This window comes from Salvelinus fontinalis, chromosome 13 (genome assembly GCF_029448725.1).
Source record: "Salvelinus fontinalis isolate EN_2023a chromosome 13, ASM2944872v1, whole genome shotgun sequence".
NCBI lineage: Eukaryota > Metazoa > Chordata > Actinopteri > Salmoniformes > Salmonidae > Salvelinus > Salvelinus fontinalis.
In genome coordinates this window covers 48423703-48567881 of record NC_074677.1, presented here as the reverse complement: position 1 = coordinate 48567881, position 144179 = coordinate 48423703, and the positions used below count along the sequence as shown (strand labels likewise).

Here is a 144179-nt window from a genome sequence, read left to right as displayed (position 1 = left end):
ACAGGAAGTGACCCTAATCTGTATGTGCATTGCCTCTGTCTTCTTCAGCCCCACTGACTACAGAACCACTGTCAGACACTGAGTTTGTTCTTGTCTGGAATGAGTTTGGCCTCGGGCTAAACTAGAGCTAAAAATCAGTTAGATACTTCTTTAGTCTTTGAAAGGTTTCGAATGTGTGGTCTCCACTTCTTTGGGCACTTGATACTTTAGGAAATGTATTCTGATTATACTGTGAAGGAAAGTCTTTAAGTTCAATGAAAGACATGAAAAAGAAAAACGTAGCGTTTAGAGTGCTTGAGCCAATGACTTCTCCATATTATCAATACATTATAATTACAACATGGGTCCCTATCTGGGTCTTCTGTTGAAAAGAGGGAAGATACCAATGTATCTAACTAACACCTGACTGTAGTAATAATGTAAAACACCTAGGTATAATACCCATCTATCTATTCTAGGTAGTCTCCATCATAGGGATTTAAACAAATGTGGAAGCATGCCCGACACACGATGGGGCTTGATCTCAGTTCCCTCTCATCTGGAGCCAGTCAGGATAGCGTCAGGTGGTTATCAAGGCCAAGAAGTCCCAGACTAATGGCACATTTCCATATAGGATTTTCCTTGGTGTTTTACCCAAAAGGCTCAGGCTTTTCGTTGTCCATCTACGTTGGCCGGCACCTGTGTCACACTGGGCTGCGGCTTCGGCGGACCTGCTCTCACTTGGGGCCAACTAAATGTGAACTTTAACACCTTCTCACAAAGAAACTGTTTTGATTATGCAGAGGTTGTTGATTCTGCTCTTCACAAGTCCTCACTGTCAGCCCTAGCTATGGAAACACAATTTCCATAGTATATTTCCCTAGTGTAACACTGGTGTTCGAGTCGAAAAGCAGCATAACAGAACAAGCTAAACCCGCCTGTGAGCCAAGTCTAATTAAAAATGGGAGGCCAGATGTTTTGCCTCTACTGTGTCTTTTCCCAAATGCTTCCCCTTGGCAGCTAAAGCTTCCCTGCCAACCTGAGACACATTTTGAAGTTCATTAAAGCAATATTACATGCTTTTACTCTCGGGCAAGCAGAGATGCGGATGCTTCCAATTTTGTTGAGGACATAGTGCACACGTGTTTCAAATAGAGCAGTTGATAAAACCGGTCTAGACTTAATCCCTTGATTAGATCATTCTGAAAGTTATTCACCATGGGAAAATATGTGTTTCTTCCTCTTGGAATGTGTAGTGTCTGACAACAGGTGTGTAGTTCACCTGCTGACAAAAGTGGGAGAAAAGCCTAATATTATTCAACATAGGACAACAAAGTTCCGTTACCTTTACCTTGATGTCATAACCATGTCATAATATGTCATAACAGCTGATTTATCTTGTCATAACCTGTCATAATATGGTCATAACACTGTCATGCCCCATATATTTACACCTGTTGTGACATATATTGTGTAATTTTATGGCTGTTTATGACACCTAAATAAGAGTGTCAAAACCCTCATTTATTCAAATAATGTATTTCCCTGCTATTAAGTTCCCTTTCATTTGAACATTTGTTTCTTAAATCTTTGTTGTTGTAATTAATCATTTACAATCATGTTTTTTCATGATTTTAAATAACTTGTAGAAAATGGACTTTATGACAGCCTTATGACCATCATAATCAGACCCATCACGTACAGGCCCTTATACCAGTCAAAGAATGTGTCTTGTCCTGCTCCTGGAATCTGCTCCCGCATTCATCCCAGTCATCAGCAGCAGAGCAATGGGGTAGGTGCATGTCTGACATCCATGTGTGCACAATTACAATGCTAATTTAATATGGCCAATCATTTTTTTTATTATACTATGGTATTTTATTAAGGCTATGGTGTAATGGAATGTTTTGCCTTGTGGTAGGTTTTGTGGGTTTTGACACTTTAATGTAGGCGTCATAACCAGCCATAAAAATAATGCAATATACACTATATACAAAAGTATGTGAACACCCCTTCAAATTAGTGGATTCGGCAATTTCAGCCACACCAGTTGCTGACAGGTGTATAAAATCGAGCACACAGCCATGCAATATCCATAGACAAACATTGTCAGTAGAATGGCCTTACTGAAGAGCTCAGTGACTTTCATCGTGGCACCATCACAGGATGCCACCTTTAAAGCAAGTCAGTTCGTCAAATGTCTGCCCTGCTAGAGCTTCCCCGGTCAACTGTAAGTTTGGTTATTGTGAAGTGGAAACGTCTAGGAGAAACAACGGCTCAGACACGAAGTGGTAGGCCACACAAGCTCACAGAATGGGACTGCCAAGTGCTGAAGCGTGTAGCAACACTCACTACCGAGTTCCAAACTGCCTCTGGAAGCAAGGTCAGCACAAGAACTGAGCTTCATAAAAGGCACACAAGCCTAAGATCACCATGCGCAATTCCAAGCGTCGGCTGGATTGGTGTAAAGCTCGCCGCCATTGGACTATTGAGCAGTGAAAACACGTTATCTGGAGTGATGAATCACGCTTCACTATCTGGCAGTCTGACGGACTAATCTGGGTTTGGAGGATGCCAGGAGAACACTACCTGCACCAGTGCATAGTGTCAGCTGTAAAGTTTGGTGGAAGGGGGATAATGGTCTGGGTCTGTTTTTCATGTTTCTGGCTAGGCTCCTTAGTTCCAGTGAAGGGAAACCTTAACCCTACAACATACAATGACATTCTAGATGATTCTGTGCTTCCAACTTTGTGGCAACAGTTTGAGGAAGGCCCTGTCCTGTTTCAGCATGACAATGCCCCCCATGCACAAAGCGAGGTACATACAGACATGGTCTGTCCAGATCGGTGTGGAAGAACTTGACTGACCTGCACAGAGCCCTTACCTCAACACCATCGAACATCTTTGGGATGAATTTGAAGGCTGACTGCGAGCCAGGCCTAATCGGCCAACATCAGTGCCCGACCTCACTAATGCTCTTGTGGCTGAATGGAAGCAAGTCCCCGCAGCAATGTTCCAAGGAAATACTTCCCAGGAGAGTGGAGGATGTTATAGCAGCAAAGGGGGCACCAACTCCATATTTATGGCCATGATTTTGGAATTGAGATTTTCGACAACCAAAAGTGTCCACATACTTTAGGTCATGTAGTGTATATCACAACAGTTCTAAATATATGTGTCATGACAGTGTTATGACCATATTATAACAGGTTATGACAAGTCATTTCAGCTGTTGTGACATATTATGACATGGTTATGACCGTGTCATAACGTGTTATGACGCTGGGTGTCAAGTAAAGTGTTACCCATAATTCTGTGTTTGATATCAATGCCACACATTTACCTTCATTCAGGCAATGAATACAGTAGCGTAGTGGGAGAGTTATGATTGGATATCGCAAGTGACGGTGGAACACATTGTCAGAAATCCACCTCTTGAACTGTGTTCCAAAACATTTCAGAACATTACAATCCCACTAATACTAGGATAAAAGTGAAGAAGCGTTGTCCCGTTTCTTCTGCCCAATATGACAAATGAGCATGTTTGTGGTGGTGTGCTGTAAGTAACCCATGCCATCTGCCATCCCCACAGTCTCCTGTGGAGAGATCATTAATTACCCCCTCCTCTCAGTAGGGAGGTGGGAGGTAAACACTTACTTAAATAGCTTAAATGCTCGCCAAGATATCACAAGTGTTTTAATGAATTCACTCATTAATCCATTCATTATTATCAAAAGAATTATTACAGTATTGAATGAAGTCCACATCCAAAGTAAGGCTTTGCCCCATATGTAAGTGTGTCATTTACACACCGAATGAGACGTTTACAATGTCTTGTCTTCTTTCATAATGCTTTACAACTATTGCATTATAAGGCACTGTCTGTCTCGCCCAAAAAAGCGCACAAGGTAAAACTTCCATGCCATTCTGTCTGGTGGATCCTCTGTGACCCTGTTCTCCTCAGCAATACAGTAGGCTATGCATACCATTAACTGGTTCATGTTGAACTGTGGAGACACAGTCCCAGTCAATGACAGATACCAGTCTGTGGTTGAGTTCTACTCTGATCTGTTCCATGAGCATATTGAAATCTTAGTGCCTGCAACCCTGGCTGAGGCTGATGGGAGTGTAATACATCACATACCTCTGCACTCTGCAGTTCATTGTCTTAATTAGAGGCAGAGTTAGTGTCTCTATAACACAGCTCATCTTTCTTTCCAACACTCTTTTTTTCTTCTTCATCTCTTTCTCTCTTTTTCTCCCAGACAGGGGGGCTGGGCAGTGATGTCAGAGCAGGGCTGTTTCCGTGGCAATGAGTTGTCAGGGATATGAAGCAGGGCGCTCTTTTTTTCCTCCACATATCCCTGCTTCCTAAATAAGGGCCGGAGACCAGAGAGAGCTTCTCTGGCAGTAGTGTCTGTGGAGACAGTGCCCTGGGGACTCCGGTGTCACAGATCCAGTGTAAAACCCAGCGAGTGGAGAGGCTCTCCCTAACTGCAGGCTGGGGGACTGGCGTAATTAGCCCTTTAGATGTCGTCTGTTGAATAACAATGGGGCTCCGATGCGCTCAGAAGGCACTGGTCTGAAGGGTTTATTTAATTCGCCAGGCACTAACGAGAAAAATAAATGCTCAACTCTCTGCTACTGTGGGTGTGCCGGTTTGTTTCCCTCTGATTCCGTTAATACCCTCTTTCATCATGCATTTCAGCAGGCCACAAAGCGGCTCTCTCTTTCTCCAGTAATGTGCAATGCTATTGAGCTTCTCCTACCAAGATCTCCCAGTTGTTTTCCCTCTAATCAAATACATTTTCAAAAAACAAGAGTAGATATAAGTCATAATTTGCCTTCAGATGCTTTCTCTCTCTCTCTCTCTCTCTCTCTCTCTCTCTCTCTCTCCCTCACACACACACTTACTTTCTGTCAGGCGTACACACCTCTTTGCTGCCCATGCTTTACGAACTGTATGAAGGTTTGTCTGCTGTTCTTTGTGCTGAATTGAAGAGTAGTTCAAAGTAGCTCTCCATGGTGCTGAACTAACTGCTTGTACTGACCAAGGAGCTCTTTTTAGTGTTCATTAAGTTATGGTTGCTACTTGCATGTTACAGAAACATCGCAATGCATCCATTGTGCATCAACAAAACATCCATAATCTAACTTTGGTGAAAGAGACTTCTACTTCTGTATTTTTGCCTGAACTACAGTAATACCAATTAAATTAATTTAAATAGCTAATGTTATCTATTGTCCCTGAATTTGTAAAAAGGACAAAGCTGAGATATTTGTCATTTTGTTCCCCTGCTGTTAATTATGAACTGAAAATGTCACATTTTCTTTCTATTGATTTACGAAGAGTTTAATTGGTTTCTGTTCTAATTATCTCGTTCCATGTTGTGTTATTTCCGAAGCTAATTTACAGATAAGCCTGGGTTAGGGTGGGGAAAGGAGAATGTACCTGACTTAAGGAAAGAGAAGCTAATTACCAGTATTGTGTTAAGACTCTAACCCTTCTCCCACACATAAGTCTTCCTAGCCACCCTATCAGCCTGTCTCACAGCCCTTTCTCATTACCCCCAACCCCCCCTTACCTCCACCCCATCTCACTGCATTGTTTTCCCATTTAGACACCAAACCCGACTCATCAGACAGGTTTTTACTGCCCAGTGCTGTGGTCCAGAGTCAGGACCCCAAATCAGCTCTTCACAAAGGAACCCAACACATTCCATTTGAGTTCTCTATCACTCTCAGCTAAAGAAAATAAAACGGCAGCTATATTGGTTTTACTCTCCAAGGTTGACTGCATGATTTCCCTTTTGGAGCTCTGGAGATGCACCACTTGCCATTTCCTACATAATGGCTTTAAAAAAAATCAAAATGCAGCTTAAACAACGGATTCTGTCATTGTGTCATGATTTCATGCCTCCTCTGACAGGAGAAATGGCTCTTTGATGGTGTCTGTGCTCTCATGTGAGCATAATTGTTGGGATTATAGAGGCCTGTATATGTCACATGCAAAGTACACTCTACAGCCTGGGAGACGTGCAGCCTTTTTTTAGCTGGGAAGCAATATTGATTGTGCCAGATATCTGGGTAAAGAAAATTATATTCAACCCACCTATGAATTATATAAGAAATGTGGCTAATAAACGTGCATGCATGTTGACAGGCCTCATTTTGACATTCATGTGGAATGAAAACCAAAAGCTGAAAACCTTCATCCACAGACTCTGGAATACTATCAAAGACTTTAACATGTACACAACACAGGAATGAACTCGTACTTTTCTCTCTGTGTCTCTCTGTTAATGTGTGTGTGTGTTTGTGTGTGTGTGTTGTCTGTCATGGCTGTTGAAGGAGGAGGACCAAGGTGCAGCCTTGTGAGCGTACATTTTCTTTTATTAAAGACTGACGCCGACAAAAAACAATAAACACTACCAAAACAAACCGTGAAGCTCAAAGGCTATCTGCCCTAAACAAAGTCAACTTCCCACAAACACAGGTGGAAAAAAGAGCTACCTAAGTATGGGTCCCAATCAGAGACAACGATAGACAGCTGTCCCTGATCGAGAACCATACCCGGCCAAAACATAGAAATAGAAAATCATAGAAACACAAAACATAGAATGCCCACCCCAACTCACGCCCTGACCAAACCAAAATAGAGACATAAAAAGGATCTCTAAGGTCAGGGCGTGACATTGTCTCTCTTTCATGCACACACATGCACGCAAACAAACCAAAGCACACACACACACACACACACAATACAACAGCCCACTCACCCACAAATTGTCATGAATCTCCATAGACACCCACGTTTGCAGATATTAAACATTTAATTAAATGGCTCTTTTGCAGCGGAGATTCATTTAATGATCTGTTCATGTTTATTATAGGCGACTAATGGACCCTCATCCCACACACTTTAAATTAGATTCAACTGTTGGTTATACTTTCAAATGAATTCTGTGGTCAGTGTGGCTCTAATTATGTGTTTTTACAGCTCTCCATAGTGCCATAGTGTTTTGACAAAACTGCACTAGATAAAGGCTGCATACTCTGTAAGTGGGACTGTTCATCCCTACCGATACAGTCAATCTTTCCCGTATTGGTTAACAGTGAGTGCTGACAATCAACCCCGAATGGGCAGTCCTACATCAAACCGTACACAGGCAGCACAAACAGACAGATAAGGGAAGGTATTTAATCCCAGAAATTGGGCAGTCCTGGCATTGCGATCATGAATATTGACAGAAAATACAGAAAATGTCCCTGCTGCTCATTTTACGATGTCCGGCTGCATTGGAAATCTAATTCGTTCCTCCACCCTGGACAACCATCTCACCAGCCTGACAAGAGTGATGGATTGCACTTGATATTAATTTTCCCTCATGTTATGCAATCTTCTATTCCTTTGAACATTTATTTCTGCTTTGTTTTGGGCACATTCTGTCTACCTTATAGTGGCACCACAAGGGCAGAAACATATACTGAACAAAAATATAAACGCAACATCCAACATTTCCAAAAATGTTACTGAGTTACAGTTCATACTGTGTAAGGAAATCAGTCAAATGAAATAAATAAATTAGGCCCTAATCTATGGATTTTACATGACTTGGCAGGAGTGCAGGGTACATCCAACCGGCCTCACAACCACAGGCCATGTGTAACCATGCCAGCCCAGGACCTCCACATCTGGCTTCTTCGCCTGGGGGATCAGAGCTGTTGCCAGAGAATTGAGTGTTCATTTCTCTACCACAAGACGCCTTCAACGTTGTTTAGAGAATGGGGAATGGGGGAAAACTAATTATGAATGGCTGGGTTTATGCCTTCCCAGGCCCACCCACTTGGGAGCCAGGCCCACCCACTGGGCCTGGCTAATTAGTTTCCCCCCCCAAAAAGGCTTTATTACAGACAGAAATACTCCTCGGTTTCATCAGCTGTCCAGGTGGCTGGTCTCAGACGATTCCCCAGGTGAAGAAGCCAGATATGGAGGTCCTGGGCTGGTATGGGTACACATGGTCTGCGTTTGTGAGGCCAGTTGGACGTACTGCCAAATTCTCTAAACGACATTGGAGGCATCTTATGGTAGAGAAATTAACACTCAATTATCTGGCAACAGCTCTGGTGGACATTCCTGCAGTCAGCATGCCAATTGCACACTCCCTCAAAACTTGAGACATCTGTGTCATTGTGCTGTGTGACAAAACTGCACATTTTAGAGTGGCCTTTTATTGTCCCCAGCACAAGATGCACCTGTGTAAAAATCATGCTCTTTAATCAGCTACTGGATATCCCACACCTGTCAGGTCGTTGGATTATCTTGGCAAAGGACAAATGTTCACTAACAGGGATGTAAACAAATGTGTGCACAAAATTTGAGATAAATAAACTTTTTGTACATATGGAAAAATAATTGGATATTTAATTTCAGCTCATGAAACATGGGACCAACGCTTTACATGTTGTGTTTATATTTTTGTTATCATTATAGTCAGTATAACCATTCGCATTTACACAGAGACTAGATGTAGTACGTCATTCTTTACATTTTATTCTTGTCATTTTTTTAGCCTTTTTCTCCCCAATTTCGTGAAATCCAATTGGTAGTTACAGTCTTGTCCCATCACTGCAACTCCCATACAGACTCGGGAGAGGGGTAAAAGAGAGAGCCATGCATTGTCCGAAACGCGACCCTGTCACACCCTGATCTGTTTCAACTGTCCTTGTGCTTGTCTCCACCCCCACCAGATGTTGCCAGTCTTCCCCACTCTGGGTATTTATACCTGTGTTTTCTGTCTGCCTGTGCCAGTTCGTCTTGTTTGTCAAGCTATCCAGCTTTTGTTCTGTCAGCTCATGTCTTTTCCCTGCCTCTCTTTTTCTCGTCCTCCTGGTTTTTGACCCTTGCCTGTCCTGAACCTGTACCCGCCCGCCTGACCACTCTGCCTGTCCCTGATCCCGAGCCTGCCTGCCGTCTTGTACCTTTGCTCCTACTCTGGATTATTGACCCCTGCCTGCCTTGACCTGTCATTTGCCTGCCTCTGGTGTTACAATAAACATTGTTACTTCATACAGTCTGCACTTGGGTCTTAACTTGATTCCTGATAGACCCTGCCAGGCTGCACTGCTTCTTGACACTCTGCTCGCTTAACCCGGAAGCCAGCCGCACCAATATGTCGAAGGAAACAGCGTCCAACTGGCGACCGTGTCAGCGTGCATGAGCCTGGCCCACCACAGGAGTCGCTAGAGCACGATGGGACAAGGATATCCCGGCCGGCAAAACCCCTCCTCTAACCCGGATGACGCTGGGCCAATTGCACGCCGAATCATGGGTCTCCCGGTCGCGGCCAGCTGCGACACAGCCCAGGATCAATCCCCGGATCTGTAGTGATGCCTATAGCACTGCGAAGCAGTGCGTTAGACCGCTGCCACACTCGAGAGGCTCTAACTTTTTTTAATGACTCGAAACCAAACTCATATATTTTATGTGGTCAGGTGAGTGATGATAAATGTCTCTACATATTTAATTGACATTGATTTTAGTTGGAAGGAGAGAGAGAGAGCAAGAGAGAGGCAGACAGACAAAGAGACGGGCAGACAGACAGACAGGTAGACAGACCCACACACTCCTAGGTGGAGACAGGGTGTATTTTTCTGCAGGTGGAGTTTAGCAGGGTCAGGGCTACATTAAGCTAGCTAATATACCCTTGGCTGGCTGTTGGTGAATGCTGTGTTTATGCTGACCAAACAAATTTCACCCTAGCCTGGAGAGAGGCAATCAGCAGTGAGGTCGACAGCACTAATCGATTAGTGGACCTGAGTGGTTTTGGGTGATTATATATAATTTGTATGTATTGTGTTTACTTACTTAAGTGTATGAGACTCTAATCAAAGCCATTCTACTGATACACAATGCAGATGCTGCTGGGCTGAATGCTATGCCTTTTTTCCCGAGTCACTGATTTTATGATCACAGATAACACTTCATCATTATTCTGACAAAACACTGACAGAACCGAAATCACTGGAGTGGAAACTTGATTCAATCTTGATATCATTTAGGCTAGTTGTCATATCAATCAAATGAAAGGGGTAATTTCATTCACTGTGCTCAGCTAACCGTCAGAAACATTATGAGTTCTAAGGGAAACAAAAGCAAATTCATTTCAGTTTAACTCAAAGCAGAATCCAATTTCAAACCCTGCAACTTTTTATTGATTTATAAACAATGTGATATACAAAAACATATTTTCCTATTTCCCATTCTCAGAGAGCATGAAAGACACGCCCACGTGTCCAGACAACAGTCTCACCCTATAGGAGCTTTGGAAAGAGCAGACTGTGTGTGAATGTTGGGGTCTGAGGTGTATCTGTTTGTGGGTAAGGGTGTGTGGATGTTGGGGTCTGAGGTGTATCTGTTTGTGGGTAAGGGTGTGTGGATGGTAAGGGTGTGTGGATGTTGGGGTCTGAGGTGCATCTGTTTGTGGGTAAGGGTGTGTGGATGTTGGGGTCTGAGGTGTATCTGTTTGTGGGTAAGGGTGTGTGGATGTTGGGGTCTGAGGTGAGTCTGTATGTTGGTAAGAGTGTGTGAGGGCATGGTGAAAAGATATGTTGTGATGGTGGTAAATATACACTGAGTGAATAAAACATTAAGAACACCTGCTTTTTCCGTGATATAGACTGACCAGGTGAATCCAGATGAAGTCTATGATCCCTTATTGATGTCACTTGTTAAATCCATTTCAATCAGTGTAGATGAAGGGAAGGAGACAGGTTAACACGGACCCCCCTCCCGGATCCGGGATCATCCTCATCAGAAAAGCTGACTAGCATAGCCTAGCCTAGCGCCACAGGGATATCATACAATATAATTCCATGAAATCACAAGTCCAATACAGCAAATGAAAGATAAACATCTTGTGAATCCAGCCAACATTTCCGAGTTTTAAAATGTTTTACAGCGAAAACACAATATATATTTATGTTAGCTCACCACAATAGCCAAACACACAACGCCATTTTTTCACCGCAAAGATAGCTTTCACAAAACCCACAAATAGAGATAAAATTAATCTCTAACTTTTGAACAACTTCATCAGATGACAGTCTTATGACATCATGTTATACAATACATTCATGTTTTGTTCGAAAATTTGCAAATCTATAGGTATAAATCGTAGTTGTACAACGCAGCCATCGTCACAAATAGCACCAAAATTTCCGGAGAAATTTTGGAGAGTCACGTAATCTAACAGAAAAACTCATCATAAACTTTGCTGAAAAATTCATGTTGGACAAATTATTAAAGACACACTGGTTCTTAATGCAACCGCTGTGTTAGATTAAAAAAAAATACTTTAGTAAAAAGCACAGCATGCAATAATCTGAGACAGCGCTCAGCCATTCTCCGCCATGTTGGAGTCAACATATTCCACAAAAATACGAAATATCATCATAAATATTCTCTTACCTTTGATGATCTTTCATTAGAATGCAGTGCAAGGAGTCCTAGTTCCACAATAAATTGTTGTTTTGTTTTAGAATGTCCATTTCTTCTGTTAGCAACTTTGGCTAGCATAGTGGAGCGCACATGTCCATGAACATTTGGCGCATGGAACGAAAAATTCCAAAGTCATAATAAAAGTTGAATAAACTGGTCAAACTCAGTTGAAAATCCATCTTTATGATGTTTTTCTCATATGTATCCAATAACGTCCCAGACGGAGCATTTCTTCGTGTCTACCTAACACATTGCAGAAAATGATATGGTGCTCCCAGGTGCGCAGCAAATACTGCCAATATGGCTGACCTGTCACTCCAAAAGCTCTCATTCGGTCCCACATCAGGCCAGACACCTCATTCAACATTCTACTGCCTGTTGACATCTAGTGGAAGGCGAATGAAGTGCATACATATCCATAAATACAAGGCAATTGAATAGGCAGGGCCTGTCACAGAGACCCATTTCAGAATTTTCACTTCCTGTTTGGAACTTTGCCTGCCAAATGAGTTCTGTTTTAATCACAGATATAATTCAAACAGTTTTAGAAACGCCAGAGTGTTTTCTATCCAATAGTAATAATAATATGCATATCATATGATCTAGAACAGAGTACGTTTAATTTGGGCACAATTTTTTCCCAAAGTGGAAATGGCGCCCCCAATTAAGAAGAAGTTAAAGAGTTTGTAAGCCTTGAGAAAATTGAGACATGGATTGTGTATGTTTGCCATTCAGAGGGTGAATGGGCAAGACAAAAGATTTCAGTGCCTTTGAACGGGGTATGATAGTAGGTGCCAGGCTTACCGGTTTGTGTCAAGAACTGCAAGGCTGCTGGATTTTTCACGCTCAACATTTTCCTGTGTGTATCAAGAATGGTCCACCACCCAAAGGACATACAGACAACTTGACACAATTGTGGGAAGCATTGGAGTCAACATGTGGAACATGTTGTGGAACACTTTTGACACTTTGTAGAGTCCATGCCCTGACGAATTGAGGCTGTTCTGAGGGCAAAAAGTGTGGGGGTTCGGGGGGAGGGGGGGGGGGGGGGGGTCTTCCTAATGTTTGGTATCCTCAGTGTATATAGACATTCACACTTGTCTAACACTGTTTGAGGGTGTTTACGATTAGTGCTACCCATGTACCAACTCCATTCTGGTGGTTTTTAGTTAAAGGATCGTACATTTATTTACTTGGCTTGCTCAGCTAGATGAGTGCCATCCGTTGATTCAACCATTAAGTCTTGGGATATTCAAAGGCATATATGGCTATCATGAGTTGATGCATAGTATAGGCTTATGTATAGAAATGAGGTACTCTGAGTGTCAGTAGTATTAAGGACGTTAACGGAAACTCCTTTCTGTGAATTCTCTCTGTCGCCCATTGTTCCTGTGCCTTGCAGATTGATGTCAGGGTGAAATCAAAGTAAAAAAGACAGGAAGAAGTGCGCTGCAGGCAGGTACTTGACTGTTCAACACTTGAGTCCTTTTCCTCTAAAGTGGGGTTCCTGTTCATGGAGAGTCGCGGGGGAATGGAGATGGTCTTGTTTAGGATTACGGAAAAACGTGTGAATGAATTAAACAGCTGCCTAATGCATCTCTCATCTCTCTCCCTAATGGAGATGTATTGCATCTTAGTGGAGAGAATATCAGTGGGGCCAGGGCTGGGCGGTAGGAGACTGGGGTGTTTGTGCTGGTGTTGCTGTAAGGCATGTGGCTGTGAAGTGGGCAAGCAGAGCTGTCAGGTCAGCTGAGTTGGAATGTATGTACTGGGTGGATGAAATGACAGGGAAGTGGCATCTAATGGGTGTTGCAACCTTAAGGTTGTGAAGTTTTCTCATGACGTGTTGGTGTGGAGGTGTTATAGAGGTTGTGGATGATTTCCGTGTGTGAAGTGTCGCTGAAGGTCCATTAAGGGGTAGGAGATTGTGGCTGGTTGAGGCTACACAAATGATTGGTATTCTTCACAGGGAAGATTAACTCAGAAATCCTGCAAATAACAACAACAGCACCACAGAAAAGAACACTGTGTGTTGACTTCAGGAATTAGGTTGTCATGGACACAAATATGTGGCAAAACTATGGTCGAAGGCACAATATTGAATTGAATGCAATGTTGGTATCATATGTTGGTATCCCAATAAAAAATTTTGCCCACTGCAAATGTAGTCCATGCACTCATAAATAAATCTATGCATAATGTGGAAAAATAGCCTTGCTTTTCAGCCAATTCCTTTCTTAATTAGCTGTATTACACTACTGTTTCTCAGCTTGAGGGTGTCCTGTTGTTATCAAAGCATGGAATTATTTCTTCACACATAACTAACACCTCTGTTTATTTTTAAGCTCCTCACTGAGAGACGCTAATTATCAAAGGATAAACTCTCCTTTCCCAGAATGCCTCAAAAATGGGGATAAATAGTGGACCTATTATTTTGTGATGTATGGAATTAATTATTTTCTGGTAAGGTCAGAATCAGCTTTGAGGTTTAACACTTCATAAAAAAAAGCTATATTTGTGGTAAAAGGTAATACAGTTACAAATTCGTTGGTTATAAAGGTTCAATGAGTTTTCTACATTTTGTTTTTGTAAGCTCCCCTGATATTCTGTGAGTTTTCTCCATACAAAATGTTGAAATCCTCTGTCTTTTAATAATTCCTGAAGATCTGATAATATTTTGTAAAAGAGTCTGGTTTTGAAGAGACCACAGCTCCAGCATGAACTGTCTGCTGGCTGTGACACTGTTTGATGGGATATACATTATTACACATTATAAAACCTTTTTAGTGACAAAGACAGCTCACTTCACTTATATGTGACAGGTAATTTTGTGGCTGCTTTACATTATCTGAGATGGAGATAGATATCACGTCAATGAATATAGGAATGATAAATGCTGTGTTATACTTCATAGGTACGGCGTAGAGGAGAGTAAGTCATGGAGAGACTGGAGGAGAGGATGATTGATACATCTTTGAGCGAGTGAGGGACACCCTGGCAGAGAAAGACAGTGATTAAGATAGTCTTTGAGTGTTAGAGCACGCAGTGGAAAGTGACACAGAGTGATTTAAATTGAGTTAGAGTGTTGTTCCTAATGACGGCAAGACAAGTCAAGTGAGAGAGAGTGTACCAGAGAGATAGTATAGCTGCACCCCTAAACTAATCCTAACACTGGCCCTATCACCAGACTTAGTTCAGGTAGCACCATACCTCTTGTTGACGCTCTGACTGTAAGCCATGGGTAGGTAATCCTGAAAGGAGTGATACAGTATAATTAATGCTGTTTAATTATGCATGCAAATCATTTCATTGGATGGATTCAAGGACCTGGGCACATTTGAAAGCTGTTTGCACTTTACATTACTGCATGCTTCATAAAAGTGCATTTGAGAGTAAAATAACTGCTGTTGAATTACTTAAATTATTCTCGTACAGTACTAAATCAAACATGGAAATATATGTACTGCATGACGATCATGTAAATAGCACTGCACTGTGCACTAATCTGTCTCAAATAGGTTTACAACTTACTATGTACGAGAAGGAGGTTCCATTTGACAGAGGTTAATGGTCTGTAATGACAAGACGCTGGAATATGTAAGTGTATGTCAGATCATTTGCGAATTCATCTGTCTTTACCTCTTGTGCGTCACGAGAAGAATGTTCCGTCATTAAGTCAGACAACTCTAATCAACGATGTGCTTGACAATAAACAGGGAGCCAAAGTGGAAAACATTCATGTGGTTGTTGATGCGATACAGCCCGTTGATTAAGATGGAAACACAGATCTCAGCAGTTAGACCGCTCAGTCTAGAACTTTCTTCTCCCCTCCCCCGCATCTCCCCAAAGGCGCCCTCTCAGCACCAAGAGGAAGCCATCAACACACAGTTCACTACAGACCTAGAGACTCTCTGTACCCTTAGTGAACACTAGACAGCCACATAATGACACATATTCGCTCTACAGTGCCATAACATCGAAATGCTTATAAACTCAATCTTTCATTTCCTATGTTCTTCAATTCCAAGTAACAGAAGTATACCCTGTGTGATGCAATGAAAGCAGCGCTGTTCGCAGCCTGTGTCTCTACAGGCTGCTGCTTATTGTGAAGTCTGAGAGGTCAATAGCATGGAGAGGATGAATGGGCCTATATGTTGACATAGCTTATACAGAGGCATTGTCTTTTTCCCCAAGTAGAGTGTATCAGAATATCTGTTGGCTGAAAATGAAAGCAGGTTGTGTTGCTTTATTGTGCATCCAAATACATCTCTCACTGACTGAGAAGCTTTATGCTGCCAAGGGGAGGCATTTGGGAAACGACACAGAGAAGGCAAAACATCTGGCCTCCACATTTTAATTAGAGCTGGCTCACCTTTGGGATCTCTTGTCCTTGAGGACCACCTGACAACAATGTGTTAAAATAACTGCTAATGGTACGTGTGTGTTTGAATATTTTGATTAAAACTGCTTGACTCCTTTGCAAGTTTCATTCCGAAAAGTCAATTTGTGTTAAGTCATAAAAAATGCAAATCCCAGCGAGCAACAAGCCTATCGACACTTTCCTCACTGACAGTGCTTTGCTGATCAATTTAAACATTCTTTGAAATATCAACCAACCAGTATGGTGTGAGTTGTAATTTCCGAGCTCCTCAGATCCAACAAATGTCTCAAGAACGCTGCATAGGGCTCATGTGATGATAGGATCACAACAGCAAGCTGGTTTGGTAGAAGACAGGAATGTCAAATGCCAACACACATCCCAGGCAGGGAGAGCAAGTACTGTAGATGGCAAAGATGCACAATATATATATTTTTTCACTTAGCCCTGTCTGGTAAAAGATGAGGCCTGAGATGTCTGTATCAGCACTGACATCAGCTGGACCCAAGTCAAGCCAACTTGCAACTTCCAGAAGACAAATCAAATCCAAGTGCTAGGCTATACTGCCAAGTGCCATGCTACAGAGTTCTCCCTCAGTGTGCCGAACTGGTTCAACACTTCTATATGCTTCACAAGTTACAGAAAAGTGGAATTAGAGAGGCTTTGTTGAGATTGGATGAGGATGATGGCACTTCACCATTTGACTGAAAGTGAATAATTGTGGATTTCAGAGCTGTCCTCAGTAAACCCTTGGGCTATAAACCAGCACTCCTTTGACTGCCAGTCTTTTGTAATCCACTGCTGGAGTCCCAGACCACCTATTGGGATATTTTGTTGGTGGATGTTGTACAGTTAGAGTTTAAAATGGTTGCTCCAAATCTAACGTTGCCTTGGTTATACTGACAATGGGAGTCACACTGTTAGATAGTTATAGCTAAATTCGTTTTTGATCATTTCACATCTCCATGTAGTCTTTGAGGCATGATAACATGACTTGTTTGAGGGTGAGTTTCAACGGTGCTCCAGCGAGCGCTGTCACTCAGTGCCGTTCTGAAGCAGACACAGACATAGAGGGGAATGAGGAACTTTTCATGTTTAATTAATAATGCTAATGAAACTTAATTAGCACAGCTTATGAAAAATGCATTCAAATGAGAGATGCGCTTTATCCTTAAATAACAAGCCTCCTGTGCTGGATTTGGTGTCCTATTTCATGCTAATTAGACTGCACTAGGGACCATTAATTTAACGAGCGAAGATCATTTTAATCTCTGGCACAGTGGAGGGGCCTAAGACCTGTGATTGTGCTTGTGTGTCAATGTCTCTGTGCATGTGTGTATGTCTCTGTGCATGTGTGTATGTCTCTGTGCATGTTTGTCAATGTCTCTGTGCATGCGTGTATGTCTCTGTGCATGTGTGTGAATGTCTCTGTACATGTTTGTCAATGTCTCTGTGCATGTGTGTATGTCTCTGTGCATGTGTGTGAATGTCTCTGTGCATGTGTGTATGTCTCTGTGCATGTGTGTGAATGTCTCTGTGCATGTGTGTGAATGTCTCTGTGCATGTGTGTATGTCTCTGTGCATGTGTGTCAATGTCTCTGTGCATGTGCGTCAATGTCTCTGTGCATGTGTGTGAATGTCTCTGTGCATGTGTGTGTATGTCTCTGTGCATGTGTGTGAATGTCTCTGTGCATGTGTGTGAATGGCTCTGTGCATGTGTGTGAATGTCTCTGTGCATGTGTGTGAATGTCTCTGTGCATGTGCTTCAATGTCTCTGTGCATGTGTGTGAATGTCTCTGGGCATGTGTGTGAATGTCTCTGTGCATGTGCTTCAATGTCTCTGTGCATGTGTGTGAATGTCTCTGGGCATGTGTGTGAATGTCTCTGTGCATGTGTGTGAATGTCTCTGTGCATGTCTGTGAATGTCTCTGTGTATGTCTGTGAATGTCTCTGTGCATGTGTGTGAATGTCTCTGTGCATGTGTATGCATGTCTCTGTGTATGCATGTGTGTATGCATGTCTCTGTGTATGTGTGTGCATGCATGTCTCTGTGTATGTGTGTCAATGTCTCTGTGCATGAGTGTGAATGTCTCTGTGCATGTGTGTGAATGTCTCTGTGCATGTGTGTATGTCTCTGTGCATGTGTGTGAATGTCTCTGTGCATGTCTGTGAATGTCTTTGTGCATGTCTGTGAATGTCCCTGTGCATGTGTGTGCGTCTCTGTTCATGTGTGTGAATGTCTCTGTTCATGTGTATGAATGTCTCTGTGCATGTGTGTGTATGTCTCTGTGCATGTGTGTGAATGTCTCTGTGCATGTGTGTATGTCTCTGTGCATGTCTGTGAATGTCTCTGTGCATGTGTGTGTATATCTCTGTGAATGTGTGTGAATGTCTCTGTGCATGTGTGTGAATGTCTCTGTGCATGTTTGTGAATGTTTCTGTGCATGTGTGTATGTCTCTGTGCATGTGTGTGAATGTCTCTGTGCATGTGTGTGCATGTCTCTGTGTATGCATGTGTGTATGCATGTCTCTGTGTATGTGTGTGCATGCATGTCTCTGTGCATGTGTGTGTATGTCTCTGTGCATGTGTGTGTATGTCTCTGTGCATGTGTGTGTATGTCTCTGTGCATGTGTGTGTATGTCTCTGTTCATGCGTGTGAAGGTGTGGGTAAGTGGTCGTGTTTATGTATTATGTGTGAGTAGTTTGGCAGGGAGCTGTATTTGCGGATATCATGATTCACACTGCTGTTCGCACTTCTGACACTAACTTGGCACAATACAGGCTATTTCTAGAAGGTCTAGAATATTTTCAATGACAGCCAATGTCTTTTAATCCAGTTGATTATGCACTATTTATGAAGTCAACAAAACAACAAAAGAAGCATATATCAGAATCATTACCAAACAATTGTATATGTGTGCATAGATGTCTAGCATTTGCTGTACTCTACAAAGCATGTACAAGTGGAATCATCTGCAAAATTATTTTTTTAAAGTTGGTTTTGTTTCACACTCCAATTAGTATTTTCATTAGTGAGCTAGGTCATCGGAGAGCTCTTTCAATGTGTGAATGAGACAAAAGCTGTCTTGAGCTCAAGTGAATTGGAAAACTGCTAAAATGGACCCGGAAGGCATTATATGCCCTAATGCTGCATAAATACTGTGGCTGTATTCAATTGTTAATATTGTTTAATCTTTCTAGATGCTACTGCTGCCATCATCAGTCTAATTATGGCAAATTACTGTCACACATGAGAAACTTTCTTTTGCAACTTAATCTACCCAGAAATTATAATTGATAGTCACCGACATTTTCACTTTCTAAGCATCCGTTGTGCAGAATCTTTATGCAGGGGGCATTTGAACATCTCCTAAGAAGTGGTTGGCAGGCAGGATGGCAGTTCACAATTTGTAGACCTACTGCAGAAGGTGGTAGACTGTCACATTGAGTGTGTCGTTGTCTCAAGTTTCCTAAAAGAACAGCGACAGCCCAGCTCATCCGTGGAAAATGCCGTTACGCCCCGCAGGGAAGGGCTTGTGATCGGCTTCCTCTCTGTGTGATCCTGCCCCCAAGGCCTGATTCTATCTCAACATAAAGACATTAGCCAGATCTGCATCGCAAGATGTGCATTTCCTACGGCCATTTACGTCTCTAGAATTATTGCAAATTAGCCCTGGTTTAAGAATATAGCAAATACTGACTTTATTACAAATATATGATAAATCCCAAGCTGATGTGCAATCAGTAAAAGGACTTCACATAAAACTGCACAATTAAAGATATCAACTATCGACTACATGACTATATGAGGGTGTGTGTGCATGTGTGGGTGTGTGCATGGTGCACGCAAGTGTGTGCGTGTGTACTTCTGTGTGTGTGGGTGGATGGGTTGGTGGGTGAATTGGTGTGTGTGCGCTCTCTGTTACATGGACTGTCAGTTTGGCAGACGCCTGCAGCGGTTGGTGTGTTGCCATGGTGACATGAGGAAGGCATGAAAGAGCAGCAAGGTTTGCCCAACAGGACCAATTTCTATTGGACTGAAGAAATTAGAGGCTTTTCATTTATATCTCCTCAACTTCTTTGTTAATAATAATCCTCAGCTTTAGAGCAACTCTGCAGGATTTAAAAACAAGAGGTAGGCACGATACAGTACAATGGAATGTAGCCTACCTTTGCTGAAATAAGTAATTAAAATGGCTTTACGGACCAGGAGAACACATTATTCTGTTGCTGAATTATTCAATAACATCTTTATGTTACTGATGGACTTGCCCCTACCATTTTGCATAACATTGAGTAGATTCTCACGGGTGTAACAAATTAACTCTTGCAAGGCACACCTCAAATATGTTAATGAGCAAGGAACAGCAATACCATGCACCCACTAGTGGTCAAAAGGTTTTTGGCGCTCCAAAGATACGGCACTGTATTCTGTGGGGTGAAATTACTCTGTTCAGTGTCTGTGTTCTTTTGCCCATCTTAATCTTTTTTTTTATCGGCCAGTCTGAGATATGTCTTTTTCTTTGCAACTCTGCCTAGAAGTCCAGCATCCTGGAGTCGCCTCTTCACAGTTGACATTGAGACTGGTGTTTTGCAGGTACTATTTAATGAAGCTGCCAGTTGAGGACATCTGTTTCTCAAACTAGACACTCTAAAGTACTTGTCCTCTTGCTCAGTTGTGCACCGGGGCCTCCCATTCTTCTTTCTATCCTGGTTAGAGCCAGTTTGCGCTATACTGTGAAGGGAGTAGTACACATCGTTGTATGAGATTTTCAGTTTCTTGGCAATTTCTCACATGGAATAGCCTTAATTTCTCAGAACAAGAATAGACTGACGAGTTTCAGAAGAAAGCTCTTTGTTTCTGGCCATTTTGAGCCTGTAATTGAACCCACAAATGCTGATGCTCCAGATACTCAACTAGTCTAAAGAAGGCTAGTTTTATTGCTTCTTTAAGCAGGACAACAGTTTTCAGCTGTGCTAACATGATTGCAAAAGGGTTTTCTAATGACCAATTAGCCTTTTAAAATGATCAGCTTGGATTAGCTAACACAACGTGACCCCAAACTTTTGAATGGTTGTGTAAGTTTACTGTTGATAATACCTAAAGTTACCATATACATTACAGTTTTCCGTTACAGTGTATGTAAAAAATGTACATTTGACTTTTATTGTCATTTAGCAGATGCTCTTATGCAGAATGACTTAAAGTAAATGCATTCATCTTAAGATAGCAAGGTGAGACAACCACATATCACAGTCAAATATACAGGATACAAACATTCCAGTCCAGCTAAACAATGTATATATAGCATTTTGCAAAAAAAACATGTTTTCCTACACATCTAAAACCTATGAATAAAACATTTGAAGGTCCCCAACCTGCACCCTTAAGTAATAATTTCATATGAAAAATATAGTTGATTTACAAAAAAACTCTTCATTTACAGGGAGAAGCTATCATGTATGACAAATTCAATAATTGGTTTGCCATTTGAATTTCTTGGGTAGGTGTCTGAAAGTGAGATTCATAATCAGGATTAATTTGGATGACAGGGAAAAAAGCAACACTTTTCTACACTGTGTTGTTTTTTTTCTGACAGGTCTCAGCTCTCTTTTCACAGCACCGCTGCACTTTTCTTTCTCTACCTAACACTTACCCAGCAGGGCACTGTAAATGGGTACCATGGCCCTCGGTCTGGGGGCCGCCATTCCACATGCTTTTTAATAGGTGTTCTAATCTAAACTATGGAGAAAGTACAGTATCACAATGAGGCTTCAGGGAAGTCCTACCATGCCATTATTTGGTCACCTTATTTAACTTGTTTTGTTATGTAAGGATGACGATGACAACGTTTTACAATTACATTACATTTGACATTTTAGTCATTTAGCAGACGCTCTTATCCAGAGCCACTTACAATTAGTGCATTTATGGGAGCGTCGTGAGAGTTATTTAAGATACTCCTATTTTCTAGAGGTTATCAAATGACTCCTCTGTGCCTCCTAATCAAGAGGATATCTTTAAACTTGGCTTTTCAGGACTTGATAAGGATGCCCATTGTCTACAGGGCTTGGGTAAGGAGCAGGCACAGAGGCAGAAGAACAGTCATGGCTATTTATAGTCTTCCAAGACGATACATGAATAAAGGCTGCATGGTCTGATATAAACAAGACAGAAATACTTCCAAAACCGTGACTTTCTCTTAGTGTGGATGTGATGTCTGCGACAAGTAAGCATTCATACTTTATAATGCGTTTATTGACATATGCATTTAGTCACAGTGTGATTGGCGGCTAAAACTCATTTTTAGTAAGCCTGCAGCAGGTCTGTGGATGGTGCTTCGGCACAGATCCTTGTGCAATTGCATCATTTCCTTGTTGTGGACCCTTGCGGCTATGCAGACACACACACAACACCCCTCCTCTCCCCACTTCTATCCCCCTACTCCATTGCTATAGGGCAGCCATGTGTGTCTGGACAGGGGGTAGCGAGGGCCCAGCACATCTGGCCATCTTCTCCATCAGCTGCCACGTTTACGGAAAGGTGAGAATAAGGACATTATCTCACATGACGTGACTACATTTATCAGAATTACTGGAGAGGAATTTGATAGCTTTTACAGTGGAAATAAAGGCCGAAGACACAATTTTGGGTGTGTTTGTGTATTCATTGACCTGTAAGTGTAAGGATGACTTTATTTAGTCTGACAGAGGTCTGTTTTAAAATAGGAGTGGTCTTGTTCAGATTGATACTCTCTCTGTTAGTGTATATGAGGTACATCTCTAAGCAGTAGGTAATACCCTGACAGCCCGCTCCAGACTGTTCACATTATGAGATCAAAGCGGTATTGCGCAGAGCACACAACATCAAAGCAGTAGCTTCCATGTACTTTACCCCCGTTATCGCCAGGCATGCATTACCCTTCTGTGTTCACACCTCTTTATTTCACACACAAATATCTGCTCCGCCGTACCAATCTTTCCAACGACACATTGTAAGAGAAGGGTTATCGGTCTGAAATTAGACATGGCAACATATTGGTATTCTCATAGGCAAAATCAACACGCATAGAGGGGTATACGTTATGAACATGAACCAGGCATGCTATTGTGTACCCCAAAAATGGGTTATTATGGCATTGTGATCTTGTTATTGTTGATGTGCCACAAAGACCACTTGAGGGCCAGAAAAGTTTACAGTTGAACAAAGTTCTCCGTCCTGAGTCACTACATTCAGGAGATTAACAGCGAAGCATAGCAATTCATAGATGTATGTGGTAGCTGTAAAGCTTTCTGCAAGCTTAGGAGTGATAATGCAGAAGCAGGCTGACATTATGCTATTTTGGAATCTGTCAGTGATAAGGTGTGGGATATGTCAGAGACAGAGATGTGTGGGAAAATGATAGACCCCTGCTGATGAGGAAATACACATAGGTGAGATATTAATTGCTACAGTTTCATCTGTGCCTAGCTTATGGTTGTTTTTTTGCCAAGTTCATACTGCATGGAGTTTAGTTCACGTGTAAAACACAACAAGAGGACATTATCCAGTATTCAATACAGAGACCTATTTGTTTCTCTGCAGTTAGCCATCTACAGTATTTATCAATATATAACTACCAGCACCCAAGGATGATACATACTGCATAAATTAATAGGGTTTCCAAGGGGCAGTATTAATCCAAGGCAAAAAATAGGCTTAGTAAGACTAATGATATCCAGAACTACAAAAATGTTATGAAAGACACTGTATTTATTAATCCATTCAAATCTGTGCTATTGATTTAAGGCTTCTGCTGGCAAACCATTTTAAAAGGAGGACCAAAACGTTAAGCGGCTTAATTTGCTGTTTCTTTTTTCTGGGTTTGCGCAATGTTTGGTATATGAGAGTAAATGAGTGCAGGAAACAAAAGAGCCCCACTGGTTCTCTATCAGTCCTGTTTCTCTTTTCGCTGTGCATCAGTTGCTGTGGGGATCATGGAGATTTAATCCTACTAAACAGCCCGGTGGCAGATAGCCCGGCAGCTAAAAAACAAACGTCTGTGAGACGAGTAAACACATAGCTAAAAAAGGAAGGGGAGAATTAGCTTGAAGCATGTTCACACACTTACAATACATTATTGCACAACACTAACCCGAAAAAGAGAGTTATGCATGCATTATATATAGTATGCAACACAGAGGCCACCTTTATTACTAAGATCTACAGACAAAATTAAAGTTGGTGAGAGCAGAGAAGAATACGAGATGAGAGAGGAGGGGGGGCATCGCACAAAGGTTTCAGGGGCTGTAAAGTGTGGCCTTAACATCTCCAATGTCTTCGGCTTTAAGTAGCATTTTTCCGATCACTGAAGGACACACCTGATGGAAATGTGTCTTCTGCATTATTCCAATACACACACACACACACACACACACACACACACACACACACACACACACACACACACACACACACACACACACACACACACACACACACACACACACACACACACACACACACACACACACACACACACACACACACACACACACACACATTAGGCTGGAGAGGCTGGAGCGGGGCAGCCACACTGCAGTGCCCAATGAGCAGTTTTAGATTAAAAGTTTAAAATTGTTTAAAATGCATGTTTCCCCTATTTGGCTGTTCTGTTTAGCATAAGGTCTCTGAAAAACCCACTGATCACAATGTGGCTGCTGCTTTGTGTCTCTCAAAGATGCCTTGTGTTATGTCATATGTACATATTTCTTTTTTGGGCTCCCGAGTGACGCAGTCTAAGACACTGCGTCTCAGTGCAAGAGGCGTCACTGCAGTACCTGGTTCAAATCCAGGCTGCATCACATCCGGCTGTGATTGGGAGTCCCATAGGGCGGCGCACAATTGGCCTAGCGTCGTCCGGCTTTGGCCGGGGTAGGTTGTCATTGTAAGTAAGAATTTGTTCTTAACTGACTTGCCTGGTTAAATAAAGGTTAAATAAATAAAAAATTCAAAAAATGTTCAGATCCACTCCTTTCCATAAGCCTCAGGACTTCATTCTCTGTGCCCCCCCCCCCCCCCCCCTCTCTCCAGTTTCTTATCCACATTTAACCCTGTTTAGTAATATGTGGTCTAGTGGTCTTAGTGGTCTAATGCCCCTCTCACACCCTTTTAATGAGACACTTATCTGACTACCCAAAGTGGCATTCCATCGAGTCTTTATAGGTGTCTTCGATTGGTCTAAGATCTCCCCCTAAACTCCACCAACATAGTCCTATTAAACCCCTCCTCTTCCTGTTCAAACTCCTTCCAACAGCAAGTCCACATTAACTAGGCTATTTTTCATGAATTCTGATGTTCTTCCCAGATTCTCCAGATTCTCTCCTGTTCTTGGCAGAGGAAATGCCCAGTGCTCATTAAAGCTTAATACAATTTTAAATACTCAATCAGAGGTGGGGTGGAGGAGCAGCACCACAGTGTTTTATACATTCTAGTGTCCTAGTGCCTATGTTAGTACCACAGTATCAAAGTCCCGTAGGTCACTGCATTATTCCCTTTTTGTTTACAAAGCTCTACAACACAAGGCTCCAACTTACCGAACTGTTACCCCCCCCAGAGTCGATGTCCGCGCCCCGCCGAACTCTAAACAGCATAATAATACAGATCCCTATAAACATCTGTCAGTTTAAGCAAGAGATATCTGCATTGGATCTGTCTCAATCCACCGCATCCACCGCATCCATGTCGCACATCTGCCTCTGCAGTGAAAGAGTGGTGTTTGTCAGACCATGAAACATCCAGGAAATCGGTCTTCTCACAAAATCGCCTGTATAAAAACATGAAATGCCAAACCCGTTCACGAGGTTGGTTAACTCTTGAGGTTCCTCGGGTCTCCACCAAACTAGGTAAATCCGCTTTTAGTTTTAAAGTACCTCATTGCTGGAACGAATTCCAAAAAACATTACAATTGGATGTTATGGTGTCGCTCAGGCAATTTCAAATATTGATTGGGGACCTACTTATTGAGGAAGGTAACTGGTTTTCTTGAATATTTGTGTTGTGCTGTATTTTACTGGTTTTATATTGTATTACATTTTTTATGTTGTGTATGCAAGGCTCCCTTGTGAAAGAGATCTCTGGTCTCAATGGTGACTCCCTGCTTAAATAAAGGTGAAATACAAATAAATAAACTGGCCCCACCACGACAAGGCCAAACCTGCCCCCCCTGCTTTGATCAAGTTTATATTCTGGCCCCATAAAGGAAAGCAGCCGGAAGCATAAGCCGTAAATAAAATGAATGGCTATAGGATGCCATAACACGAGGCCATTTGAAATAGAGGGGGACGTGACAGTCATTTAAAACCTCATCTGGCTGCCCTGACATGACGTTTCTCAGCAAGAGTAATGGTCAGGGGATGCTGCCTGCTGGTAAAGGTATCACCCCTGTCTAGGGAAACCTGTTTCAGATATTAGAGGAAAAATCCCATACACATCTATCTCCCTGCTATAGACTAACAAACGCTCATTGAGTTTGTTGGCGCCTCCTCCTTATTGTTTTCCATCCCTGTCTTCTCCCATCCTTCCTCCATTCTTTATCCCATTGTCTTTTATTCACTACCAAGCTTCTCTCACCAAGGCTCTGTGCTTTTCTCTGGAGAAAGGGAGGCACGTGTGTGAGTGGGCAAGTGTATGTGAGGAAAGGTGATTACTGATCGACAGCTACTGAACAGATTAGAGGGGAGCCTAAATCATTCAACCCTTGAAGCTGTCAATCAGGGATTTCCCTACCAAGTCCCCGTCTGTAGCTCTGCCTAAGCTTGATCTGGCCAAAGAATCTCTGGATCTAATCAGATAATAAGGTGTCATATGAGGAAATAAATCTATGGAACATTCACACATTCCATTTGTTTCTTCACGACATCACAGGGCGTATGATTACTTGTAGTAACTCCTACATTGATAATCAACCTGGTATTGTCTTTCATGATCCATAAGGAGGATTGGCATGCAAGACATTTAATCAGTGTGCTGAGTGCTGACAGCCCGCTCATGTAATGATGCTATTGATTTTTACAGACCCTCCATGGTTGGCTGCTTGTAAATCATTTCTTGTAAATCATCTTGTACATTTGCACAAAAATGAAAGCAATATAATCATCACTCTAAGAAACATCTGCTGTTTCTGTTTCCTATTGTTATTATGCCGGATGACAATGAAGGGTTCGTTTTCTAATTGATCAGACTGTAAACAATACAGCTTGTAGTCATCCAAACACAATATAGTTGGTGTCTGATGTCTCTCCCTGCCAAAACCAATGAGCATTATAGACTGGCATGTGTACTGGGTATTATAAAGAGTGCCATTTTCAGTGATAATCAACGGATGCCCTCTCTCCTCTTCCTCTCCTGTTTCAACAACAACCTTGTTTTTTTTACCCAGGCTGTTCGACACTACTTGGAGCACAACTACATGCCTGTTTGGACATGAGACATAACACAACCTTCTGCCAGTAGTCCTGAGGTAAACAGAAACACCAACAATAACACCCAGCTCTACTGACTCCTACCATACAGAACTTGACATAAGACAACCTCTGCATCCCATCTCCAGCACCTGTACAGATTCTCTCCCTCTAACCATTTAGCAGGAATCAAGGATAGTCTTTCTTTGCATTTAAACTACACAGGTATATAAGCACACAGATTTGTGAAGGCTATTCGTTGGCTTACATACAGTGCTTTCGGAAAGTATCCTGGCCCCTTGACCTTTTCCACATTTTGCTACGTTACAGCCTTATTCTAAAATTGATTAAAGAAAACACGTTCCTCATCAATCTACACATAATACCCCATAATGACAAAGCAAAAACAGGTTTTTAGAAATGTTACTTTTTTTACATAAGTATTCAGGCCCTTTGAAATGAGACTCGAAATGGAGCTCAGGTGTATCCTGTTTCCATTGATCATCCTTGAGTTATTACTAAAATTGGATTGGAGTCCAGCTGTGGTAAATTCAATTGATTGGACATGATTTGGCAAGGCACACACCTGTCTATATATGGTTCCATAGTTGACTGTGCATGTCAGAGCAAAAACCAAGCCATAAGGTCGAAGGAATTGTCCGTAGAGCTCAGAGACAGGATTGTGTCGAGGCACAGATCTGGGGAAGGGTACCAAAACATTTCTGCAGCATTGACGGTGTAACGACGTTCGTCTGAGGAAGAAGGAGAGGACCAAGGTGCAGCGTGGTACGTGTTCATGAATTTTAATAACACTGAACACTAGAACAAAAAATAAAAGTGGAACAAACGAAACATTCCTGTCTGGTGTAGACAGAAAACAGAAAACAACTACCCACAAAACACGGGTGGGAAAAGGCTAACTAAGTATGGTTCTCAATCAGAGACAACGATAGACAGCTGCCTCTGATTGAGAACCACACCCGGCCAAACACATAGAAATAGACAACATAGAACAAAACATAGAATGCCCACCCCAACTCACGCCCTGACCAATCAAAATAGAGACATAAAAAGGATCTCTAACGTCAGGGCGTGACAGACGGTCCCCAAGAACACAGTGGCCTCCATCATTCTTAAATGGAAGAACCAAGACCAAGACCAGTTAATGGCACATGACAGCCCGCTTGGAGTTTTCCAAAAGGCACCTAAAGGACTCTCAGACCATGAGAAACACGATTCTCTGGTCTGATGAAACCAAGATTGAACTCTTTGGCCTGAATGCCAAACGCCACGTCTGTAGGAAACCTGGCACCATCCCTACGGTGAAGCATGATGGTGGTAGCATCATGCTGTTTTTTAGTGGCAGGGACTGGGAGACTAGTCAGGATCGTGGCAAAGATGAATGGTAAAGTACAGTGAGTTCCTCAATGATAACCTGCTCCAGAGCGTTCAGGACCTCAGACTGGGGCGAAGCTTCACCTTCCAACAGGACAATGACCCTAAGCACACAGCCAAGACAGCGCAGGAGTGGCTTCAGTACAAGACCCTGAATGTCATTGAGTGGCCCAGTCAGAGCCCGGACTTGAACCCAATCGAACATCTCTGGAGAGGCCTGAAAATAGCTGCAGCGGCGCTCCCCATCCAACCTGACAGAGCTTGAGAGGATCTGCAGAGAAGAATGAGAAAAACTCCACAAATAGAGGTGTGCCAAGTTTGTAGCATCATACCCAAGAAGATTCGAGGCTGTAACCACTGCCAAAGGTGCTCAACAAAGTACTGAGTAACGTGTCTGAATACTTATGTAAATGTGATATTTCAGTTTTCTATATTCAATACATTTGCAAAAAATTATAAAAACCCGGTTTTGCTATGTAATTATGGGGTTTTGTGTTGTGTGTAGATTGATGAGGGGAAAATAACTATTTATCTGTTTGAGAATAAGGCTGTAACGTAAGAAAATTTAGAAAAAGTCAAGGGGTCTGAATAATTTCAGAATGCATTGTAGCTCTGGTGAGTGTATGCTGGATGAATGCTGAGGGCAAACTCATCTGGAAAATCACAATTTCTGTTTTAATGTGTTGCCCTCTTCCTTTCATTTGGGCCTTCTTTTATAATATGCAGATACTGTTTGGGCCGTCAGGAGAGTTGTGTGGAGAATCAAACAGCACTGTAGTCTTTCAGCTGGCTAATCAAGAGATCAAACCAGCCACTGTCTCATCCCACGTCCTGTCAGACCCAATTCTGCCTGGACCGTCGACTTTGGTTTCCATTTCTGTACTCATCTCTCTTCACCTCCTTTTGTCAATCCAAAACAATATCTTCATTTCAGCTGTGATCACTAATGCCAAGAGGGATTGCACAAATTGATGTTGAATGACTAGAATCAGCTAAAAGTACACCTTCAAATCAAATCAAATGTTATTTGTCACATACATGTGTTAAGCATATTTGATTGCAGGCGTAGCATAATGCTTGTGTTTCTAGTTCTAGTAAAGGAATGGAATTAAGAATATATACATATTTGGGCGAGCAATGTTGGAGCGGCATAGACTAAAATACAGTAGAATAGTATGGAATACAGTATAGACATATGAGATGAGTAATGCAAAATATGTAAACATTATTAAAGTGACTAGTGTTCCATTATTTTAAAGTGGCCAGTGATTTCAAGTCTATGTATATATGCAGCAGCCTCTAATGTGCTAGTGATGGCTATTTAACAGTCTGATGGCCTTGAGATAGAAGCTGTTTTTCAGTCTCTCGGTCCCAGCTTTGATGCACCTGTACTGACCTTGCCTTCTATATGATAGCGGGGTGAACAGGCAGTGGCTCGGGTAGTTGTTGTCCTTGAATATCTTTTTGGCTTTCCTGTGACATCGGGTGCTGTAGGTGTCCTAGAGGGCTGGTAGTTTGCCTCCGTGATGCGTTGGGCAGACTGCACCACGCTCTGGAGAGCCCTGCAGTTGCGTGCAGGGGTAGTTTCCGTACCAGCCAGTGGTACAGCCCGACAAGATGCTCTCATCTGTAAAAGTTCATGAGGGTTTTAGGTGAGGTTGAAGAGGCTCTGTTGCGCCTTCTTCACCATACTGTCTGTGTGGGTGGACCATTTCAGTTTGTCAGTGATGTGTACGCCGAGGAACTTGAAGCTTTCTACCTTCTCCACTGCGGTCCCGTCGATATGGATAGGGGGATGCTTCCTCTGCTGTTTTCTGAAGTCCACGATCAGCTCCTTTGTTTTGCTGACGTTGGGTGAGAGGTTATATCCCTGGCACCACACTTCCAGGGCCCTCACCTCCTCCCTGTAGGCTGTCTCATTCTTGTTGGTAATCAGGCCTACTACTATTGTTGTCTGCAAACTTGATGATTGAGTGGAGGCATGTGTGGCCACCCAGTCATGGGTGAACATGGAGTACAAGAGGGGGCTGAGCACGCATCCTTGTGTGATCCCATTGTTGAGGATCAGCGAAGTGGAGGTGTTTTTTCTTTCCTTCCCCACCTGGGAGCGGCACACTTGAAGCATGTGGGGGCAGCAGACTGGTATAAAGAGAGATTGAATATGTACGTAAACGCTCTGAGGACGCGGCTAGGGATTTCGTCTGGGCCGGCAGCCTTGCGACGGTTAACACGCTTAAATGTCTTACTCACGTCGGACACGGAGAAGGAGAGCCTACAGTCCTTGGTAGTGGGCCGTGTCGGTGGCACTGTGTTATCCTCAAAGAAGGTGTTTAGCTTGTTTGGAAGCAAGACGTCAGTATCTGCGACTTGGGTGGTTTTCCCTTTGTAGTCCGTGATTGTCTGTAGACCCTGCCACATACGTCTCGTGTCTGAGCCGTTGAATTGCAACTCCACTTTGTCTCTATACTGACGTTTCACCTGTTTGATTGCCTTATGGAAAGAAAAACTACACTGTTTGTATTCGGCCATATTCCCATTCACATTGCCATGGTTAAACGCAATGGTTTGTGCTTTCAATGGTACGCTGTCCCACACACTAGGTTTGAGAGAGAGGAAACAAATAAACATATGAGTCATTATTAGGTAACTATGATGTAGTTAACATTTTACAATGTAATCATCTCTATCAGTATCAGAAAGGTGTAGCAAACTGTAAAATGAAGCATACACACAAACTCTTGAATTCTCTTCAAACTGTTGAATTGTACATTTTAAACAAATCATGAAATAACCCTTTGTGATGAAGACACATTGCAGGAGACCATCAGACATTTTGTCATGCAGAAAATCCATTCTCCTTTTCTATAGTACAAAGGTAGATTGTGGGCTTAAATGGCAAACCCATGTCCTCTCTCTGAACAAAGGCATAATCAAACACCTTTGTTTGTGATTCACAGAATACTACTGTACAATGTTTCCCCTCCTCTCTTCCTCATGCACACGAGGAATGTTTCCCCTCCCCCCATACACACACATACATGCGTGCACACACACACGCAGACACACACACACGCAGACACACAGACACACACACACACACACACACACACTCTACAGTACATCATTAGAAAGTATATTTAAGCAATAAGGCCCGAGGGGGTGTGGTATTTGGCCACGGCTAAGGGTTGTTCTTATGCACAACGTGGATCCCTGAGGTGCCTTATTGCTATTATAAACTGGTTACCAATGTAATTAGAGCAGTAAAAATACATGTTTTGTCATACCCGTGGTATATGGTCTGATATGCCACTGCTTTAAGCCAATCAGTATTCAGGGATTGAACCACCCATTTTATAATTACATTTAAAGGCTTAACTACAGGTGATTGACAGCGGGGTTGGCTGCCATTACCACACATTGTACTGAGAATGAGTCACCAGTGACGCACAATTAGGAAACAAAAACTTCCTGATTCTGAGAAAGTGTCACGCAGTGGAGTAATTTGTGTTCAGACATTATCACAACCATTAATTCATCTGTTAAGTGGCTGCTCTAAACCAAAGAGACGTCCACTACATTAGATCTTGAAAAATCAACACCTGGCCAAAGAATGGGATTGTATATTTTACATACGTAGGAGCTCAAAATCTTTGAACGTCTTGGGGCTGTAATCAGTGAGCATTGTCACCAAATGATTGTACATACTGTGCCTTCAGAAAGTATTCATACCGCTTGACTTATTCCACATTTTGTTGTGTTACAGACTGAATTCAAAATGTATTATAACTATTTTTCTTTCACCCACACACAATACGTGCAAAGTGAAAATCGGTTTTTAGAATATTTTTTGAAAATGAAATACAGAAATATCAGATTTATACAAGAGTTCACACCCTTGAGTCAATGCATGTTGGCAGCTTTTACAGCTTTGCGTCTTTCTGTGTAAGTCTCTAAGAGCTTTACACATCTGGATTGTACAATATTTGCCCATAATTTTTTTCTAAATTCTTCAAGCTCTGTCAAATTGGTTGTTGATCATTGCTAGATGATCAAGCAGATTTAAGTCAAAACTGTAACTCAGCCACTCAAGAACATTCAGTGTCTTCTTGGTTATTTAGGTTATGGTCCTGCTGAAAGGTGAATTAATCTCCTAGTGTCTGGTTGAATGCAGACTAAACCAGGTTTTCCTCTAGGATTTTGCCTGTGCCATTCCATTTATTTTTTATCCTGAAAACCTCTCCAGTTCTTAACGATTATAAGCATACCCATAGCATGATGTTGCTATCACTATGCTTGAAAATATGGAGAGTGGTACTCAGTAATGTGTTCTATTGTATTTGCCCCAAATATAACACTTTGTATTGAGGACAAAAAGTTTTGCTTTCCAAAATGTTTTTGCAGTACTACTCTAGTGCCTTATTGCAAACATGATGGATGTTTTGGAATAGTTTTATTCTGTACAGGCTTCCTTGTTTTCACTATTTAAATTAGGTTAGTATTGTTGAGTAACTACAATGTTGTTGATCCATCCTCAGTTTTCTCCTACCACAGCCATTAAACGTTATAACGGTTTTAAAGTCACCATTGGCCTTGTGAAATCCCTGAGAAGTGTCCTTACTCTCCGGCAACCAAGTTAGGAAGGACATCTGTGTCTTTTTAGTGACTGGGTGTATTGATACACCATCCAAAGTGTAATTAATAATTGCACCTTGCTCAAAGGGATATTTTATTTATTCTTTATTTAACTAGGCAAGTCAATTAAGAACAAATTCTTATTTACAATGACGGCCTACCCCAGACAACGCTGGGCCAATTGCGCACCACCCTATGGAACTCCCAATCACAGCCGGATGTAATGCAGCCTGTATTCAAACCAGGGACTGTAGTGACGCCTCTTGCACTGAGATGCAGTGCCTTAGACTGCTGCACCACTCGGGAGCCCAATGTTTTCTTTGTTTTTACCCATATACCAATAGGTGCACTTCTTTGCGAGGCAATGTGGTTGAATCTATGTTTTAAATTCACTGCTTGACTGAGGGACCTTTATAGATAATTGCATGTGTGGGGTACAGAGATGAGGTTGTCATTCAAAATCTAATTAAACAATAGTATTGCACACAGAGATAATCCAATTCAACTTTTTATGTGACTTGTTAAGCACATTTTTACTCCTGAATTTATTTAGGCTTGCCATGGCTTTTCAGCTTTTCATATTTTATTAAACAAAAATGTTGAAAAACATAATTCCACGTTGACATTATGGGGTATTGTGAGTAGGCCAGTGACAAAAAAATCTAAATTTAATTAATTTTAAATTCAGGCTGTAAAACATATTTTTTTTTTTAAGTAGCGGTGTCACGTTCCTGACCTGTTTTCCTTTGTTTTGTATTCATTTTAGTTGGTCAGGGCGTGAGTTGGGTGGGTTTGTCTATGTTTGTATTTCTATGTGGGGTTTTGTGTTCGGCCTGGTATGACTCTCAATTGGAGACAGGTGTGTATTGTTTGTCTCTAATTGAGAGTCATACAAAGGCAGCCAGGGTTTCACTGGTGTTTTGTGGGTGTTTGTTTCCTGTGTCAGTGTTTGGACCACACAGGACTGTTTAAGGTTAGTCACGTTTGTTATTTTGTAGGTTTAAGTGTTTTCTTGTTGTTTCATTAAATCATGAACACTTACCTCTCCGCATCTTGGTCCTATCCATACTCCTCCTCGTTTGAGGAGGAGAACGACATTGACAGCCTTAACAAGCGGGGAGTGAATACTTTCTGCAGGCACTGTAAATGTCCACCTAACCATAAAACTTCCATTAATGGCCCAAGCGTTTATTTGCTTTAACACTGAACACAACCGGCGCAGAACCAGTTGTCTATTTCCTTAATATGGATGGAAACTATTGTGAAGTACTTGGGAAAGTGAGAGATCGCCAGGCAGGACCTACTGTATCATGTCCACACACAGGTCTTCCTGCTCATCAACATAGTCTACATTGCTCTAGGAAAGTATTCAAACACCTTGACTTTTGCCACATTATGTTTCTTTACAACCTTATTCAAAAATTGATTAAATTGTTTCGTTTTTTTTCAGCAATCTACACACAATACCCCATAATAACAAAGCAAAAACAGTTTTTTAGAAATGTTTGTGTCACGTTCCTGACCTGTTTTCCCTTGTTTTTGTATTAATTTAGCATGGTCAGGGCGTGAGTTGGGTGTGTTGTCGATGTGTGATTTTCATGTTGGGATTTTCTGTGTTCGGCCTGGTATGATTCTCAATCAGAGGCAGCTGTCAATTGTTGTCCCTGATTGAGAATCATACTTAGGCAGCCGGGGAATCACGTGTGTTTTGTGGGTGTTTGTCTTTCGTGTTAGTATTCGTGCCACACGTGACTGTTTTCGGTTGTATTCTATTTGTTATTTTGTTTCATGTTAGTGTTCAGTTTATCCATAATAAATCATGGACACTTTCCACTCTGCGTCTTGGTCCGATCCCTACACCTCCTCTTCAGACGAAGAGGAGGAAATTAGCCGTTACAGAAACACCCACCACCAAAGGACCAAGCAGAGTGGAAAAGCCTTACCAATGGTGTCCCCGGTTCGCCAGCATAGCTCAGTGCGGGCTATTCCACCTCGTTGCACTGGCAGGGCCACGGGGACCATTCAACCTGGTAAGGTTGGGCAGGCTCGGTGCTCAAGAGCGCGTCCTCCTTCACGGTCCGGTATATCTGGTGCCACCTCCACGTACCAGTGCTCCGGTGGCAGCCCCCCGCACTAGGCTGTCTCTCCGTCTCCACCCTACAGGTGTACATGCCTGCCCAGCGCTGTCTGAGCTGCCTGCCTGCCCAGCACTGCCTGAACTGCCTCCCTGCCCAGCGCCGTCAGAGCTGCCCGTCTGTCCCGAGCCGTCAGAGCTGCCCGTCTGTCCCGAGCCGTCAGAGCTGCCCGTCTGTCCCGAGCCGTCAGAGCCGTCCGCCAGACAGGAGCCGCCAGAGCCGTCCGCCAGCCATGAGCAGCCAGAGCCGTCAGCCAGCCATGAGCAGCCAGAGCCGTCAGCCAGCCATGAGCAGCCAGAGCCGTCAGCCAGCCATGAGCAGCCAGAGCCATCAGCCAGCCATGAGCAGCCAGAGCCGTCAGCCAGCCATGAGCAGCCAGAGCCGTCAGCCAGCCAGGATCCGCCAGAGCCAGCCAGCCAGGATCCGCCAGAGCCAGCCAGCCAGGATCCGCCAGAGCCAGCCAGCCAGGATCCGCCAGAGCCAGCCAGCCAGGATCCGCCAGAGCCGCCCGCCAGCCAGGATCCGCCTAGGCCGCCCGCCAGCCAGGATCCGCCAGGGCCGCCCGCCAGCCAGGATCTTGGTCCGATCCCTACACCTCCTCTTCAGGCAGAGAGGAGGAAATCAGCCGTTACAGTTTGATAATTTAGATATACTGTATACTGTATAAATATACTGTATATATTTATATATACAGTATATACACACATATATATATATATATTTATATATATACATATTCCAACTTCAACTGTGTATATATATTTATATACACTGCTCAAAAAAATAAAGGGAACACTTAAACAACACAATGTAACTCCAAGCCAATCACACTTCTGTGAAATCAAACTGTCCACTTAGCAGCAGGACCGCTACCTCCGCCTTAGTGCAAGGAGGTGCACTGCCAGAGCCCTGCAAAATGACCTCCAGCAGGCCACAAATGTGCACGTGTCAGCATATGGTCTCACAAGGGGTCTGTGGATCTCATCTCGGTACCTAATGGCAGTCAGGCTACCTCTGGCGAGCACATGGAGGGCTGTGCGGCCCCATAAAGAAATGCCACCCCACACCATGACTGACCCATCGCCAATCCGGTCATGCTGGAGGATGTTGCAGGCAGCAGAACGTTCTCCACGGCGTCTCCAGACTCTGTCACGTCTGTCACATGTGCTCATGTGCTCAGTGTGAACCTGCTTTCATCTGTGAAGAGCACAGGGCGCCAGTGGCGAATTTGCCAATCTTGGTGTTCTCTGGCAAATGCCAAACGTCCTGCACGGTGTTGGGCTGTAAGCACAACCCCCACCTGTGGACGTCGGGCCCTCATACCACCCTCATGGAGTCTGTTTCTGACCATTTGAGCAGACACATGCACATTTGTGGCCTGCTGGAGGTCATTTTGCAGGGCGCTGGCAGTGCACCTCCTTGCACAAAGGCGGAGGTAGCGGTCCTGCTGCTGGGTTGTTGCCCTCCTACGGCCTCCTCCACGTCTCCTGATGTACTGGCCTGTCTCCTGGTAGCGCCTACATGCACTGGACACTACGCTGACAGACACAGCAAACCTTTTTGCCACAGTTCGCATTGATGTGCCATCCTGGATGAACTGCACTACCTGAGCCACTTGTGTGGGTTGTAGACTCCGTCTCATGCTACCACTAGAGTGAGAGCACCGCCAGCATTCAAAAGTGACCAAAACATCAGCCAGGAAGCATAGGAACTGAGAAGTGGTCTGTGGTCACCACCTGCAGAATCACTCCTGTTTTGGGGGGTGCCTTGCTAATTGCCTATAATTTCCACATTTTGTCTATTCCATTTGCACAACAGCATGTGAAATTTATTGTCAATCAGTGTTGCTTCGTAAGTGGACAGTTTGATTTCACAGAAGTGTGATTGACTTGGAGTTACATTGTGTTGTTTAAGTCTTCCCTTTATTTTTTTGAGCAGTGTATATATATATAATATATATATATATACATATATATATCACATGTGATATTTCATTTTATATATATATGAAATATCACATTTACATAAATATTCAGACCCTTTACTCAGTTCTTTGTTGAAGCCCATTTGGCAGCGGTTACAACCTGGAGTCTTCTTGGCTATGACGCTAAAAGCTTGGTATACCTGTATTTGGGGAGTTTCTCCCATTCTTCTCTGCAGATTCTCTCAAGCTCTGTCAGGTTGAGTGGGGAGCATTGCTGCACACCTATTTTCAGGTCTTTCCAGAGATGTTCAATCTGGTTCAAGTCCGGGCTCTGGCTGGGCCACTCAAGGACATTCAAAGACTTGTCCCGAAGCTACTCCTGCATTGTCTTGGCTGAGTGTTTAGGGTCATTGTCCTGTTGCAAGGTGAACCTTCGCCCCAATCTGAGGTCCAGAGCACTCTGGAGCACTTTTTCATCAAGGATTTCTCTATACTTTACCATCTTTGCCTTGATCCTGACTAGTCTCATTGTCCCTGCCTCTGAAAAATATCCCCACAGCATGATGCTGCCACCACCATGCTTCACCGTAGGGATGGTGCCAGGTTTCCTCCAGATGTGATGCTTGGCATTCAGACCAAAGAGTTCAACCTTGATTTGATCAGACCAGAAATTCTTGATTCTCATGGTCAGAGAGTCTTTAGTTGGCTTTTGTCAAAATCCAAGAGGGCTGTTTGTTACTGAGCAGTGGCTTCCGTCTGGCCACTCTACCATAAAGGCCTGATTGGTGGAGTGCTGCTGAGATGGCTGTCCTTCTGGAAGGTTCTCCCATCTCTACAGAGGAACTCTAGAGCTCTGTTAGAGTGACCATCAGGTTCTTGGTCACCTCCCTGACCAAGGTCTTTCTCCCCCGATTGCATAGTTTGTCCGTGCTGCCAGCTCTAGGAAAAGTCTTGGTGGTTCAAAACTTCTTCCATTTAAGAATGATGGAGGCCACTGTGTTCTTGGGAACCTTCATTGCTGCAGATATGTGTTGGTACCCTTCCCCAGATCTGTGCCTCGACACAATTCTGTCTCGGAGCTCTACAAACAATTCCTTCCAGCTCATGGCTTGGTTTTTGCTCTGACATGAACTGTCAACTGTGGGACCTTATATAGACAGGCGGGAGGTTTTCCAAATCATGTTCAATCAATTGAATTTACCACAGCTGGACTCCAATTAAGTTGTAGAAACATCTGAAGGATGATCATTGGAAACAGGATGCATCTGAGCTGTCACGCCCTGACCATAGTAAGCTGTTTTTCGTTGTCTCTGATTGGGGATCATATTTAGGTAGCCATTTCCCTTTTGTTTTTGTGGGATCTTGACTATGTTTAGTTGCCTGTCTGCACTATTTTGTATAGCTTCACGTTTTGTTTGTGCTTCATTGTTTTGTTTTGTTGAGTTTTCAGTTTATTAAAAATATGGTGAACTCTACTCATGCTGCGCCTTGGTCTACTCTTTACAACGATCGTGACATGATCGTGATCGTGACATGCTCAATTTCGAGTCTCATAGCAAAGGGTCTAAATACTTAGGTAAATAAGGTATTTCTGTTTTTAAATTTGAATACATTTGCAAACATTTCTAAAAACCTGTTTTCACTTTGTCATTATGGGGTTTTGTGTGTAGATTGCTGAGGAGATTATTTAATTTAATCTATTTTAGAATAAGGCTGTAACGTAACAAAATGTGGAAAAAGTCAAAGGGTCTGAATACTTTCTGAAGGCACCGTATGTGTGTCTCCTTCTCGAGATGTCTTCACCACCAGCGAATCATTAGAGGCTTGGAGTAACACATGCAAATGTTTAAAGAAGAGTAGTGTGAGAGCCACAGGCATTGTTGAAGACCTGCATCTTGGCGACGTGTCACTTTTGACCCCTCAGGTGTGTGTGGGCGGGAGCTCCTCCGTGATTGGCTACGGGCTGCTGTGCGTTTGAGTGGCAGCCCCTAATGAGAACCCTGGAGAGGTAACCCGACAGCTGTTTGTTTGCAGCTAATGAGAGACTGGAGGAGGAGTGTGGATCAGAGAGGGGAACTCTCTGATAAAGGCTACCTTTACCAGGGCTGGAAAGAGGGGAAATAATGTTTCCTCTAGAGGAAGATGTTCGGGGCTCTCCTTTGTGTCAGAGCAGTATGTTTGAGTCATTGCTCCTGGGCCATTGCTTATGCTCAGCAGCTGCTGTCGGGGTTGGGGGGTGGGACACGGAGGCTGGTTCGTGGAGAGGGACATGGTGTTCCCAGTTGAGTAATGATGATTTATAGCCCAAAGCTATGCCATGTTATATAACTAAACCCACCTGCATCTTCTAATTGATGACACACATTATTAGGAGTTTGTGAGGTGCAGCACTGCAATGCCTTGGTCAATAAGCTGTTGCTAGATGCCTGTTCAGAGGCCACTGATGTCCACCCCCTTAATCAAATGGGGAATAGGATACACATGAGTAGGCAACTATAGATATACTTCGGCAACAAATCATCACATCAAATAAAGATTTCACGTTTACAGTAGACTACAGTATAATAGCCTAGCCTATTATTTCAGACGAGATGTCAGACTGGTATATACATTTTTTACAGTGACAGAGACGTTTCCCTCCGTAAACTAGTCGCCTGAGGGTGGCGCCAAAAGAGCAAATAGTGCCCCTTGTGCTATCCTCTGTTGAATTGGATTCCATTACAATCAAACTAATGCCAAAATATGATACATTGAATATATCAACAACTAAATAATCACATATGTGAGTAGATGGTTTTAGAAGTTTGTGAGAAAAAAATAATATCATGAGGTTAGGGTACTGACACATTATTAAATCACACCTGAAACCTATCCATAGAAACTCCCATCGGGAGATCGACTAACACATTTGTGTATGAGCTCAAGTAGCCCAAAATCAATATTAATTTCAGTCACCCTCTGTTTTATCATAAATTGTTGAAGTCCCACCATTATGATTTAGGTAGTAAATCCGTGTTTACGTCTCAGGGGTTCAGCCTGCGGCATCCAGTGATGTGGATGAGAAGTTGCTGAGGCTGAGACAGAGAGCGGAGTTCGGTGGAGCCCCACCTCCTACCACGCTCTTATGCGCGGTCTGGAGAGCAGAGCAAGTGCTGAAAAATTATCCTCACTTGATTTCTCATAACAAATACGTGCTTCGTTTACTCTACGCGGTGACATATTCCGTTTTGTGATTAAGACACGTGTGACATTTTAAATACTTAAAAAAAAGATCGTTAAATCTGTATTTCGTGGTGTGTGGGTTTTACGCACGACATTCGCAACGCTTGAGAAACTTGGACTAAAGGGATAGATAGATAGATAGGTTGAAGATGAGTGCATATCTTCGCTAAGGTGCAGTTGCAACATTATTTTAGAGTAGAGAAAAGCAATTGAACGTCGTGGCCAGAAGCATAGAGTTCATGACTATTGGTTATTATCTGTAAAAACGAAATAAATTAATTCTAGCTTGATTTGTGTTCTTTTTCGCGGTCAGAAAAATAGCGTTTTTTTTGACAGCGGTATAGAATGGAAGGCTGCACAATGACATGGGAATGGATTCATCGAATTTGAAGGTAAAGTTATCAATGGTACTAATGGATTTGCTCTCAACTGGTGATTTTTTTCGTCGTCGTGATACAGTATTTGGATTGATTCATTGATACTGAGGTTTGAGGGTTATATACCTGCCTCTGGGACGACAGAAGGAAAAACCACGAGACAATCGCATCCTAAGAAGTCTTTGGCAAAGGTAAATTAAATATATTGACATACAACCAGAATAATGCTTTCCAAGATAAAAGCATGTGCAGTATGTCATGTTTAAAAGTCAGACGTTTCTTAGTAAAGGTTAATTGCCTCTTTCTAAATAGCAAAGTATGTCTGATGATACGATATTTTGTTGCTGTATGTATACTTTGTAATACAATATACAGTCAGTCATTAAATATAGCCTAGTGTACATTTAAACACATTTAAAAGATGGGTCATTCAAACCACTCCCCAATAGTTCGTTTTCCTGCGAATACGATTAACCAGGTGCAATAGCTTGAATCGGACACTTGTTTGACTAAAAGCCCTTAAACGTCTGGAGTCGCCACTCTCTCTTTCTCTATCTCACTCTCTCCCTCCCCGCAGTGAAAGCAAGAGATGCTCTTATCGACCAACTATGCATACTGACCAGCCATACAGGCTTTATTCGTTTAGCATCGTCCATCAATATTGCGTTCCCACTTCCCACATATTAAACGTAATTTTGACAGTCTACATGACTCCAGACGCAGCTCTTCAGTGCGTATATACATTTTTCAGAGACTGAGCGCATTTCTTTAGTGATACACGCATATGCTTTATCCATACCCTCCCAAATATTGACAAGCAGTACACATGGGCAGAGTATGGATAAATATTGCTCCTCATGGTGATTAGTATTATTGTTGTCTTGTCATAAAAAGTAACTATGCATCTAACTTCATATAGATTATTAGAGATTACTGAGAGGCAAGGGAGCAGTATGTTATGCAGTCTATTGGCTTGCTACTCAAATCAATATGAAGTGTATAGACTAGCTCTTCTGGAGATAGATTCTCAGACTAAACAATGGCAGACACGTTGTTGGGTTCCCTTTTCAAGAATTGTGTTTTAATAATTATATTTGTGTGTTTATTGGTGAGCTGCTTCTTGTATGTTTTAGAGTCGGCATAAAGTGATGTGTTTCTGCACATATTAGATGGCATGGGTATGGCTTGAAGCTAAGGCCAGTGCTTGGGAAGGGATTTTCATCTTGGGCCATTCACACACATTGATTCAATCAGACCGCCATGTCTCTGATGTGCAATCTTCAGACATTGATTTATCAAATTACTTCCAATTTCCATCCATTCCCAAAAACATCACTCAACTACAATGCATATTTCTAAGGTAGACAGTTAAAGTATGTTTGAAACACTTTGCGGGATGAAGGCCTACTGTATGTACACATGCTTATTCATGACTTAACTCAAGCTTTCAATGCATGATATACACAAGCCTTTGAGCTACACTCACATTCTCAAATTCAGCTCTGTGTGTTTGTGACAAAGTGATTTCAACCCTTATACGTCTACGGTAACAAGGTGATTTAAAGAGACATGTATTGCCATATGGCATGAACCCAAGGAATGAAACCATTAGTGGCAGAGCAATATAGGCCTACTGTACTGTGTTTGAAATGGAATCATTGTGAGACAGAGGAATGATGAGTCAGTTAATGATGCATTGCTGCTGAGGCTTATCCCAGAACCTGTTGCAGTCTGATGACCATGATCTGTCAGTGACCAGGCTGTGGGGAAGAGAAAAGGTCACTGCCACACTGAAGGCTGATGTCACCAGGATGCCTTGTAAAAGCTGTTGATAAAAGCTGCTCGTGCTACAGCTGATAATGAAAATGGCGGACAAACATCAGGATTAGATCATTCTTATGTCTATAATTGTTCAATGCATGCCAAAGGTTATATTCTCTATGGCATTTTGATGAATGGAGAGCCATGATTCTAGAGCACTTCAACACACGGAATCCCTGGGCTGCAATTATGACCCAGTAATGGCTAGTGCTATGGTTCTTCATACATCTGGACTGGGTTCTTCATACATCTAGGAATTAGAATACAAGAATGGACATTAACCTTCTTGTGATGGTTCAAAGGACAGCCATGTTGGTCTGGGAGTTGGTCAACCATGGGTTGCCAGTGCTGTAATAAGATATTGTGTAAAACCATGAATGTGAAGAATGCATCTGCAATGTACATGTATGTATGTTAGCTAGCCAGCCAGTTTTAGAGGAATGATTCCAGAATGTAAAAAAATTAACTGCCAATATACCAACTTTCCATTCAAATAATGCAGTCAATCCACAGCCATATACTGGCTCAAATCAGTTCATGAAGGACAAGTTGTAAATGCAACAACAAGTACTGATATTGTATCATATAATAGCACTCACAGCTTTCCAAGAAAACACAATCTGAGACATTTAGGGTCTTTTTGTATATATTTTAGATGCTATTTATACAGAAAATGTGTATAAAACCCATATTAACTGTATTTATAGTTATATGGCTATGTTAGGTGCACAATAATTTAATTAGACAATTTCTGATACATCACATGCCTTACTTTTATTTTCCTGCATATGTAAAGCAGGAAATGCATCAGCTATGCCTCTACTGCCATTCATTTCAATAAGACTGCTTTTGGACTTCTCACTGACCATGATGGCTGCTATTTCGCCCCATTGTGGAACTTTGAGGGTTTATGACATATCCCCTCTAGTAATTGAATAGGATCTCTATGGAGTAGTTGATATTCTTCTTCACATATTTTGTCTCACTCAATATGATAGCAATCCAATGTTGTGCATATTCTGAACTCTTGGATAATGTTTTATTAATGTTTACTTAGAAATATGCTGGAACTGCATGAGTAATTTAATATCACAATTACATCAGAATTATTATTATTATATTATTTTTGGGGGTGAATATAGCACAAGCCATTGACCTCATTACTCGTTCTGGCTTTTCCAAAATTCCAGTGCTGTTGAACTCACCCTCTGTTGAGGAGATACACACAACGTGCAGTGCTGCAGCCCTCAAAAGCACACGTTATTACAGTCCAGGTTGAGTTGTAATTGTGTATCTGCTCTTATCCGTTACCTGAAAGTATACGGACTCTTATCTCAAATGGAAACTGGGCTTAGACTCTTCAGTGGAGTAGTCCACTCATAGGTATGAATAAGCTATGTTTGTTACTCTGTGTATTGCTTCTGGAATTGAGGCTTCCATAGACTCTTATCTGAGGATGAATGTATGACTATAGTCTGAGTTGTGTGTGTGTGTATGTACCTGATCTGGAGACTGTTGAAAGAATATTGTTGTAATTATCACCTTGGAAGTGATTATGTGATCACTTCTAATGAGTGTTTGGAGTCTCTTATCTAGAGGAAAGTGTGGTTATGGCTTTATTAAGGAGACATTTTAAAGAACCTCTGAGAGACATTCCTTCACTGTATGGAGACTCCTGAAGGGCCATATGACACTTATTGGGAGTGAGTTTTATATGATTAGCCTAACTGAGTGAGTGGTATCTTTTTGTCCCTTTAGTATTTAGGATCTCTTGGGATCTGTTTTAGATACTGTATGTCATCTGAGAAGCTTTTGAATTGTTTTCACGCAAGTCAGTACAGTACTGCAGTCCAATGCTGCTTTCATCATGCTGCTTTGTAAAGCAACAATTTCAAAGGACATATTGTTATGGATCATTGCTGTTGAACTTGATGACTGTCTTCCTCACCAATGGTGGACATGGAGGATGAGGGTGATAATGTGCTCTGGGTTAACTAGCTGTCATTGTGTCAATACGTTTATTTGTCTCCATATGTTTGTCACCACAAGCTCATCACATTAACAGGTCTATAGGCTAGAAAAGTAATGTATTCTCTGATCTCCTCCAATTTAGTTTATTTATAAAATCTTAATAGATGGCAACATGTTTAGTTTCTATGTAGCTGTAGTCTTAGGTTTTTAAAAAAACGGTGCTTTATGATGTACTCTTTAAACATGCTTTTACTTCACATGCTATCATTCAAGCCACATCGACTGGAGGCTGCCCTGCAAATGTAAAAAGGACACATCAATAACTAAGCAATTAGTGCATCAATAACGTGCACTTCCAATCTTAACGGATTCAAAGGAATTGGATTTCTAATTGGAATTCTAGACATGCTCATGTTTTGCTGTTTAGTTTTAACATGTATTTGCTTTGCTCTGCTTTGGAACATTGTTGCATGCAAAGAGGAGCAGAAAAATACTGGCCTATGGCCAAAAATATATGCAGCTATAGGATCGCTAAATTTGTTCACGCATGCTTTTTGACACACACACGCACACACTCACCCACATACTGTACACACACTTTTTCTATTCTTGTGGGGTCACAGAGTAACATTTATTTCCATTCAAAATCCTATTTTCCCTAACCTTAACCCTAACCTTGACCCCTAAACCTAACCCTAACCCCTAATTCTAACCCAACCGCTAAGCTTAAAGCCTTGTTCTTGTGGGGATGTGGGAAATGTCTCCATGAGGAAGAATTTTCCTTGTTTTACTATCCTTATGGGGACTTTTGGGTATTTCAGGTCGAGCCCCCCCCCCCCCCCCCCACACACACACACACACACACACTCACAAAAAACGTCCTCTCACTGTCAACTGCGTTTATTTTCAGCAAACTTAACATGTGTAAATATTTGTATGAATATAACAAGATTCAACAACTGATACATAAACTGAATAACTTCCACAGACATGTGACTAACAGAAATGGAATAATGTGTCCCTGAACAAACGGGGGTTAAAAATCAAAAGTAACAGTCAGTATCTGGCGTGGCCACCAGCTGCATTAAGTACTGCAGTGCATCTCCTCCTCATGGACTGCACCAGATTTGCCAGTTCTTGCTGTGAGATGTTACCTCACTCTTCCAAGGCACCTGCAAGTTCCCAGACATTTCTGGGGATAATGGCCCTAGCTGTCACACTCCGATCCAACAGGTCCCAGACGTCCTCAATGGGATTGAGATCCGGGCTCTTTGCTGGCCATGGCAAAACACTGACATTCCTGTCTTGCAGGAAATCACGCACATAACGAGCAGTATGGTTGGAGGCATTGTCATGCTGGAGGGTCATGTCAGGATGAGCCTGCAGGAAGGGTACCACATGAGGGAGGAGGATGTCTTCCCTGTAACCCACAGCGTTGAGATTGCCTGCAATGACAACAAGCTCAGTCCAATGATGCTGTGACACACCGCCCCAGACCATGATGGACCCTCCACCTCCAAATCGATCCCGCTCCAGAGTACACGCCTCGGTGTAACGCTCATTCCTTCGACGATAAATGCAAATCCGACCATCACCCTTGACAAAACCGCGACTCGTCAGTAAAGATCACTTTTTGCCAGTCCTGTCTGGTCCAGCGACGGCTGGGTTTGTGCCCATAGGCGACGTTGTTGCCGGTGATGTCTGTTGAGGACCTGCCTTACAACAGACCTACAAGCCATCAGTCCAGCCTCTCTCAGCCTATTGCGGACAGTCTGAGCACTGATGGAGGGCGTGTGTTCCTGGTGTAACTCGCCAGTTGTTGTTGCCATCCTGACCTGTCCCGCAGGTGTGAAGTTCAGATGTACCGATCCTGTGCAGGTGTTGTTACACGTGGTCTGCCACTGCGAGGACGATCAGCTGTCCGTCCTGTCTCCCTGTAGCGCTGCCTTAGGCAACTCACAGTACGGACATTGCAATTTATTGCCCTGGCCACATCTGCAGTCCTCATGCCTCCTTGCAGCATGCCTAAGGCACGTTCACGCAGATGAGCACGGACCCTGGGAATCTTTCTTTTGATGTTTTTCAGAGTCAGTAGAAAGGCCTCTTTAGTGTCCTAAGTTTTCAGAACTGTGACCTTAATTGCCTACCGTCTGTAAGCTGTTAGTGTCTTAACGACCGTTCCACAGGTGCATGTTCATTCATTGTTTATGGTTCATTGAACAAGCATGGGAAACAGTGTTTAAACCCTTTACAATGAAGATCTGTGAAGTTATTTGGATTTTTCCGAATTATCTTGGAAAGACAGGATACTGAAAAGGGGACGTTTCTTTTTTTGCTGAGTTTACATACTAACATACAATAGCAGTCAAACGTTTGTTCACACCTACTCATTCAAGGGTTTTTCTTTAATTTTCACTATTTTCTACATTGTAGAATAATAGTGAAGACATCAAAACTATGAAATAACACATATGGAATCATGTAGTAATCCCCCCAAAAATCGATTTTCGATTCTTCAAAGTAGCCACCCTTTGCTTTGATGACAGCTTTGCACACGCTTCGCAATCTCTCAACCAGGTTCACCTGGAATGCTTTTGCAAGAGTCTTGAAGGAGTTCCCACATATGCTGAGAACTTGTTGGCTGCTTTTCCTTCACCCTGCGGTCCAACTAATCCCAAACCATCTAAATTGGGTTGAGGTCGGGTGATTGTGGCGGCCAAGTAATCTGATGCAGCACTCCATCACTCTCATTCTTGGTCAAATAACCCCTACACAGCCCGGAGGTGTGTTTAGGGTCATTGTCCTGTTGAAAAACAAATGATAGTCCCACTAAACACAAACTAGATGGGATGGCATATCGCTGCAGAATGCTGTGGTAGCCATGCTGGTTAAGTGTGCCTTGAATTCTAAATAAATCACAAACCGGGTACCCAGCAAAGCACCCCCACACCATAACACATCTTCCTCCATGCTTCACGGTGGAATCCACACAAGCGGAGATAATCCGTTCACCTACGCTGCATCTCACAAAGGCACGGCGGTTGGAACCAAACATTTCTAATTTGGACTCATTTCACTGAAGGGCCGTTTTCCACCGGTCTAATGTCCATTGCTCGTGTTTCTTGACCCAAACAAGTCTCTTTTTCTCATTGGTTTCCTTTAATATTGGTTTCTTTGCAGCAATTCAACCATGAAGGCCTGATTCACGCAGTCTCCTCTGAACAGTTGATGTTGAGATGTGTCTGTTACTTGAACTCTGTGAAGCATTAATTTGGGCAGCAATCTGAGGGGCAGTTAACTTTAATGAATTTATCCTCTGCAGCAGAGGCAGCTCTGTCTTCCTTTCCTGTGTTGGTCCTCATGAGAGCCAGTTTCATCATAGTGCTTAATGTTTTTTTGGACTGCACTTGAAGAAACGTTCAAAGTTCTTTACATTTCCCAGAATTACTGACTTTCACGTCTTACAGTAATGCTGGACTGTCATTTCTCTTTGCTTATTTGAGCTGTTCTTGCCATAATCTGGACTTGGTCTTTTACCAAAATAGGGCTATCTTCTGTATACCACCCCTACCTTGTCACAACACAACTGATTGGCTCAAATGCATTAATAAGGAAAGACATTCCACATTCCATTAACTTTTAACAAGGCACACCTTTTAATTGAAATGCATTCCATGTGACCACCTCATGAAGCTGGTTGAAATAATGCCAAGAGTGTGAAAATCTGTCATCAAGGCAAAGGGTGGCTACTTGGAAGAATGTAAAATCTATAATCTATTTTAATTTGTTTAACACTTTTTTTGTTACTACATGTATTATTTCATAGTTTTGATGTGTTCACCATTATTGTACAATGTAGAGAATTGTAAAAATTAATAAAAACCGTTGAATGAGTAAGTGTGTTCAAACTTTTGACTGGTGCTGTGCATACATACATACAGACATACTATACATACTATACATACATACTATACATACTATACATACATACATACATACATACATACATACATACATACATACATACATACTATACATACATACATACATACATACATACATACATACATACATACATACATACATACATACATACATACATACATACATACCTCTCCTTCGTATCATCTGAGATCCCCAAGGATTGGAAAGCTGCCGCTGTCATCCCCCTCTTCAAAGGGGGAGACACCCTGGACCCAAACTGTTACAGACCTATATCCATCCTGCCCTGCCTAGCTAAGGTCTTCGAAAGCCAAGTCAACAAACAGATCACTGACCATCTCGAATCCCACCGTACCTTCTCCGCTGTGCAATCCGGTTTCCGAGCCGGTCACGGGTGCACCTCAGCCACGCTCAAGGTACTAAACGATATCATAACCACCATCGATAAAAGACATTACTGTGCAGCCGTCTTCATCGACCTGGCCAAGGCTTTCGACTCTGTCAATCACCATATTCTTATCGGCAGACTCAATAGCCTCGGTTTTTCTAATGACTGCCTTGCCTGGTTCACCAACTACTTTGCAGACAGAGTTCAGTGTGTCAAATCGGAGGGCATGTTGTCCGGTCCTCTGGCAGTCTCTATGGGGGTACCACAGGGTTCAATTCTCGGGCCGACTCTTTTCTCTGTATACATCAATGATGTTGCTCTTGCTGCGGGCGATTCCCTGATCCACCTCTACGCAGACGACACCATTCTGTATACTTCCGGCCCTTCCCTGGACACTGTGCTATCTAACCTCCAAACGAGCTTCAATGCCATACAACACTCCTTCTGTGGCCTCCAACTGCTCTTAAACGCTAGCAAAACCAAATGCATGCTTTTCAACCGTTCGCTGCCTGCACCCGCACGCCCGACTAGCATCACCACCCTGGACGGTTCCGACCTAGAATATGTGGACATCTATAAGTACCTAGGTGTCTGGCTAGACTGCAAACTCTCCTTCCAGACTCATATCAAACATCTCCAATCCAAAATCAAATCTAGAGTCGGCTTTCTATTCCGGAACAAAGCCTCCTTCACTCACGCCGCCAAACTTACCCTAGTAAAACTGACTATCCCACCGATCCTCGACTTCGGCGATGTCATCTACAAAATAGCTTCCAATACTCTACTCAGCAAACTGGATGCAGTTTATCACAGTGCCATCCGTTTTGTTACTAAAGCACCTTATACGACCCACCACTGCGACCTGTATGCCCTAGTCGGCTGGCCCTCGCTACATGTTCGTCGTCAGACCCACTGGCTCCAGGTCATCTACAAGGCTATGCTAGGCAAAGTGCCGCATTATCTCAGTTCACTGGTCACGATGGCTACACCCACCCGTAGCACGCGCTCCAGCAGGTGTATCTCACTGATCATCCCTAAAGCCAAAACCTCATTTGGACGGCTTTCCTTCCAGTTCTCTGCTGCCTGCGACTGGAACGAATTGCAAAAATCTCTGAAGTTGGAGACTTTTATCTCCCTCAACAACTTTAAAAATCTGCTATCCGAGCAGCTAACCGATCGCTGCAGCTGTACATCTGTAAACTACCCACCCAATTTACCTACCTCACCCCCATACTGCTTTTATTTATTTACTTTTCTGCTCTTTTGCACACCAGTATCTCTTCTTGCACATGATCATCTGATGATTTATCACTCCAGTGTTAATCTGCTAAATTGTAATTATTCGATTTATTGCCTACCTCATGCCTTTTGCACACATTGTATATAGATTCTCTTTTTTCTACCATGTTATTGACTTGTTTATTGTTTACTCCATGTGTAACTCTGTGTTGTTGTCTGTTCACACTGCTATGCTTTATCTTGGCCAGGTCGCAGTTGCAAATGAGAACTTGTTCTTAACTAGACTACCTGGTTAAATAAAGGTGAAATAAAAATAAAATAAATAAACATACATACATACATACATACATACATACATACATACATACATACATACTGTCACGTTCTGACCTTAGTTCCTTTTTTATGTCTTTATTTTAGTTTGGTCAGAGCATGAGTTGGGGTGGGCATTCTATGTTGTTTTTCTATGTTTTGTTCTGTTGTTCTATTTCTATATGTTTGGCCTAGTATGGTTCTCAATCAGAGGCAGGTGTCAGTTATTGTCTCTGATTGAGAGCCATATTTAGGTAGCCTGTTTTCCTTTGTGTTTTGTGGGTGGTTGTTTCCTGTGTCTGTGCCATATGGGTTTCGATTTTCGTCTGTTCATTCACGTTGTTATTTTGCATTTTTGTAGTGTTCAGTTTTATATATTAAAATGGGAACTTACCACGCTGCACATTGGTCCGATATCTCTTACTCTTCCTCAGAAGAAGAGGAAAGTCGTTACACATACATACATACATACATACATACATACATACATACATACATACATACATACATACATACATACATACATACATACATACATACATACATACATACATACATACATACAAACATACATACATACATCAGCATGCAAAGGCTATAAGGAAGTGTGCTGGAGCACTACAACTATTTAAACCACACCAATGAACTGTATCATCCTCTCAAGTTACAGCGAGAACTCTTCTCACACATTAAATAATTAAAGTCTAAAATCATTTGCAGTCTGAAAAATAGTGAATTCTTTAGCTTGAGGAATATGGATCAAAGCAGATGCTAAACTAGCGGGTAGTGATTAATGGGGTGGCGTTGCAGGTTAGAAATCAAACATGAACATTACAGTGTGTAAATTAGCCCATAACAGCAGAGTCGGATGGAGATCTCATCTGCTCAAAAGTAAAGCTGTATTTTCTGATAAGGCGTAGGCCAGGTTACAGATCAGCAACATGTTCAACATGAAGCCAAACACTGGTGTGCTGCTGCCTCTGGGAGACTCTGGGTGCTGCAGCTGGAGCCTTAGGTGGGTCAGACCTCTCTAGTATTAGATCAGTCAGATGATGCATTTTCAGTCTTGTCTTTATATCATATCGTCAAGGTTTCGTAACATACGATATGGTTTGTTCAACAGTGTTTTTTGTGGTGTTGCATCCACAAGCTGCTTCTATACACATTTAATGATGTCTAGGAGGCTCAACCTTGAACCATGGCACTGTACTAGGTCTTTGAGGCTCTGCATTGGATTATACAGCTGCCGTAATGCACACTGGGCCTCTCTCACTTTATCTTCTGTGTAACTCTGTCTGGAAATCAATTCTTTAAAATATATATATATATTCATATTCATTCATATATATATTCATCGTAGTGCTTAAACAAGTTTTCAATACTGGCTGTTGCCGTTTTGAATATCCTCAGCACTGTGCTGAAGATTTGTTTTAGTGAATGAAAACAGTTACAAACTGCTGCAAAAGCTCAATTTGGTTTTAATTAATGTGGCAGAAATAAGTAGGGGAAATCACCTAACATGCCGAACTGTTGTTACACGATTCCACATTTAGATGAATGACATTATCATCCCTATTTGTTAAATTGTTCCTTTCAAAATAGAAGATTGGGTGCTCATTGCTTTATAAATTCCCTGTAAGTCACTAAGTCGGTGGAGAAAATCTCCACCATCTGAACTATTGCTTTTCAAGCATGGCAAAACTGGTCCTTGGGAGAAACATGTTATGCTCATTGTTCATGTTTCCTGGGTTTTGTCCTGTTGACAGGGGAAAGATAATCCTTGCTCTCTTAACAAGGATATTATCTTCTCCACTGTGGAGAGCTTGTTTTTGGTAAATATGCCACATATGATGAATCGTTCCTTGTATTGTCATTGCAGAAGAAACATTATTTTCACATACCTGGGAGAATACATTTTTTTCACTTACGTTAAAATCCCTAGAATTATAAAACATCTTAATTAAACACCAACGAAGATACTATATATATATATAGTATCAACAGTTTCCCGTGTGTATCAAGAACAGTCCACCACCCAATCGACACCCAGCCAACTTGACACAACTGTGGGAAGCATTGGAGTTTAAATGGGCCAGTATCACTGTGGAATGCTTTTGACACCTTGTAGAGTCCATGCCACATGATTTGAGGCTGTTCTGAGGGCAAAAGGGCGGGGAGTGCAACTCAATATTCCAAAAATGTTCTTAATGTTTTGTACACTCAGTGTATATAAACATACTGTATGTATAACTATGGCTGTTGATTAACTATGTTGATTCAGAGCACATTCAACATAACCGATAAACCTTAAGCCCAAGTATAGTTTTTCATATTTAATGTGTTATTTTATTTTTTGTATTTTTTTTGCTGGCAGGTAATCTGGTGACGGACTTCATGGAACTGCACTTGGGAGCAGTTCTGTTGTGGGTCCTGGTGTTGGACTGCTGTGGTTGGGCTGAGGCTGGTATCCTCTACCGAGTCCAGGAGGAGCAGCCCCCCAGCACGCTGATAGGCAGCCTGGCATCAGACCAGGGCCTGCCAGACTCTGGTCACTTGTACAAGCTGGAGGTGGGCTCTCCGTACCTGCGTGTGGATGGGAAGACAGGGGACATCTTCACCACAGAGATCCCCATAGACAGGGAGACACTGAGGGACTGCCGCAGTATTGTCAGGGGCAAGCCCTGCTTCCTGGAGTTCGAAGTGTCCGTCACAGACCTAATCCACAACCAGAGCCCCAGGCTCATTGAGGGCCGCATCGAGGTCCAGGACATCAACGACAACACGCCACAGTTCCCCTCCCCCGTGCTCACCATCTCTGTCCCAGAAAACACCCACTTGGGCGCTCTGTTCTCCATCCCCCTGGCCACAGACAGGGACTCAGAGAGGAACGGGGTGGCCGACTACGCCCTCACCGCTGGGCCAGACGCGGCAACGCTCTTCGGCCTGCAGGTGGCGGAAGACAGGGGGGAGAAGCTGCCCCAGCTCATCGTCCTGGGCAGTCTGGACCGGGAGCTCAAAGACTCGTATGACCTGACAATCAAAGCTGTGGACGGAGGTAACCCCCAGCGCTATAGCAGTGCCTTGCTGAGAGTGGTGGTTGCTGATGCTAACGACAATGCTCCAAAGTTTGAGAAGGCCACGTACGAGGCAGAGGTTTCAGAAAACAGCCCTGTGGGACACTCTGTTTTGCAGGTAAAACATTCTTTTAATATTGCAGAGTGATCAAGGCGTTGTGTACGCTACTGTATAGATTGGATACAACTTTGACCGTGAGAAGATAAAGTGTTTTATATCCACAACTCATTAGGGTCCAACATGCAGTGCTGGGTTTCTAGATTTTTACCATGATGAAATGCCTGAATGAAGTTACTGAATTTGCAATTTCACAGTGTAGTCTTATTGAACTGCTGCCAAAAGCAGCAAAGCTTGGCCAATTTATTGAACGTTTTTTGAACAATTAGCCCACTCAATAGAGTTTCTTCCCGAGCGGGTATTTTGGTTGACAGTTTTTAAGTCAAATAAACACTCAGTGTACATTTATTTTCATTACACATGTGTCTCTCTGAAGCTAGGATGGTGTGTTTTCATATTATGGCAAGATATGTTTATAATATGCACATTTAGACTCCCTTGCTTATTGGCCTCTTGCTGTAAACTAACTTCAATGACATTGGGCTGTACACCTAAACCCCTTACCCATACCTCCATATGCTAACATAATCCCTGAATTCTTACCCTGATCCCAACCTCTAACCTAATCCCTTGTCTCTGATTGCAGGTGAAAGCCAATGACTCTGACATGGGCCCCAATGGAGAGATAGAATACACACTACACCAGGCATTAGACCCAGTGCCAAAACTCCTGAGAATTGATCGCTCCAATGGCATCATCTATGTCAAAGGGCCCTTGGATCGGGAAGAAATCAGCGATTTGACATTCTACGTAGTGGCCAGGGACAAAGGTCCCCAACCCAAAAGCTCCAAGACCTTTGTGACAATCCAGGTGACTGACCAGAACGACAATTCCCCTGCTGTGGAGATCCGTGGGATCGGCCTGGTGACCCACAGTGACGGTGTGGCCAACATATCAGAGGACATGCCAGTGGGCACGGCGGTGGCCCTCGTCCAGGTGTCTGACAGGGACGAGGGGGAGAATGCAGTGGTCACCTGTGTGGTGGCGGGGGACGTGCCCTTCCAACTGCGCCCGGCTAGTGACTCGTCCACTAACAAGAGGAAGTACTTTCTGCAGACTACAACCCCCTTGGACTATGAGAGGGTCAGGGAATACCGTGTGGAGATTGTGGCTGTTGACTCTGGCAACCCAGCTCTTTCCAGTACTAACTCATTGAAGGTGCAGGTGACTGATGTTAACGACAACTCCCCAGTGTTTTCCCCAACCCTGTTTGAGGTTGTGTTTGCAGAGGAGAACCAGCCAGGGGACAAGGTTGTGGACGTGGTTGCCACGGACGCTGATAGCGGAACTAACGCCGAGCTGGTCTATAGCATCGTAGCAGACACATCTACCAGGGGCCTGTTTGAGATTGACCCTGATTCAGGAGAGGTGAGGGCACGGAGCTCACTGGACAGAGAGCATAAAGAACGCTATGAGTTCCGGGTCACTGCGTCCGATAAAGGTTCTCCCAGTCACAGAGGAACAGCCACGGTCGTGGTCAAGGTGCTGGACCGCAATGACAACGACCCCAAGTTCATGCTAAGTGGCTACAGCTTCTCTGTTCTGGAGAACATGCCCCCACTCAGTGCCGTTGGCATGGTGACTGTGCTGGATATGGATCAGGGAGAGAACGCCAGAGTGCAGCTCTCTGTGGAGCCAGACGGAGGGAAGTTTGTGATTCAGAATGGAACAGGAACCATCCTGTCCAGCATCTCCTTTGACCGGGAGAAGGAGAGCAGCTACACCTTCCGCCTGAAGGCCGTAGACGGGGGAGAGCCTCCCAGGTCCTCCTATGTAGGCGTTACCATCAATGTCCTGGATGAAAACGACAATGATCCTGTGGTCACCAAGCCCTCCAACTCCTCCTTCAGACTCCTGTCCCCTCTAGCTACCCCAGAAAGCCGTGTGGAGCTAGTGGAGGCTGAAGACCTGGACACTGGGCCCAATGCAGAAATGGTCTTCAGCATCACTGGAGGAAACCCTTATGAACTCTTCAGCATCTCCTCCACTACTGGGGAAATCACCCTGGCCAAGGAGCTGACCCGGAAACATGGTGGGCTCCATCGCCTGGTGGTGAGGGTGAGTGATGCGGGCAAACCCACACGCCACGCCACTGCCATGGTGCACATCTACGTCAATGAGACCATTGCTAACATCAGCCTGGTGGAAGCACTGGTGGGACACAGTCTCTACACCCCTCTGGAGACAGACATTGCTGGTGACCCTGACTACGGCCTGGCGGCCCAGCGCAGTAACATTGTGTACGGAAGCCTGGCGGGAGTGGCGGGCGTTGTCTTGGTGATCGTAGTGGTGGTGTTTATCCGCCACCGCATTCAGCGGGAGACGAAGAGCGGCTACCAGGCTGGCAAGAAGGAGAACAAGGACCTTTACGCCCCCAAGCAGGGGCCAAAGAATGGCAAAGGCAAGAGGGGCAGGAAAGGAAAGCCCTCCAAGTCCCCTAAGCCCTTGGGAGAGGAGGAGGAGGTCAGTCTCCAGAAGAGTCTCAAGTTCAACCTGGATGGGGTCAACGACAGCCCCAGGATCCACCTGCCCCTGACATACCCCCCAGGTAGCCCTGACCTTGGCAGACACTACCGCTCCAACTCTCCCCTACCATCCATCCAGCTGCAGGCCCAGTCTCCCTCGGCCTCCCAGAAGCACCAGGCAGTCCAGGACCTCCCTGCAACCAACACCTTCGTAGGGACTGGAGGAGACGACAATTCAACAGGCTCAGACCAGTACTCGGATTATAGCTACAAGGCCAGCCAGCCAAAGTACAACAGCAAGCAGGTAAGAGCCAGAGCTTCGAAAGCAAAACAATTATTTGTTTAAATTGCCTGTGATAATGGTAGGAGGTGGTGTGTTGTTAGTGGAGTGGCTGTGATATTTAAGGCTATGGATGGGGGCCATTAATGTTGGAAATTCCACCCCAAAAATAGTCAAGCAGCCGTTTCAGAATGTTGTTGGCTACCTGCTTTTTATTGCCTGATTTACACACACAATCAGTAAGTAAAAAAGGCTTTAGTAATTAGGAAAACTTCCATCCACTTGGAGGGAGAAAGGGCACATGGGAGTAATAAGAAACAGCTTTTGGACTCCTCTTTTACCGGGGTGGAGACGAGTCTGCCTCTCCTTCTCCCCCCTCTTCCCCCTCTTCCCATGGATTCATTAATCTAGCTGGTGAGCGGAGGAGGTGAGGAATAGGGCGAGGTTCATGTCTGAGTGACTTACTCTTACACTTCTGCTTGACCTCACGCCCTGTGGTCCATACAGGTCACATGCTCTTATCTTCTCACTGCACTGCACTCCACTTCACTTGGCTTGGCTCTGACCCTTCTACCATTGCCATGGAAACAGAAATATTAATAGTCTCAGAGAGGATTAGAATGCAAAAATAAATTAGGGAGAGTATGTCTGCATGTCTCTGTGCATATATGCGTGCTTGCTTGAATGACTGATTGTGTGCCCTTGTGTGTGTCTGTGTATCTACAAGTGTCTATTAGCTTAACCTGACCTGCGCGGTACAATATGTGCAAGAAATTATCCTATTCTTCAGGAGAAATGGGTGACTGGGCTCTGAATATGTGTGGGACACTTTGAGGATAAGGAAGCTTATCTCCAGCACCCAGTCAGTCACCACTGGTTGGCTAGTGCCTGGTGGGTAATTTCAGCAGATGTTGTCTGACAGCTTGGACAATTGCGAGCCCCTGTGGGTTAAGAGAGTCAGTAGTGTGTACAGTCACCACTGTCTCAGTGATGGACAGCATATACGAGCAAAGTGACAATGAACTGTAGCCCTGCAGTGGTTGTGCATGTTTGGGTCTATGTGAGTAAGTCTGTATTTCCAGGTGGGCTTTGTGTTTGGGTTGTATTTGAGGATATAAATGTCTAATCTAGCTATGTGCTACTGCTAGTGTCTGTGTTGTGTGCACCTGTGCATCAAGCTAGCCTCCTCACCTCTCTCTGTTTGTGTTTCTCTGCATGAGTGTGTAAAGTGTTTCAAAACATGTGTGAGTTGATGGAAAGGTGCCGCAAAAACACGGGCAGATGTTAAAACTCATGTGACATACCTCAGCAGATGTTACCTCATGTATGGCATCCCCTCTCCCATCAGGAAGAACAGATTGACCAAAATAAATAATAAAGTTGCTGCCTATTGGAGTGACAGATGTGGAGTGGAGAGCTTACTCTAGTCAACCATGCTGGTCTAAACAATGACTCACATTTTCAGTGGGGATGTGCTCAGGTGTCTGTGACTAGAACTGAGCTTCCCCAGGATTCTTGGCAGTGCTGAATGTAAACACACTGGTGCTACCATTCGCTGTCAGCACATATTCATATCTCTGGCAGTTTCACCTCTTCTCCTTTTAGACCTAGCTCCAATAACTGGATGTAGGAGGGTGTTTCTCAAAATGCATACTGCCATGCTCTGAGCATGAAAATTGGAGCACGGGAGTGTCGTAGTATGTCCAAATCAAAGTACAGTATGCGAAACGGAGCACGGCTAGCACTTCTCTAATGCGTACTACATATTTTGCAGCATGCATCAATTCAAGCTTCAACAGAAAGTATGCACAGAAAAATGACGCAACCAAGTAAAAAATGCCAGACATTATTTGAGCTGAAGTGAGAGACTTCGGAATGATATGTTGCCTATTCACATCTCATATGATGCCTGACTACAATATTTTATCTTGATACCTGCCTACAATAGCTATGGACTTGCGTAAATTGCAAGCCCATAGTAAGTCAATAGGGCGAACTGACTAGCTACTACTGTTAGCTAGCCAAATAGCCACAAAGAATTATTAGCTAGCTAGCTAGCCATGAAGAATCTACCCATTAATTTTAGGTCCTGTTTGCCTGTTAAACTATATGGTTAGCTACATTATTATGATTCACATATAGCTAGCTGAGTTAAACTTTTGCTTTGTGTATATCTTGTTTCGTCTCTATTGCGATTGTCCTGGCTGGAAGAAGGTTCAGTGAATGGCTAAGTCCATAGTAAATCAATAGCGCTAACTGGCTAGCTAGCTAGCCGCTAAGAATTGGCAGCTAGCTACCCACGAATAATGTACATCTAACTTGCATAACATACGTTTTAGGTAATTTGTGACGGTTAACTAGCTGGCTAGCTAGATTATTACGATTCACATAGAGCTTATTAGATAATTATGAAGTAAAATATTTGCTTTGTGATATGTTGTTTTTTCTCTATTGTTGCCATTGTCCTGGCTGGAAGAAGGTTCAGTGAATGGGGAGATGCAGCGAGAGGTAGGGAGAGTGTGAGTGCTTTACAAATGTAATGTTTTATGCATTCTTCACACTCTTATCCTCACAATAACGTACTCAAGAGAACATCCTTGGAGAATGCACTTACAGCATGGGAATGTGGAGCAGGGTAGTATGCATATTGAAAAACACCCTTAGTGTACAAAACATTAGGAATGTAGACTGACCAGGTGAATCCAGGTGAAGGCTATGATCCCTTATTGATGTCACTTGTTAAATCCACTTCAATCAATGTAGATGAAGGGGAGGAGACAGGTTAAAGAAGGATTTTGAAGCCTTAAGAGAATTGAGACAGTTTCCCGTGTGTATGAAGAATGGTCCACCACTCAAAGAACATACAGCTAACTTGACACACCTGTGGGAAGCATTGGAGTCAACATGGGCGAGCATCTCTGTGGAACGCTTCCGTTTCCTTGTAGAGTCCATGCCCCGACAAATTGAGGCTGTTCTGAGGGCAAAAGGGGGTGCAACTCAATATTAGGAAGGTGTTCCTAATGTTTGTACAATCAGTGTATTAGGATCAAGTAAACAACCACTTAATTTCCCAGTGGCGTCATCTGGTCTGGACAGAGCTGTGTGAGGCCTATGGCTGTGTCCCAATCCAAAGGCAGCTGCCTACCGGCCTCCAAAGACCTTAGTAGGTAGGACTTTTCCAGTAGGTAACTGTTATTTAAAGACCTTAGTAGGTAGGACTTTTCCAGTAGGTAACTGTTATTTAAAGACCTTAGTAGGTAGGACTTTTCCAGTAGGTAACTGTTATTTAAAGACCTTAGTAGGTAGGACTTTTCCAGTAGGTAACTGTTATTTAAAGACCTTAGTAGGTAGGACTTTTCCAGTAGGTAACTGTTATTTGGGGCAGCATCACGTGACAACGCATTCACATTCCACCGAGTGCCAGACATTTAGTTACATTGTAGTCACTGTAGCACCGTGAGCAACTAGTGCTAGCAATTCAGTGAACAACTATCGCAAAATGGAAATATCTGACACAAATAGCAAGATAACAAGTAACAGAATTGATCTCCTCAGTACCTGTTCATGAATTAAGTTGACACCGACCAGAATACTTAGCCTACAGTATAGGGTCCTCCTCCAGCATATTGCTTGGTCTGCAGCTCCATCTTTGTGGAATGTGGACATGACAGGTAGGGTTGTATGCATGATACAAACTACAGTTTTTTGAGATAGCTAAGCTATTTTACTGACTATTTAAGAATGATTAATAGCCAGAATAATAGTGTTTCACTGTGAAGCTAATACTGCGTTAGAGCTGCTAATGTTTTATTCTAATGAGTAGGCTTGCATTGTGATTCCTAAACTATCACACCCGCACATATTATTAAATGACTCTGAGCTCAAGATAACATGATTTTATATTTGTTGATAACTAATATTGCAAGGTGATATGATGCAATCTAACTCGATTAGAAGGCTACATCCTAATGTTAGCTAAATGCATTGAATACCCCAAAAATATACTGGCATGTGATAAAGGATAACATGTCCAATATAACTATATAAATGCATATCTAACAGGAATATACAGTGCGTTTGGAAAGTATTCAGACCCTTGACTTTTTCCACATTTTGTTGCATTACAGCATTATTGGAAAATTGATTCGATTGTTTTTCCCCCTCACCAATCTACAAAAAATACCCCATTAATAACAAAGCAAAAACTGTTTTGTTTTTTTAGAAATGCTTGCAAATATATAAAAAATATAAAACTGAATTATCACATTTACATACGTTTTCAGACCGTTTACTCAGTACTTTGTTGAAGCACCTTTGGCAGCGATTACAGCCTCGACTCTTCTTGGGTATGATACCACAAGCTTGGCACACCTGTATTTGGGGAGTTTATTCTATTCTTCTCTGCAGATCCTTGCAAGCTCTGTCAGGTTGGATGGGGACCGTCACTGCACATTCGGAGACTTTTCCCGAAACCACTCCTGCATTGTCAAGGCTGTGTGCTTAGGGTTGTTGTCCTGTTGGAAGGTGAACCGTCACCCCAGTCTGAGGTCCTGAGCGCTCTGGTGCAGGTTTTCATCAAGGATCTCTATACTTTGCTCCATTCATCTTTCCCTCAATCATGACTAGTCTCCCAGTCCTTGCCTCTGAAAAACATCCCCACAGCATGATGCTGCAACCACCATGCTTCACTGTAGAGATGGTGCCAGGTTTCCTCCAGACGTGGCGCTTGGCATTCAGGTCAAAGAGTTCAATCTTGGTTTCATCAGACCAGACAATGTTGTTTCTCATGGTCTGAGAGTCTTTAGGTGCATTTTGGCAAACTCCAAGCGGGCTGTTATGTTCCTTTTACTGACAAGTGGCTTCCATCTGGCCACTCTACCATAAAGGCCTGATTGGTGGAGTGCTGCAGAGATGGTTTTCCTTCTGGAAGGTTCTGCCATCTGCACAGAAGAACTCAGGAGCTCTGTCAGAGTGACCATCATGTTCTTGGTCACCTCCCTGACCAAGCCCTTCTGCCCTGATTGCTCAGTTTGGCCGGGAGGCCAGCTCTAGGAAGAGTCTTGGCGGTTCCAAACTTTTTCTGTTTAAGAATGATGGAGTTCAATGTGTTCTTGGGGACCTTCAATGCTGAAGAAATGTTTTGGTACTCTTCCCCAGATCTGTGTCTCCGACACGATCCTGTCTCAGAGCTCTACGCACAATTCCTTCGACCTCATAGCTTGGTTTTTGCTCCGACATGCACTGTCAATTGTGGGGACATTATATAGACAGGTGTGTGCCTTTCCAAATCATGTCCAATCAAATGAATTTACCCCAGGTAGACTCCAATCAAGTTGTAGAAACAAATCAAGGTAAATGTAAACAGTGTAATGTAAACAGGATGCACCTGAGCTCAATTTCGACTCTCATAGCAAAGAGTCTGAATACTTATGAATATGAAGTATTTCTGTTTTTACGTTTAATACATTTCGAAAATTTTCAAAAAACGTATTTTCACTTTGTCATTATTGGGTATTGTGTGTAGATTGATGAGGATTTTATATTTATTTAATCCGTTTAAGAATAAGTTTGTAACGTAAACAAAAAATGGATAAAGGCAAGGGGTCTGAATACTTTCCGAATGCACAGTATATTCAATTAAATGAATGCAGCATTGTAATATTATTGATGTCTTTCTCTTGCAGAGGATTAGTCAGATGAACTGCAGTGACCAGATGCCCGAGACTAAAAACATGTGGAGACATCAGCACTTGTCATTTTGAATAACTGTTAACATTTGTATTGTTTTTTCTGTATCTGTGCATGAGTCGTTAAAACACATGCCATTGTACAAAATAAGCAATTCCCAAGTGAGGGACATCAATGAGATTAACTTCCAACATACATAAGCTTGTTAAATACACGAGGGCACATTTTGTCAGGACAACCATGGGTTTTTGTTTTTATAGACAGGCCAGGAGTTTACAGGTTTTTGTTTTTAGAGACAGTCGAGGAGTTTTCAGGTTTTTGTTCCATCCCTAGCCCTTCACTAACCTATATCAACTAATTGTGGTCTACATTGAAAACTTGCAGACAGTGCATTCCCCTGGGACAGAAAGTGACATCTGTATTTTAGAATGCAAAAGTTACAATTTCCTGACAAATCTGCATGATTAACCATAACATCGGTGAATCTATTTATCTCTAACATTGTGATGTTGAACACTCCTGAATAATATCATTGGATATGGTGATTATCCTGGTGGCTAGGAGGTTCCCGACAAGTTATTTACATCTGTAGTGTGTCAGGGTGGGATGTCCTTCAAACCCGGAACAAGCAGAGACGAGAGGGGAGAAATGAACCTCACTGCTCAAATATCAGTGCTATTTCAAGTTGCTGAAGCCATACCTACCTTTATTAATGTGCAATCGTTTTGGTAACAGTTTTCCATATTTTTAAGCTTGATCAAGTTGTTTACACTACGAGTATAGTAACTTAGCCTCTAATGTAAACTAGTAACACCAAACCCAATGGTGCAACAAAATAGGGGAAGGGAAAGTGACAAGAGAAAGTTAGCTAACGTTAGGTAAACAGACACTGTATGCAGATTGCTAGCAAGCTAGCAAAACAGAGTCATCAACGGAATGCACAAATTATTTGGCTGGCTAACAAGCCTAGATTGAACAGAACACAGATGGCTGCATTTCCTATAGTTTTCATCAGATGTTGTTAATAAAATGTCTTATCTCCAAACGAGTCGGGCAGAAACGTTTTCTCCTGCCAAGCCATTGCAATGTGGTGCCCACTTTAGTCCCTGAAAACAGATGGGGAAAAAACTATTTGCAGCATGTCTTTAGCTGGCTAGCAAGTTCACCAATTAGTTATTTAAAAACTCTCCAGGTCTGCAATGGCTTCACAATTGACGCAATGCTGAATCTATGATTAGGCCTAGTTAGTTTACACGTTCATCTCTAAACAACCGATAAACAGGACGAAATCGACTACTAACTAGCTATCGCGTCCGGCGTGTTGGCAATGCTAGCTTTTTCAAGCAGAAATTTGCTTCTTGCAACACAAACAAAAGAACACCTCCTCCCAGCTGCCCACTGCACTGAGGACAGGAAACACTGTCACCACCGAAAAATCCACTATAATTGAGAATTTCAATAAGCATTCTTCTACGGCTGGCCATGCTTTCCACCTGGCTACCCCTACCCCAGTCAACAGCACTGCACCCCCCACAGCAACTCGCCCAAGCCTTCCCCATTTCTCCTTCTCCCAAATCCAGTCAGCTGATGTTCTGAAAGAGCTGCAAAATCTGGACCCCTACAAATCAGCCGGGCTAGACAAGCTGGACCCTTTCTTTCTAAAATTATCTGCCGAAATTGTTGCAACCCCTATTACTAGCCTGTTCAACCTCTCTTCGTGTCGTCTGAGATTCCCAAAGATTGGAAAGCAGATGCAGTCATCCCCCTCCTCAAATGGGGGGGACACTCTTGACCCAAACTGCTACAGACCTATATCTATCCTACCCTGCCTTTCTAAGGTCTTCGAAAGCAAAGTTAACAAACAGATTACCGACCATTTCGAATCCCACCATAACTTCTCCGCTATGCAATCTGGTTTCAGAGCTGGTCATGGGTGCACCTCAGCCACCCTCAAGGTCCTAAACGATATCCTAACCGCCATCAATAAGAAACAATACTGTGCAGCCGTATTCATTGACCTGGCCAAGGCTTTTGACTCTGTTAATCAGCACATCCTCATCGGCAGACTCGATAGCCTTGGTTTCTCAAATGATTGCCTCGCATGGTTCACCAACTACTTCTCTGATAGAGTTCAGTGTGTCAAATCGGAGGGCCTGTTGTCCGGGCATCTGGCAGTCTCTATGGGGGTGCCACAGGGTTCAATTCTTGGACCAACTCTCTTCTCTGTATACATCAATGATGTCGCTCTTGCTGCTTGTGAGTCTCTGATCCACCTCTACGCAGACGACACCATTCTGTATACTTCTGGCCCATCTTTGGACACTGTGTTAACAACCCTCCAGACGAGCTTCAATGCCATATAACTCTCCTTCTGTGGCCTCCAATTGCTCTTAAATACAAGTAAAACTAAATGCATGCTCTTCAACCGATCACTGCCTGCACCTGCCCGCACGTCCAACATCACTACTCTGGACGGTTCTGACTTAGAATATGTGAACAACTACAAATACCTAGGTGTATGGTTAGACTGTAAACTCTCCTTCCAGACTCACATCAAACATCTCCAAACCAAAGTTAAATCTAGAATTGCCTTCCTATTTCGCAACAAAGCATCCTTCACTCATGCTGCCAAACATACCCTTGTAAAACTGACCATCCTACCGATCCTCGACTTCGGCGATGTCATTTACAAAATAGCCTCCAATACCCTACGCAATAAATTGGATGCAGTCTATCACAGTGCCATCCGTTTTGTCACCAAAGCCCCATATACTACCCACCACTGCGACCTGTACGCTCTCGTTGGCTGGCCCTCGCTTCATACTCGTCGCCAAACCCACTGGCTCCAGGTCATCCACAAGTCTGTGCTAGGTAAAGTCCTCCCTTATCTCAGCTCACTGGTCACCATAGCAGCACCCACCTGTTGCACACTCTCCAGCAGGTATATCTCTCTGGTCACCACCAAAACCAATTCTTCCTTTGGCCGCCCCTCATTCCAGGTCTCTGCTGCCAATGACTGGAATGAACTACAAAAATCTCTGAAACTGGAAACACTTATCTCTCTCACTAGCTTTAAGCACCAGCTGTCAGAGCAGCTCACATATTACTGCACCTGTACATAGCCTATCTATAATTTAGCCCAAACAACTACCTCTTCCCCTACTGTATTTATTTATTTCGCTCCTTTGCACCCCATTATTTCTATCTTTACTTTGCACATTCTTCCACTGCAAATCTACCATTCCAGTGTTTTACTTGCTATATTATATTTACTTCGCCACCATGGCCTTTTTTTTGCCTTTACCTCCCTTATCTCACCTCATTTGCTCACATTGTATACACTTATTTTTTCTACTGTATTATTGACTGTATGTTTGTTTTCCTCCATGTGTAACTCTGTGTTGTTGTATATGTCGAACTGCTTTACTTTATCTTGGCCAGGTCGCAGTTGTAAATGAGTACTTGTTCTCAACTTGCCTACCTGGTTAAATAAAGCTGAAATAAAATCTATTAATAATAATACAATTTTAAAAAAGGGCTGATAAAAACCAGTTGATAAACATCATATGAAAGTGATCTGTTGATCATTTTAACAAAATGTTGGTGTTAAATAAACGTTATACTTACATTAAGTTATTCCTTATTCTTCTGAGAAATGTTTTCCCAAGTGGGCCCAACATTTGGGGAATTTTGGGATGCTGCCTTCAAAATCACCCCAATGAAGGCACCTTGGAGCAGCATTTTAAGTTACTTTAGGATTGGTACATGCCCATTTTGATGTCCTCCTAGAAATGCTGCCTCAAAGGGCAGCATTCTTGTCGATTGGGACACAACCTATACAGTTTACGTGTGTTTGTGTTTGTGTAAGTGATTGAGCTTGACGTTAAGGCATGGTGGGGTCACGAGGTTGGGTTCAAGGATTCATTTATAGGTTTTCCCAACGTGTTCTACCTCACTCCGAATGTGTGAAATTACATGATGGTTGCCGGGGAGACCATTAGCTTACATTGAGCCCAGTGTTGATAATTAGCCCATTCAGGCCAAAGATTGGACACCTTTTTACATAGCATTTTAATGATGTGTCCCTACTCCTTAGGAGAGAAAGAACCAGTGTGAGAGATATTAGCACACAGTGAAAGATCAAGGGAAAGGCCTTCCCAGTTCATTTTTAAGTGGGCGTGATGAGCGCTTGTGAAGCCGTAAATCTGTACTTAAATTAAATCCACACAATTAAAATGCCTTATTAGTCAGAGATAGCTGAGTGTTGTCCCCCTGTGGGGCTCCGCCTTCATCTCAGTACTGCAGTGGGCAGCTAGCTAACTCCATCTCCAGCCAACCTGAAGGATTCTCACAGAGGATTCAGGGCTAGCCTTAATTAACCCTACTCATTGTTCAACTGGCCATACACTGGATGAACTCTAGGCATCCCTGTGAGCTGGGATTAACCCAATTTGGGTTCGCTATCTGAGAGGTGCAGAGATGCATTTCAGGGGGCGAGGCCACAAGCAGAATCTCCTCATCTCCACAGATGGTTTACAACACGGTCATGCCTAATACTCAATTTCTTGCTTTCTTCCTGAGACCTCAGAAACCCTCAGATCAGAGCACATCCATGATGTATTTAACTGCAGTCGTTCTCTCGTTCTCTTCTGCTCCCTCGCTTCCTCTCTGTTTTTCTCCCCCCTCCTCTAACTATTTCTCTCTTGATCCATCCATCTGGAAGTCACCCTTATCAGACACATAGTCACACACCCACACCCACACTCAGACACATGGTGCAGATACATCTTCTACTATCTGATTCAAAACATTCTACCAGACACTTCCCACACATCCTCTGTAGCAGAACTTAGTCAGGGAACAACGTAGAATTAGGAGGAAGTATTTGGTAGCAGACCAAGACCCGCCTTCACCCTGAGGGGAACAACAGCAATTATCTGCAAATATTTTGTTCGTAGATACTGGAGAGACATGTCCCACTGAGGGAAATTCACCATGTAATGACTAATTCTAATACACCTGGAGCTACAGCAAGCCTCCCACTGGGGTGATAGAGTCAACACAGTGAGGACAAGGAAGACAGCCGAGAAGCAAACAACTTCAATTAGCACACTGGCTCTAATGAAAGTGGGGGTCTTTGAACCAGGACAAAGGGATTGATTTCATTGGCATAGGATTTTTAGACAGAGTAGTCTAGGTTTGCCATCTGAGATTGCCAGGCCTGGCCTTGCATTAAGGGATTAGCAAGAGTGCAACTTCTCTGAGATGGACTTGTCTGGGCTGGGTGGACTCTGAGACGGTATGTTGGGTGTGAACGGTGAGAATGTAAAGTGAAATCACAGTGCACTCTGTGCTGCCGCTGTGTTGAAGTGGGCAATTTAAAGCTAACTTTCCCTTGATTACCTGTTAAAAGAGATTACAGCTGGAGACCAAGGAGACTCTCGGGGCACATTCAATCCAAACCAAACCCACAGGCTAGCTAGAGCAAACCTACAGATGGGTTGCCATATTAACTTATATATGGCACCTGTACACAGGAAAAAGGAAGACGATAATGATCTTCAAGCCCAACACGCTCCCCTATAACATGATTCTGGCAATACCACTAATATATTCATATCTGTGACGCAATAGAATTCTATTCCCTTTTCCCCCAACCATAACCTCGGTTGATTTTATCAAATTATCTGACTTGCTTGTTGATGCATTTGGAAAATAATTGGCAAATAATATTAGAAAGTGACACTCCCAGCATCTATCTGAACCCAATGGAAAGCTGAGCCTTTGGGTCCCTATGTTCTCTTCTCACTTCTCTGCAGACAGAGAAGCTTTCTGCAGGCTGCCCATGGTCAGATTCCCACTTTTATGTAAACATTTAATGAGAAGCTCCTTTAGGTAAAGCTGTGTGGAGGCTCAGCTCCCTGATGGCATTGCCTTTAGCTCAGATATTTTATCACCACACATCCCAGCCTCCTTACCTTCTGCCAGGCAGATTAGTGCTTTTATCAATAAGCAGCTTACTGCCAAAGCGTCCCTCAATAATGTGCCATGGTATTTTCGCTCCTGCTGCTATAACTCTGAGGCTCCTCTCTCTTCCCCATCTCCCTCTCTCTCTCCCTATGTCTTCCCCTCTCACTCTTGCACTCTTTCTCCTCTCTCTCATTTTCCCACTTTCTCTAACTCTGACTATTGTTAACTATCCTCTCATCTGTAAGTGTGAGCAGTGTGAAATCTGCCTGTGTGTAGTTAAGCAGGGTTTGGCTAATTGTCAAAGATTGTTGTTTTCTGAAGGCCATATAACTATCATGTTTATTTATAGGGCGGCGCACAATTGGCCCAGCGTCATCCGGGTTTGGCCAGGGTAGGCCGTCATTGTAAATAAGAATTTGTTCTTAACTGACTTGCCTAGTTAAATACAAGTTCAATAAAAAAATGTAATACAAATTTAGTCAGAGTAATCACTCCCACCTATCCAGTGTGGGAATTGATTAAGATAAAAACCCAGACTAGACTGTCTCTAACCAAGCATTGGGATGGTCAAACCAATGGAAATGTACAGAACCTCCAGAATGTTTAACATTGCAGAGGTGTTTAGTCCCTGAGAGAGAGAGAGAGAGAGAGAGAGAGAGAGAGAGAGAGAGAGAGAGAGAGAGAGAGAGAGAGAGAGAGAGAGAGAGAGAGAGAGAGAGAGAGAGAGAGAGAGGAGAGAGAGAGGAGAGAGAGAGAGAGAGGAGAGAGGAGAGAGAGGAGAGAGAGAAGAGAGAGAGAGGATAGAGGAGGAGAGAGAGGATAGAGAGAGAGAGAGAGAGAGAGAGAGAGAGAGAGAGAGAGAGAGAGAGAGGAGAGAGAGAGAGAGGAGAGAGAGAGAGAGAGAGATGAGGAGAGAGAGAGAGAGAGAGAGAGAAGGAGACGAGAGAGTGAGAGGAGAGAGAAGAGAGAGAGAGAGAGAGCTGAGCTGCGTCCGAGACAGATGAGAGGAGAGAGAGAGGAGAGGAGAGACAAGAGTCTATCTCTACTTCACTTCCCCTCTGGACAAAGTACATCACCTACCCTATGCAAATTCCCATAATCCCACAGACCCCAGTCCCTCTAACTCCCTCCGAATACTTGACATGCAGATAGTCTACAGGTCAGATAAGGAACCCAGACAGAGCCTGGGAGAGTCAGTAGGAGAACAACAACAGACTCATCAACAGACAACAGACCCATAACCACATTAGAGGTCCTGTATAGAGCACCCAAAAAATCCATTAGGAAAGTATACACCTTTAATGCTACTTAGCCACAGAGGTGCCCAGTTACACAGATTCAATCAAGTTTATTTATTTAATTGTAGATTAAAATGTCATGTTTTGCATAATACCCAAGTCAGCCAAAGGCCACATTTCATTGGAAATCTTTAGACCCAACAGATTTTTATCTGTTCTGCTGTGGTTACACGAGGCTCATTTCAATACATCATTATTAGAATGATAATTCCAATTTACACAATGTTTCAGTAAGTTAACAGAGACATGGATGTCAGCAATACTTGCTGTGAAGTTGATTTTATCGGTAACCGTTATGCACTGATTCATTTTTTCATGTGTTTACGGTGTTTCTATCTCTGAGTGTGTAAGATGGCGCCGGAGCAGAAGGCAGACGGCAGACGTTTTACGTGCCCCCAATTGATTGTGTTTTTTTGTTTGTTTTTCTGCGTTGTTTGTAACTTATTTTTTTACTCTTTTTGTACATAATGTTGCCGCTACTGTCTCTGATGACCAAAAATAACTTCTAGACATCAGGATTGCGATTACTCACCACGGACTAGCAGAATACTTTTTCTTCTTTCACGACTCTGATAAGCCTGAGGCGGAGGATATATGGCCCCCTCGGGAACAAGCCCCGACCCCAGTGATCTGTGTGAAGAGGAGACGGAGAAAGAGAGGCCGGAGAGCGGGCTGCCTTCTGAGAAGTCGGAGGCGATCGAATAAACCCCTTTGGACAATTGGACAATAAAATGGACGAGTTACTGGGAAGAATAAACTACAAATGGGATATTAAAAACTGTAACATCTTATGCTTCACGGAGTCATGGCTGAAAGACGACAATATCAACATACAGCTGACTGGCTATACGATGTACCGGCAGGATAGAACAGCGGCGTCTGGTAAGACAAGGGGCGGCAGTCTATGTATTTTTGTAAACAACAGCTGGTACACAATATCTAAGGAAGTCACGAGCTATTGCTCGCCTGAGGTAAAGTTTCTCATGATAAGCTGCAGACCACACTACCTACCGAGAACATTTTCATCTATATTCTTTGTAGCTGTATACATACCACCACAGTCAGAGTCTGGCACTAAGACGGCATTGAATGAGCTGTATTCCGCCATGAGCAAACAAGAAAACGCTCACCAAGAGGCAGCGCTCCTAGTAGCCGGGGACATCAATACAGGGAAACTTAAATCAGTTTTACCAAATTTCTATCAGCATGTTAAATGTGCAACCAGAGGGAAAATAACTGTGGATCACCTATACTCCACACACAGAGATGCATACAAAGCTCTCCCTCACAACCCCATTTGGCAAATCTGACCATAATTCCATCCTCCTGAATCCTGCTTACAAGCAAAAATTAAAGCAGGAAGCACCAGTGACTAGATCAATAAAAAAATGGTCAGATGAAGCAGATGCTAAGCTACAGGACTGTTTTGTTGGCACAGACTGGAATATGTTCCAGGATTCCTCCAATGGCAGTGAGGAGTACACCACATCTGTCATTGGCTTCATCAATAAGTGCATCGATGATGTCGTCGATTACGGACATACCCCAACCAGAAGTCATGGATTACAGACAGCATCCGCACTGAGCTAAAGGCTAGAGCGGCCGCTTTCAAGGAGTGGGACTCTAACCCAGAAGCTTATAAGAAATCCCGCTATGCCCTCTGACGAACCATCAAACAGGCAAAGCGCCAATACAGGTCTAAGATCGAGTCATACTACACCGGTTCTGACGTTCGACGAATGTAGCAGGGCCTGCAAACCATTACAGACTACAAAGGGAAGCACAGCCAAGAGCTGCCCAATGACACAAGCCTACCGTATGAGCTAAACTACTTCTATGCTCGTTTCGAGGCGAATAACACTGAAACATGCATGAGAGCACCAGCTGTACCGGAAGACTGTGTGATCACGCTTTCCGCAGCCGATGTTAGTAAGACCTTTAAACAGGTCAACATTCATAAGGCCGCAGGTACAGACGGATTACCAGGACGTGTACAGCGAGCATGTGCAGACCAACTGGCAAGTTTCTTCACTGACATTTTCAAACTCTCCCTGTCTGAGTCTGTATTATCAACATGTTTTAAGCAGACCAACATAGTGCCTGTGCCCAAGAACACTAAGGTAACCTGCCTAAATTACTACCGACCTGTAGCACTCATGTCTGTAGCCATGAAGTGCTTTGAAAGGCTGGTCATGGCTCACATCAACACCATCATCCCAGAAACCCTAGACCCACTCCAATTTGCGTACAGCCCCAACAGATCCCCAGATGATGCAGTCTTTATTGCAATCCACGCTGCCCTGGACAAAAGGAGCACCTATGTGAGAATGCTATTCATTGACTACAGCTCAGAGTTCAATACCATAGTGCCCTTTAAGCTCATCAATAAGCTAAGGACCCTGGGACTAAACATCTCCCTCTGCAACTGGATCCTGGACTTTCTGACGGGCTGCCCCTAGGTTGTAAGGGTAGGTAACAACACATCCGACACGCTGATTCTCAATACAGGGGCCCCTCAGGGGTGTGTGCTCAGCCCCCTCCTGTACTTCCTGTTCACTCATGACTGCACGGCCAGGCACGACTCCAAAACCATCATTAAATTTGCCGATGACAAAACAGTGGTAGGCCTGATCACCGAAAACAACGAGACAGCTTATAGGGAGGAGGTCAGAGACCTGGCCATGTGGTGCCAGGACAACAACCCCTCCCTCAACGTGATATAGACAAAGGAGATGATTGTGGACTACAGGAAAAAGAGGATCGAGCACGCCCCCATTCTCATCGACCGGGCTGCAGTTGAGCAGGTTGAGAGCTTCAAGTTCCTTGGTGTCCACATCACCAACAAACTAACATGGTCCAAGCACACCATGACATTCGTGAAGCGGGCACGACAAGAGATACTTATTTTCCACCATAATTTGCAAATAAATTCATTAAAAATCCTACAATGTGATTTTCTGGATTTATTTTTCTCATTTTGTCTGTCATAGTTGAAGTGTTCCTATGATGAAAATTACAGGCCTCTCTCATCTTTTTAAGTGGGAGGACTTGTACAATTGGTGGCTGACTAAATACTTTTTTGCCCCACTGTATGTACATACTACCTCAACTAACCGGTGCCCCTCACATTGACTCTGTTCTGGAACCACCTTGTATATGCAGTTGAAGTCGGTAGTTTACATACACCTTGGCCAAATATATTTAAACTCAGTTTTCACAATTCCTGACATTTAATCCTTGTAACAATTCCCTGTCTTAGGTCAGTTAGGATCACCACTTTATTTTAAGAATGTGAAATGTCAGAATAATAGTAGAAAGAATTATTTATTCCAGCTTTTATTTCATTCATCACATTCCCAGTGGGTCAGAAGTTTACATACACTCAATTAGTATTTGGTAGCATTGCCTTTAAATTTTTTAACTTGGGTCAAACATTTCGGGTAGCCTTCCTCAAGCTTCCCACCATAAGTTGGGTGAATTTTGGCCCATTCCTCCTGACAGAGCTGGTGTAACTGAGTCAGGTTTGTAGGCCTCCTTGCTCACACACGCTTTTTCAGTTCTGCCTACAAATGTTCTATAGAATTGAGGTCAGGGCTTTGTGGTGGCCACTCCAATACCTTGACTTTGTTGTCATCAAGCCATTTTGCGAGACCCATTTGCGACCAAGCTTTAACTTCCTGACTGATGTCTTGAGATGTTGCTTCAATATATCCACATAATTTTCCTCCCTCATGATGCCATCTATTTTGTGAAGTGCACCAGTCCCTCCTGCAGCAAAGCACTCCCTCGCGTCTCCTTCCCTCGGTATGACGGCTGCGTGGTCCCATGGTGTTTATACTTGCGTACTATTGTTTGTACAGATGAACGTGGTACCTTCAGGCATTTGGAAATTGCTCCCAAGGATTAACCAGACTTATGGAGGTCTACAATTTCTTTCTGAGGTTTTGGCTGATTTCTTTTGATTTTCCCATGATGTCAAGCAAAAAGGCACTGAGTTTGAAGGTCGGCTTTGAAATACATCCACAGGTACACCTCCAATTGACTCAAATTATGTCAATTAGCCTGTCAGAATCTTCTGAAGCCATTCCATCATTTTCGGAAATTTTCCAAGCTGTTTAAAGGCACAGTCAACTTAGTGTATGTAAACTTCTGACCCACTGGAATTGTGATACAGTGAATTATAAGTGAAATAATCTGTCTGTAAACAATTGTTGGAAAAATGACTTGTGTCATGCACAAAGTAGATGTCCTAACCGACTTGCCAAAACTATAGTTTGTTAACAAGGAATTTGTGGAGTGGTTGAAAAACAAGTTTTAATGACTTCTACCTAAATGTATGTAAACTTCCGACTTCAACTGTATTGTCATTTTTACTGCTGCTTTTTAATTACTTGTTACTTTTATCTCTTATTATTATCCGTGTTTTTTGAAACTGCACTGTTGGTTAGGGGCTCGTAAGTAAGCATTTCAGTGTAAGGTCTACACCTGTTCTATTCGGCTCATGTGACTAATACAATTTGGTTTGATTTGCAGTTGATGACATGTTCTTCATTAACGCTGATTGGCTTACCTGAGGTCTCGGCTTTGCAGCAAGTGCTGTTTTATAAGGTTACTGTAGTAAAACATCATGTAACCAAGAAAAAGGCACAAACAATTCCCAACATAAAAATTTAATGACATGAATAATGTAGAACAGAATGGAGCAGAAATAGTGTATTGTGTGCCTGTCCTGAAGTTTATCCCACTAAACTGCACTCCAACACACAGCACCTCCTCTAGCACCTCCTCTAGCACCTTCTCTATAGCATAATGTCTAGGGAACACTGTATGCAGATGTGAGGGTTCTGCACACTGTCTCCCAAAAAAGGTGCTATCTAGAACCTAAAAGGGTTCTTCGGCTGTCCCCATAGCAGAACCCTTTGAAGAACCCTGTTTGGTTCCAGGTAGAATCCTTCTGGGTTCCATGTAGAACCCTCTGTGGAAAGGGTTCTACATGGAACCCAAAAGGAACTAAAAGGTTTTCTACCTGGAACCAAAAAGGGTTCTCGTATGGGGACATTCGAAGAACCCTTTTGTGATTAGTGCAATGCTGATTACGTTTTTATGTGTTTCACCCAAATCTTTAATAAGAATCCGACGTGTTTAAGGCAGAGAGTGGGAATTTCTAAATCCAAAATAAAGTCACAGCTGATTCCCCTGACTTGGCCGTAAATTATTGTTTCCTAGTGTATTGCTGTGGATAATAATCCACTTTTCAAAATCCCCTAAAAGCCCTGGAAAAAACACTCTGAAATAAGTTATTGCATAATTCCATTTCCCCTGCTGACCAATGCTAGCTGACATGAGAAGTGATCATTACTCTCTGTGTCTTCACCACACTAGAGACCAAGGATATTAGAATATTTCATGAATATTGAACCCTGCTGGCTCTTGGGTTGCTCCAAAAATATGTTCACTGCTGTTTCATGTTGGCACTGAAGAAGAACATGGCTTAATTGCATAAATCTCTGAAAATGGGATGAGGGGAGAACTCAGCATCTATGACAATGGGAATTGTTCTGATGGCTCGGCCTGCCAGTATCAGAGTCATACACAGCTTTGTTGAACTCAATATGTTCCAGCATAACAGATGAAAAGAAGCCTTGGAATAGAGGAAGACAAAACCTTGCATTCTCGGCTTTAATGGCCTATGTGACCAGGCTTTTAATTGTGTTTTTTAGTCAAAAGGAGAGTTTATTGTGCATTCTGAATAGTTCTCTGAGCCATGTTAATGTACTGCGATCTCTTCAGGTTTACGATGCAGGACTGTGGATCTGAATGTACTTAATGGTTTAGTCTATGGCGAAAAATAATGATCAGCTCATGCTTTAGGTGTAGGCCTGTAGGGCATGCAGGTGTCATTTCCTTATTAACCTTCTGAAGAAAACTGTCTGTTGATTAATTGGTATGCAGCAGAATTATGATTATATTGGGGAATAGTGATTTACTGTAGGTGTGTGTCACGCCCTGACCATAGAGAGCTTTTTATTCTCTATGTTGGTTAGGTCGGGGTGTGACTAGGGTGGGTCATCTAGGTGTTTATATGTCTATGCTGGCCTGTTATGGTTCCCAATCAGAGGCAGCTGTTTATCGTTATCTCTGATTGGGGATCACATTTAGGCAGCCATTTCCCCTTTGTGCTTTGTGGGATCTTGTCAATGTATAGTTGCCTGTGAGCATTATTCTAGTGTCACGTTTCGTTTGTTCGTTTTGTTGTTTTGTTCGTTGAAGTTTTCTATTCCAAAATAAAGGATGGAAACATACCACGCTGCATCTTGGTCTACTCCTTTCGACGAGCGTGACAGTGTGATCGATAGCTAGTACCTGAAGTCTTTAACATTTCTCAATGTTAAAGATTTACCTCAATGTTATAGTTTCATCTCAATATCATGTTTGGAAATATTTTTGATACAATTTAAAGTACTTTTGTGTTATTAATACATTCCTTCTGTACACCAAATGGAGCGCTTTCCACTGTATTGACATTCCAAACCATTGCCTGCTCAGAAGTTTGTGCTTTTCCTTTTTCTCAGAAGAGATTTGTGCGTCAGTGAACCAAAGCCTACTGAGAGATTATTATTTTCATAGTGGTTTTACAAGATTATCTCCAACATTAAGAGTGTTTAAACACATAGGGCAAATGGAGAGGGATGAAAACAGAGATGGAGTGGGTTTGTGTATGTGAGAGAGGTGGACGAAGCACCAGTGATAATTATCTGTCTAAAAGCACTTGTCTGGATGATGAATTCCAATTAAAGTGCTTTAAAACAAGCAAGAAATGTTGATAAATTGTATGTGAGGCGATAAGGAGATTTAGTGAGTGAATGGGAGAGAGAGGCATGAGAGGGGTAATTTGCTGTAGTGTCTCTGTGTGTCGTAGTGTCTCCTCTCTCACTGTAGGACTAGCTCTAGACTGCAGGAGGCTGACCACTATGGAAGACCCAACCATTAGACATCACAGACACATAACCTCTGATAATGCTCATACTATAAATCATAATAAAAATACTACCGTAGTTGTTTACTTTCTCAGCAGATGTCTTTATCCAGAGTGGCTGGATAACATATCTCTGGGTTTTTCATATTACACAGTTGAGTGCATTCCGCCAGGGCCAGTTCCAGGCATAAGCGACATAAGCAGTCGCTTAGGGCCCCCGGCCACTAGGGGCCCCCTGACCCCAAAAAATGATAAATTAAGATATACTGTATAAATGTTTAGGTACTCAGTCAGGGTCTCAACTTATTATTTTGAGTAAGAATAGTAGAATAGCCCAGGGGCCCTGACCTCCAGTGGGCACCATTTGCTTTTGTTAGTCATTCTCACTCATATATCATATTAACATGGCGTAAATCATTGCAAAAGGGGAAAATTTCAGGGAATTAGCCGTAAAAAAAACAGATTTTTTTTATCTCTGCCCCATGGCAAAATGAGTAGAATGGCAGGAGGCATTTTTCTCTCCAACGTCAAGAAGGGGGACACAAAAAGGATTTGCCGCGAGGTGGGGGACCCCCAACCAAATCTTGCATAGGGCCCCCAAAATGCTCGAGCCGGCCCTGCACTCCACAGACAATTAAGGTTAATTACCCTCTCTGAAGAATACACAGCAGTGTCCCCAACTGGGGATTAAACCTGCAGCCTCCAGGTCATAAGTCTGGTTGCCACTACGCAATGCTTCCTGAGCCAAATAGTTTTTTTTCTGCTTTGAAAGAGAGGTTTTCACTGAGGAGGCAGACTGCACCATTCATTACATGGAGGTGGTCGCAGTGGACACACAGCCAATAAATGAGTTTGTCCAATTCTGCCTGCGATGCATCCAGGAGTGCTACATCAGCGTCCACTCTGCTCCCGGACAAGGGATACATACAGGGAGGAGGAAAGAGGGGTCCAGGGGTCCAATGGGCAAGCATAACCCTGTGTTTTTCCAGCATATTAGCTACCACTTCACTAAATCAAAATGTCCACTCATCCTCTCCAACCGCCGTTGTAAGAATTAATATGATTATATGAATGTACTTTATTACCTAGCACATAACACACTCCATTATGATAATTCTGCAAATTATCTCTTTACATTTGTATTCTAAATAAGATTTCAATAGCATTAACATTCTTTCATCTATTAGCTGTAGAGTATTTTATACAGACAAGGGCTTTATACATAGAACAAGGCTAAACAGACTAGGGCTTTATACATAGAACGAGGCTAAACAGACTAGGGCTTTATACATAGAACGAGGCTAAACAGACTAGGGCTTTATACATAGAACAAGGCTAAACAAACTAGGGCTTTATACATGTAACGGGGCTAAACAGACTAGGGCTTTATACATGGAACGAGGCTAAACAGACTAGGGCTTTATACATAGAACGAGGCTAAACAGACTAGGGCTTTATATATGGAACGAGGCTAAACAAACTAGGGCTTTATACATAGAACGAGGCTAAACAGTCTAGGGCTTTATACATAGAACGAGGCTAAACAGACTAGGGCTTTATACATAGAACGAGGTTAAACAGACTAGGGCTTTATACATAGAACAAGGCTAAACAAACTAGGGCTTTGTACATGTAACGGGGCTAAACAGACTAGGGCTTTATACATGGAACGAGGCTAAACAGACTAGGGCTTTATACATGGAACAAGTTGGCAGAAGGATGAGTGGGGGAGGTGGGTGGTGGGGGGATGGGTGAATGAAGTGGGGGCGGAGGGTGGATGTAGGGGGGGTCATGGGGAAGGGCCTGTCCTCGCTCTTATGAAGGAGAAGCAAACCGATCTGACAGTGACAAATGAACCATCTCCTCTCCCCCCAGCCTCATCCCTCTCAAACTCCCCCATATCGCCCTTATACTCTTTCTTTCTTGCTTGCTTTCTCTTTCTTTCTTTTCCTCTCCCTCCCTCAGTCTCCTCCTGCCTTACTTTCACCTCTCCACCTTTTTCTCTGCCTTACATCCACCTGTCCTACATTTTCTACCTTCTTTCAAATTTTCTCTTGCTTTTATTCTCTTGCTCTTGCTTCTGCTCTTACCCTCTATCTCTCTTTCTTTAAGCTTCTCTCTCTCTCCTCTAGCTTGCTCACATTCTCCCTTGTCCTTCCCTGCTGTCTAAGCACAGGAAGCTATTACCATAGAAAAGGTCTCTGTACATAATAATATTTTGATGACGTTCATTTCTGCACACAAAAAAGCTTATGATTCAAGCTTGCCTAATATCAGAGCCACTAATACGACATTTAAATACCATAGACTGCCTAGGGATGTATCAACATTTGTATTGCTTTAGAACAGTATGGTCACAGTCTAGTGTTATTTAACTGAAGTGATGAGGAAGCGATACACTGAGTGTACAAAACATTAGGAACACCTGCTCTTGTCATGATGTAAACTGACTAGGTAAATCCAGGTGAAAGCTATGATCCCTTATTGGTGTCACCTGTTAAATCCACGTCAATCAGTGTAGATGAAGAGGAGAAGACAGATTAAAAAAATCATTTTAAGCCTTGAGACAAATGTGTGCCATTCAGAGGGTGAATTGGCAAGACAAAAGATTTCAGTGCCTTTGAACGGGGTATGGTAGTAGGTGCCAGACGCACCGGTTTGAGTATGTCAAGAACTGGAACGCGGCTAGCTTTTTCACGCTCAACCGTTTCCCTTGTGAATCAAGAATGGTCAACCACCATAAGGACATCCAGCCAACTTGACACAACTGTGGGAAACATTGGAGTCAACATGGGCCAACATCCCTGTGGAACACTTTTGACACCTTGTAGAATCCATACACCGTTGAATGAAATCTGTTCTGAGGGCAAACGGGGATGCAATTCATTATTGGGAAGGTGTTCCTAATGTTTTGTACACACAGTGGTTTGTTGAGCTTTAATGATCATCCTGCTTTTCGAATATACTTTCTTTGCATGAGTGTTTAAATGGGATGCCACGCAAAGATAATTCATTGCTTGGCTTCCTATGTTGTTGTTTTTCCCCCAGTCCTGTTTAGAGATCGACCGATTTATCGACATGGCCGACTAATTAGGGCCGATTTCAAGTTTTCATAACAATCGGTAATCTGCCTTTTTGGACGCTGATTATGGCTGATTACATTGCAATCCATGAGAAGACTGCGTGGCAGGCTGACCACCTGTTACGCGAGTGCAGCGTCAAAAGGACCTTGTGGCTGCAAGGAGCCAAGGTAAGTTGCTAGCTAGCATTACACTTATCTTATAAAAAACAATCAATCTTCACATAATCACTAGTTAACTACACATGGTTGATGATATTACTAGATTAACTAGCTTGTTCTGCGTTGCATATAATCAATGCAGTGCCTCTTAATTTATCATCGAATCACAGCCTACTTCAACTTCGCCAAAAAGGTGATGATTTAATAAAAGCACATTCGTGAAAAAAGCACAATCGTTGCAGTAATGTACCTAACCATAAACATCAATGCCTTTCTTAAAATCAATACATAAGTATATATTTTTAAACCTGCATATGTAGTTAAAATAAATTCATGTTAGCAGGCAATATTAACTAGGGAAATTGTGTCACTTCTCTTGCGTTCAGTGCAAGCAGAGACAGGGTATATGCAGCAGTTTGGGCCGCCTGGCTCGTTGCGAACTGTTGAAAGGCCATTTATTCCTAACAAAGACCGTAATTAATTTGCCTTAATTTTACAAAATTATGACATAACATTAAAGGTTGTGCAATGTAACAGTAATATTTAGACTTAGGGTTGCCACCCGTTCTTTAAAATATGGAACGGTTACATATTTCACGGAAAGAATAAACGTTTTGTTTTCAAAATGATAGTTTCTGGATTTGACCATATTAATGACCAAAGGCTTGTATTTCTGTGTGTTTATTATATTATAATTAACTATTTGATTTGAAATTGATATTGATAGACCAGTCTGACTGAGTGGTGGTAGGCAGCAGCAGGCTCATAACCATTCATGCAAACAGCAGCTCTTAGCAATGCTTCAAGCACAGTGCTGTTTATGACTTCAAGCCTATAAACTCCCGAGATTAGGCTGGCTATTCTAAAGTGCCTATAAAAACACCCAATAGTCAAAGGTATATGCAATACAAGTGGTATAGAGAGACATAGTCCTAAAATTCCTATAATAACTACAACCTAAAACTTCTTACCTGGGAATACCAGCTTTCATATGTTCCCATGTTCTGAGCAAGGAACTTAAACGTTAGCTTTTTTACATGGTACATATTGCAATTTTACTTTCTTTTCCAACACTGTGTTTTTGCATTATTTAAACCATATTGAACTCGTTTCATTATTTATTTGAGACTAAATAGATTTTATTTATGTATTATATTAAGTTAAAATAAGTGTTCATTTTTCATTCAGTATTGTTGTAATTGTCATTTATTGCATATTTCTATATATATATATATATATAAATATATATACACTGCTCAAAAAAATAAAGGGAACACTTAAACAACACAATGTAACTCCAAGTCAATCACACTTCTGTGAAATCAAACTGTCCACTTAGGAAGCAACACTGATTGACAATAAATTTCACATGCTGTTGTGCAAATGGAATAGACAAAAGGTGGAAATTATAGGCAATTAGCAAGACACCCCCAAAAAAGGAGTGATTCTGCAGGTGGTGACCACAGACCACTTCTCAGTTCCTATGCTTCCTGGCTGATGTTTTGGTCACTTTTGAATGCTGGCGGTGCTCTCACTCTAGTGGTAGCATGAGACGGAGTCTACAACCCACACAAGTGGCTCAGGTAGTGCAGTTCATCCAGGATGGCACATCAATGCGAGCTGTGGCAAAAAGGTTTGCTGTGTCTGTCAGCATAGTGTCCAGAGCATGGAGGCGCTACCAGGAGACAGGCCAGTATATCAGGAGACGTGGAGGAGGCCGTAGGAGGGCAACAACCCAGCAGCAGGACCGCTACCTCCGCCTTTGTGCAAGGAGGTGCACTGCCAGAGCCCTGCAAAATGACCTCCAGCAGGCCACAAATGTGCATGTGACAGCATATGGTCTCACAAGGGGTCTGAGGATCTCATCTCGGTACCAAATGGCAGTCAGGCTACCTCTGGCGAGCACATGGAGGGCTGTGCGGCCCCACAAAGAAATGCCACCCCACACCATGACTGACCCATCGCCAAACCGGTCATGCTGGAGGATGTTGCAGGCAGCAGAATGTTCTCCACGGCGTCTCCAGACTCTGTCACGTCTGTCACATGTGCTCATGTGCTCAGTGTGAACCTGCTTTCATCTGTGAAGACCACAGGGCGCCAGTGGTGAATTTGCCAATCTTGGTGTTCTCTGGCAAATGCCAAACATCCTGCACGGTGTTGGGCTGTAAGCACAACCCCCACCTGTGGACGTCGGGCCCTCATACCACCCTCATGGAGTCTGTTTCTGACCGTTTGAGCAGACACATGCACATTTGTGGCCTGCTGGAGGTCATTTTGCAGGGCGCTGGCAGTGCACCTCCTTGCACAAAGGCGGAGGTAGCGGTCCTGCTGCTGGGTTGTTGCCCTCCTACGGCCTCCTCCACGTCTCCTGATGTACTGGCCTGTCTCCTGGTAGCGCCTCCATGCTCTGGACACTACGCTGACAGACACAGCAAACCTTTTTGCAACAGCTCGCATTGATGTGCCATCCTGGATGAACTGCACTACCTGAGCCACTTGTGTGGGTTGTAGACTCCGTCTCATGCTACCACTAGAGTGAGAGCACCGCCAGCATTCAAAAGTGACCAAAACATCAGCCAGGAAGCATAGGAACTGAGAAGTGGTCTGTGGTCACCACCTGCAGATTCACTCCTTTTTTGGGGGTGTCTTGCTAATTGCCTATAATTTCCACCTTTTGTCTATTCCATTTGCATAACAGCATGTGAAATTTATTGTCAATCAGTGTTGCTTCCTAAGTGGACAGTTTGATTTCACAGAAGTGTGATTGACTTGGAGTTACATTGTGTTGTTTAAGTGTTCTCTTTATTTTTTTGAGCAGTGTATAAATATATTTTTTTATATATATATAAAAATCGGCCGATTAATCGGTATCAGTTTTTTTTGGTCCTTCAATAATCGGTATCGGTATCGGCGTTGAAAAATCATAATCGGTCGACCTCTAGTCCTATTATTCTATGTATTGGCCTGAAGCCTGATAAGAGAGAGAGAGGAGCAGAGCCACCGTGATACCCTTCCCAGATCCATCATGTCCATGCTAATACAGTAGCCCCACTCTGCTGAAGACTACACATTGTTTTGCAATAGTAAGAGGACTATAAAAGGCAATACTCAATATTAACAACACAGTAGAGCAGTTACGGTACAGCCTGCACAAAGCCTACACATTTTTGTTAATAAATGGAATACAGCACACAGGCAACTGACAGTATATTATATTGCAAATTGTAGGGCCTATACAGCAGTAGTATACAGTGCAGTCCATACAAGATGAATGTAAATCTATCAGAATCGCCAGAGAAAATATTGAATATATAAAGAAATTGGAATAACAAATTGTGTATATAAATCAACATATGGTCAAGACCACATCGATTATACAGACGGATTCGGACAAATATGTAGCTTTATCGGCCCATTACCTCTCTGCTGGCAAACTATGGAGTGTCATTAAGAGAATGGTCCACTGTGAGTAATGGGAGGCATGATAAATAACACAAATATCACACAAATATTGTTAATCAATTCTGGGGCAATTTAGCATTGCACAAATGTGTTATTGCAGGGCTGATAAATTATTTTGTTCATTCCTAAGAAATAGAAAATAAACCATATTTTCTTCCTACTTTCTACATTGCACAGTCAATATTGCACAGCGCAAAATTGATTTATTTCTTGGACTGTGTTTTTAGTATTTGCAATTTGCAACCGTTTCCATATAAACCAACATTATATTGACATGCCTACCGATTTAGAAAATCTGATTGTATCTCTCGCCTATCCCTTTTTGATAAATGTCAACGTAAACAAAGCACTCCCGTGGGATTTTTTTTCTCTCAACAAAATGATTATCAGAACTGCAGGAGCTCTCCCCAGGACGGATTCTCTCTGATTTACAGCCATATGAAATGGCACCTGGGATTTGACAAGTATTATATGAAGCAGCCAATCCCCTTTGGAGATTTCCACTGAGCCGCAACATTTGTCTGCTATTGTTCTACTGATAGAATTATGCCCTTCCGGGTGACCCGTGTCATTGTGTGATAAAGCTAATTATTATCCACGGAGATGATTGTCGCCCTCTGTTGATACATGACTGGAGGCCTCATTATGCTGTTTAGCTGTTGGCACAAAAACTGTGTTACAAGTCAACAGGGTTCATATCTCTCATTCATACAGATCACAGGACGGTTCAATTGTCGTTTTTCACCTTGGCAGAGTTTCACCCTGGGTTTAGTCACACTGTTCGCTTACCCCTCCCTCCGGATTTTACTAGGGGAAAGTTAAATTGCCATGTTGTGTGAATAGAGTAATCAGTGAAGCTAGTTTCCACAGCTGCATAAAGTACGGGTTATCAAAACTATTGTCATCAAAATGTACCTACTGTGTTGGACAGCCGAATAGGCACACGTTCATACTGTAGCTATTGCACATGAGTTTAGAAAGTTAAGAGTGTGCTATTGAATTTTACAACACATGGTTAGGTCTTCGAAGTGTTCCATCTGTACGTCGATATTGGTATCAACAGCGAATCCCAGCTGGGGCTGAAGGCGGAATGCACTTCTAGTTCCTTAATTCCGCCATTGTCTTGGCAGCACAGCCGGGGGGTTCAAATGCATGTGTACCTCCCATGTCCTGCATTCTGCCATTGCCATGGTAGCACAGCTGGAGATCAAATGGGTCTGCTGGGCTCCTGTCCTGGATTCCAGCTGCTCCGAGGTTTACTAACACAGTTGGAGTGGGGACTGTATCTACTGTAAGGCCTGCGGTCTTGCACCCTGGCATCTCCATGGCTGCACAGCAGGAGCACTAAGGCATCTTATGCTAGGATGCACTGCTTCCATTATTCTACTATTATCACAGTCTTCTGTGCTCATACAACGGCATCATTGTCAAGTAAGAGACATTTGAAAAACCATCTCAGAAATGTACTGTGTGCCCATATAGTCAGTCTTGGTTCTGTTCCCAATCAATGTGTATCTGAGGCTATAACTAGAAATACTTACCATACACCTTACCTACTGATCTAGAATCAGTGGCGATTTTAGCATGTCAAAATTGGTGGGGAAAACTACCCAACATTTTTTTTTAGATGCATGCCAGCCAAGCCACTACACAACACAATACTAAACAATACATTAATTGCACCATAACTGTGATGAGCAGTTAAGACATTAATGAGCGTTTTTTGCGGACGTAGTCAATATAACAGAATTCAGAACATGGGCCGTTCTTACAGTATTCTCCCTGTACACAAAGTCAGAACCGAAGGAAAAATAAAGGGGGCAAATAAGCAGACAATGATAGCTCTTAAAATATTTGATGATTACTGTAATGAACACGAGGAGAGACAGGGTCCAGGCAGAAGGTCTGGGTCCAGGCAGAAGGTCATACACAGGAATTCCAAAAGTACAGGCAGGGAAAGGCTAGTAACATAGTCAGGGAGATCAGGCAATAGGTAGATAACAGGAAATCCTCTTCTCTGAGTAGTTGATGTTGAGATGTGTCTGTTACATTTATATGGGCTGCAATTTCTGAGGTGCAGTTAACTCTAATGAATTTATCCCCTGCAGCAGAGGAAACTCTGGATCTTCCTTTTCTGTGGTGGTCCTCATGAGAGCCAAATTCATCATACTTCTTGATTGTTTTTGCGACTGCACTTGAAGAAACCTTCAAAGTTCTTGACATTTTCCGGATTGACTGACCTTCATGTCTTAAAGTAATGATGGACTGTCGTTTCTCATTTCTTATTTGAGCTGTTCTTGCTATAATATGGAATGGTCTTTTACCCACTAGGGCTACCTTGTCACAACACAACTGATTGGCTCAAACAGGAAAGAAATTCCACAAATTAACTTTTATCAAGGCACACCTGTTAATTGAAATGCATATTAAATGCCAAGAGTGTGCAAAGCTGTCATGAAGGCAAAGGGGGGCTACTTTGAAGAATCTCTAATATATATTTTGATTTGTTCAACACTTCATTTGGTTACTACATGATTCCATATGTGTTATTTCATAATTTTGATGTCTTCACTATTATTCTACAATGTAGAAAATAGTAAAAATGAAGAAAACCCTTAAATGAGTAGATGTGTCCAAACTTTTGACTGGTATATATTTATTTTAGCTAAACAGGTGGGTTCTGCCCCGCCTGCCCTGAACAACGGGTCACACTGCCTAGAACTTTTCAGGAAGAATGTGTGAACTGCCCATGAAAGCAACTTATTTCCACAAAAGAAGCAGCATTATCAGAAAACGTCTCCGACTTAACACCAGATAATGGATACGGCTTCAATTAGCTTCAATATATCAGTGTTGTCCCACATTCAGTCAATTCTGTCAACAAGCCCAACAGCTACTCCCAACAGGTTATCTGTGTGTTTTCAGGCTGTCTTGAAACCATGTCCCCCTGATATCGATCAATCAGCTTAATCAAATGTTGTTTTTGTAGAGATCTTTAACACACTAATTTGTCACACAGAAGAAGCCTTAATGGAAAGATTCAGAACCATGATCCCCCACATGCCTGCCTGTGGTTTCTTTGACTGCTTCTGAAGCATCTTATTCATCACAGTCAATCTCATTGTTTGCTGTCACTTCTCCCGGTGGCAAAAGCGACTGTGCTAACAATGACTGTTAACTTAAGTGATTTAATATTGATGTTGGCCTTTATCCATGAACGCAAATAGGAGATACACTACCATTCAAAGTTTGGGGTCCCTTAGAAATGTCCTTGTTTTTGAAAGAAAATGACATTTTTTGTCTATTAAAATAACATCAAATTGATCAGAAATACAGTGTAGACATTGTTAATGTTGTAAATTACTATTGTAGCTGGAAACAGCAGATATTTTATGGAATATCTACATAGGCGTACAGAAGCCCATTATCAGCAACCATCACTCCTGTGCTCCAATGGCACGTTGTGTTAGCTAATCCAAGTTTATCATTTTAAAAGACTAATTGGTCATTAGAAAACACGTTTGCAATTATGTTAGCGCAGCTGAAAACTGTTGTGCTAATTAAAGAAGCAATAAAACTGGCCTTCTTTTGACTAGTTGAGTATCTGAAGCATCAGAATTTGTGGGTTTGATTACAGGCTCAAAATGGCCAGAAACAAAGGACTTTCTTCTGAAACTCGTCAGTCTATTCTTGTTCTGAGAAATGAAGGCTATTCCATGTGAGAAATTGCCAAGAAACTGAAGATCTCATACAACGCTGTGTACTACTCCCTTCACAGAACAGCTCAAACGGGCTCTAACCAGAGTAGAAAGAGGAGTGGGAGGCCCCGGTGCACAACTGAGCAAGAGGACAAGTACATTAGAGTGTCTAGTTTGAGAAACAGACGCCTCACAAGTCCTCAACTGACAGCTTCATTAAATAGTCCCCGCAAAACACCCGTCTCAACGTCAACATTGAAGAGGTGACTCCAGGATGCTGGCCTTCTAGACCTCACTGCACCTATGTAGATATTCCATAAGAAATCCCCCGTTTCCAGCTACGATAGTCATTTACACATTAACAATGTCTACACTGTATTTCTGATCAATTTGATGTTATTTTAATGGACAAAAAATGTTATTTTCTTTCAAAAACAAGGAAATTCTAAGTGACCCCAAACTTTTGAACAGTAGTGTATGCTGACCAGGGTTTACACACTAGCTCTGAATTATATATTGCTGTCATATCGGAACAATTCCAGTGTCAAATAATGACATTTTTTCCCAGACAGTTTATTCTGTACTTATTACATAATATGAACTGTGTGTAGAAACCCAAATCTGACAGATTAGTATTGCACACACAGATTTGTGTGTTTGAGGGAGCCTATGTATTTGACAGGGTGGGTCCCAGAGTGTGTTTGACAGAGTGTGAGTGTTTGATAAGGTTTCTGTGTGAGTTTGATAAGCCCGTGTTTTTAATCGCAGCCCTGTGAGTGTGTGATAAGCCAGTGCTTTTGATTATTGCTCTTCATAAAGCCTGTGTCTTTGATCAAGGTTCTCTGTGAATTGGTTAAAACTGTATATTTGATCCTCACTCTGTTTAATTGTCTTAAAGCCTATGTACTGTATTAGGCCACCTCCCTGCCTATAGTGTATCTGTAATCATGGCATCGTGCGTGTGCGTGTGTGTGTTGGTTTAGCCTGTTCATTTAGTTCATGTTCTTTGTGCGTTTGTATTTGACAAAGCCACATTCCGTCTGCCTGCACGAGCACACATGACCCGTGAATCTGATAATGGCTTTTGGTTTTAGTCATTAAGTTTTTTGTTTTGATACAATCGGTGTATCTGATAACGTCTCAGTGTGTGTCTAGGACTCTGTGCACATTTGATACAGCCTGAATATTTGATTGTAGCTATTTATGCACTGCTTGATTACGGTTCTGTGACTATGTGCTATTTCTTTTTCCAGCTGAGGGCTTGTTTGTGTCTCTCAGCCTGTGTGATCTGCTGTTGGCCACGGTCACTGACTCAGAAACAATTACCTATGGGGGACCCTGATGACTTGAACATAATTCAATTAATTCTCCTTGATTTCACTGGTAATAATGCTTACCAGATAGTAGGGGTTATGGTTGCTTGGAAAGCTACCTCCAGAGAGCCCCAGTGAATGCTACAACTTTTCCCTTTAAAGGGCAACTTCACCTCTAGCTCACCTGCGGCAGAGCATTCCGAGAGAGACCGAGAAGGGAATGTGTGGTATTACTTAATCGAAAGAGATGGACATGTACAGTATTTTGAAAATGAGACTTTATATATTTTTAAGGGTATTCATAGCTCTAGACTTTTTCAACTAGTGGCACTGGTGCTACCGATTTTTTTTCTCAGTTGATAGCACCAGCATGTGCTTTGGTCTCACCAATTTTTTACAACAGCGCCGCGAGAATGACCTGCCTGTGTCCCATAACGTGCCTGCATTCCATACTGAACCAGGCTAATAATGACTAGCCATATTTTACATTAGCATGCCCTTGTGTTCTAACATTGATTTGGATAGATTTACTCAGGGTTCAATGTTAACTTTTTATCTCACTGGCAGTTTATAAATTGGGGTGTATGTTTTCTCTCTATATTCAGCTAGTAATAGGCTACATTTGATTATTAATGAATTATGTATTAAAAAGCGGTTTGATATTTATTTTTTAAATGTAACCTTCATTTAACTAGGGAAGTCAGATAACAACAAAGTCTTATTTACAATGGTGGCAAATGAATTACTGCCAGGGTTATACTGATGTGCAGTTCGTCAATGATTCATCCTTTTTGAACAACTCTTTCTACTGACTCGAGTCACATTATGCTAGCTTGCAAAGTGATGTTTCATTATTTTTATTTTGAGTGACTCGTTCAAAATAGCTATTCGTTTGACCTGCTGGTGTTGGCCGCAAGTCCTCCAGCAAGATTAATACATACTCCTCTGGCTCAACGGCTCCAGAGCTACCCACCGACCACTAACTGTCTGTCATATGCATACAGTAAAATAGACCATGACCATAGAGAAGAGAAAGACATGTTTAGATTTGATAATTGATCGCATGGTGCAAGAATGAATGCAATGAATTGCTTATTGAATGTTATTATGAATACAGCTTTGTATAACCAAAACATACACAGCATCTTTTCAACAAAGTCAAACTTGAGAACGAATCGTTTAAGGGGCGGCAGTTCGCAAATGACTGTGCTTATAAATCTCATGGCAGTCAAGCAATGCATTCTGCCAAGAGTCACAACCATACCTTGTTTCAAGTGTATCAAGAAATAAGATTATTTTTATGCCTAGCAACCAACACATGTTTTCAAGCACATATTTATACGTATCAGTCACAAATGACAGCTCCAATAAGCCTCAGTGGCGATGCCCATGCTGTCACAGACTCTATAATGGCACAGACATAAAGATGAGTCCTCTATCTATCTCTATGATATGCACTGAAAGTGTTGATACCACTAGGTGGATGTTACGTTTGAATCAGATGGCGTGTCAAGTGAGGATGAGAGTGAGAAGAATTGGATTACAGTGTAGAATGCAAAACGAAATAAGAAAGGTAAAGTGGTAGTGGAATCGAGTAAATCGAAGCCTATTTCAGATTATGTTTTGGTCAAAGTAAGGGTTTTGAATCGATGTTGTTGCCTGGGAGGTCCAATTGAAGTGTCTATAAAATTGTTGAATGTGTTGGATGAGCTGCCATCGATGAGAGTAACGATAAGTGGATTTATTTGAGATTTTTGGGGTGTCTATGCGCCTCAAGAAGATATCGGATTGGAATGTGTTGTGTGTGTGGATCTTCGAAGCAGGGCGCCTATCAAGGATGTTATCTCTGGGGTGGCGCTAGAAGTAAAAGCAAAGGATATATGACTGAAGGAATGGGATGCTTTTTGTATTTATTTTCCGTATTTTGTATGATGTCGGGTTCCCTCCCCTCTCCCCGAATTGTTTTTTTTTTCTTCTTCAATCCCCCGCACAGTAGGTGGCAGCAATACACCAATAGGTGTAGTCTGTCATAAAACCTTAAAGAAGAAGAAGAAGAAGAAGAAGAAGAAGAAGAAGAAGAAGAAGAAGAAGAAGAAGAAGAAGAAGAAGAAGAAGAAGAAGAAGAAGAAGAAGAAGAAGGTGGAGCCAGCAGATCTGTTGGTTGGTGGCCTTTACACTGGTGATAGTGACCGCACTTCCTCCTTCTATTGAGAGTACGTTTCCTGAAACCAACCAGCTTTCTCTTGTCTCAATATAAACGCAACATGCAACAATTTCAACGATTTTACTGAGTTACAGTTCATATAAGGAAATCAGTAATTGAAATGATTTCATTAGGCCCTAATCTATGGATTGCACAAGACTAGGCAGGGGCGCAGCCATGGGTGGTCCTGGGAGGGCATGGGAGCCAGGCCCACCCACTGGTGAGCCAGGCCCAGCCAATCAGTTTTCTCCCACAAAAGGGCTTTAATACAGACAGAAATACTCCTCAGTTTCAGCAGCTGTAAGAGTGGCTGGTCTCAGACTATCCCACAGGTGAAGAAGCCAGATTTGGAGGTCCTGGGCTGGTGTGGTTACACGTGAGGTTGGTTGGCCGTACTGCCAAATCCTCTAAAACGACGCTGGAAGAGGCTTATGGAAGAGAAATGAACATTACATTTTCTGGCAAAAGTTCTGGTGTGCATTCCTGCAGTCATGTCAATTGCACACTCCTTTAAAACTTAATAAGCTTCTTGATATGCCACACCTGTCAGGTGGATGGATTATCTTGGCAACGGAGAAATGCTCACTAACAGGGTTCTAAACAAATTAGTGCTCAACATTTGGGGGAAGTAAGCTTTTTGTGCATATTGAACATTTCTGGAATCTTTTCCCACACACTGTTAAAGCTCCCAATTCACAAATGTATTGACAATGTTTCGATCCGAACAAGCTGAGTGCTCACATCCCAAAATATACACATTTCACCTCACATGATTATTGTGGATATGAGGCATGGTAGGTGCAAAAACTATTTGTGTATCTCTAATAATTTAATAACAAAGAGATGGATATATGTATTAGTCCCAGAAAATAATATATATTTACAAAATTACCAGGTGGGTAACCTGGAAGACAAGTCAAAGTGACATAAGAAATGGTCTGATATCAAACTCTTGGTTCAGACCTCTAGGAGACATGGTGCACAAATGGTGAATCCAATACAATTCTCTCCTCAATAATAGATTTTATTTCAGATCATGAAACATGGGACCAGCACTTTAAATGTTGCGTTTATATTTTTGTTCAGTAAACATAGCCAGCACTGCCCGTCCCCCACCGAAATGCTTGGACCCCAGCTTGGCTAGTTGCTCTTCGGCGAGTGGACTTGTTTTGGTGGAAGACTCATTCGAGCAAGCAAGGAATGGCCTTAATTATGCATTTGAGCAAGCAAGGGATTCTGCTCGACATTACTTGTAAGTAGCAATATAGGATATTTGTATTGATTATTGATATAGCTAGAATATGTAGTTATTGCTATAATGTTAGTTACATACTGCGTTCAGGTTTTATAGAACGCCACTGTAGCCTGTGTAGCTAGTAGTTTAGCCTAAAGAAAGGACTGAAGTGGTAATGTAAGGCAAATTTTAATGCGAAAAAATTATTAGGTACGTCATCCCTTCCACGAAAATGGATCGCTCCTACAGACAGTAAGTAATGTTGACATGGCTTGCTATATAAAGCAGGCATACATGCATCAAGGCATTCAGTTATTGCTTGATTGAAAATATTATAATGGGCAAAATGAGTGACCTAAGCAACTTTGAGCGTGGTATGATCGTCAGTGCCAGGTTTGCCAGATCCGGCATCTCAGAATTGGCTGCTTTCCTGAGCTTTTCATGCACAACACTGTCTAGGGTTTACCGAGAATGGTGAGACAAACAAAACACATCCAATCAGCGCCTGTGGGAGAAAACAGCTCATTGAAGAGAGAGGTTGAAGGAGAAGAGTCGTGCAAGCTAATTGCCGGGCCACAAACAGACAAATAGTGGTGTGCAGAAGGACATCTTGGAACACACAACTCGTTGATCCTTGTCATGGATTGGCTATTACAGCAGACCACCACACCGAGTTCCACTCCTATCAGCTAAAAACAAGAAGAAGTGGCTGCTGTGGGCACACAAAAACCAACACTGGACAATTGGGACAACTCGGTGGGGCGGCAGGGTAGCCTAGTGGTTAGAGCGTTGGACTAGTAACCGGAAGGTTGCAAGTTCAAATCCCTGAGCTGACAAGGTACAAATCTGTCGTTCTTCCCCTGAACAGGCAGTTAACCCACTGTTCCTAGGCCGTCATTGAAAATAAGAATTTGTTCTTAACTGACTTGCCTAGTTAAATAAAGGTAAAAAAAAAAAAAAATTGAGGAGTGGAAAAACATTGCCTGGAACATGTCAGTGAGTTCAGTTTACTTGAGTGGCCTGCGCAGTCCCCAGACCTCAACCTAGTAGAACATATTTCATATAAGATTGAACAGACTGTTCACGTCATGAATGTACTCCTGTTCAATCTGCAGCAACTGTGTGATGCCACCGAGTCAGCATGGACCAACATCCCTGTGGAATGTTTCCCCAACAGATCCACAGATGACGCAATCTCGATCACACTCCACACTGCCCTTTCCCACCTGGACAAAAGGAACACCTATGTGAGAATGCTGTTCATAGACTACAGCTTAGCGTTCAACACCATAGTACCCATGACGGTCATCACTAAGCTATGGACCCTGGGACTAAACACCTCCCTCTGTAACTGGATACTGGACTTTCTGATGGGCCGCCACCCAGGCGGTAAGGGTAGGCAACAACACGTCTGCCACGCTGATCCTCAACACGGGGGCTCCTTGGGTGGGTGCTTAGTCCCCTCCTGTACTCCCTGGTCACCCACAATTGCATGGTCAAACACGACTCCAACACCATCATTACGTTTGCTGATGACAGAACAGTGGTAGGCCAGATCACCGACAACGATGAGACAGCCTATAGGGAGGAGGTCAGAGAACTGGCAGTGTCAATGTGAGCAAGACAAAGGAGTTGATCGTGGACTACATGAAAAGGCGGGCCGAACAGGCCTCCATTAACATCGACGGGGCTGTAGTGGAGCGGGTCGAGAGTTTCAAGTTCCTTGGTGTCCACATCACCAACAAACTATTATGGTCCAAACACACAAAGACAGTCATGAAGAGGGCACAACAACACCTTTTCCTCCTCAGGAGACTGAAAATATTTGGCATGGGTCCCCAGATCCTCAAAAAGTTCTACAGCTACACCATCGAGAGCATCCTGACCAGTTGCATCAACACCTGGTATGGCAACTGCTCAGCATCTGACCGTAAGGTGCTACAGACTCTAGTCACTCAAGTCATGGACTGTTTTCTCTGCTACCGCACAGCAAGCGGTACTGGAGCGCCAAATCTAGGACCAAAAGGCTCCTTAACAGCGTCTACCCCCAAGCCATAAGACTGGTGAATAATTAATCAAATGTCCACCGGACTATTTACATTGACACCACCCCCCTCCATTTGTTTTGTACACTGCTGCTACTCGCTGTTTATTATCTATGCATAGTCACTTCACCCCTACCTACATTCACAAATTACCTCAACTAACCTGTTCCCCCGCACACTGACTGTGTATAGCCTCGTTATTGTTATTTTGTTTTACTTTTTATTATTTTTTACTTTAGTTTATTTAGTAAATATTTTCTTAACTCTTCTTGAACTGCACTGTTGGTTAAGGGCTTGTAAGTAAGCATTTCCCGGTAAGGTCTACACTTGTTGTATTCTGTGCATGTGACAAATTTGATTTGATTAGGGCTGGCTAACACTACCACACATTAATTAATGTGTTTATGGCTATTTTTGTTCTTTTTAATATTGTTACTTTTTTTCTATTTTACTTCAGGAATGATGTTGAGCCCTGCTCTGATGTAACATTTCTCCTGTATGAAACAATTGATCAGTCACTCTCCCCCATCCTCACCTACAGGTACTCCTGGCTGGCTGAATTAGTGTTGTATAGCCTGTAGTTGTATTGCCTATTTGAGCCAATGCAAACATAGCACTATTTAGGATATTTAGTTTATTCAAATGATATACTGACTCGCTTTTGAACAAAATCCTGAACATGGTACACATGAAGCCTGTTTATAGTGTCTGTATGCCATCTTTAAAAAAAAAATACATTCTGAATTCACATTGTGAGTAAATAAAAGTTCACATTTTGGAATATCCCCAGTCAGGCTGGATTCCTATAGGAATTAGACATCACTTTGCAAGCCAGCATAATGTGACTTGATGCTGGTTTAGTTGGTGACCAGCATATGTATCCAAAACACAGCGAAGGCTGGGTCACTAGGGCTGTTGCAGTAACCGCATTACCGCCATACTGGCAGTCATGAGTCATGACCGCAGTAAAATTCTACGTGACCGCTGAGTCACAGTAATCTCCTTTTATGCACTCTGGACATGCATTGGTAGTAACCAACTAACTAATGATCTGATGGCCTGGTACTCAGGGCCTTGTGGTCCTTCTAACCACTCTGTCGTCAATGTAATCCAAAATCACATCAAACACTCAAACACAGTATCGTTCTTTTAAAACTCGTGTCACTGAGATGATCAATTTGAAGAAAGTAGTTCAACAACAGGTTGAAAATGAGTGGAAAACATGGTCATTGTTGATGTTGTTTCAAAGCCTAACAACGAAATGGACAGTACATTATAAGGTGATGATTAACACATATTAGAGCTTATGCATAGGCCTATTTATGAGCCCAAGTCCCCCCAAAAATTGACATTAAAATAATGATTGTGCCATTCGTTATACAATACATATCCTACCGCATATTACACAATGCAGAAAATACATTTAAAAAAATGATTTAAGATGTCTTTAATTGGTTTAGCCTATATTCCAAAATTAAACAAACTCTAGTAATCACCTTTGAGTGTGGACTGTATTATGATGCATACTGGATGGACTGGTTACCTTATGCTACGCTCCAGACTTTCTATCCATGAGTCCAGGAGAGAACGCATAGGCCTAGGTGATGCTGTTGGCTCATTGATGGTGCAGGGCGGCTTACAGAGTTCGCCTACAATAGAGAATTCATATTTGATTTTGAATAGCCTAGTCTTAGAGAATTTGTTTATAATTTCCTAATTAACAGGGAGACACATTAGGCTACCTGTAGCTACAGAATATCTCACCACTGTGCGTTTCCATCTCCTCCCCTCTCTCCATTACTTTCTCAAGCACACAGAGAGTGGAGCTGTCAACAGTTTAATTACATAGGTTTTGTTGTGAAAACATGTTTCTTTCGATGTTCCCAAACAGATTTCACTTGGTTTCCAAAATCAAGCACTTGGTAGCTTCAGGAACAGGGTTGGGGAGTCCATGGCATACAGAGTTTGCACAGCGAGAGGCTGAATGCTCCTCAAACATTGGTTGGTGTGTGGAGTGAAACAACCAGAGTAGCCTTCCGCTCGCTATTCGAATGCATATAACCTGCATTTTTTCCCCTGCCCCTGTTCCTGCCCATTTGATATTGGCCTGTTCTAAATCTAAACTATTTCAACATTTTAGTAAAGAAAATATTAAATTGAGAATAGTCTGATGGGCGATAATATGACCACTTAAAGAGAGAACAGTGTGTGTAGCCTGAGGCTTTGTGTGCAACTTTAACAAATCATCAATAGCCTGAGGTTGGATCACGCAGCCCATGTATGTTTTGATTTCTAAGACATTCTAAGGTGTGTTTCAGTCACAACTAAAGTTTCCAAATAACTCCAAATCTAGCGTAGCCTATAGGACCTGTTTCAAGTGATCACTTTTACTCTCAACATAGCTTTCAGATGCTCACTCGCTCCGGAATGGGAAAAATAAAGTTCAATTATATACTTTCTTTCTTTCTATTTTTTTTTATTTCTTTACCTTCATTTAACTAGGCAAGTCAGTTAAGAACAATTTCCTATTTAAAATGACAGCCTAGGAACAGTGGGTTAACTGCCTTAATCAGGGGCAGGATGACAGTTTTTTATCTTGTCAGCTCAGGGATTTGACCCAGCAACCTTTCGGTTATTGGCTTTATGCTCTAACCACTTGGCTACCTGCCGCACTATAAAATCATATCATACAAAATAATGACAAGGGACTAATATCTTGTCTGCTAAATGAACAAGCCTACAGCCTATGGCATGCCACATAGCCAGATAAAATACAGTAATACAGACTCCCCATCCCGGATCCGGGATATTTGTCATCAGAAACGCTGACTAGCATAGCGTAGCCTAGCGCGAACGGTATATAATAAAATATAATTTCATGAAATCACAAGTGCAATATTGCAGAACACAGCTTAGCATTTTGTTAATCCATCTGTCGTCTCAGATTTTGAAATTATGCTTTACAGCGCAAGCAATACTTGCATTTGTGTAAATTTATCGATCGCTCGACAAAACAATAAGAACACTTAGCGTAAGGTAACTTGGTCACGAAAATCAGAAAAGCAATCAAATTAATCGTTTACCTTTGATGATCTTCGGATGGTTTCACTCACGAGACACCCAGTTAGACAGCAAATGTTCCTTTTGTTCCATAAAGATATTTTTTATATCCAAATACCTCCGTTTGTTTGCTGCGTTATGCCCAGGAATCCACCGGAAAGAGCGTTCGCGACAACGCCGGAAAAAACTCCAAATTATATCCATAATGTCCATAGAAACATGTCAAACATTGTTTATAATCCATCTTCAGGGTTTTTTTCAAATATCTATTCGATAATATATCAACCGGGACAGTTGGCTTTTCACTAGGACCGAGAGAAACAATTGCTGCCTTTCACTTTTGCGCAAAAATCACTCGGAGAGCCCCCACCTATCCACTTACGCAAAGTGCCCTTTCACGCTCATTCTTCAAAATAAAAGCCTGAAACTATGTCTAAAGGCTGTTGACACCTTAGGGAAGACATAGAAAAAGAAGTCTGGTTGATATCCCTTTCAATGGGCAATAGGTATGCATGGGAACAGAGAGGTCTCAAAAACAGGGCCACTTCCTGGTTGGATTTTCCTCAGGTTTTAGCCTGCAATACCAGTTATGTTTAAGTCACAGACAAAAATTTTACAGTTTTGGAAATGTCAGAGTGTTTTCTATCCTAATCTGACTATTATATGCATATTCTAGGCTGAGAAATAGGCAGTTTCAAATGGGTACGCCTTTTTAGCCAAAAGCAAAAACTGCGCCCCCTAGTCTTAAGAAGTTTTAACTTAATCGATTAATCTATCAGTAAATGTTAAGTCCTACAACAACTTTCCAGCTATAGGCCTATAAAGGCTACTTGATGTAGGCCTATTCACTCAAAATGGTGCACTCCGCTTGGCTCCGCTCTGCTGGCGCATCAAAACCCTACTACATAGACACTCTGGTTGCTTTCAACTCAATATTGAGATGTAAGAAGTACATTATACGGTATATACACAGAACGCTGTGACTATTCTCTCTGTAACTAGAGCAATAGTAATTTAAGAACTATATTTTTCACGCAATTGCATTTTGAGCAACGATCATGTGGTTGTGTTTATTAGAATGCACCTCTCTCTCCTCCGTGGGCACAGTGGGTAGAGGGAGTGGCTCGCTCACACAGCAGCCGACAGCGAAACAGGGACAGGCAGATACTTTCATGTGGTTTATTTTTGGTCAATTGCACATTACAGTTTGAATAAATCATGATAATAAAAAAATAAGCAATTTGTGAACCACAAAAACTAATGTGACCAGCTACATATTTTTTCCACTGGCACACTAGCGGCCAATAAAACATTGGTGTCGCACTGCCAAGTCCAAGTGTTGTAAAGGCAAGTGTTTTGGTTGCAGTTTTAAGGCCTGGATTGTGTGAAAGGATTGAGAAGAACCACCATGTAGATTGGGGGGAAGATGGAGACAGACATGGCCATGTGGAGCAGTGGACCTACTGTAGTTTTTCACCTGAGGGTTGAGGTCAGTTAAAGGTAGAAGAATGGAAGTCAGAGGACAGCGAGAGGAGGCGAGAAGCATCGTGACTGGGAAGATGCAGAAGTACATCCCTTGTGTCTGAAATGGAGGGGTTGCTAGGATACAGGGGAACAAGAGAGGGGGGTGCTTTCTCAGAGCATACAGAGAGACTGTGTGAATTATATGTTAGGCAGACTAGGGCAAATGATTGCAGAATACTTTAGCCTAGGATTGTATCAGTGGAGACTCCTCAGAGGAGGAAGGGGAGGACCATATATTTATAAAAATATAAATAGTGAAACGTAAAAAAGTTATCATTTTTATATAATACTATGCTACATATATTCACATCATCAAATAATTGTTTAAAACACACTGTTTTGCAATAAAGGTCTACAGTAGCCTCAGCAGCAATCTGTAGGGTAGCACCATGGTGTAGCCGGAGGACAGCTAGCTTCTGTCCTCCTCTGGGTATATTGACTTCAATACAAAACCTAGGAGGCTCATGGTTCTCACCTCCTTCCATAGACTTTCACAGTAATTATGACAACTTCCTGGAGGACGTTCTCTAACCTATCAGAGCTCTTGCAGCATGAACTGACATGTTGTCCACCCAATCAAGGAATCAGAGAATGAATCTAGTACTGAAAGTATAAGCTACAGCTAGCTAGCACTGCAATGCATACAATTATGTGTGTAGTTGACTCAGAGAGTGAAATACAATAGTTTAACAGTTTTGAACATTAAGCAGAAGCAAAAGGGAGAGAGAGAGAGAGAGAGAGAGAGAGAGAGAGAGAGAGAGAGAGAAAGAGAGAGAGAGAGAGAGAGAGAGAGAGAGAGAGAGAGAGAGCTAGCTAGCTATATTTGGTTGTATATTTTAAACTTTCACTTAGCAAATGCAGCTAGCTAGTTTAGCCTACTCAAGCCCCCATCTCAAACAGAGAGGGATGCTATGTTAGCTATCTGGCTATTGCTATCTAACACTGGAACTCTTCCAAGTAAAAAGTAAGCTTTTGGTTTTATTAATTTATTGCCAGCGGTGCCCGCACGTGTAACTGCTAAACTTTTTTCTGACTGTACACTGTACTGCATGATTGTAGTGTGTTTACTAAAGCATTAGTTTTAAAAAAATTGCCTGGTCACAGGCAGCTGATGTGTTGTGCACTAAAGTCCGCAAGCGAAGGGAAAAGGTGACAGGAGGAGAGCTTGTAGATAGTTGTGAGAAGGAATGATATATATAACGAGCAAAGTGATCATGCTGTTTTTATGTGTCTGCTTTGAAAATGAACTGTTTGCGTGTGATCAGGGGTATATTCATTCCGCCGATTCTGTTGAAAAACATTTGTTAAACGGAAGAAAACGGAACGAAACTGGGATAAACATACCAGAATTTGGAACTGTTATATCAGCTAGATGCAGGCAAGGCACTGTCTATCACCTTGTTTACTAAAACTTATCTCGACCTGTTCATCTACGTTGTAAACTTTAATTCATAGGCTCGGATGTATCAACCTCATGATGGGTACATGGAGAATTTGAGTATCATGTAGTAGCCTAAACTTATTGATGTTACATTGAGCTGGGTGAAGGGAATATGAATGACAGTCATCCAATATGCTGTAATAGAAATAAGGTCATGCTCATTAAAAAAATATGCCTAGAGTAACACACAGGGTTTTGGGCTATATAGTACTGGTGCATCATGGGAGCTGAAACAGACATCAGATTTCCATGAGCCTCTCCCTATCTCACGGGCGAATTGAACCCGACACACTAGAACACACTAGGATGGTATCAAAAGGAGAAAATCATTACACACCACCTTAGCAGCTCTGTGCATGCATAATTTAAGGGGAAGATGTATCAGTAATTGGCAGGGCTTAAACATCTTGAGCTGAGGTAATTGAACAGTCTCCCCTCTAATGGAAGCATGTCGGACATGGTCTTCCACCCATCAGACAGTGAGTGACAGAGAGCCAAGGAGAGAGGAAGGGGGGGGGGGGGGGTTGAGAGAGGGAAAGGAGAATAAATACAATTTCCTCTTATTATTCACTGGTCCTTGTAGCTGTGTAGATGAAAATGTCATGATGAGCAGGAGCTGGGTCATGTTGCTCGGCTGTCTAGCTACTGTGGCTTATTCCACTCCTTTTCTTCAGTATTCATCTTAATGATAAACCCGCTGTTAAAAGCTCCCGAGCAGTATTATTGGGTTTTCTGCTATGATCTTAACCCCCTTGACTATTACAGCAGCACCGTTAGTTCTAGTATTTTATGCATCCTCCCATCTTCTTTTCTGCCCTAACAGTGTAACCGTGCCTGCCTGCCTCAGCCGAGCAGTCGTGTATTAACACTAGATGGGTGCTGTGCATTTCCAGTGAGGATTAATAAACGAGAAATAGCTTTCAAGATATACCAAAGTGGGGTAGTGTCTCGAAGAAAATCTTATGGCGTTGCTACCCTTTTCAACCACTCAGAAACGCTGTTGATTGGAGTCACATGGAGAGTTAAAGGGGAATAGGAGAGAGTCGTTGTTGGTCCCTTACTAATAATAATGTGGGGGGTGCTTATATTTGTCCTATTTGTGTTTTGACAATGTTTATTTTGCATATCCCAACACTCCAGTGGGGTCACGGCCAGGATCTGCCATTATTAATGACGATCCTAGAACAATTAGGGGTAAGTGCCTTGCTAAAGTGAACATAAACATATATTTCATACTTGTCAGCTCATGGATTGGGACCTAGCGACCTTTTGATTATTGGCCCAACGGTTCGACTACTAGGTTACCTGTTATCCTTGTTGAGGATGGTCCCATTGCACCTCTACTCTAATGCAGGCCGGGGCTGTCCAGTCCATTCATGAATCACTGGGGCAGGGAGGGAAGTGCAGGAGAAAACCACCAGCTCTCATAAATAAAGCAGGAAGCTGCTAGCGCCTGCCACTGAGTCACCCAGCCCAGCACTGCTCTGTCTCCCTTACATAACCGGGGGAAAAATAAAGCCTGCAAACCTACCGCAGAGACCAGAGAAAACCTGCCACCACTGCATTCAGTCCAAAAATGAACCACTCTCCCACTGTTTCCTTCCACCTGGGAGTTACCCGCTCTATATCCGCCAAATGCTGCACAATGAGGAGAAATTCTCACTTTATTCATGAAAGGATGGGGGAGTTAGTATAATGAAATGTTAAAGTACATTTCATTTCTTTCTATTGATTTAAGATGGTCATCTGGATTTGGGTTTAGCTATTGATTTGAGATGTTAGGGATGGGATGGTTATCTAGTGCAGAGAAATCGTTATATGTAATGTCTATATTGGATTTCAGCACACCCTCATGGGGACACTCCAGACACCCTCACATCAAAATGCCACTAAAATGCCAGCAGGGAAATGGAGGCATTTTTCACAGACTCTACACTCTTAGAAAAAATGGTTCCTAAAGGGTTCTTAGGCTGCCCCCATAGGAGAACCCTTTAGGAAAAAAAGGGTTGTTCAAATGGTTGTCCTATGGGAACAGCCGAAGAACCCTTTTAGGTTATAGATATCACCTTTTTTTCTAAGAGTGTACCAACGTTTAAAAAAAAATATTGTTAGGATTGCTCGAGTGGTTCTTCATTATCGCCAGCAAATATCACCGTTCTCCGCTGAGCCACACCAGTAGATCTGCTTTCACTCTTAGAATGTCAGCTAGCAGTACAATGGCAGGAAATCAAATGTAGATTAAAATGAAATGATTTAAAACAAGCCGAATGTTTGTGCAGTTTTTTTCTAGTATTGTCACACGTAGTGGAGTTGGAGCAGAAACTTTATTTCAATAGTGGGAACAACATCCTCTATATTTGATAGTGTATCAAAGCACTGCCACACTAGCTGACTTGGGATGTGTTCCTCTCTTTCTTTTCATTATTTATTTCCATCCTGACAAGTTAATGTGGGGCCCTTTGATATGAACTCTTGCAGCGTGTTAGGAGTCTTCTCGTATGTCTGCCTTATGTGTTTATGGTGAAGGCAGATGTCAGGCTGATACGTAGAAAACACTTCTAGAAATGTCACACTGACTGGTTTCATCCTTAAGTAGGATTCTTCTGGAAGAGACGATTGTGGTCTATGAAAAAGTTCTGTAGTTTTAATGAAAACAGAAGAATCTTGTCAATAAAACCAACCGACCTTCCTCTAGTGATACCTCAGTTGCACTCTCTGTGTGTGTGTGTGTGTATGTGTGTGTGTGTGTGTGTGTGTGTGTGTGTGTGTGTGTGTGTGTGTGTGTGTGTGTGTGTGTGTGTGTGTGTGTGTGTGTGTGTGTGTGTGTGTGTGTGTGCGTGCGTGCGTGTGTGGACGCACGCGTGTGTGGATGTCTTCGCCCACACAGTTATTGTGGGTGGTGAAACACACCCTGCTGTGTAACAATGTCCAATTTGTTTCTTTCTGTTTCTACCAATAAAAGTGGAGCTCTGTCACTTTTATTACAACTGATGTGCATTTTTCACATTATACTGGTATTGTACTGTACATCCACATCCTACTTCCCTATGTCCTCACTGTGGAGCCTAACATAGCTGTACCAGACAATATAATACTTTATGATATGGCAACAATCCATACAATTAATACAGAACTGAAATCACACATGGACTCTTGCGAACACACACACACACACACACACACACACACACACACACACACACACACACACACACACACACACACACACACACACACACACACACACACACACACACACACACACACACACACACACACACACACACACACACACACACACACACACACACACACACACACACACACACACACACTATCCCTTCCAGAAATCCATATCATCCTCATATTTTGAGGCACTTTTGTGTCAGTTGGGTGGATTCCAAAGAGTCTCAGAATGATATCCAAGCTTCTATTTCCATCTCCATAAAAATGCAATGGCAGCCTAAATGACTGAGGAGATTTATGAGGAATCCAAGCAGCCGTAGTTCAGTTAAATTGGCTCTTGTTGTTCTACGGGTATCAAAACTGGTGCTGTTATTGAGAGTGAGTGCAGTGCAGGCCCGTGAATCAGGCCCTGTTAGTTTGCACTGACACCCACCCTATAGTCTGTGACTGACTGACATAGGAAACACATCAATCTATACTGAACAAAAATATAAACGCAACATGCAACAATTTCAAAGATTTTACTGAGTTACAGCTCATATAAGGAAATTAGTAATTTGAAATACCATTATTATGCCCTAATTTATGGATTGCACATGACTAGGCATGGGTGCAGCCTTGGGTGGGCCTTGGAGGGCGTAGGCCCACCCACTTGGGAGCCAGGCCCACCGACCTGCGAGCCAGGTCCAGCCAATCAGAATACATTTTTCCCCACAAAAGGGCTTTATTACAGACATACATCCTGGGCTCTTTTGTTTCAGCTCATGAAACACCGGACCAACACTTTACATGTTGCGTTGATATTTTTGTTCAGTATACTTGGCTGCAGTGGACAGTTAAGAAATCAGGTCCTGTCAATGTGCTGATGGATAGGGTCTAACACCATGGTCTTTATTTACGTGACTCCTCTGCTCTGCTGTGGTTGGCTGGCTGCATGATGCTCCTGGAAATGTGATTTTAAAGCCTCTTCTATCCGCTTTTTAGGATTTGCAGTATAGCGGATCACATCCATTTGAGTCTCGCCACGCTTAAGCTATCAGCAGCCCAATGGGATGCCCCTAACACAGACAGCCCTCCCCTTTTCACTCTGACATCATTTAGACTGGCGTAATACTCCCCGGATACCTTTCAAACACCTAAATCCATCTGCTAAGTGTCTTACCGTCGAAACGTCTGAACTGCTGGTTTAAGTTAATGAAATGTCCTAGTGTAAAAAAGATGAGACAGACGTTGCATCTCTGTCCTTGCAGCCTAACAGGCTATTTCACGGATTACCTGCTCACTCTGAAAATGATCAGGTAATTGGAGATAACACCACTCCAGTCTCCAGATAGTAGCATGTCAATGCTAATATTAAGTTGGCATAATAATTGGGCTTCAGATTGTCAAGGCACATTTAGGACTTCATAGCATCCAAGTTGTATTTTCTAATGCACATGAGAAAATGTAACCAAATGGAGACTTGGGAGAATAGGACTTTTTTATAAATCCATTTGATGTGAAAAACAGCTCATAGACATTGATGATGTTTGAACGGTGTGAGGAAGGGACAAGATTATAGTTCCTGTGTGGTTGATAGGCATCAAAGTGAAGGCTAAAGACAGTGTCTTTTTGTTGCTTAATTCATGCGGCCACAGCAAGCATACAACACCCTGTCTAAAATCCAATAGTTAAATCCAATAGCATAATAAAAGCATTGTAAATGTGAAGGGGGAAGGGGGCACTTAAACCCAGTATTTATAGGGTAACAGGCCATGGAGTTGCCATGGTAATTATAAAGCATTTCAATGCTGTTGATATACTAATGAGTGTCCATTTCATTAGGGTTGGATCCAATAGGCCACCTGCTCTCTCCATTCACTGGCTTGTTTTCAGAAGAGGCCTTGTTCACTGCTACTTTACAAATGGTTAAAAGAAAAGCAGCCTAATTGCACAGGGCACACTGTAATTTAACTCATTCAGTGTATGTTGATTTGAACGTTTTGATGGATGGTGAAATGACCTTTCCAAGAACTGATTACAGATATACCACTAGCGCAGGGTATTCATAAAGGACATCGTTCTAAATAACCACTATACAATTAGGATGTAGCATTCCTACAATAAGGAGGTGTTGATCAGTGCATGTGTTTATTGATTGTTATGTCTCTGGAGTCTACATAAAGCCCTTCGCCACTGTCATCCTGTTGTATGGTTTGCTTTCTAACTTGACATTATACAAGCTTACAAAAGCGAAGGTAATACATAAGTGAATCTAGTTTGGCAGCATGCTCTGTAACCACCCATATACAGTAGACTTCATAGGGAATAAAGAAGTTGGTGAAGCTGGAGGGGGAGGCAGCAGCGACTGAGAAATCATGGGCTGTCAGAACCGTGTCTGTCTAAGCTTTAGGAATCCAGGAAGCTAATGCTGTTTGATGTATTAACCATGAGGGAGGGGGCAGTGTGAGTGTGTGTATGTGTCCATGTTCATACTTGTGTGTATGTGGGTACTGTGTGTGCATGCGTGCGTGCGGTCGTGCGTGTGCTTGTGCTTGTGCGTGTACAAGTAAAGGGAGGGGAGCTGATACTGTTTGATGTATTAATCATGCATTTGTGTGATTGAGAGGCTCTGTGTTGGGTTGGTTGGGCACTGAATACATCTTCAATCAATGTCTTATTTGGGTCCCTTTGCGTAAACACTTAGCATTATTCAGTGTGAAATAAACATGGCTTATTTGTGAGCAGCATAGAATGAGACAGGTGTGGGTGTGCGTGGGTGGGTGGGTACATAGGTCCGTATGTGTGGGGGTGTGTGTGTGTCCATCACTTGTCAGCTTGTCAGTTCTGTATTCATTTTATGGACAACAGCCTCATTGACAGACTTACAGTTGTGTTTTCTGATGCAGCCATGTTTTGATGTGTAATTTATGGGCTAGTTATTGGGAGACACGTATAGAATGAAAATACATATTAGTGTTAACTCTAGAGCTCTGATCAATTATTTAAAAGAATGGAGGGGCAACAGCCATTCATCCTATTCTGCATATCACTTTCCACTATCTCTTACAGTACATCCCCCCGGATCATATTCGTTATCTCATGCTATATTATCCTGTGTGATGACAAAAACGGTAACCCTGCAGGCCTAGGTGCACAATAGGTAGCAATTACAGCCAGCTACTGAAAGCCAATTATTTGTGTTGCTGCGTTGCTTTGCCACCTACAACAGCAAAGGCAATATTGCTATGCTCCCATTATAATAAGCATGCAGAGAATAGAGGATGCTCTTTTTTGAAGTCTTTGCCCACCTTAGCTAATAGTTTAAAGGCTTCAGTCTAAGGAATTCCCACTGTTTAACAGTAAATCAATGTTGTAGCCTGTGGGTTACAGGGACGTGTTTATAGTTTGGCACTTTAATTCACTGTAAAGGAATTGGATTTATGAGCGCTGTGATAACTTGTACCTCTAGAGACCCTAATGTATCCAACGTTGTTCATTAAAAGTTAAAGTAAAACTTGACATGCTGGTTATATCAACTTCAACGTGATATCAAATCAAAATCAAATTGTATTGGTCACGTGCACCGAATACAACAGGTGTAGACCTTACAGTGAAATGCTTACTTACAAGTCCTTAACCAATAATGCAGTTTTTAGAAAATAGAGTTAAGAAAATATTTACTAAATAAGCTAAAGTTAAAAAAGTAACACAATAAAATAACATTTACGAGGCTATATACAGGGGGTACCGGTACCAAGTCAATGTGCGGAGGTACAAGTTAGTTGAGGTCATTTATACATGTAGGTAGGGGTAAAGAGACAATGCGTAGATAATAAGTAGCAGCTAGCAGCAGTGCGTGGGGTTGTTCATATGCAGTGAACTTGGATAACAACCTTTCCCTCTTATAAAACAGTATGTTTTGACATTTCTACATTGGCTTTGTCTTATGATTACTCCTGTAAACTACAACCCTTATACACCATAGACAGTACAACATGTTTTAACATCTCAGGACTACAGTCCATACCCTGTCCTACTTGACCCTACTAACCACTCACTAAATCCACAGTGATGAAATTAGCTTCTCACGCAAGCAGTAGTCTGAACATCAGACACTCAAGTTGTTCCTGAAGCATCAGCAGTGTTTTTCTAACAGGAGATGACAGAATGGCCCTCAGTAATTATAGGGTTCATCGTTCTTGTCCTCTGATGACCAGAATTTGACACGATGAGCCATGAATATGTCACATAGGTTTCAAATGAGCTGTGAAGGGACATTGGGATATAATATTTTTGCCAGATATTGTGCTTAGGGACTTCCACCATGGCCCAGTGTTATTAGTTCAGCCATCATTTAATCAGATCTGTCATCAATCTTATGCTGGATCTGTTTCAACAATAACACATTATCCGACAGCCTAGCCTGGGCACTGTTATTAGTTATTGTATCCAACTCAATACTACTCTCTTTAAGACATACTGTGTTTCATTTTTAAGACCATAGCAATGCTCTCAGCAATCTTTTTGTGGCCAGATGATAAACAGTTGGCGTGTTGGTGTGAGTTTATTTAACATACTCTGGGCACATCACTAGAGAAAAAAATGTGATTTATGTTTTAGAGAGAGATATTCAAAATCCTGTCTTAATTACCAAGCCCTCATCAGAGCTTTACTGTACCCTGCAAACACGACCGCGAGTGAGCACTTCTCCAAACTTTTCACCCCAACATCCATTCCCACTTAATTGGAAATGCTGGATCAGTGCATTCTGATTACAAGGCTTCATTGGATAGTTTGTTTATTGTTTATGACAGTGATTTTCAACCGTTGACCTGTGTTTTTCCTCACAAAACCTCTTCTTCTATGATGGGGCCTAGCACCCCTTCCCCCAACAGCCAGCTCTGTCCCTATCGATCACTAATCAGCTTTTAATTCATTAAGTGGAGAAAGTTGCAGATTCATCAGCCTGGTATCTATCTGAGCCTGGCCTCTTTACAGCGTGCAGGATTAACACTAGTGATGTGCGGGTTGACTCATAACCCACAGTCCCCGCGGTTATATCCACGGGGCGGGCGGGTTTAGTGTCATGAAATATTGTGTTGGTGAAAGAAGGGTGGGTGGCGGCGGATTGATAATGAGAAAACAATACCTTAAAAAAGACATACATGTATAATTCTTGTGCAATTTATATCTATAGGCTACATTTAAGGTTTTTCTTTCATTATCTTAGGCTATCTGGCATTAGTGTGTCAGCCTGAGATTCAGGGCCTAACTGTTCGTGCTCCAAATATCCTACACATCCAACCGCCAAATGCTTTTGGGAACGGGCAGAAAAAGTTAACGTCGATCCAAAAAGGACAATGTCGGAATTTAATTCAATAAAAGAAAAGCTGTGAAATGGAGAGTTAAAAATAACGAGAAGGGAGGGACAGAAAAGTCATGTTTGGGAAAGATTTGGTGAAGTGGTAAAAGAGGATGTCAGTGCCGGCTTTGTTATGTGTGATGATTGTGAGGCGCTATACACATTCGACAGTCACAAGATGGGGACTTGAAATAGGCCTGTGGCACGTCACGGGAACTGTAGCCTACTGTTCAGATGGGTTCAACGGAAACTGAAATCTGGACAATGACAAAAGGTCTATATTCTCTCACATAGACTTAATTTGAACTCCTGCAGAATTAAGCAATTCTTGCTTAATTTCATGCTTAATATGCTGAACTGAAATCTTATCAAAACATGTCGTTTTTAGAGCTTTCTATTTCCTTACAACCAGTCAAACTAAGGTCATAAATATTTTTCTCCCCAGTCACTAAACATCTTTGCGCCACGAAAGATGACAGAGAACTTTACTGATGTCAACTAGATTGAAGCATTTATTTGATCGATTTATGACATTATTCTGCTGAGCAAGGGTTTATGTAGTCTTCTAGGGCAACATACTGTATGATGACAGAAGAGAAGCTGCATGTATCTAATTATAGACAAGTTGACTAACAAATAGCCTACCAAAATGTTGGAAATTATAAGCAGAAACATATCTAAATCAGGCAAAAGAAAATCATGCACCCTCTGTCAAACAAATCATTACGCGGCCTGTGACTGTAGCCAACAGCTCATTGTGTCTTTGCGAGTTAGGGTCGGGTGCGGGCCTCAGATTTTCCCTTTATCATATATAGTTGGGGGTTGCGGATGGGTTGGGATGTTTGCAATTGCGGTCGGATGTGGGTGAACAAACAGCTAAGCCTCACACCACTAATAAACACTGCTACAGTATGTATGTACCACTGGATCATCTGGACTGTTTGTTTGCTAGGCTTTGATGCTTCTCAGCCTTTGATACCTTTAGGTTTTTTTCCGACTACATTCTATCTAGCCTGCCAAGCAATGTGATTGAGAGGCAATAGAGGACACACAGCACATCTGGCTAGCTCAGATAGAATAATCTCTTGATCTGATGATTTTTGGTATGTCGTTTTTTTTCTGACTCGTTTCACAGTGTTAGGGCCCTGCTGAATCCCCTGGTCTGCTGAGATAGATCAATGGAGGGAACATGTCCCACTGCTTTGGCAGTGGCAGGGTGCTTGTAGCCAGAGATGAAAAAGGCAGCTCCGGATCTAATTAAGCATGATTTTTTAATGTCATCAGTTCCTTGATTTGATAAGATGAAGGGACACATGGAAAACCCGTCAAGTTGTTTCCAACGGATTACTTAGAGCGCAGGAGTGAGATGCAGATGCATTTCCAAGATCCCCTTCCTCATAAAATGACTTGTCAATCAGAACTTCCATCTCCTATGTAGGCTAACAAATGAAGACGATCACCAAGGATGTGAGAAGCTATTAATAGACATTCCGGAAAAAAGACTAAGAAGGGAAAAAAAGGAAGAGGAAGCCCAGAAAAAAGTTTTAAGCATGCTTGAAGGCTTTGTCATCTCACTTCACAACCCCATTATGTTCCACTTCTTTTAAGCAATTGGAGCTCCATGCATGCCTCCCAGCCCGATAGTGCAGGAATAGAGATATTCACCCTGAAAGAGAGAACTTTGAGGGGGACTAAGGTACCCACTAGGGAGTGGATATTGCGGATTAATTTCTCTGGTGTCTGGCTTTCTCCATCTCTCCTCTCCTCCACACCCTCTTTCTGGCCTGATTGACAAAGCCTTGTGTGACTTTATTTCATATTCTACAGGGAGGTTTTTAACATTTCTCGTTGCTTGGAATGGGTGAGGTATTGTAAATGATGACAATTACTGTCATTTTCTCATTATGTTAATGTAGACAGCATTTTCTCATCTTCTGTAAAAGCCTACCTTGTTTGTCAATAAAACAAAAGGAGTGGAGATTGAATGAGACCCACTACCTCTTTATTTGTACACAGTATAGTTTAATATAGAAAAAACACAGGAAGCCTCATATGCCCAAGGGAGAGGCAGAGACAACAGGAGTGGGAGAGAGAGAGTGAGGTTAGGAATAAGACACTCAGCTCCGCTAAGGTTTGAATGAAGTGCTCCAAATGGGTTGTGAAGGCAAACATATACAATTCATAGTGCTGGTATGCTTTTACCTTTTCAAGTTGCAGAGATCTATGCTGCCCTTTGTTATCATTCAGTGTTGAGGAATACATACACTGCTGTTGGAAGTAGAACTTTTCCCCATTGAATCACAGTTTGTGCCTTTTGGATGTTATGAAATGGGTTTTCTGCCCATCTTAAAGGAAATGGCAGATGTCTCCGTGGCCTTGTGATATGAAAAATTCAATTTAAAAGGATGAGAGAAAGAATTGTGCACGGCCTATTTTCATTCTCCCACACCGAGAGATATGAGAATGATGTTTTATTGTGAGGGGGGAAATTATGCCAATCGTACTGCAGAGAAATTCCTTCATAATTCAATTCAATTTCCTCTAAATCCCAATGGCAAGCTACTCTGCCAAAGATAGGGAGAGTGACAGAGAGACAGAAAAGGATGGATAGAGGAAGATGGAGGGAGAGAGAGCAGTGCGGAGAGAGATTGAGACTGAGACAACGGGGAGAGTATGGTGGGAGAGTAGGATTTTTCCAGGGAGGTAGAGAGAATTGCAGGGAGCATTGAACAGACAGCAGAGAAAGAGAGAGAAACGGGGATAGAAATGGGTAATGGTCTAGCTAGGACAATCAGAGCCAAGGTAGAGATTTTAGAAGGAAGTGGGGGTAAATGGGCTCGTAACAACTACCAATTCCAGTAAGAGGAGTTTAGCAATTGACCTCTTTTCTAACTGATCAAAGTCAGATGCTTTACTGCAAGGCTAGTTCTAGTACGGGAGATGCCTCTTGTGATCTATTTTGGTTCACAGTATGTTTAAGGGAGTCCAGGATTTTTCTTGAAAGTTAATCTGGAGATTCATTACATAATCATTTGACATAGTTTTGCCAAGATCAATTCAATCCTAGCGTAACAAAATGCAATGCATGTGTGTCTGTAACACTCTATCCAATACTGTCGTATAGGTTTATAGCAGTATAAACAGTGCCTTGTTCAACTCAAGCTCTGGCGTTAGTTCGAGTCCCTGTATGTTTTGTAAACTCTTGACAGTTTGTTAGCCGCCCTGCATGTAAATCCTAGCAGCATTCCCAGTTAGTTACAGTGTGTTGTGAGTACGCTGTGGCTCTGGCAGTCTGGGCGTGTACGCGGGGATCAATGAGCCGCGTTCTCTGAAGGCGTGGAGGAGAGCACAGGAAAGATGAGCTGCACGAACAAATATGACAATGAAGGAGTGCACCTCTGAAGAGATGCAGCAAGCATAAAATCATATAAAGTGAAGCAGAAGTGAAAGAATTGCATTCAGATGTGTTTTTATTTTTTAGATTTCACTCCCGTCTTCTCTGTTGCTGACCGAACCCCCTCTTGTTTTCTCTCTTGCTCTCTCTCCCTTTCTCCCTTTCTCTATCATATAGTTGTTTTTGTATTGTAGGTGCAATAGCTTGGAGGCAAGTAGTGTGGGACTGGAGTCTTCAAAACTGCAGACTTATCAAAGAGACACAGCTACCAGAAAACTAGAGGACGAGAGACAGAGGGGGAGAGAGGGAGGGGGACAGGGGCAAGAGGCAGGGACAAGAGGGAGCCACTATACGGGGGTCAACATGAATTAGGGTAGAGGGAGATGAGACTAGATAGGATGGAGAACAGAGGATAAGGATGAAGGAGGAGAAAACATTATTTTTTATAAAGAAGGGGATAGAGACAGAGAGGAGAGAGCGAGCACATAGATGGCTAGATTAACAAACCCTTATATATTGCCATTTGGTGAGTTATATTCATGTGTATTCATGCTCTTCACTGTCTCTGAGACTACCTTACTCTCCATGGGAAAACCTTTCTATACCCAGGAAATCATGCACTTAACAATGAGTGCAGTGGCCTTGAAATGCCATAATGTTGTCACAGTGAAGCCCTGCCTTATTGTAGCCAGCATCAGCCAGTGTGAATGTAGCTGCCACTAATGACAAATCTCACTGTTCACACCGTTTCAAATGGCAGGATGCAGGAGTAATGGTGTGAATGAATCACTCACAGACAACAAAAACGCTCTCCCACCGGCCTCAACAGGCCCATGCTGAACTGAGAATGTCTCTCCTTCCATTAGAGCAACACTTCTCACCAGACCACACCTACTGTGAGAAGAACAGCCAGCTCCATCAGCCAGCTACAGGGCATCATTTACGCTCTACTGTGCCAGGCCAGACGAATCCTCAGTCTGGGCCTCAAACTCTCTGATTCAGACAAATCCCATCTGTATATTCTTTTGCACTCATATCATGATCAAACCATGTGACATTGAGCAAGGAACGATCATTCTATGTGACACTGATCAGATTGATTAGATATTCACATTTACATACAGTCCTCTCTGATTTTCACCCCCAGCTCTAAGTCTTTCTGAGTTTCCAGCCTCCAGTCCTCTAGAATCTCCTCCAAGTTGCCTCTAGCCCCAAGCGTTGATCCCGACTACCAGCCTGATTCCCCCTATTCTGCTCCACCCCCCTCTCTGTCTCCTCTTTGTACCCCCTCCAGGCCTGGTGGAGTAGTTGTGTTCAGACTAAAAGGGGGAATCTTATTTCCCATCTGCGTAGCCCCAGCCTCTCGGCCTCCCAGCCTACCAAAATGCTGACTCTGTAGCTATGCCTGGAGGAGCAGTTTAAGCAAGAATCCATATTTAAACAACTAAATGCCCCCTTACATTTAAATAGTAATGTGTCTGCCTTGGAGACCTTTAATCACAGTCTGAGAGTTCTCCTTGAGAATACCATTACCTCGGTTCGTCCTAGTAAAGCAAACCAGGAAAGAGGGGATGTCCTAAGGACATTAGATGACATTCCGATTAGGTCCCATTAAGTCTTGGCCAGACGTTATCCCACTGACGTTCTGAGAACGTTTTGATGTCAATTAGACAATGTTGCAAAAAGGTTCCTATTTGGTACCTACAGGACGTTATCTGTGGGACATTCGATGACCACAAGGGGACGTTGCATGATGGTCCCAAGGGAACATTCTCTGGGGAACCTTTTTCTAGTTACCTGTACGTTTCCAGGTTGTCACTGAGGACCATGTCATTACCTTTTTAGGTCGGTCTCAGGACTTTAATTTTACTAGTCTTCAGGCTGTTGCGTGAATGTCCCAAAGGAACGTCCCTGCAAACAAAATTTGCTGTTAAGATGTCCCTAGAACGTCACAACATGGTCACCTAAAGTAGTTAGGACGTTATGTTATGGTTGGCAGGGGAGGCAGGTAGCCTAGTGGTTAGAGCGTTGGGCCAGTAACCGATAGGTTGCTAGATTGAATCCCCAAGCTATCAATGTAAAAATCTGTTGTTCTGCCCTTGAACAACCCACTGTTCCTAGGCCGTCATTGTAAATAAGAATTTGTTCTTAACTGGCTTGCCTGGTTAAATAAATAAAAAATAAATGGTCCCCTGGAGCTTTTGTCTAGTTCCGGGATCATTTTTAGGATGCCAGGGGACCATGACACAACATTCCGAGTATGTCCTAAAAACATTATTGGGGACATCTCCGGGACAAACCGGGAACTAGACAAAACCTGCAAGGGACCATGACACAACATCCCAAGAACATTCTAAAAACATTATTGGAGACATCTCCGGGACAAACCGGGAACTAGACAAAACCTGCAGGGGACCATGACACAACATTCTGACCACATTAGGCAACAATTTTGTGACGCTCCAGGGACGTCCTAACAATACATTTTTGTTTGCAGGGTAGGACATCACGTAATGGTCCCAAGGGAATGTTCTCTGGTGGACCTTTGTGTAGTTCCCTGTCATTTACCAGGACGTCGTTAAGAAGCATGTTAGGACGTTTGTAAGAGGTTCTCAAGACATTTGTTTTACCAGTCGTCAAAACGTCACATTATGGTCCTTATTTCAAATCAAATAATGTAATTAAGGGAGGAAACACATGAAAGATTATGCCCTAAGACACACTCACAAACACACACAAACACAGTGAGAGAGAAATTTTAGAAGTAGTAAACATCTCATTCAGTAAGACTTAAATTGATGGATATAGCTCACTAACTTTTCCCGTGCAAATGTTAACGATGGGCTTTTTGTATGGCCATGACCATTTGCACTGGGGCATGTGGGAGGAGGAAGTTTACACACAGCATATGTTGGCCAGCACTTCAGAACACAGATAGGATGTACTGATTGGGAGTGAAATAAAGAAAGAAAGGAAGACAGAATGAATGAAAACGGAGAAGAGAGAGTAAATTAAGAATTGCTAGATTATAAATGATTGATAATAACAAAACCATTGTGGCAGCATTAGTGGTCTGGTAGGCCTGATTAACAACCCAGTGTTGATGGTAATGTATGCTCTAAAAGCTGGTTCCTGTACAGCATACGTGCTAAAATGACTGTCCAAATGCTTCCAATCCCTGCTAAAATGGATCTGTTTAGTTTGCCTGAAAGAAGAGGGGAGGATGGAGAAGGGGAGAGTGGAGTACAGACCTGGGTTATTGATCTCCACCACAGACTCTTAGCAGCACAGAATAGGCAATAAGGCATTTTCTGCTGTATCAGTGGTTTCCTCAGTTTTACGAGGGGTGTGCGTGGGCAAGGGATTGTGCTTGTGTGTGTGCCATGAGAAGTCATCTTTCCATTGTTGAAGATGGCAACTGGCCATTTCGTAAACTTATCTCTGTAAGAGGGAGATTCCCCCTGCAGTCAACTCCATTACAGCTAATAGAGTTGAGTCTATGCTTTATATAGGACATGGTCTTCTGTCGTTTATCATTATGCTCCTCTATTAAGAAGGTTTCTGTTAGACTTTTATGTTGATGGAGCTCTATTCTGTTTTCAGCTCCCCCATCGCAGAGTGACATTCTCCACAGCCAATCCGGTGCAGGATCTGCAGGATGCATCTCAGCACAGTTACTATGACAGTGGCCTGGAGGAATCCGAGACGCCCAGCAGTAAGTCATCATCAGGCCCCCGCATCGGGCCACTGACCCTGCCTGAGGACCACTACGAGAGGACCACCCCGGATGGCAGCATCGGGGAAATGGAGCACCCTGAAAACGGTACGATCCTGAATTCTCTGTGAGTTGCAGTGTGTGTGTTGTATCTAATAGTAGTTTGTAGTCTGGTGTTTTGTGTTTGTAAAGTGTTTTGTGTTTGTAAAGTGTTTTGTGTTTGTAAACTGAGCGGTTCATGGTTGTGAACTAAGGCGGGGATTTGTTTGGGCTATTTGTGTGTTTTTTAGAGGGTAGACATGTGCAGACAGTGTTAGTGACACATCAAATCAAATCAAAATCGAATTGTATTAGTCACATGCGCCGAATACAACAGGTGTAGATCTTACCGTGAAATGCTGACTTACGAGCCCTTAACCAACAATGCAGTTTAAAAATAAATAGCAAAAGCGAGACTATATACAGGGGGGTACCGGTACAGAGTCAATGTGCAGGGGTAATTGAGGTAATATGTACATGTAGGTAGAGTTATTAAAGTGACTATGCATAGATGATAACAACAGAGAGTAGCAGCGGTGTAAAGAGGGGGGCAATACAAATAGTCTGGGTAGCTATTTGATTAGATGTTCAGGAGTCTTATGGCTTGGGGTAGAAGCTGTTTAGGAACCTCTTGGACCTAGACTTGGCGCTCCGGTACCGCTTGCCGTGCGGTAGCAGAGAGAACAGTCTATGACTAGGGTGGCTGGAGTCTTTGACAATTTTTAGGGCCTTCCTCTGACACCGCCTGGTATAGAGGTCCTGGGTGGACCTCTATACCATGGCATTGGACTAGTTGCATCACTGCCATACCAGGCAGTGATGCAACTAGTCAGGATGCTCTCAATGGTGCAGCTGTATAACCTTTTGAGGATCTGAGGACCCATGCCAAATCTTTTCAGTCTCCTGAGGGGGAATAGGTTTTGTCGTGCACTTTTCACGACTGTCTTGGTTTGCTTGGACAATGTTAGTTTGTTGGTGATGTGGAAACCAAGGAAATTGAAGCTCTCAACCTGCTCCACTACAGCCCCGTCGCTGAGAATGTGGGTGTGATAGATCCTCTTTTTCCTGTAGTCCTTAATCGTCTCCTTTGTCATGATCACGTTGAGGGAGAGGTTGTTGTCCTGGCACCACATGGCCAGGTCTCTGACCTCCTCCCTATAGGCTGTCTTGTCATTGTCGGTGATCAGGCCTACCACTGTCGTGTCATCGGCAAACTTAATAATGGTGATGGAGTTGTGCCTGGCCATGCAGTCATGAGTGAACAGGGAGCACCGGAGGGGACTGAGCACGCACTTCTGAGGGGCCCCTGTTTCGAGGATCAGCATGGCGGATGTGTTGTTTCCTACCCTTACCACCTGGGGGCAGACCGTCAGGAAGTCCAGGATCCAGTTGCAGAGGGAGGTTTTTAGTCCCACCTTATTGATTGATGCGCTTTTAGGGCACTATGGTGTTAAACGCTGAGCTGTAGTCCATGAATAGCATTCTCACATAGGTGTTACTTTTGTCCATGTGGGAAAGGGCAGTGTGAGGTGCAATAGAGATTGCATCATCTGTGGATCTCTTTGGGCTGTATGTAAATTGGAGTGGGTCTAGGGTTTCTGGGATGATGGTGTTGATGTGAGCAGGGTAGGAGCAGGGTTTGTTTGCAGGGTAGGACATCACGTAACGGTCCGAAGGGAATGTTCTCTGGTGGACCTTTGTGTCTTCCTCTGATTTTTCATCCAAAGGGTCCCAGAGATATCATGTAGTGTCATTTTGTTAGATAAAATATTTTTTTTAGATCCAAAAAAGTCCGTATATCGATTTGAGTAATCCACTCGTTCAACTTGCAGAGAAAGGAATCCGAGAATCTACCCCTAAACTTTGTTTCAACAAGTCAAAATACATTTGTATTTACTCCTCAGACACCCTAAAATGTAATTAAAATATAATATATCTTTCGGAAAGAAGTAAGTTCAATAGGAAACCGATTTTAGCAGGTGCGCAACTTCATCATGGAGCGCGAAGACACTGATTTTCAATACTGTGTCCTCATACAAAAACTCTTATTTCATATTTGTTTTTTACAAGCATGAAACTTTGAACACAGACTGCTGACACCCTGGGAGCTATTTTACATTATGAGCTTTCTCTTGCATTTTTCAAAAAAAAAGAATCCGGTTGGTTTTTCTTTGGATTTTCTCCTATTGTGTTATATTCTCCTACATTATTTTAACATTTCTACAAACTTCAAAGTGTTTTCTTTCCAATGGTACCAACAATATGCATATCCTGGCTTCAGGTCCTGAGCGACAGGCAGTTTGCTTTGGGCACGTCATTCAGGCGGAAATGGAGAAAAGGGGGCCTGATCCCATGAAGTATTAAAGGTCTTACTTACATCTGCTGCGAAGAGCGTGATCACACAGTCTTCCAGAACAGCTGGTGATCTCATGCATGTTTCAGTGTTATTTGCCTCGAAGCGAGCATTGAAGTAGTTTAGCTCGTCTGGTAGTCTCGTGTCACTGGGAAGCTCTCGGCTGTACTTCCATTTGTAGTCTGTAATGGTTTGCAAGCCCTGCCACATCCGACGAGCGTCAGAGCCGGTGTAGTACGATTCGATTTTAGTCCTGTATTAACGCTTTGCCTGTTTGATGGTTCATCGGAGGGCATAGCGAGATTTCTTATAAGCTTCCAGGTTGGAGTCCCGCTCCTTGAAAGCGGCAGCCCTAGCCTTTAGGTCAGTGCGGATGTTGCCTGTAATCCATGGCCTCTGTTTGGGGTATGTACTAGAGGTCGACCGATTAATCGGAATGGCTGATTAATTAGGGCCGATTTCAAGTTTTCATAACAATCGGAAATCGGTATTTTTGGGCGCCGATTCGCCGATTTTTTTGAATATTTTTTTGACACCTTTATTTAATCTTTATTTAACTAGGCAAGTCAGTTAACTTCTTGTCAATATGGGGGCGATGTTTCCCCATTGGAAAAAATAGTGCCCAAATTAAACTGCCTCGTACTCAATTCTTGCTCGTACAATATGCATATTATTATTACTATTGGATAGAAAACACTCTCTAGTTTCTAAAACCGTTTGAATTATGTCTGTGAGTGAAACAGAACTGGACTTAAATCAATTTTCCTATGAGGATTTGAAAATGCTGAAATCTGCTCGCTGTTCCCAGAACAGTTTATTAATTTGCCTGTCCTCTATTGGTTGAGATGCACTGCATACGCCTTCCCCTGGGTGTCAGCGAATAGAGGCACTTGAAATGGAGTCTCTAGGCAGATCTGAAAGTTTATAAATTGTTTGGAAACGAGGTGTCCCCTCTTTTGACTCTTCGCTCTGACGCAGGGAGGATCTTGGCATGTCGTGCTAGAAGCTCCTGTTTTAGCTCTTAGATATATCCGGCTCTGTTTTTATTCGATATAGGTGTTAAAGACATCATAATCTTGTTATTTTGAACCGAATTATATCAATTTATGTCAGTATATTGCGATTTTCGGGTATTTATTTTCGTGGCGTTGTAGGAAGTTGGGTATCTCTGGCCCACATTGCTAATGTTTACTGCTAATTGCAACGTTGAAGACGACGTTCTCCAACCTAGCAACGATTCTTTTGGACAAAGGACACCTTTCCCAAGATTCTGATGAGAGTTCATCAAAAAGTAAGAACTATTTATGCTGATAATTCGTTGTTCTGTTGAAAAAAGTCAAATGCATAAGCCGCCATTACTTGCAGTGCAGCCTTGCTTTATCGCACGCTGTATTTTGAAGTAACGTTATTTTAAAAAATGTAACCCAGCGATTGCATTAAGAACTAATTTGTCTTTCAATTGCTGTCCAACCTGTATTTTTTTAGTCAAGTTTATGAATAGTTTTCGATTAGAATAGGTGCCTCTCCAAGATGGCGCCGGACAGATTGCTTGAGGTTTTGGACACTATTCTCATTGTATAAGCACGATTTATATATATATATATGCACATTTTTGAACAAACTCTATATGCATTGTGTAATATGATGTTATAGGACTGTCATCTGAAGAATTCTGAGAAGGTTAGTGAAAAAATGTATATATTTTGGTGGTTTGTACGTTATCGCTATTTTTGCCTTGAATCAATGCTGTTGTGATGTTTGCTATTGTGGTAAGCTAATATAACGCTATATTGAGTTTTCACTGTAAAACACTTAGAAAATCTGAAATATTGTCTGGATTCACAAGATCTGTGTCTTTCATCTGCTGTACACTGTGTATTTTTAAGAAATGTTTTATGATGAGTAATTAGCTAATACACGATGGTCTCTGTAGTTATTCTAGTCGCTAGTTATTCTAGGCTGCAATGGTAAACTATGATTTATACCTGAAATATGCACATTTTTCTAACAAAACATATGCTATACAATAAATATGTTATCAGACTGTCATCTGATGAAGTTGTTTCTTGGTTAGTGGCTATTTATATCTTTATTTGGTCGAATTTGTGATAGCTACTGATGGAGTAAAAAAATGGTGGAGTAAAGAAGTGGTGTCTTTTGCTAACGTGGTTAGCTAATAGATTTACATATTGTGTCTTCCCTGTAAAACTTTTTAAAAATCAGAAATGATGGCTGAATTCACAAGATGTGTATCTTTCATTTGGTGTCTTGGACTTGTAATTTCATGAACATTTTATTATATGATATCCCTGTGGCTTTAGGCTAGGCTATGCTAGTCAGCTTTTTTGATGGGGGTGCTCCCGGATCCGGGTTTGTGAGGCGTTAGAGGTTTTAAGAACACATTCTTATCTTCAATGACGGCCTAGGAACGTTCTACCTCGTTCAGGGGCAGAACGACAGATTTTTAACCTTGTCAGCTCGGGGATCCAATCTTGCAACCTTACAGTTAACTAGTCCAATGCTCTAACACCTGATTACATTGCACTCCACGAGGAGCCTGCCTGTTACGCGAATGCAGTAAGCTAAGGTAAGTTGCTAGCTATCATTAAACTTATCTTATAAAAAACAATCAATCAATGACTGTCATTGCTCCAATGTGTACTTAACCATAAACATCAATGCCTTTCTTAAAATCAATACACAAGTATATATTTTTAAACCTGCATATTTAGCTAAAATAAATCCAGGTTAGCAGGCAATATTAACCAGATGAAATTGTGTCATTTCTCTTGCGTTCATTGCACGCAGAGTCAGGGTATATACAGTTTGGGCCGCCTGGCTCTTTGCGAACTAATTTGCCAGAATTTTACGTAATAATGACATAACATTGAAGGTTGTGCAATATAACAGGAATATTTAGACTCATGGATGCCACCCGTTAGATAAAATACGGAACGGAATAAACGTTTTGTTTTCGAGGTGATAGTTTCCGGATTAGTCTAAGGTATATGGTTTAGAGAGAAATAGTCGACGCGTTATAATTCCTGTAATAACTTGCGGCTGAACTTGAAAGGGGTTCCTTCGTTATTTTACCGTTCATGTATTCCATAGAGAATGCCTTAATCTACTTCAAATAAGGTCTGTGTTTCGCGGAGGAGTAGACTGACAGGGGACCATGCAGACAAGCTCTGCTTTCTGCACTACAACCTAAAACTTTGTTTTATCATATGTTCTCATGTTATTTGAGACTAAATTGATTTTATTTATTTATTATATTAAGTTAAAATAAAAGTGTTCATTGTTCATTCAGTATTGTTGCAATTGTCATTATTACAAAAATGTGTTTGTGTGATTATGATATATATATATATGTATATATATATATATAAATACATACTTTACGATTAATCGGTATCGGCTTTTTTGTCCTCCAATAATCGGTATCGGTGATGGCGTTAAATTCATAATCGGTCGACCTCTAGTATGTACGTACGGTCACTGTGGGGATAACGTCATCGATACACTTATTGATGAAGCCAATGACTTATGTGGTGTACTCCTCAATGCCATCGGAGAAATCCCGGAACATATTCCAGTCTGTGCTAGCAAAACAGTAGTTTAGCATCTGCTTCATCTGACCACTTTTTTTATTGATCGGGTCACTGGTGCTTCCTGCTTTTATTTTTGCTTGTAAGCAGGAATCAGGAGGATAGAATTATGGTCAGATTTGCCAAATGGAGGGCGAAGGAGAGCTTTGTATGTGTTTCTGTGTGTGAAGTAAAGGTGATCCAGAGTTTTTCCCTCTGTTTGCACATTTAACAGGCTGATAGAAATTTGGTAAGACAGATTTAAGTTTCCCTGCATTAAAGTCCCCGGCCACTAGGCGCTCCACCTCTGGGTGAGCATTTTCCTTTTTGCTCATGGCGGAATACAGCTCATTGAGTGCGGTCTTAGTGCCAGCTTCAGTCTGTGGTGGTATGTAGACAGCTATGATAAAAACAGATGAAAACTCTCTAGGTAGATAGTGTGGTCTACAGCTTATCAAGAGACACTCTACCTCAGGAGAGCAAAACCTTGAGACTTCCTTAGATATCATGCACCAGTTGTTGTTTACAAAAGTACATAGTCCACAGCCCCTTGTCTTACCAGACGCCACTGTTCTATCCTGCCGATACAGCATATAACCAGCCAGCTGGATGTTGATAATGTCGTCATTCAGCCACAACTCTGTGAAGCATAAGATATTACAGTTTTTAATGTCCCTTTGGTAGTTTAATCTACCGCGTAGGTCATTGATTTTATTTTCCAAAGATGCACGTTTGCTAGCAGAATGGAAGGCATTGGGGGTTTATTCGATCGCCTTCGAATTCTCAGAAGGCAGCCCGCCCTCCGGCCCCTTTTTCTCGGCCTTCTCTTCACACAAATGACCGGTGTCTGGGCCTGTTCACGGGAAAGCAGTATGTCCTTCACGTCGGGCTCGTCGGAGTTGTTAAAGGAAAAAAAGGATTCTGCCAGTTCGTGGTGAGTAATCGCAGTTCTGATGTCCACAAGTCATTTTCAGACATAAGAGATGGTAGTGGCAACGTTATGTACAAAATAAGTTAAAAAAAACATAATCGATTAGGGACACGTAAACCGTCAGCCTTCTTCTCCGGTGCCATCTTATGTGTGTTGTGTTTGCAGAGCGTTGTATTGACATTTTTGCTGTTGTTTTGGCTGGTGTCACAGATGGATGGATGGAAGGATAGATAGATACCCACTGGGCACACACTGTTTGAATCAACTTTGTTTCCAGGTCATTTCAATGAAATTATATTGAACCAACGTGGAATAGACATTGAATTGACGTCTGTGACCAGTGGGTAGATAGATCTATGTGTTGTGGTGTCAGAGGTGGAGTCAGCAGTGTTTCTGCCTTTTCCCTTAGCAGGCCCTCTCATCCCTCTCTCAGAGCTGTAAGTCATTCCTAATGACCCTCTCTCACAAGTGTGCTAATTAAAAACCCCAACTAATGGAGCGTTTGGCCTCCAAATAAATCTGCCCTGTGATATCTGTGTAGACAACAGTGTGTTTGCCGTAAACATTTTCCCCTCCTTACGCCGAGCATTCTCTCTGCAGCCAAGTGTACTTAGGTGTGCCAGATACAGAGATATGCTTTCCCTTTGCTATGTAAAGAGTGCTCAAACCACAATACTACATCCATATATGCTGTGCACCAGTAGAGGCTGTTGAGGGGACGATGGCTCATAATGATGGCTGGAACGGCAAAAATGGAAAGGCATTAAACACAAGGTTTCCATGTGTTTGATGCCTTTCCACCTTTTCTGCTCCAGCCATTACCACGAGCCCGTCCTCCCCAGTTAAGGTGCCAACAACCTCCTGTGCTGTGCACTATGCCTAATACACACAGACATCTAGGTCCATGGAAAAGCCTTTAACCATGGCAAAGAGCAATAACCCTATTACGATTATCCATGCATGCACTGACAATAAGAACCACGGGTCCTTAAGGCTCAGCATAGTGCATTGTTAGTCCTGTACCACAACGCACTAAATCATACACTGGATGCAAGCACCAGCCAGAAGGGCACTGCTTCAACTATGTCTGCCAATAGTTTACTGTTCCACAACATGTCCTCATTGGTTTCGTCTCCGATATTAAGCCTTTTTACCTATTCCACTGCTTTTACTCCAAAGCATGGCTTCGTCTTCGTTTCCTTTTTGTCTGGGTAAAACATGGCGTCCTATGGCTTTCTCCCAGAGCCTCAGTCGCCCCATGTGGGGAGTGGCTGTCAGCCGCCCAGCAGCAGACAGGGAAGAGAAAGGAAACGTTAGGGAGAGAAATGTCAGCTCCACCCGGGAACGATGTGTGTTGGGGGAGAGGATGAGTGACACGCTAACAGGTGGGGCCAGTCTCCTGCTCTGTGCGTTCACAGCCACTTCCCTCACATATGATATATTATGCATGCTTTATTTTCTGTCTCTGTTGTTGTGTCGTATTCTTTCCAAGGAAGCATATTGGTTGAGCAAAAAAACAAAACTCCATTTAAAGAACAGAGGACTTTGTTGTCTGGTTTGTTGTTGGTGGCAGGAGGCTCAAGATTGTGATCGGAGCTGGAGCGGTTAAAGAATGAAAAGGCAGAGAGATGAGGGAGATGTTCGATGCTGACAGGGAGCTGGGACTGTGTCGTCTTTGACAGAGATGCAAAGCCAACAGGGTGAGCACGTAGCAGCATGTAGGGACTGGGAGCTTGGAGATGAACGCTAACAATGGATAGACCTAATTAAAATGTGATTCTCACTTCAGGGAGATTACAGAGAAGGCCCACAGAAAATGATGGATGTGAAAGGAATGGAGAGAGACAGAGGGATTCCTCCCTCCCCAGCTCCACCTGGTCTTTTTCCTTCTCTTTAGAACAAAGTTGAGCGACAGGGTGACCGGCTGTACCAATGCCGGGCTTTATTCATGGCTCTTGAGATGATTGACAGGTGGAAAGCAGGGAGGTGAGCACTCTGTGTGTTACTGCATTTAAGCTGGATGAAAAGCAATATGTGAACTCGAAACATTCAGCGTGTGCGTCGTTGGCCCGCAGATGGAATGACGTGGATGTGGTTTACCATGCAGGCTGGCCTTTTGTTATGGACAATATACATTTTAAAAGTGTGTCTATGGCCCACAGCAGGACGAACTCTGGCCTTCTGTTCTATGAACTCTGGATTTTCTGTATCCGTCTGTATCAGTGCTGCTGCCTGCTGTAATGGTTGATGTCCTGCTCTGTCCTTTGCTGGGTGAACTGATAGTCAGTCTGTATTAGCAGATTGAAGTTAGGATGACTCAGTGATGTTATGATTCACTGTTGTCTTTTGTAACAATTCCCCCTTTGTTCATGTTGTTCAGGAGGCCTCGAAGGTCGGATGAAGTTAATCTTTCTGAAAAGAAACTGAAAATAGACCTTCAATTTACTTTGCTAACCCACACTACAACAATCACAAATCTGTTTGAGTGCCGGCGTGAATCCCTAACTACTCTGGTAGAGTTCTCAACACCCTTCAATATCATAAAGCTATCTTATACAGAAATATCTCTCCTGCTCACCATTTGTGAGAAAATGTAATGCAAAAACTAATTTCCTAGGTTTCCCTGTCTAGTCTAATTGACCTAAGAAACTGTGTGGTAGTTTCTTGTGGCTTTTTAATTAACCACTATATTAATGCTAGTTTTGTGAAAGCAATTGGGGTTGATACTGTGTAATGGAATGTCTTCTCTTGCTCGGGTGGTATAAGCCTGTGTGGTGTGGGTGGGAGTGTGTGGTCTTTGACTCAGGCTCTGGATCACTGATAGAGACGGAGGCATGCACTTCCCTGGCGCTAAGCCTCTTGTCTTCAGAGAGCAGGTTCACACAGCGTTCGGAAGATCTGTGATATTTGATTTGTATGCTACATGATCTGCAGCTATTGATTTCTCCAGTTCCTTTCCTCCTCTGTATTTCCATTCTTGACTCCAGGCTGTGTTGGAGTGCTCTACATTAGGTTTCGTTCTCCCATGTGCATTCTCCACTGTGGTGTATACATGTGCATGAATTCTACTTTATTCAAATGCTTTTTTCACCCTTTAGCACATCTGCAACAAGCGTCTAAAGCAGTGGGAGTGAGTGTTTGAGTGTACATGTGCACACACATGTGTGTGTGTGTGTGTGTGTGTGTGTGTGTGTGTGTGTGTGTGTGTGTGTGTGTGTGTGTGTGTGTGTGTGTGTGTGTGTGTGTGTGTAGTGGGGGTGTTCACAAGCTAAGTCTTTGCAGATGTAAAATAGTATCTTAATATTTAAATTTCTGAATATTCTGATAAGCTTCCTAATCCTAAAGCCAAACATCATAGAATATCGTCACTGATCTACCATTGTCTAATTGTGACTTTTCTCAGTTATCATTGTCATATTAGACATCGTATATCTGTCAAAACAAAATCAGTGATGAAAGTTAGAAAACAGTGTCCAGCTACTCTGAGTGACAGCATTCCATTGCCACTTCCTTCAACGCTTAATTGAGTTGTTTTGATTCTGCTTCAAATGAGTTCTGAAATGTCGCCAGTCTTTCTGTCATGACTATGAGAAGCTATGCTCATCGCAGCTTCTATTAGCTCATTTCCATCATATCTAAACCAATGAGGCAGTAACCCAGACCAGTAATGAGCCCCAGCGCAGCCATTGCCTCACATTATCAATGACCTCAAGTGTTTGACACTCCACTGTCCCCATTACATCACCTCTGTCCGGGTCACTGGGGACCCTGAATGGGCCCACAGCCCCCACTCATAGATGATACACTCTAGGTCAGTGACTGCTGCAGCATACTCTGGGTCAGTGGTGACCAGCAGTATAATCAGAATGCTCATAAACTCTGGGTCAGTGAAAACATTACTCCCAGTGTTCTAGTCATGTCCTCTTTCCCCCAGGTTGGTGATGATTCCCACTAGGATCAGTGCTCAGCCCCCTGGCTGTGGTGGCATGGGCACTGGCACAGATTGTACCCCTTGTGTATTGGAGACAGGTACCAGGGCATGCTCACACTCACACACACATACACTGACACAAACAGTCTCTCTGGGCACCCCATATGGAGGTATTTCCATGTGGCTAGGTGCTTAGCATGGGGCCTCACTCTGTCTGCCTCTGTGCGGACTCACTGCACATATGGGCCAGTGAGAGAAAGGGATAAAATTGAATAAAATTGCATTTGCATAATAATGAGGACCATTAGCGATGCTGTGTGATTTTTCTCCCTCAGATGTCTCCGATGATGCATGTAGCCTTATATTTCTGTTCTTTTGAACTCCTATCAGAGATTGTTTTATTCTGTGGTTGTTTTAAAAGCTCTGCACCCACATTCTGCCCAACAGACTACATGTAACTAATTAATGTCACACTATGGTGCCATACGTGGATGCCGCTGAACACCTGTATGTGTGTCTGTGCGTGGGTGGGTGTATGGGTGCATGTTTTTCTGTGTGTGTATGTATGTATGTGAGTGCAGTGCATGTGTGTGCGTGTGTGCGTGTGTACTGCACTGATTTTTGTTGTGTTTGAGGGAGAAAGAAGGAGAAAGAGGGAGCGAGAGGGGGACATGGAGAAAGAGAATGAGACAGACTGAGAGACAGTGTGAGTCTGAGGGGGCTTGTTTGTCTTGCGGGTGCCAGTTTGGGTTGCTGCCCGGGTGCCAGTGTGGCGTGGCGATGCGGGGGCATAGTTTTGCCCAGACAGATGGTGCTGGGCCTTGTCAGAGTCCCTGCCTGTTAGTAGAATTGATTGCAGAGGCCTGTGCCAGCCTCTCCCAGGACAGTGGCCTATGCAGGCATATCATGGGACTGCCACCACCTTAGAGGCGATAGGTCATGTGACTCACAGCTTATTTTGGGCCTGGTTGAAAATGTGTGAACAATGCAGTCCCATGCAAAGGGTCCCCCTGAGGCAAGTTGTCATGAGCAATCTGGCCTTAATACAGAGCACATTCTGGCACAGCTATTGTACTCAGTTCCAATCAGCTGCTGCTGTTTGTTGCCCCCAATTTTTTTAGTTGTTGTTGGTATCTTTACTGCAGAGCAAGCAGGTCAGTGGTAGAGAAGTATCTTACTGTAGCAGGATTGCATTCTCTAACCTGCCATGAGCTTTGACACTATGGACAATGTTTCACAATATCCCTTTTGGTGATGCGTTTATGAGGCAATGGAATTGAACACAAAAGGCTTGTGTAGTGATGATGTTTTAGGGTGTCATAGATGTCTCTAGAGGCCCCTCGGCTCCAGAGTGGCACAGTGGTCCAAGGCACTTTATGTCAGTGCAAGAGGTGTCACAAGAGGTGTCACAGTCCCTGGTTTGAATCCAGGCTGTATCACATCCGGCCGTGATTGGGAGTCCCATAGGGCGGCGCACAATTGGCCCAGCGTTGTCCGGGTTTGGCCGGAGTAGGCCGTCAATGTAAATAAGAATTTGTTCTTAACTGACTTGCCTAGTTAAATAAAGGTTAAATAAATAAATAAATAATCAATCTGGAAAACTCCTATCTATCTGTGATCACTGGGAACATGGCCTATCCTACAACACAGTCAGTGCATCGACCCACTCACTGCAATGGCTGTAAAATGATACCCCTAAAGAGAAGAGAGACCATTGGGATGGCCTAAGTGAGGACAGGGTATCAAGGACCAAACCATTGACCGTATCATATAGGCTCACAGATTGCAGCCACAACATGCAGTAGCATCCACATTACCATGCTGTCCTTATTATTCTACTACCCATTGCCGGCAATTTCACAAATTTTTTCTTCCACTTAAAAAGATTTCCCCAAAGTTTCATCATTCAGTGAGGCCAGTCCAGTTCGCTGTAAGGCTTTGATAATACTGTTGATAACAGCGCTGCTTTGACAGAAACTTAAATTCATTTTGGCTATATTCCATGTCGCATTTGAAATGGATGTCAGGGAGATTGTTCTGTATTTCCATTTCTTCACTGTTGTGTTCATCAAAGTCACTTTTGGGGTTTCAGCCACAGTATTATGAGAAGAGTGTAAATCACGAGGGACGTGATTGAATCAAACAGTGCTTATTAACATACTCATATTATTCACATTTTTGACATTCTTTCTGTTTCTATTGACAAAATCCACAAATCCTTTTCACTTGAAATTAAAACTGGGTGAATGAATAAGCCTCTTTAAAGCCATGCCAGTGCTGTGAAACATAGATGATCACTATGAATTAGTGTAGCTATTTGTCAGAGTCAGAGCACACGGATATGAATACACATTAGGTCCCTTAAATAATCTTTCTAACTACACTCTCCAAGTATTAAATGACTGCTCTTAATACCACGCACTCACTGTAAATGTACGGTTTTACGGCTAAGCTTGTAAAGTGCACGAGTGTGCCAGTATCTCGAAGCTCTATTTACAATGTGTGTGCATGTATTACTTTAATAGAAATATATCATTCTCTGTCCATAGAAAAATCTCGGACAGGATTGTGCCTGCTCGCACCTTATCAGCAGGAACCGGCGAGCTGAAGCTGCAGATTTGGAAGTGATGATATCTGTGAGAGCTGGGACCTGAGAGTATGTGGTTATAAAGAGAAAGGCAGAACAATGTCTCCATTAGCCTATCTCTGCTCTCAGCCACTGGAGAGGGCCCATTCGGTTGGGGGTCCCACCGCAGCAACAGGGGGTCCAGGGCAGGCAGGGGGAGGCATGGGAGGGGGTCATTAGAGGATCAGATATAGAAAGGGGTGATGGAGTTCTGTGGGTCTTAGTGGCGTTGGTTTGCCAAGCCCAGTCTCACCATCCCTGGGTTCATAGAGCAGGTAACATGCAGTCATTTGGGGAGGGGAGCTGGCTTGGGGCCACATCGTCTTCCGCCCCAATTGGGCTGCTCAGACGGGCATTAGAGAGAGGCCCCGGGGGTCATCTCTCCATCATAGTGCGACGGGGACCGAAAGCCGCTCAACAGCTCTCGAACTAGTGCATTGCCCTTCCATGATGGATAGCACTTGGGGGACTGGAACTGTGTGGGTCTGACATGTACTTCCTTATTTCCAGCGAGTCACTGTGGAATGGAGCCGCTGTGGCCTTTAAGGCTTTCTCACAGCCAGTGGAGTGTGTCCCACAATTCACTGGGGTTCATGGCCACTGCCTCCTCAACAAGGAACAGCGCAGCATTGCAGTCACACAGAAGATCTCCCCCCTGCTCTCCAAACACACTCAAACAAAGCTCTCACCAAACTGACAAATATTACTGAAGCATCATAAAACCAAAACATAGGCTACTATCATAACCAAATATAAGTAGCATTGATCTCAAAGATCCCAAGATACCACAGTAGGCAAATATCAGTATGATAAGCCTCAAGTTAGAGCCAGTATCCTTACTCAGCCAAAGCACATAAAAATGTATTAGGACAAAACAAACCATTCCAAACATCCTGCTAGTGTAATAAGGCCAATGTCATGCCAATACTAAAAATAGCATGCTGCATTGAATGTAGGCCTATATTAAACTACACTCTATAGTGCATGATTTCTTGCAGCAGTAGACAGCTGATCCCACAAAACCATCAGTGAAGGGCAGTTGGGAGCTCTGTTATGCACTTTAAAGGTCATTTAACCAAAACATTTGGCCTCACAGAAACACCTGAGCCTTTGTGTCTCTCCTCTCTTGCCCATTCTGCCACATCTGAGCCACTCTTAGATCTGCCGTGGTTTTGTACTTTGGTTATTTCTCTCTAAGGATTCCAAGGCTTTCTTCAAAGGACCTTTGCGCTGACCTCTCTTCCTTATAGCTAAAAGTTGGTCAGAAACACAGGAAGCTGAATGAAAGGGATTAGTCCACAGACAGGAACAACTGGGGAGGGTGGGAGGGGTAGGCAGGGGCCGACTGGCCTTCAGAGAAGCTCTACTGACACTTTCTTTCTTCAAGGAGATCGTTATCGGTGAGAAAGTAAAACAGACACAGGTTCAATAATTAATCAAATATTCTCTTGAAATGTACCCACTTCTCATTTTTTGTGTAAAAAATTCACAAGCTGAGGTTTGCTTCCTTAGCCTGAGGAAAGGCTCCACAGAGCAGCTAAAGACTGGAGGATGGGCAGGGATGATCACTGGGAGGATATGCTGTTTGCCTCTCCTCTCACTCGAGTGTCAGCCTCTCAAAGAGAATCCCCACAATCCCCATGACAATTTGACTGTTATATAATGAGTGCGTATGCAGAATGTATATGCTAAATGATCCCAAACACGTCAAAACATTATTTTTAGAAATCAAGGAAAAGTCCCAATTTCATTTCGTGAAAATTATTTAGCGTTTGGTTGTGTTCCTGTTTAGCCATTTTATTTCCCTCTTGTTTTCTCACTCCCTCTTTTTGAGGGAGACAAAGTGTCAGGTATCACTGCTAACCGAAGGGAACTGTTGTGAATGCTTTAGTAAACACGCTCAATATGTCACTGAGAAACAAACACGACCCCGGAATTGTATTTATCCTACTATGCATGAACAGATCACTATCTAATCACAGCCTGTTTGGATAGCAGACTCCATCTCTGTTGAGAACGCCTAGAGTATGTAAAGATATGTGAACACATTGGGTGTTGTTTCATAAATGAACATTTTAGCATTAACCACAATTATATAATTATAAGACCACACAGTCAATTTCCAGCTATAATGACTTTATTTTGTTCTCCTCCATCTTTCTATGAACTGCGGGTCTCTAATGTCTGTTCCCCATCGATCACAAGCGCTGTGGCACACACTGGAAAGCAGCCGGTGGGGAGAGGGAGGATTTGCAATCAAACAGAGAGGAGCAGTGTGAAATCTCAGGAAGAGCAGCTTCCCCCCATGCCCATGGGCAGGGGATCAGACGGAGAGGAAGCCTGGCTCAGACAGCCAACACCTCCCACTGGCACCCTGATGCAAGCAGCATGCAAACCCACCCCTCACATGTGTATCAGCTGGAGGGTTAAGTTCTGCACGTACTCCCCTTCTCCTCTCCTCCGTGGTCGTGCATGGTAGAGTGTGTATTACAAAAGTGTGAAGGAAGTGCATTTGATATCAATGATGAAGTTCACTGGGAATCAAAAAGCGAGAGGTGGATGGGATATTGAATGTTGCTCGGCAGGGTTTCCTGTTGTTCATGGCTAAGTGTGTCTGATGTAATGAATGGAATATATGAAATAGATATGCTTAAAAATGAAACAGACTGTAAGTGAATGAGCGACAGCTACATGGGCTGCACTGGGCTGTCTCCAGATCTGGAGAGTTCAGGACTTGCTGTGTAGGGAGAAAAAATGGCATTGAGTCACCTTTCTTCAAAACCCAATCACCTGCTCTCTAAATCCAATCACCTCCCTGTTAAAGCCAGTGCCCTGCCAGTGCTGCGGCTCACCCATCCACTCTCTGGGCTGCCCGCTCTCTTCCTGCTCCCGGCCTTTTGGAGCTGCACTCTCCATCCGTGACACATGAGACTGTGAACTCTTAAAGGGTTTGTTTCAGGCCTAGAGCTTGATTTATTCCAGGCTCCACTCCAGGAGAAAAAAAATCTTCCTTTTCCCTCACCTTTCTTTGGCTGCTCCTTTAACCTACTGTGCAACTTCTTTGATGTATCTTCCATGTCCACTGTGTGTTTGGGGTCTGTTTATTTCAGCAGTCTGAGCTGTGCTGAGCTGAATGTGCACAGTAGGTAAAAGGGTCAATACTGTGGCTTTGTGTTGTGCAGGTGGAACAGCCCAGAAGTCCTACATAATGGCTGCATTAGAGCTAGCTGTGTGTACAGACAGAGAGACCAGTGGGGAACAGGTCCCCTGGGCTGCTAAGCAGGCCTACAGGCTGCCGCCTGCAATTTCCAGGCAAACACATGTAAGGGCTGCTCTGCATGCTTGTTTCCATGTGAGCTGCACAGAAAGCTGAACTGACAGAATATCTCTGTTGTTTGTGTTTTGAGGTTCATAGGTGCTATAAAGTTACTGTACATATTGACTGAGAGGGTGTTCCCTGTGACCCAGTCACCATACCTTGTATTTTCTGTGACTGCCCAAGAAGGGCGTAGGTATGCAGTCCAGCTATTGATTTGGATCTGTGCTGTTTGGAATGAGGTCAGTAGGTCGTGGACCTATTTAATTAATTAGGAACGGTAGAATGGAAAATGTATTACAATCAAGGACATGGACTCATTTCAGACCTGCCAGTCAATAACAACCACACCACAATGGGTTTACCCTGGGGCCCTGCAGGGATCCCTGTGGAGCCACATGCAGCATTGTGTGTGGGTGTGTTGTCTGATCATGCATGCGTGTTTGTGTGTTCAACTTTGTTTTCTCCCTGGAAACACATTGGGGGCGCCATTTACACCCACTGCATACTAGATGGCAACCTACATACAACGCAATACAGCCACGGGGGCAGCACAGAACATGGCAACAACAGGAAAATGATGGCAAATATCAATCACCACTAGACACACAGTCGTAACCCTTGCTCAATGCTTAGCAATGATTGCCCAAATCAGTGAAAGGACTTCATAGAACACACCACCGGACTGCAACTACTGTAGCATCCATGGCAAAGTGCATAGCAACAGCTACATAGCAACAGCTGTACTGTGCATAGCAACAACTACAAGGGAAATAGCAGACAGAGCAGGAAGGTTTTCACAGACTGGGCGTTGTTATATCAGCTGTGAAACCCCCTCTATTGTCTTTCTTGTCTGTTAACATTTGAACCTCTCTGAACATGGGTGTTCTTCTCTCCTTGCAGATATGCGATCCATTCCTGATGTGGCCATGACGGGGAACTGTACTCAAGAGTGCAGCGAGCTGGGCCACTCAGACGCCTGCTGGATGCCTGGGCAGCCCTCCCCAGTGCGCAAGACCAGAAACCCCCCTAAACTCTCCACCTTCGTGCCTTACCAGGAGAGAGGCAGCCTGGGCCGCTTGGCCAACGGGAGCGCCAGGCTGGGTGGAGAGGAGCACCGAGCCCACCTTCCACCCTCCCGGAGTGCCTATTCCAACAGCGGCCACGCCCCAAGTCAGGACTTTCCCCTGGAGGAGGTGCCCCTGAGCGTGGCCACCGAGTTCCCGTCCACCTCCCCTCCTAGCCACACCCCCAAACGAGAGATCTACCTGTGAGAAAGCCCCATCTCCCATGTCTGATTGGTGCACAGATAGAGGAGCCACAGAGACATACCCACTTTATAAAAAGAAACATGCTCTTATGCTGCATTCATAACCAAGTGGGAAGGTGGTAATTACCTCATAAGATTGGTAAAAATCGTCTTGAACGCTCCTCCAACTGGTAATTACTAGTGGGAAACACATATATCATCCCTAAACTCTGACTTCTCCTACATGTTCACCTCTGTCACTTACTAAGGAAATTACCTTGATAACAGCATTTCCGGCAGTTAAATGCAACAACAAATAGTATTTAAAAAAAGCAATCTATTCATATGGTTTTTTAACACTATAGTTTGTTTACAAGCATGATAGCTGTACTTTTAGTTTATGGTTGAAGCAGCTTGTTGACCTTTAGCCAATCTGCATTTTTCAAAAGATTTAAAGCATGCGAATGCATCCAACTGGTATTTACAACTTCACAACTGGTAATTACCACCTTCCCACTTGGTTAAGAACTCAGCATGAGGATCTGAAATGTCCATTTATTTAAATAAATATCCGTTCTGTAGGAAATATGGTCTGTAATTCGTGGAACCATTGGTATGTGCAATAGGAGTTTTTCAGTTTATTTATTTTATTTATTTACATATTTATTGGTTCAATAATGTATGAATTAGTTAATGTATTCATTTATTGATGCAGTTTATTTGAAAGCATTGGTTGAACACTTGTGGTAATATCACACAAAAAAATATACAATCAATCCCTCAAACGCTACTGATTTACTTAGCTTAGCCCCAGCCTGTGGAATGTTCTCTGGATCTTTAATGTGTGATCAGTGCTTTAGTGCCATAACCAGATAACATTCAACTGACAGGTGATAAATCCCTAGGGTAGACGTAATGCTTTTGATTACAAATCAAATTGAATGGTCTTTCTTAATGTACAGTGCTGTAAATACATTTGAATGGTGTACACTGTATCCTGTATATATTTCTGTCTGGCTCAAGCTGATAACAATAGCCTCAGAAGTTTTGCAGTTGAGCTTTTCTTTCATTTGAGCTGCTGCTGTTAAAAACTTGATTGAAATGTTTTCCTAAAGCTTGGAAGGACTGTGTGGAAAAGCTCTTGATTGAATTCTACACATACACACCCGTGACCCCCAATCATGATAGAACCATGGCCTTGTACCTCATGCTCTCTGGAGAGCTCTTCAGCCAGTGAAGAGAGCTGTGTGGCAGCATTTAATCGGACAATGTGTGTTTCACTGAGTCTCAGCACTGTGACTTGTCTCTTTTCCTGGAAACAGTACACTTAGAGGCCACCGCCCCTGGTCGCACTGACCATTCCCAATCCTTGATCCAATCCTTTATACTTTAGTTCCTTTAGAACCTGTGGTTCTCCACCTAGATGAGACTATATTCTCTGTGTGAAAAGCTCCTCTCCAATGCTAGGCCTCCCTATGCCTGAACAACACTAAGCTAATCAGTGGCTCTCCACGTAGAGGTCACCATTAACTTCAACCCTGTGTCTCCAGCCTTGTTAGGGTTTCTCGTCACGATCCGCATGAATTTCAATGGTTCTGATGAATGCATGAGGAGTTATTCACCCGAGTTTCAGCACAGAACTCTTCAGTCCTGAGAACCACTGAAGTGACTGAGTGCTGTGACTGAACTCCCCTGTCTCACAGAAACAAAGCTTTTTACATTCCCAGGCTGACTCCTGAAAGGTTTCAGTAATCTGGGACTAAGAGACATTTCAATTTGCAAAGAAGGGAAGCGGTTGTCAATGCCTTAGAAAACACTCTGGTCACCATTTTGTTTGAATAGACCTGTTGCATCCATTGGTGCATGTTATAAACAATGGTGAAATGGTGCCATTTCAAATAAAGTTAAGTATTGGTAGCAGGAGTGTATTTACTGTCCCATATTTCCAGTCCATTTCCAGTTGACTTTCATTGAGGCCAACAGGTTAAGTTAGCTTGTTAGCTGTTGTTCCTCACTCTTCAATTGAGTATGATGTAGATAGAGGACATTCCTGTAGGCTGCAGCAGCTATCTTTTACAAATACATAATTTCAAAGTCATTTAAAATCAGACGTCTGGAGGACACAGGAATATTAGTATGTAATTGGATGATGATAATGCCACCAGCCCGCCTCGCAGCACAGTAGCATTACTCATAGCTTTTGATTTGTACACTGATTCGATTAGATTTGTACCTTAGTTTTGACCGCAGTGTATTTCTATAGAGAGAGAAACAGTGGGTATGGTCTGAGTAAGGGTGGAAGGGCCTAGAATTGATGCTCCGCTCCCCTAATTACTGTGAGTAATGAGTCCTGAGCCAGGGCATATGTGAGCACTGAGCACACACCCTGAGGACAACACAGCAGCCAGATAATCCAAATCCATCCGCAAAATCAGTTAAAAAGGGGTATTTTTATCTGCACTTACCTCATCGCACTGCCGTTGGCAGCACATGTAGAATAATTAAACTCAGAACATATGGAAATTACTGGACATGGCAATGACTAAATAAGGTGGGTGATTATCCTAGCCTTGAGGGAAAAATTCACATTATGCTTTTTTCAAAGCCCTTCCCTTATGACATAAAAAAACGGAGAAAAAAATCCCATGTGAAAAAAATGTGGTTTTGGACACGTGTGAATAAATCACATACAAAATGTACATGCCAAACTGCAACTTGTACATGTTTTTATTTAGCAAGGGTTTAGCTGCTGAAAAAAATACAGAGCGTCATGATACACTGTGATGAAGCCGCTTCGCGGCCCCCCACACCCTTCTCAGTGTAGAACAGAGCAGCTTTACAGAGCTACATCTGCGGGTGAGTTCACTGACCTGGAATTAATGATAAGTGTGAAAGATAGCAATGAGTGATAAAGCCAATGTCACACAGACTCAATCACTGGCTTTGGCTCCTACGCTATGCCGGACTCCTTTCAGATTCACTGGCTTTGACTCGTCTGACTACTGCGATTCACCGACTCCTCTGACTCAAGCCTGAATCTCCTGAGTGATCTGGCATGAATCACCAGTTTTATCTCTTTACTAATGACAGTCTGAATCACTGGTTTTGACTCAAGACCATATTCAAATCAAACCACTGAGTTTGAGTCCTTACCAACACCGGTCTTTGCATCCATTTTCTAGTTGTTTCAGCCTGAATAACTGTGTTCTACTCCTTTTCTCCAGCCTATATCAATTGTTCTGAGTCGTTGAATATACTGAATCACATGGTTTCACCTGTCTTTTGAACTCATGCTGAATTTATTATTTGTGTCGACTGCTCTCTAGAGAAAGCAGGGTTGTTGTCCTTTATCAAAGTAGAGGACAGCATGAAAATCTTTGATACACTCCACAGTATGTCCAGTCATGTTTAGTTTGTATTTTTGATATTTTATTTCATGTGAAGTTCACCTGAGTATCCTCTGCCTCTCTGTAGTGGTATTATATGGTGATTGTGGCTATAGATTGTTGGGACATTATGAAACACTGGAGAATGGGCAAAGGATTTGTCTTGCAGGTGTTACATAAGACTAAGCCTCCTTACATAGTGAATCAAAGTGAGCTGTATGTGACAAATCTCTCCTGAAGGTGAACTGTACATATGTAGATCTACACGTCCCCGTGTGTGCTGTCAGGCAGGCTATGAGTTTAGCATGAATTCCAAAGATAATTGGTAGAAATTGTTTACTGTTTTGCTGAGGTGTTAGTGCTGGTTTCTGTTCAAGACCCCTCTCCCCAAATGAGCTGACATTCACTTCACTGCACATTTCATCACTGTCACAGACAGTTCACACTAAAATAAAGACAGCTACCTTGAAAGTATGTCTTAGCAGGAGAGTACCAAGTTGTTATCCTAATTGTTGGTTATATTTATATAGGACAAAATGCTTGTGATGCCATGTTTTTGTACAGTTTTATGTACATGCAAGTGAAGCTTTTTAAAACGTATGACAAAAGCCGATGGCATATAAACATTGTAATGTGTTTCTTGAGATGTGCACATCTTGCCTTGGTTGGATTGATCTTTGCTGAGTCAGTGTGAATGTGGCCGTTCTATGCCTGCACCGTAGTCATTCACTGGCTCCCTGCTCCCGAGGGCTTTATCAGAACTTATGTTTATCGTGAACAGTGGATTGTCGGATCCTACCTGTTTGTTCAATTCCCATGTGTTCCGTTTCGTTCTGTTTTCGCATGTTAAGGAAAAACCCCTTGTAATAAGTCCTCAAGAACTTTGTAATAAAATGAGTCCAGTAAAAACAATGGTTTCGGTGACTTATTGAGTGTTGAGTTATTGGTAGAATATTGGAGTAATTGTTTATACGGGTACATAAAAAAACATTACATGTAGCTTGGTAGTGTTTAGTATTCTTATAGCATCGATAGGTGATGACTCATACCCTTTGCTCTTGCAGTTCGCCATATTTTGATTTTCCTTCAAATTTTCTCTGAAAAGCATGTTCTCTGACTGCTAGTGTCTATTGCTTTTTGGACATGGTAGGTATTGCATTTCAGCCTTGGGTGAAAGATTTATCTGACACCTCTAGGACCTATCGTGCTGCAATGTGGCTCATGTATGACGGCAAGCCATCGCATTTCTGAACTACACCGTAGTGCTGACTGTCTATCAATCAATTATTAATGTGTCTGCACTCTGCAAATATGAAGGAGACCCTCTCACTTGAGGGACGTGCTGGCTCAATGTCAAGGATATTACCTGATTTTAGGACTCATGGAAGTCTCTACATTGCTATTCAGAGAAGTCACTCACTGTTTTGTCAGCTAACCAGATAGAGGGACAGACCTAAGACCCCACAATAATCAACAATACAATAAAGCCACGACTATGAAGATGGCACTGTAAAACATTAGTTAATAAGTGAATCCATATTACATGTGCAGCATTTTAGGCAGTGGTTCCAATACTTTTCAGTACGTAAATTATTACATAGTCTTAAGTTATGGTGTAAATTGTTTACACCAACTCATAAGTAGGAGAGTGTAAATTCAAACTGGTCAGAGATTTTAAACAGCAGTGGTAAGAAAAGCACAATGCAGCCTCACGGGAAACACTCTTTCACTGCACTTCGATACCGAAGTGACTTTTTCATAACAGGTTATTACGCAGCAGGTTTGCAGAATTACCGTTGCAGGTTAAGAGACTGAGGTTAAGGTTAGGAATATGGATAGGGTTAGCGAAAATGCTAAACCTGCTACAAAATCACTTGACACAATGCAGGTTGAGGCAGACCAAACTGACCCCTTCTGGATGCTGAAGAAACTGCATTGTGAACTGTTGGACAAAAATAATGAGGATATGGAGGAAAGATACAGTCGTCCAATCTTGGGACTCCCAGGTTTTCCTGAGACATATTGCATTTATTTCTCTCTCTCTACTCATCCTTATCCATTAGGTTTCTCAGATTGAAGATAGAGTATGAATACCATTATTAGAAGACTAGTTATGGGGATGCAATGACAAGTCTTTGATGCATGCAGGGACAGTTAGTACTGTGATTCAACAGCTCCGGCAGGGAAAACACTGTGCTCCTGTAGCCATTTCCTCAAGATGAAACTACGCCTTGGCTACTGCTGCTGTAGATCTGCCGTTGCCGTGGAAACCTGGCCGCTCTCTCTCTCTCTCTCTCTTTCACCCACGCACGCTCGCTTCGTTAAACGCTCTGCTGCTGGCAATTAGAAATAAAACCAGCGGCAGGGCTGGCTGCCTTGAAACACACTCTCCAATTAAACACTGTCAAATAGCAATGTTTCTTAGAGCTACATCCACTCTGTATATAATAAACCATGTGCCCCACAGCCATGTTTCTAAAAGCCTGAACTGTGTGCTGCTTGCTTTGGAAGATGAATATGTCCAAAAGCCATCTTTCTTACAAATATACTAAGTACATTTACAAAATGGATCAGGTTCCATTTTAGGATGTTATTGTTCCAAATGCAATGTTTTCAGAAGCATTATCCATGCTCCTTTAGGCAGGAATGTGTTCCCAACAACATTCAACACCATCTGAACATGATTTGTAAAAAAAGAACTTGATGGTTGATTGATACACATCATCATGTGTGCCCGGGTAATGCACACGTGAACATTTGTTTTTCTTTTTTTCCTTGAGGATTCATACAGGAGTTACAGTACATTCCACACCCAGATACACATTCATTCCAAAGTGCCTCAATTACCATATATTTTATTATGCACGACTGTCCTCAATACTAAAAGAGCGTATATTTCAGTGAAGTAAGGTTTGTGGTTCATAAGCCCTTAACTCCCATAGAAAATCATTGGTGTATAGTCGTAGCCAGCCATTTGTATTACTGTCTTGTGTATTGACTTTCATACACTAAAGATGTAATTGCTGGGTTAAAATCAATGGACCAATTTAAAGTGCGTCATAATTACAGGAGTTTTTTTGGTGTAAAGTCGATAACTACACTTGAGAAGACTCCGCACTGCATGTCCTACATAAACCAACTTCATTATTTAAAAAGCACAAACCCCCATACTACACAAACACACACAAAGACACACACAATAACACACACACACACACAAAGGTTCTGTTAGGAATAAAAACACACACTTATCAGCCCATTTCTAAAAGCAACCTCTCTCTACTGTGCTGAAAGCGCTGTCGTACTCATGTGACAGTCTATTACCGCCCACCTCAATCTCCCAATCGTCTCTGATTCCTGAAATACCTGTGAGCCTTCCATTAGCTGTGACACAGCTCCCGCGTTACATACACAGGCCACTCGGAGAGAGGCCCCCAGCTCACATCCAACACTGTACCCTGCCTTATACACAACCATAACCACTAGACCCAGACACATCAGGAATCAATCACATAATCATCCAAATATCCATGTGACTTTGACCATCCAATGGGATCACCCAGAGTCAGGATCAGTCTGAGGCACAGAGCCAGGCCCACACATTCAGAGTTGTTAGATTGTACTACTGAAATATTCACCAATGAAAATGCACACAGTGATAAATCCCTCATAAATCCCTTATACCATTGGATTGTTAGATTGATGGGGGACTACATTGAAATTTTGTTAGGTGTCCCCAATATGTAGACTTATTGCTTTTTCCTGATGATTTTAAGCTGTAGTCTGTCCTGTTCCCACTGTGTGCTGTCTCCCATCTGTTCCACTCCGTTCCCCCACTGTTTAACACTGTCTGTATTGCTTAATCGTTAAGGTTCTGGATACATGGTGTATGAAGGAGGGCTGGCTGCAATTCCCAATTTACTTGCAAACAGCTAATGTTAGCATATTGGCCATTGGAATTCTATGCCTTGCTACACTAATCAAAATATATGAAAATCACCATACAAAAAACACAATACATTTTTTTTGCAACATGATCCTCTTTGCTCTCGAAAGCTGTTGCTGAAACATTTTCAATTTTTACAGTACTTGCTGATTCAGCAATATTCCATTCAAATTTGGCATTACACAGCTGATTAAGTATAACAAATGACTGTTACCCTCAATTTCCAATCCTACAGCCTCCAATAGGATATTGTCACACACAAAAAAAACATTGAAGCATCTGTAAAAGCGTTTCTGTCCTGCATTTCATTAGCATATCAGGGCCAATGGTAGCAAAAGGCAACATTTGCTGTTTGTGTAGTAAAGTAACCCAAAATGGTGTTTTGCAGCCAGTCCTCCTCCATTGTAACGTTACTGTTTATAAAGAACAGAGTGAAACAGTACATCTTTAACATAAATATGGACAGACTTTGGCGTTAATGAAAATCATCAATATCCTGTGATTCAGACAGAGTTAGAGTTAGAAAAATGTATTTAAAGCCCTCCAGTTGTGCTCATTTCATGTTTACTAATTCTAATGTTTACTAAATGACCGCCCCCTTATAGCTGATTATAAATCCATAATAATATACGTATATTATCACCTAATGTTGTGTTAGATCTTTTTATCAACTTAAGTTCTTGTGAACATTACACGTTTTGAACTTCTATTTGCTATTTATGGCCTGTAGGCCTCATTGACCTGAGCTCATACAACTTGTTATGAGTTAAAAAAAAAAGCATAATGTATGGATTATTTTTACTGTAACAAACACTCAGATGAACATATTGTGCTGTAAATCACAGACTACTTTGTGTCAAAGTTTAACAAAGATGTTTGTTTTGAAACCATTTCACATTTTTCAATAGTGGCAGCATTTTATGTCATCATCCCGGGATATGGCGTATCTCGTTGGCCCTGGGATCATCCTGGTAACATTGTCAACCGACAGCCGATCTCTCCTCTCAGGTGGGGAGGAAGACCAGGACAAATTCCCATTCTTTGACCGGAATGTAACATCGACCTCAGCAGGGCCCTCTTCCTCATCACTGGATTGTTCCACATCGGTTGTTTCATGGTCTGGATCATATTGTGTTGTCTTCAACTTCTGACACTTCCTCCTCTAATACATCTTCACTGTCAGTTTCCTGGCCTCTCTCCTCCTCACCAGGTTCATGATCAAATATATTATCAAGAGCCTCACACACTGTCACACTCGTTGAAAGATGGATTGGACCAAGGTGCAGCTTGGTAGACGTACATTTAACTTTTATTTTAAATGACACCAAAAACAAAAAAATACAAAATGAACGTAAAGCTATATGCAGTGCAGAAGGCAACTACACACAAACAAGATCCCACAATCTAAGGTGGGAAAAAAGGGCTGCCTAAGTATGATCCCCAATCAGAGACAACGATAAACAGCTGCCTCTGATTGGGAACCATACTAGGCCAACAAAGGAATAGAAACATAGATTTGCCCACCCAAGTCACACCCTGACCTAACCAAATAGAGAGTAAAAAAGGCTCTCTATGGTCAGGGCGTGACACATACAATATATCTTTGGTCATTGTGCTGCCACAGAATGAATTGTGAACAAGGCCTCAAAAAAGCTTTTATATACCAGAGCTGCGAGAAAAGTTAGATATATTACGGAAACAATGTTGCGATTGTTTGTGAGAATGCCAACAGGTGTGGTTCCCGTGGGGGAAAGATTCTATTGGGGAGAGGTTCCCGTGGGGGAAAGATTCTATTGGGGAGAGGTTCCCGTGGGGGAAAGATTCTATTGGGGAAAGGTTCCTGTGGGGGTTGCCATGGAAGCCAAGAAGGAAGGTGAGGTGTGTGTGTGTGTGTGTGTGTGTGTGTGTGTGTGTGTGTGTGTGTGTGTGTGTGTGTGTGTGTGTGTGTGTGTGTGTGTGTGTGTGTGTGTGTGTGTGTGTGTGTGTGTGTGTGTGTGTGTGTGTGTGTGTGTGTGTGTGTGTGTGTGTGTGTGTGCGTGTGTGTGTGTGCTCAAACACACATACATGTGGGGGTCTGGGAGAGGAAGTGTGTCCATCTGATGAATGGGCATGTGCCTGAACTCAATTTTATACACAAATTGTAGTCTCACCCATTCATTTCTAATGACCGGAAACATCACAGGTGTACAAAAGTTAAATTAAACACCCAAAATGTAATGAAAATCATCAAAACGTATGTTGTGTGTTCAAATGCCCTGTGTGGACAAAGTCATGGAACCTTATGGCAATCAGATTAAATGAACCACATTTTTCAGAGAGAAAACTTGTAAATTGGTCCAATTCGACCGGAACACAGCAGGAGGTTAAGTGTCACTCCAAAATAACACAACAATACAACAAACAGATTTTTTTTACAACCAAATTTAGTTTTAAGACACTAAAAACAATCAGGGTCAAACATGGTACAGCCGTCATCTATAATACATTACATAATATAAACACATATACAAATAAACAAACAAACAAACAAAAAACTAAGTACAGTGGGAAAAATCTCCTTTGGAAGATAGGGTGCAGGCTTTGGCACAGACATCTACATTATTGTTACCTAATAAAATTTCACATAAACTCAGCAAAAAAAGAAACGTCCTCTCACTGTCAACTGCGTTTATTTTCAGCAAACCTAACATGTGTAAATATTTGTATGAACATAACAAGATTCAACAACTGAGACATAAACTGAACAAGTTCCACAGACATGTGACTAACAGAAATGGAATAATGTGTCCCTGAACAAAGGGGGGGTCAAAATCAAAGTAACAGTCAGTATCCAGTGTGGCCACCAGCTGCATTAAGTATTGCAGTGCATCTCCTCCTCATGGACTGCACCATATTTGTCAGTTCTTGCTGTGAGATGTTACCCCACTCTTCCACCAAGGCACCTGCAAGTTCGCGGACATTTCTGGGGGGATGGCGCTAGCCCTCACCCTCCGATCCAACAGGTCCCAGACGTGCTCAATGGGATTGAGATCCGGGCTCTTCGCTGGCCATGACAAAACACTGACATTCCTGTCTTGCAGGAAATCACGCACAGAACGAGCAGTATGGCTGGTGGCATTGTCATGCTGGAGGATCATGTCAGGATGAGCCTGCAGGAAGGGTACCACATGAGGGAGGAGGATGTCTTCCCTGAAATGCACAGTGTTGAGATTGCCTGCAATGACAAGCTCAGTCCAATGATGCTGTGACACACCACCCCAGACCATGACGGACCCTCTACCTCCAAATCGATCCAGTTCCAGAGTACAGGCCTCGGTGTAACGCTCATTCCTTCGACGATAAACGTGAGTCCGACCATCACCCCTGGTGAGACAAAACCGCCACTCGTCAGTGAAGAGCACTTTTTGCCAGTTCTGTCTGGTCCAGT

At 42.6% G+C, this 144179-nt stretch overlaps 1 protein-coding gene across 3 annotated transcripts; it reads left to right on the top strand.

Moving 5' to 3' along the window:
- The first annotated feature begins 40466 nt into the window (after positions 1-40466).
- LOC129868832 (protocadherin-1-like) lies at positions 40467-137718 on the top strand. Of its 3 annotated transcripts, none has more exons than XM_055943111.1 (5): positions 40467-41000; positions 53033-53850; positions 54437-56620; positions 115277-115496; positions 133075-137718. In XM_055943111.1, exons 2-5 carry the CDS (start codon positions 53053-53055, stop codon positions 133443-133445), a joined length of 3573 nt encoding a protein of 1190 aa, XP_055799086.1. In that variant the 5' UTR covers positions 40467-41000; positions 53033-53052; the 3' UTR covers positions 133446-137718. The 3 variants fall into 3 exon arrangements, with proteins under 3 accessions (XP_055799086.1, XP_055799085.1, XP_055799087.1); XM_055943110.1 differs by having other exon boundaries at positions 40467-41176; XM_055943112.1 differs by having other exon boundaries at positions 40467-41176; positions 115277-115515; positions 133075-133192.
- Positions 137719-144179: the final 6461 nt, after the last annotated feature.

Coding starts and splice junctions, on each gene's coding strand:
- LOC129868832 (XM_055943111.1), top strand. CDS start 53,053: ATGGAACTGCACTTGGGAGCAGTTCTGTTGTGGGTCCTGGTGTTGGAC. Junction 53,851..54,436: donor TGGGACACTCTGTTTTGCAG/GTAAAACATTCT, acceptor CTCTGATTGCAG/GTGAAAGCCAATGACTCTGA. Junction 115,497..133,074: donor AATGGAGCACCCTGAAAACG/GTACGATCCTGA, acceptor CTCTCCTTGCAG/ATATGCGATCCATTCCTGAT.